This window comes from Esox lucius, chromosome 17 (assembly GCF_011004845.1).
Source record: "Esox lucius isolate fEsoLuc1 chromosome 17, fEsoLuc1.pri, whole genome shotgun sequence".
Lineage (NCBI taxonomy): Eukaryota > Metazoa > Chordata > Actinopteri > Esociformes > Esocidae > Esox > Esox lucius.
Window position 1 is genome coordinate 41,510,650 of NC_047585.1, and position 118,837 is coordinate 41,629,486.

A 118,837-nucleotide genomic window follows, 5' to 3' on the forward strand; every position below is an offset into this window, starting at 1 on the left:
CTAATCCCCCACCATAACAAACCTCACTGTCTAAACTCCCATCACAGACCTCACCCTCTAAACCACCACCATCACAGACCTCATCCTCTAAACCACCACCAGCACAAACCTCACTGTCTAAACCCCACCTTCACAGACCTCACCCACTCATCCCCCACCATCACAGACCTCACCCTCTAAACCCCACCATCACAGACCTCACCCTCTAAACACCCTCCCATCACAGACATCAACCTCTAAACCCCACCATCACAGACCTCACCCTCAAAACCTCCACCATCACAGACCTCACCCTCCTAACCCCCATCATTCCAGACCTCACCCTCTAACCCCCCACCATCACAGACCTCACCCTCTAAACCCCACCATCACATACCTCACCCTTTAAATCCCCACCATCACCGACCTCACCCTCTAACCCCTCCACTATCACTGACCTCTCCCTTTAAACTCCCACCATCACAGACCTCACCCTCTAAACCCCCACCAGCAAAGACCTCACCCTCTAAACCCCCACCATCACAGAGCTCACCCTCTAAACCCCCACCATCACAGACCTCACCCTCTAAACCAGTGGTTCCCAACTACGGTCCTCAAGTACCCCCAACAGCACACATTTTCATTGTAGCCCCAGCCAAGCACAGCTGATTCAACTTGTCAACTAATTATCAGGCTCTCATTGAGTTGAATTGGGTGTGCTTGTCCAGGGCTACAACAAAAATGTGTACTGTTGGAGGTACTCGAGGACCGGAGTTTGGAACCACTGCTCTAAACTCCCACCATCACAGACCTCACCCTATAAACCCCCACCATCACAGACCTCACCCTCTAAACCACCCACCATCACAGACCTCACCCTCTAAACTCCCACCATCACAGACCTCACCCTCTAAACCACCCACCATCACAGACCTCACCCTCTTAACCCCCACCATCACAGACCTCACCCTCTAAACTCCCACCATCACAGACCTCACCCACTAAACCCCCACCATCACCTACCTCACCCTCTAAACTCCCACCATCACAGACCTCACCCTATAAACCCCCACCATGACAGACCTAACCCTCTAAACCCCCCACCATCACATACCTCACCCTCTAAACTCCCACCATCACAGACCTCACCCACTAAACCCCCACCATCACCTACCTCACCCTCTAAACTCCCACCATCACAGACCTCACCCTATAAACCCCCACCATGACAGACCTAACCCTCTAAACCCCCCACCATCACAGACCTCACCCTCTAAACTCCCACCATCACAGACCTCACCCTCTAAACCCCCACCATCACAGACCTCACCCTCTAAACCCCCACCATCACAGACCTCACCCTCTAAACCCCCACCATCACTGACCTCACCCTCTAAAACCCCCACCATCACAGACCGCACCCTCCAAAAAAAATAACTCCTGTACCACATTTTCATCTTCCAAAAACCCTAAGCTGACTCTTGTCTCTTTCGTCGCCTCATGCAGGATCTCGTTCCTCCGACATCTCCTTCTTTTCTCCCTCTTCTTACCCACACAGTCTCTCCTTCCCAGGGAGCAGGACTATTTCCTCCCAGGGTGGTTCTGGATGCATGCTACTCAGCCGAGCCCCGCCCCTAACCCCTGAGCCAGCCAGCCTTGCCGCCCCACACTGCGAACGTCCATGCGGCTCCCCTTGTCTGTGGAATGTGGAAATGATTGCCTTAATTTTATAATGCGGACGGCTCCCTTTGGTTCAATTTTCACCAACACCATAAAAAAAAGAAGCACTGCTAGGAGCTGCCGACCCATATGGTTTTGCCATTGCCATGGCTTTAATGACCAGGCAATAAAAGCTCAATTTGACAGAAATTACAACAGATGTTTCAGGCCGTAAAACTTTGATGGAGACGATTTCTCTGGAGGAATTTGTAACATTCGAGTGAGGCCAGAGCGTGCGACTTACGTAGACACAACAGTTTTCGGATGTGTGTGCCACAATATACCGTAAAAACAAGATCGAGGCTAAAATGCTAAATTGCATATCTACTGTGGTATGCGTCTCACGCAAAAAAACTGCTGTCACGGCTGGCTCTGTGGCTGACTGGTAGTGTGGCTGAAAAAATGTCTTGTGGTCGTTTTTCTTTTTTGAAAAAGAAAAGGGGAGAAAGTTAGATGAGAATTTTTTTGGTGAAAGAGCAGTGACCCAAATTCAAACCCATGCTGCAGCAGTACACGCAGACCAGAGGAAGTGGCTTTAACCCCCTCACCACCATAGACCAGTGGATGCAAGCCTCTTTTGGTTACCGTTCCACCAAGTGAGTTTTCCTCTGCCCCAGAGTAGCCCTGAAGTACACCCCCGCAATGTTCCCTTTACCGTTAAGCCCATGGTTTCATGAGTCTTCTTAGATACCCTTGTTTATAGGCTAAGTACCTCTGGGAACCACCTGCCCCAGGTCAAAGCAGTATCCTAATTTAACAGTATATTTTTGTATTATATAGATTATCCATTTGGCTGGCTTTTACAAACATGTGAATTAAATTTTTTTACTTTTTTGTGTTTGTCGAATCTTGTCTAATTATACACTTAATTGGTTCTGCCACTGTTACCCTACGCTAAATAGGCTTTCCTTGCCAACCATTGTTTCTTTGTCTAACCGTGTGAAAACTCTGTTTCGAAGAGGCACACATCCCACCAAACACAGAAACGGTGATACATGATCATAAATTGACAGGAATGTGTCTGCTGAAAAGCAGAATTCAATGTCCTGGAGGCAGGTATTAATTTCATCCGTTTGCCTGTATTCCCATGCATGCTCACATTAAACTAGCTGTGTCAACTTGTGTAAAAATAGTTTACATAGTTCTTATGACACACACACGTTTGATTCGTAAACAACAACTTTTGCATTCTGGCTGTTACGAGAAACATTGTGACACTGCTTTCCAATATTGTATCCTAAACGAAAGTCTCCCAAACGTCCACACAGCAGATGCTACTATCTTTAAATTATGATCAGCGATACCAAAGACATGGGACCTTCCACTGGTTTCTGTGTGAGTAAAAACGTAAAGGGCTTTTGAACACAGCTTGGAAGTCATGAAACCCTGTTAGTTCATTATGGCAGGCAGTGAGGACTGGAAGACCGAAGGCATCTTGAGCCCATGGCTGTGATTGACACTTGTTCTCACCTCAAGAGATTTATAACCCCTGTGTGAATGCTAATAAAGCCTGGCCACCTCCAGCCAGTCACCCCTCTTATGATGGATGATCTCCTGTGAGAGTGCCAACCTTTTTTTCCTCCACTTTTTTTCCAGCTCCTCCATTTCCTCCACGCCGGCCCAGAGGTGAGAAAGATAAGCTTGCGCGGAGCTTTTCAGGTTCCCACGCCAGTCAAAAATGCACCAGGCTACAAGGCCCGGGCATCATTTGGAACGAGCAAGGATTTTCCTTTTTAAGAGGACGAGGCGTGTCAGAGTGTATAACCTTTCAGAAAAAGTCTCCGTGGCCCAGGGAGACAGCGTGAAATAGTTTCTCACACAACGCGAGCTCTGTTGACGTTTTCAGAATGCACTGTGTGTGCAGACAGTGTCACGACTGGTCCACACCCTGTCCTCGGTGATGATATGTCTGAATGAAGCCACCTGAGATAATGGCTCGTGGGGAGGGTGAGAATAGTCTCGCTCTGGGCAAAGGCGACAGCACTGGTGGCACAATGAGGCTTTGTGAGGCGTCTTTTTTTCAAACTGTTCATACTGTCGTTGTTAAGAAGCTGTGGGAAGGACGCTGGTGGGTTGATGGTGCGGAGTGTATTGTTCTGGAAATCAAACCTCAGCACAGGTTATCCAACAGACACCATTATGACGGGTGACAGCAGATGACTTGAGGTTCACCTCGAAAACGAAGTAAAGCAAAAAAATAAAGAATTCAGATTGGATGCCGAATCCACTTGGTCGGAAGCGATGTCGTACAAAAGTTAAAAAAGAAATCTCATAAAGATATGGTAAATTTTGACGTCCCAGAACCTCTTGTTAAGACATTTTCTGTTGTTGTTGTTGTTGTTAGAGAGCTCATTTGAAGATGTTACAATGAAATACATTAATCACCCAATTAAATTTAATATACAACCCCAAAAAAGTTGGGATGCTGTGTAAAATGCAAATTTAAACAGAATGCAATGATGTACAAATCATTTATCCCTACATTTAATTGAAAATTGTACAATCACCACAAATGAAATGATGAAACTGAGAAATGAATTTGATGCCTGCAACACTTTTTTTTTTTAAGTTGGGTAAGGGGCATGTTTACCACTGTGTTGCATCTCTTCTTCTTTTAACAATTCTCTGTAAGCATTTGGGAACTGAGGAAACCAATTGCTGTAGTTTTGAAAGTGAAATTTATTCCCATTCTTGGTTGATATAGGGTTGCAGCTGCTCAACAGTTCGGGGACCCCTTTGTCGTATTTTTCATTTCATAATGTGCCAAATGTTTTCAGTGGGTGACAGGTCTGGACTGCAGGCAGGCCAGTTTAGCACCCAAACTCTTTTCCTATGGAGCCATGCTGTTGTAATACATGCCAAATATGGCTTGGCATTGTCTTGCTAAAATAAGAAAGGCCTTCCCTTTGTCGGGATAACATCATATGTTGCTCCTAAACCTGTATATATTGTTCAGCATTAATTGTGCCTTTACAGATGTGCAAGTCACCCATGCCATGTGCAGTAGGGCACCCCCATACCATCACTGATGCTGGCTTTTGAACTGGGTGCTGATAACAAGCCGGATGGTCCCTCTCCTCGTTAGCCCGGAGGATGCAGCATCCATAATCCCCAAAAATAATTTCTAATTTTGATTTGTCAGACGACTGGACAGTTTTCCACTTTGCTTCAGTCCATCTCAAATGAGGTTAGTCCCAGAGAAAGTGGTGGCATTTCTGGATCTTGTTTGTATCTGGTTTCATCTTTGCATGGTAGAGTTTTAACTTGCATTTGTGGATGCAGCAGCTTAAGGCGCACAGACAAAGGTTTTCGGAATTGTTCCCGAACCCATGCAGTGATGTCTGCTTTCAGAATCGTGTCTGTTTGTAATGCAATGCCGTCTGAGAGCCTGAAGATCACGGCCATCCCACATTGGTTTTTGGCCTTGTCCCTTGTCTTTGTACTGTTTTCTATTGAATATAGGGTTTGATTGATTTGCACATCTTTGCATTCTGTTTTTATTTCCATTTTACACAGCGTCCCAACTTCTTTGGAAACGGGGTTGTATAAAAAAGCAGAGAGACGGAAAGAAGGGTTAGAAAGAGAGTGAGAAAGAGAGAGAGAGTCTTAGATAGGGAAAGAGAGAGAGAGTCTTAGATAGGGAAAGTGTGAGAGAGTCTTAGATATGGAAAGAGAGAGAGAGTCTTATATAGGGAAAGTGTGAGATAGTCTTAGATAGGGAAAGTGTGAGAGAGTCTTAGATAGGGAAAGTGTGAGAGAGTTCCAATGTGGGAGTGAGAAAGACACTGACGAACAGCCTAAATGGCTGTTTTTCTTCCAACACTGTTTTTCTTCCAACACCGCTGGGTTTTGTTGCATCTTTTCATGAACGTGTATTTTGTTTGTCTTCATGAATGTGTATTCATCAAATACTGTCTGAGGGAGGGGTGTCCTTTTTGTCCAACCTGTGTTTTCTGTTTGGGCCAGGTTGATGTCCTTGTTAGATGACTTGTGTGTGTGAGGTTTGGGCGTGTTTTTTTTGTCTGGAAATGTTTGTGACGGGGCCCGGGTATTCCTTTCAGGAGAAGGGAAAGTGTGTGTGTGTGTGTTACACTGTCGGTTTGGTTAACTATGAGGAACCGGGTCAGAGTGTTGGGGACAATAGACCCTGTGTTATTGCTTAGGGGTATGGTCTCATGGGGTATGAGTGCCTTAGGGTTGAATTTGAGTTGGACAATATGTTTAAATGTGTGGCAATGTTTCAGAAGGTTTGAGGACTTGGGGGGGGACTGGCTTAATGTGACAAGAATGTCTTATTAAAGACAAACACATTTCTTTCTCTCTCTTTCTCTCTCTTTGGCTTCACCTGCTCTAGGCTTGCTTGTCAGAACAAACCCTCCAACGGAGACACGTCTCAAACACTTACTCCAGCAATCTCTGGCTATCTGGCCTGTCAGCTACTCCTGGGGCCTGCACTGTTACCCTTTTAACCCCATTGATGAAGGCATCAATGTTGAGTGCGTGGAGTTTCAGAAGCCCGTAGACTCCCAATCTGAAACAGATTTATGTTGGAGAGGGAGGAAGAGCCAAAGAGAGACCACAGATCAGTCACTCAGGACATCCTTTTGCTGTTCCAGCAGGTCATACTGTTCAAAGGTCGTAGATCAGAAAATTACTCAGTCTGAACGTAATGCCGGGCTGAAGCAATCAGAAGAAAGGTGGTCCAAGTGTGCAACCTTGAGGTACACCAATTTATTTTTCTTCAAATAATGATGTGATGTGTTGATAGGTTTCCTGAATGTTGCCATGTGCGGTTTGTTATCAACTACATCAAGTCTGTTTGAGCGCTTCCAGGAATCCTCGATTAGATTGGCAGCTATAGAGAAAATCAGGATGTTAATAACCAATAAGATGGTCAACAGAAGTGGTGGTCAGAGGGGCTGGCCTCATGGGATGGTCTGGTCAGCATGTTCAGGGACACTCAGGCTCCTGGATATCAACAAACTGTCTGGTGTTTCAGAATTTACTTCATCTCTTTGCCTTTTTGGCTGTCACTAGGTGTCATTACAACTATAGAACACAGAATACAGATTTTGTATTCGTGTTTGTATCTTATGCTCCAAAACCCGATAGGTCGAATCAGATGGCCCCCTTAATGTTCCACTTCATCCACCACACTAGTTCCACTGAAAAATCTAATAAAAGGCAGTTAGTTGGTTAGCCATGGTGTTACCTTTTCAATTTCTGTTGGACGGGTAAAATGTTAACTAAGTATCATCTCTTGACTGTAAAAAGTGTCGTACATGTGCCAATCTTTTGTTCCAACATCTGAATCTACGACAGGGCAGTGAACATGTGATGCTATCTTCACTCACTAGAAATGCTGAATTATGTCTGCCCTCAACCAGACTGTACTGATCCACACACCCCAATTCCTGAAGTCTGCCCTCAACCAGACTGTACTGATCCACACACCCTGATTCCCTGTGGTTTTAACCCATGCTGACACTCTTCTCGTCCCTGTAATAAACCATAAAACAACAATTAGCGGACAAGATGACCCCCGTCGACTCATCAGTTGTCAGAAAGTTCTTATCTAGCAATACATAAAGATTGATCAAGTTATAGGCTCAAGTTAAATGATGAATCTTGTCCAGAAAATCTGCACCCTCCAGCCATCTCTTGATGCAACTGTACCCAGTTACATCCTGACAAAAAAACCACCCTGCTGTGCGGTTAATGTCGGCTTTTCCAGTCCACATCATGTCCCCACCTGAGTCAGAAAAATTGTTCCAAATAGTGGATAGTGGGCAATATGACGACAACAAATACAGAGCGCCGTGATGCACTTCCGTGACTCTGAAGAGGAGGAACCACAGCAGTCAGAGGGGGATCAGTTACTAGACCTCCTGAACAAGTGAGCTCAAAGTCACAAGTTTTCAAGCCATGTTTTACTGTTGATACGCAGAGTGGACAAGCTTCAGCGTACAAGACTCCAGACTGCCCGCCAAAAGATTCTGCACCCTTGATCAATCGTTGCTGAGGCAAGAATTGCATTTTATCCAGCTGATATTAGAAACCGTTCATGTGGTCCTGATAGACCTCAGCCTTCTGCCAGAGGGGAGAGCTCTGAATAGTACATTTCCTGGGTGAGAGGGATCAGCCCCAATCATTCCCACTCGCCTCCACATCCTGGAGGTGTGTACGTCATGTAGAGATGGCACATTGCAGCCAATCACCCTCTCTGCAGAGTGGATGATGTGTTGCAGCCTGCTCTTGTTTTGGCAGTGGCTGCAGCCTACCAGACCGTGATGGAGGAGGTCAGGATGGACTCTATGATGGCAGTGTAGAAATGCACCATCATAGTCTTTGGCAGGTTGAACATTTTCAGCTGCCACACGAAGTACATCCTATGCAGTGCAGAGAGGTGATGTTCAGCTCCCAATTGAGATCCTCTGCATTGGTGGTGCCCAGAAACCAAAAGGACTCCACAGAGTTGCCTGGGGAACCACCCACGGCGAAGGGAGGAACGGCAGTTGGGTCTCTCCTGAAGTCCACTGTCATCTCCACTGTCTTTAGGGCGTTGAGCTCCAAGTTGTTCTGACTGCACCAGGACACCAGATGGTCAATCTCCCACCTGTAGACTTGTCACTATCAGAAATAAGTCAGATGATGGTGGTGTCATCCACAAACTTCAGGAGCTCGACAGATTGGTGAGTGGAGGTGTCACTGTTGGTGAACAGGGAGAAGAGCAGGGAGGACAGGACACAGCCTTGAGGGGAGCCGGTGCTGATGGTCAGGGGGTCAGATTGGTGCTTCCCCAGTCCCGCGTTCTGCCTCCTGTTTGACAGGAAGGCTGTGCTCCACCTGCATGGGGACTCCCCGTTGGGAGAGCGTGTCCTGGTCTAAGTGGGAATTATGGTGTTGAATGTGGAACTGAAGTCCACAAAGGGGATTCTGGCGTTGGTTCCAGGGGAGTCCACATGCTGGAGGATGAAGTGAAGTGCCATGTTGACCGCGTCATCCACAGACCTGTTGGCTCTGTAGGCAAACTGCAGTGGGTCTAGTAGTGAGTCGGTGAAGGTCTTGAGGTGGGTCAGTACAAGGCGCTCACAACCACAGAGGTCAGTCCTGTGATCCTTGGCAGTCAACTATCTTTTGTCTCATTTCATTTGTGTGTTCTCTTACCTTTCCCATGCTGATAGATGACTAAGGGAGTTTTGCAATGTGTGTCACTTTATTATAAAAAATAAACTAGTGTAACAGGAAGTCATACATGACCAATTGCTTTGGCATTTTACTCCAAAAGTTCAATTTGAGGTTATCAACAATCTCCAGACAGAAATCCTTTTATTTGTTGAAGAGGAAACTGAAGGCAAAAAGATTTCAAAACAAACAATAGCTAAAGATGGATGCAGCACAGGCCTGGCAGAGCATCACCAGAGAAGATGCCCAGCGTCTGGTGATGTCTATGTGCATAATTTGGAGATATTTAAATCTGTTTAAATTTTTCTGGTGACCTGAAGTAGGACAATGTATAGAAAATTTAATTACTAAAAAACAATACACAAATACCCTCAGATGAAAGCTGAGAATCTGTACCTTTCCCTCATTATAAAAAGCCTGGCACCATATGTCTGTGGAGATTATTTACATTTTATTACAATATGATATGTTATTTTACATATGATATGTTATTTTACACATGGCAGTTGTTAATGCATTACTGCTACTTTAAAAGCATTGAAGATGATGAGAAAATGGAAATGGACAAGTGATTTTTGGTTAGTATGTAGCATTCAGAACACATGTTCATATGGATTGGGTATCGGCCTGGGGTGGGGATGACATTTTGGTGTCATCGGTTTGCCAATCTGCTTCATTAATATTGACTGTTTCTAAACAACACTGGGGGTAAACTGTGGGAGTGAGGGCTTCATGACTCTTAACCCTTCCACACCGTTCTTCCCCATCCCCCGATATCTGCCAGGTCAGTTGGTGATTGGCAAATCAATAATAGAGATTCAGAGAGACAGAGAACAGGAGAAGTTAAGAAGGCAGCATGGGTGTGTCGAGGGCTGACAGTCTGAGACTAAAGGAGCCCATTGAACAGTAGTTAGCTTAAGAAGAAGAGCCCGGTACATAAATAGAGAAAGACACCTGTTTGACTTCTCTGAGTCCCATGCCCCGGGGTCAATCTGTAGCGAAACTCGCAGAGGTTATTTTCTTCTCTTTTTTTGTCCTGGTAGAGAAAAGAATGGGCGGGGTCACTGAGGGAGTCTCCAGGTGACCTTTGGATTAGCTCGTTAATGCCTGAGGTGGCGGGAGAGTTTTCGGAGGTGAGAAAAAAAGTGAGAAAAAAAAAATGTGAGCGATGTGTTCATTTCCTCCTCTCCTGTTTGCCAAGTGGCTTCAGGCTGTACATTTTCACTGGTCCTCATTGTCTTGTTGTTCTGTGAGAAATCTCCTCCCCTTTCTGAGCAAATGGTGTGTGAGGCCTGGAACGTATAGGAAGAAACTTTGAACCATGAGCAAAATTTCTAACATTTCTAATATTCAAGGCTGAAGAAAGACTCAACTGAAATAATTTTCTCTTACAAAAGTAGTCGATGAGTGCAGACATAACACAATGCTTCATGTAGCTGTCTGTGAGTTGACAGCTGTGATATGACAAAGTCGTAGGCAGTCATTATTGTGTATTAAGGGGAATTTCCGACAAATGAATTTGACAAACGTGCACAAGTGAACCATAACTCACACTTTGTTTCAGGGCAATTTATCATTTTGTGTGACTACAACCTACATTAAAGCCACACTGTTAAACTGAACTACAAAACGCCCGCAGCGACTTCCTTGCCGTGCTGAGTTCAACCAGCGTTCCCTCTCACAGTCAACATACAAAACATGTTGATCCATTTCCCGGTATGGGTCCGACTTCCTTTCATGAAGGCCCAAGTCTCCAGCCCCCCTTCGGGCGCTGTCTCTCTCCCTCTCTCGCCTTTGTTTCACACCGACCTTCCTTTGTGTTCTTTGGCGCGCACGCCAGTTCCATCGCAGCAGTCGCATGTCTCATTGGTTCCGTCCCTGTCTTGTGGGCCGTTGCCCTGCGAACGTGTTTTACGAGCGTGTCTGTGAGTCGACCGGCAGACGCTGGAACACTGCAAAACCACACCTAATTAGAACAAGATTGCGGGCGCTTACTGCGTTACCCAGTGATTACTGCCGCTGTAGACCCCAGCGACTTAAAAACCCAGTTCACTGAGGGGAGATGAGCAACGCGTGACAACCCAGAGAGGCCCCACTTAGTGTGCGGAGATGTTTGTTATTGAAGCCATCGCTGAAGTGTGTTAGAAGTTGGATGGGTAGATGGATGAATGGACGGGCGAAGAGACAGACAGACAGATGTACTGAAAGACTGGATGCTGGAGTTGATGTGGCAAGCTACATAAAACCACCAAATACCATCTCACCCCGAGAGCTATGTTACATTAAACCGATTTACCTCCTCCCCCCCAACACACACACATACAATTTAAGAGTAGGGGGTTGGTTTAACCTCTCTTCCCTTAACCAGATGGACTCTATCCATTATTGAAGATACCCAAAGCCCCCACGGATTCCCGTGGCATCAATAATTCAGCTTCCTCCGATCAGGAACAGATTCATCTATTGGCTAATTTAATTATCTGACAAGTAAAAAGGGTTTGAAGGGGCCAGGCCTTTCTATTAGACTAATCCCTTTTATTGATAAACCTTTAGGGACAGATACCAATTCTGGCCTAAAAGGCATACACACTGTATGCTTTTAACATAGCGGACAACATGGACAGTGTCCATTACTCAACTCCACTGCCGGTTTTGTCTTTCTATGGTCTAAATGTTCTGTAAATAATGTGATCATTTCATCAATGGGCTCACAAGGCTCTACACAGGGCTCTACACAAGGCTCTACACAGGGCTCTACACAAGGCTCTACACAAGGCTCTACACAGGGCTCTACACAGGGCTCTACACAGGGCTATACACAAGGCTCTACACAAGGCTCTACACAGGGCTCTACACAAGGCTCTACACAAGGCTCTACACAGGGCTCCACACAAGGCCCTACACAAGGCTCTACACAAGGCTCTACACAAGGCTCTACACAAGGCTCTACACAGGGCTCCACACAAGGCCCTACACAAGGCTCTACACAAGGCTCTACACAGGGCACTACACAGGGCTCTACACAGGGCTATACACAAGGCTCTACACAAGGCTCTACACAGGGCTCTACACAGGGCTCTACACAGGGCTATACACAAGGCTCTACACAAGGCTCTACACAGGGCTCTACACAAGGCTCTACACAAGGCTCTACACAGGGCTCCACACAAGGCCCTACACAAGGCTCTACACAAGGCTCTACACAAGGCTCTACACAGGGCTCTACACAAGGCTCTACACAAGGCTCTACACAGGGCTCCACACAAGGCCCTACACAAGGCTCTACACAAGGCTCTACACAGGGCACTACACAGGGCTCTACACAGGGCTATACACAAGGCTCTACACAAGGCTCTACACAGGGCTCTACACAGGGCTCTACACAGGGCTATACACAAGGCTCTACACAAGGCTCTACACAGGGCTCTACACAAGGCTCTACACAAGGCTCTACACAATGCTCTACACAGGGCTCCACACAAGGCCCTACACAAGGCTCTACACAAGGCTCTACACAAGGCTCTACACAGGGCACTACACAAGGCTCTACACAGGGCTCTACACAAGGCTCTACACAAGGCTCTACACAGGGCTCTACACAAGGCTCTACATAGGGCTCTACACAGGGCTCTACATAGGGCTCTACATAGGGCTCTACACAGGGCTCTACATAGGGCTCTACATAGGGCTCTACATAGGGCTCTACACAAGGCTCTACACAAGGCTCTACAGAAGGCGCTACACAAAGCTCTACACAGGGCTCTACATAGGGCTCTACACAGGACTCTACATAGGGCTCTACACAAGGTGCTACACAAGGCCCTACACAGGGCTCTACACAAGGCTATACACAGGGCTCTACACAGGGCTCTACACAGGGCTCTACATAGGATTCTACACAAGGCTCTACACAGGGCTCTACATAGGGCTCTACACAAGGCGCTACACAAGGCTCTACACAAGGCTCTACAGAAGGCGCTACACAAGGCTCTACACAAGGCTCTACACAGGGCTCTACACAGGACTCTACATAGGGTTCTACACAAGGCTCTACACAAGGCTCTACACAGGGCTCTACATAGGGCTCTACACAAGGCGCTACACAAGGCCCTACACAGGGCTCTACACAAGGCTCTACACAGGGCTCTACACAAGGCTCTACACAGGGCTCTAGGCTACCATCTGCTGCTATTACCCCCCTGCCCTCTCTCAAACCCGTCCGTCACCGCACAATGAAAACTCGATTTGATTCCAACTGCTGCCTGCGTGGAATCTCTTCTATGTATTTAACCGCAAAGTGAATTTGACACATTGGAACATTTGGAGCTTGAGGAAAACTAGCCTAGATATTACGCGGCTGGGCTCGATGACAAAGCAGATGGAGCGGGTCTGAAGCCTATTCAGGTCTGATCTAATGGGACGTCAGGGAGTCATAAAGCCCCGCCGACTGCACTGGCCTTGTCTCAATGAGTGAATCATGTTTTCGACTCTCGGCCCGAACTTTGAGCTATGAATGTGTACACTGTAAGGTTTTCTTTTGTCAAAGGGGTATAACAACTCAGTATTGGTCCTATGTAACCACTACTCGCTGTGGTACTGAGAAAATGTCTGAGTTTTTTTCTGTCTCAGTGTGTTTAATTTATTTTTGTTTGACTAGTCCTGAATATTGAACTTAGAGTGGATGCTATGGATGGGATTTTGTGTATAGTGTTTGCATGCTTAAACAACAGTCTATATCTGAGTTAGGGTTCCATATAATTGCTGCCAGATTTGAATGCTAGCATTTTAAAATGCACATAAAGAAAATATGCTAATTTTACTACTAGGTGTGTGGTAGACCACTGGCTTAAAGTTTCACTCCAGTCACATTGTATAATTTTTCACTCTGTAACTTAGAACACATTCTAATTGACAGCAAAAAGCCGAAAGCATTTGAGGTTTTCTGCTCAGGATTTTTCACCTTGCTTGCTAAGGAATCCAGTCTAGCAACCTTTCAGTTACTGGTCAGACTGTTTGACCACAGGGATCCCTGCTTCCCCAAGTTTCCTTCCACCGGAATTGGTTTAGAAGATAAAATAAGAGTGACAGTCAATTCAAGCCTATTGAAACAATCAATCAGAGCAGCGCAACCCCTCCCTGATTGTAATTGGTGGTATGTGTTTTCTGAGAACATAGCACTTGAACAGCATGTTCGTGTGGAAGCCAGGTGAATTGCGTTGACAGTTTTCGCTGTCCAGTTTAAAAAAGTTAAAAAAATATATATATTTAACCCGGTATAACCTCTGGTATATATTGTGGAAATGTTTTCATACTAAAATGCAGAAATACCCAACTTTTTAAAATAAAACAAAATACACGCAAAAAGTCTGGTGTGTATCACACCACTTCCTCGTAAAGTCATGCAGATTTCAGAATACCCTCGGACACCTAGGTACTGTCAGGGTTGTTTCCCCCGACCATTTGAAATAGATCCAAACCCCCCCCCCCACCAATGCCTTATTCACTATCATCGCTTTCGTTGACCCGAATCGCAGCACTCACCTCCAGTCTCCTCCACCACTGGCCACTGCTCTGGGCATCGTCTGATGCCGGGAAACCCGAGCCGCTCTATTGATTGGAGAGTCATTATCTCCACTCTGCACTCGGTGTCTTGCCTAAGAGAGCCACCGGTGGATCAGTGGACAATGTTGAAAGGAGAGACTGACTTCACCCCCAGAGGAGACCAGAGAGAAAAGACAAGACAAAACGTGGATTTTCTCTGAAATACTTAGCAAATCTCCACTTGACCAGTCAACGTGCTGATGTGACTCTGTGTATGTATTTCTCTGGCTACTCATTCAAAGGGATTTATTTTTAATGGATTACTGTTTTCCACGTTGTAGAACTAACTAGAAATAACATTGTGAAAAATACGAATTAACGCCTATCATATGTATGTAAAGTGCCCAGTGCAAAGTGAAGCTTTCAGAATTTTTTTGCGCACCAGAAAAATGTAAACCACCACGAGGAACAATCCCGAATGAGTCATGAGTAGTAATTAGTGAGCAAGGAAAAGAGTTAAATACCACAGCATTTTGTCATCCTCAATTTAAAACAAACATTGCGGTGTTATTTAGACCTCTGGAACTTTCTTACTCATAATTGCTTTCCATTTATTCAGGATTATCCGCAGTGTTGCCACACACGATGAATTAGAAACATTCTATTGTGTTGTATTCTTCCCTACACTCAGTGTCGGTTCTAGCCATAAGCGACATAAGCAGTTGCTTAGGGCTCCCCGACTGCTAGGGGGCCCCCGACTGATTGGCAGCCCCAGACCGCTAATGGAGAGGGGAACCCAAGTCAAACATTGCTTAGTGTCCCCAAAACTCTAGAGCTGTGAGTTCAAAAATGTCATGCTGCATTATTCATTGTTTAATTCAGTTGGGCAGCAGTTAATCTGAAACACGACACAAAAACAGAAATCAAAAGCATTTTGAGGGTGTGTACTGATGTCAGTACCCACTGTGTCGGCTCCACTTTCAGGTGCCTTAATATCAAAATGGTGAAACTCACATTTGTACACAGAAAAAAAAAAAATGAAAATCAAGTATATTATTTGCCTGGCAGTTATTGTTTTGATTTCAAACCCAAATGTTTGGTTACAGAGCCAAAAGAAGAAAAAAGTATGTTCCAGTTTTTACTCTGGGCGCTGAACTGTATTCAGTCACATGGAAATTCATGCTATTCTTAACATTTCTCCATAATTGAAACTAGACATTAATTTAATGATGATCTTGCTACGGTATTAAGATCTTGTACTCCCCTGTCTTTCAAACAGCAAGACACGATTGTTATACTTAGATAAGTAATCGCAAGTAGAACAAGAATCCAACTGGAGAAAGCGAAAATAGACAGCGGGGGGAGGGGGGGGGTGGTTGCTGAAGAGAAATATCAGAACGGCATTTTGCAAAGCACCCCTTAAGTTAAGAAAACATTGGGGCTGAGGAGAAACAGCTGCGTGCAATGAACGTTGGCATTTGGGATGAAAATACAGGCCGTTAATAAAAATAATAACCGGCAGAGCTCATAATAAAAGGCCCCTGGCGAGATAATTCAGCCATTGAGTGGCCTTCAGCCTCCCAGACGAACCTGTCACGGCCGCTCCCCTCTCCAACCGCCTCCCGCCACGGAGGGGGGTTGCCGGGATACCGTACCCGCCCCCTTCCTCTTCGGCGACACGCGTGGATGTGGGCTCCGCCGTGTTGCCGTTGGCGTGGTGCCAGCCCCGGCCGCCAGGCCCCCGAGCGATCCCCAACACTTCGGCATTTGCAGACGCTAGAGAAAATGGCGGGGTGGCTAAAACCTGGTGTCAATATGTCCTGGATGATAGGGGAAAGCCCCCACCCTCCCTGCCTCCTCAGCCCTATGGTTCCTCTGGGGTGTCAAGAGGGCTTATCCTGAACACAAAAAAAACTGACTGGGGCAAGAAAAAAACGATGCAAGGGAATAGTACATGAAGACAGGAAGAGAGAATGAAGAGGATCATCAGCCATTGTCACAAACATTTTGGAAAGATGTTGACATAAATAGTGGTGTTTTTCAAATACCTTTGGTATTGACTCCTGTACTTCCCCGTTGGTTTGCCTGTGGCACGAATGGCATGTAGCCAAGCTCAATGTATCTGTGTACTGTATTTGATTTATAGCATCTCAGGGAGCAGAAATAGAACTAGCAAGTAAGATTATTCGGGACCATAAATCACCATCATCACAATAATGGCTCTATAATAAAACAGGAGTTCAACTTCTCACATGAAAAGATGTGAGGGAGAGAGTGGGAGAAGGTGCAAAATGGGTAAACCGCAGAAAAGAGAGAAGTGTGAGAACATAGAAGAGGAAAGATATGGCCAGTAAAACAATCCTGGTAGAATTAGTCATGCCATCAATAGCCTAGAAAATTACACTTATTTCCCCACTTCAATTGGTGGCGCAGTCTGGTCGAACTGTCACTAGTTCCCCATTGAATTACAACCATAGTCACTCATTTCTGGTTGTGTGAGTTCTTTACTAATGTTACAAAACTTTAATGGTCTCTTTAAACTCTCTCACATATTTTTCATGGGAAAAAGATAATGGCAAAGAGCACTATGTGTTTGTATCACTGACATTAACACAGAATAGCTGAGTTGTCACCTCAGCATTGCCCCGAAGGGTTTTACTGTGGTGGTGGAAGGAGTTAGCTGAAGAGTGTGCTGCTAACCTGCCCGACACCTAACTCCAAGTCCTCCAGACTTCAGAAAGGGTGTTTTGATGTTGCCGGGAAAAGGTGTTGATAATGAAGGGGATGCACACTCCTGATTGGATATCCCCATTTCAAATGGAACCAGTCATAATCAATGTTTAATAAAGCACTGCCCCACAAAAACAAACTGTCATGCCTTTACTTCCTGAATCTCTGGCTTAGCCAATTAATGACGCTTACAGTGTTGCAGCGCATGCTAAATAGTCACTAAATTAGAACCAATCAAAACACTTGCACATTGTCGGAATGAATATGGCAATTTCAATAGGTTGCTGTCCAGACCAGTGAGTCACAACTCTCTCTGCGCTGTGAGGAATGGAGGTCGCATCAGCCAGTCAAGATGGCTACAACTTTACTGGGTGATTAACCCATAGCTGAGCTACAATATACTACCAAGAATGCTTTAAAGTTGAAGTTGACAACTGACTGGTAAACATTTCAGTGGAAAAAAAAGATGCTGTACTCCCTAGTAATTAGTTTACAAAGTACATAACATCAACTTTAATTCTGAAAAAGACAGTAACTCTCATTAAAAGAAATGTCATAATTCTTAATAATGCTTGTTTGTACCCCACAAATTTTGACTGATATATGTCTAAACTACATCAGGTTATTTAAATAAAAAATTATGAACGTTTGACCGTAGCTAATCTTGAGATTTTCTGGGCAGTTCAGAAAACGGTCACCAAGTATCATGAAGAGAAGGATCATCTATGAAGAATGCTACGCTATTTAGGACCATAATCCGAGAGAAAGTGCGAACTGCTTGTGAATCTAACTCTATGTCCAAATCTAGGGGACCACTACATTTAAATCCAGTGGTGCTCTACATCCTAATGCAGTGGGGCTCTACATCCTAATCCAGTGGGGCTCTACATCCAAATCCAGTGGGGCTCTACATCCAAATCCAGTGAGGCTCTACATCCAAATCCAGTGGGGCTCTACATCTTGGCCCAGTTGGGCAGTAAATTCCTGCACATTAAGGTTTCAATATGTATTTTTCATATCAATGCCATGTTACTGTAGAAGCTATTTAAAAATATCAAAATGTTTTGACTAACTTGTCTTGTCTTCCTGTGCATCATTCTGTAGATTCAAAACAAACAACAAATCTTAACAACCAAATTTGTCCTTTTAGAAGCTGGAAAGCTCTAAATATCAGAGAGCAGGTTAGCCTTGACTGCAACTAAAGTAGATATTATCCAAACTTAAGTTATTATCCATACTTTAGGAATGTTCCATAGGCTGAGAGAAAGGTTAATAAATCAAAATCTGTTAGGGCTCTGAAACAAAAACATGTTTCTCATCAACAAAGGCATATGTTTAATTTCTGTAGACTGTACTTATAATCCAGTAGTTTGAATGTGTTCCTCACTATCAACAAAACATTTCGAAATCTGTTTTTGTCAAGTCTAAAGAGGGACCAACTTCCATCACAAGACGACCAGAACTGTCAATTAAATAATCTTGAGCTGCGTTAATGCAGCCTTCCTGGAGTCTGGGTGCAGACATATCTCTTTAAAAAGTACATTGTTTTACAATACAATACCTTACAAGTTATTTAGAAATAAAATGTATATAGGAACCCTACCATAAGCAAATGGAATAATAACTACAAGTAGCACCATACGCAACATTTATAGTTATAGGGAAACAGAATTGTCTGAAAGAGTAGAGCTGCTTCTGATGTGCCAATTTTTTGTCTGAAATGGTGCTATTGACATGTTACTGTAGCGATTTTTTATGTATTTAAACCACGCTACCCATTGTTTTGTTTAGATGGTTTGTTTTATTTAGTGTATCCTGTGACACTGTTTTGTCTTCAAAACCCTTAAGGGGGAAAGTCCACCATTGGACACTATTTGGGTAGTTTTTCCCCAGTCTCCCAACATAACTATGAGCGACTGGCGGTGTTTAAGACTTAATTATGCACCACAGATATATTTCATGCTAGGAGAGCTCAACCAATGACATATTTATATATTTGCAAAGCAATTGGTCCTTCTGACGTTAGAAACTTGCAATAAAATCACTGTTTGCTTACAACCAGGTAATGTGGATGGTCTATTTTCACCAGTGAAATCCAGAAACGCTTTGACGGCACACAGGATATGTTAATACCATTTTACTGGGCATCGATGTAGAGCAGCAGGGAAATTACACCTTAAGTTGTGTTTTCTGTGATAATATAACATTTATTGTTTATTGGTGTTGTGTCATTTTCGTGTGTAACAGGACTCGCAACATTGTTCGTAGCACGAAAAACGTAACTTTAACCCTCGCGCGTTCCATCTGATGTTCCAGGCGTGCTTTGTGATGTCAGGGTTTACTGAGCTCTTGCCCAGAAAAGCTCCAAACCCCTTCCTCACATTCATGTGTTGTTCATTACCCCCAAGTCCATCCTGAGAGCAAGGACCACCACCCTTACTGCCTTCACATGGTTTGGAGCACAAGCCTTCATTGAAAATCCCCTTCATCCCTCCTTTCTCCACACTGAACCTCCCAAACCCTGCTCCCCCCCGACTCCGGTCCACTGGGCGTTCCCCAGGAGACAGCCTGATTGACAGGGCTTGCTTCTCCGGGGGGATTATGCGGGGACGAGGGGAGGATTAGACGCACTGAGCTTCATTAACCTGAATGTTTACACAAGCTGATCTCTTGCAATGAGACCTTTTCCTTCCCACAAGTGTCCCCTTCAAGTCCTCTCCCTCCCCCGTCATCAGCACTGCCTTCAGACCTCTGCCTCAGTACTGCCTTCAGACCTCTGCCTCAGCGCTGCCTTCAGACCTCTGCCTCAGCACTGGGCTGGGGGTCACAAACCAACCGGGCCCGGGATGGAGGGCTCGCATTTGCCTGGACGTAGAGGATGATTGGGCCAGGGCACAGATCTCGAATGGGCCAGGGCATGGAGCCTGACTGGGACGGGACACAGAGCTTTATTAGGCCAATATATTGAGCCCGACTGGGCTAGGATGTAGAGCCCAACTGAGTTAGGGGTATTGCACATGAATGGGCAAGGATGTAGAGCCTGACTGGGTCAAACATTGAGCCTGCTTGGCATTGATGTAAAGCTGATTGGCCTAGGATGTAGAGCTTGACTGTCCTAGGACAAAGGGCCTGACTGGCCCAAGACATAGAGCCCCACTGGGCCAAGATGTAGATCTGACTGGACTAGGACTGGACTAAGACATAGAGCTCGACTGGGCCAGAACATCCACCCGAGTTTGGTCAGGATGCAGAGTCTGCCTGGGCCAAGATATAGAGTCTCACTGGGCCAGGACATAGAACACAACTGAGTCAAGATGTGGAGCCCAATGGGACCAGGACATAGAACCCAACTGAGTCAGGATATGGAGCCCAATGGGACCAGGACATAGAACCCAATTGAGTCAGAATGTGGAGCCCAATGGGGCCAGGACATAGAGCCGACTTGGCTAGGATGTAGAGCCTGATTGGGCCAAGACCTAGATCCCATTGAGGCCAGGATGTAGAGCCTGACTTGGTCAGGATATAGAGCCCAACTGGATTTGGACATAAAGTTAGAGTCCCACTTTTCCTCAAATAGAGACAGAGAGAACTAGAGAAATCGACAGAAAGAGTTTTACAAAAAGAAACATACAAAGAAAGAGAGCATGAGAGAGAACAAAAGTCATAGAGGTGAAGGAAAACAAATTTAGGGGACATACTGATGGAGGAGGGAGAGAAAGAGAAACTAGGTGTTTGGAGAAAAAAAATCACTACAGTACTTTATTGGTTCCATGCACAGGACAGTGAAGGGGTTCAGAGTTCAACTCAACCATTGAATTTCCGTCAACAGTTGCAACGGAAAGATCAGGCATTGCAGAGACAGCCTCAATTATTTCTGAATGAGGACAAAGGGGGAAAGAAGCAGTAAATTACTGCCCATCAAAACTTCAAACACACTGACTCATGCTTTTTTTGTTGCTGCTCTCCAAGGACCCATTCAGCAGGCCTGAGTTGTGCCTGAGCTCTTAAGACAACACTGGGAGCTATTTGCCTTGGGATTAAAGACCCTTTCGTAGATAGCTAGATGAGGACCAGTTCTTCCAAAAAAACTGTTAACACATAACGACTGCTTGCATTGTTTAGTTACTCTAGGCCTGGGTTATTTTCTCCACGCTGAGGTGGAAAAGTAAATGAGTGTTTCCGCTAGCTCCGGCAAGACATTGATGGTGTGTGTGGACAGCCACAGGATTGCACCGCTCTTCAGATGGTTAACATGGGAATACATCTGTGCCTTCACCAAGGGGGACGATCTGTGGCAGCAATGTAAAGAGGACCATCACATTTGGGGCCGCTTATATTGTCAACAGGGGCATTTCTGTATTTCTCGGGGGCGACTTGGCCATGTGGGGCAAATTTTTCAACCCAAGTGATTGTGAGTGTTTTGGGGAGGTCGGTTGGAGGTGCGTGCCTCCTCGACAGGAAGCTAATTCTCAGCGAGCGAAAAAGTGAAAGAGAGGGAGCGGGCAGCCAAATCACGACTGAGGACCAGTCCGGCCCACTTGGCATGTGGAAACTCAGACAGGAAAAGGGGGAAGGAGAGGAGGAAAAGAAAGAGGGAGCGGTTGTAGGAAATAGGCGAAATGGTTAAGAGGAGTACATCTGGATTTGATTTGGAGGGGCGCTGTGGACACGCTAGGCTGTGCTTGTTTTGACTGGGATTCCTGGGGAAGTTGCCTTTGTTTGTTTTTGAATAGCAAGTGGTCTGTTAATTGATGGACACTGGGCGTAGACACAATGACCACCGAAGAGAGGTGGGGTTCAGTGCTCAAGGGGGAAAACAATACAAGAAAACACAAGGAAAATGTCCAGTCTGGAGCAGTGAGCTTGTTACGGGTGAATAAGAGCTGTTTACTTGTCTGTTTGTGACTGTTCAGATTGTCCCGTGTTACAAAACTGATAATTTGGGCCATGCAGTCTGACTAGTCAGGACAATTTCAAGCTGTGGTGTTGCTGTGTAAGCCTATAATGCAATTTCTAAAAAAACTTTACAAGGTGCAGACTTAACTTTTGCACCACCAGTGAATATGAATTATCCATCAACCCATCAGGAGCTGCCAAGCAAAACTCAGCACAGAATAAACTGTAGTAGCGAGAGCGTGAGGCCTACCCCTCATTGGCAAACACAACAGCGCACAGGAGTAAATAGGCCATCAGAGAAAAGGAGCGGATCACACGCGCACCTCCATTTTGTCATTATCCTGCCATTTCTTTCTTATTTTTTCCTCAATTTTTCTCACACAATTTTCATCTCGTTAAAGGGAAATGGCAAACATTCCGCAAGGTTCAAGGAGATGAGAGCCAGAGTGTTTGGAGGGGAAGCCAGTGGGCTATTGGGAAGCATGGCTGTGTAGGTGAAACTCTAGATTTGGAGCAGGGCTTCGGAGGCTCTGATGATAATTGCTAGCGACGTGTGCTTGGTAGTGGCAGCTCCATCAGCAGCCCAGGGCCCCCAGAGAGCATGGTAGCTGAATGGAATGCATTGAGATTGGGTAAGGGAGGTGAATATTGCGGTGTTATGATTACCATCATCGTCATCAGCAACAGTCTATGAACATCATCTTCATCATGTCACCTTTGCCAGCCGGTACCTTGACAGATAGACACTCTGTGTCAGGCGAATGTCTACAGCTTGCATGACCTGGTTTCTGTTAACTAATTTCTTATATGTGTTTAGTACTACATAGAAAAATTGTCCTTTAAGAACAGTGATTTGATTATTAAATGTTGGAACTGTTTCAGAGTCATTCGAACACACACCGTAGTTTGTGCCAGGTAATTGTTTAGCAATCATCCCAAACTATTTTTAATAAGCAGGCAAGGTTCTTAGTTACCAAATAATTCCTCCATAAACAGTGGACATGTACCAGCCGAAACAGGGCTGTATCATAACATATCGACTGACAGGTCCTATAAGGGATCATTATTCTGGTTTCTTTAATTCTATACGAACCCAAACTTCTGACCAGGCACTTTAACCCCTATCACCAGGGGGTTGATGAAACACTATCTGTGGGCTGAGGAACAGCTGGGGAATGGAGAGAGACAGAGTCTCACATACACACGCGCACACACACAGAAATAAACACGAACACACACAAATGCAAATACATTCAAACACAGACAGGTACACACACACACACACACACACACACTGTAAGGTGTGATGTTTTTCCCTGTGCTTACCAAATAGGGATTTAGGAAACACTCCAAGGGATGTGGAAATCTTAAACCTCTAAGTTAACAACATCAGGAAGATGGTACCTCTCCTTTCCTTGGGGATTTCATTTCTTTGATTGTGGTTTAGGCTAAAACCTACAATTGGACACCAACAGACCGCAAACGACAAGGCCGATATAACCCAAAGAGATCCCTCCAATCGCACAAGCATTATGGGAGCATGGGGGAACAGAAGTAAGCCAGTGACACAGCTCCTGTAGTAGCATTAAATGGATAGGCCAGTAGAGAGAGGCTCCAGTGCCTTTATCAGACTACGCTTAATGATAGATGGAATTGAAGAAATTAGTCTTCAGTAAAGACCTAAAAGTTGAGACTGAGTCTGTGAATTTGGCCTCATCTGTTTCTCCCTCAATTTGAACTAAATTCCTAGTCTCTGCTAATGTGAAATATCCCCACTACATGATGCTGCCAACAACATTTGTCACTATGGGGATCCTTTGTCTTGAGCCAAGACAAGTGTTAGGTTTGCGTGACGCTGCCCTGTTAATGTTCCCCAAAATGTTTTTATATCCACAAAATCAACTTTAAGGAGTCACTTTGGAGGTTGTTTCATTCATCTATGTAAACTGGGGGATTAAGGGGTAGAATGCTTAAACAAGCAACACATTTCTCTTTTCAAACATATAACCAATGTTACCTTACAATAATTGATTTGGAGTGTCAGTGTTTCATAATAACTGATCAATCAGAAACATCTTTAAACATCCCAATTGTAATTTCATAAAATTACAAATAAATGGTTACTATAACATACAACTATGAATGCTCCCAATTCTTGGGGCAGAGGGAAACAAACACATATTATCGTATTTGACAGGCCTAATTATTATTGTACAAAATGGGGAGTGTAGTGCACCAAACCCTGAGACCCATGAATATGACAAACATGTATTTTCCCTGTCTTAGTTGTGTTGGTAACAGGTTTATACTAGCAGCAACAATGCACCCCTGGGGTTTTTATAGTAATATACCACATCTACCGGCTGTATCCAGCTGCAGTGTTGTACCCACAATCCTTAGATCAGGTGTATTGGCCATATACCACTCCCCCTTGCCTTATTGCTTAAGTATACCCATTTAAGTAACATATCCTCAGACCAATCGTTCAGACAACGGGTAGGCCAAGAGGGAAACCTCTAGGCAGCCGGGCCACAAACCATCCAGTGGCTAAAGGCCTTCGGAGAATTCAGACGTTCCCACACGTGTATGCCCCGGAGTCACTGACAGTGTACCCAGGTTCTGCGTTCTCCTGTTCTTTCAAGGTTGAATTCCAAGAACCCTTAACAGCGTCTGACATCCTGTGCAGGAATTACAAACATTAAACACCCAAATAAAGGACCTGAACCCTACACAACTTTCTGCAAAGTTAGTATGTACTTGACCTGTTGTGTTATTACTGTAGGTTTGTAGTCTCTGTTGATAAATTACAGTTGGTTTCCAGACTCTACCGGCTCTCGGCCATAGACTGTTTCCAAACCCAGACACTGTCTACATGTTTCAGAGAACTACAGTAAGACACATACTCTTTGTTACATTGCATTGGTATTTCCCAGAGAATAAATTTGTTTTCTGCCCAAAAATAAAACTAAGACTGGACAGAGCACTTATTTCCATTGTTTTCGCCTTGCCATTGTCTTTCTTCATCCGGCAAACGCTCATATTCCAGACTATGTCCACGTCCCAAATGACACCCTGTTCTTGTTAAAGTTCACTACATTTGATCCAAGCCTATACTGCAGTATTGCACGATGTCGACAATAGAGAGCCCTTTAGGATGTGGATTAGGCCTCTACAGACAGGATCTAATGTGTTATGAATGTGCTCTGGTGGGTGTAGTGGGGGCAGAGACTCACTCATATGTTGTGTCCAGAGGAGTGGGAGGTCCTGCAAATGCAATTTACTTTTATTTCTCATATTAGCAAGTCCAACCCACTGCAATTGTGTAAACCTCCAGTTTAGCTACCCGGTTATGCTTTCCAGTAATGTTATCTTACCATCCAGCGAGGCAAACTGACCATCACAACCTTGTATGGCGATTCAATTTTGTGATGGCGAGAAAGATCACTGGATACGCATGAAAATGAACAGAGAGAAGAAGAGAAAACTCTGTAACAAAAACAAAAAAAAAGTCAGCATTCTATGAAGCAGTGTAATGAGGTTTGGCTGCAACTTGAGGTCAGACACTCGTAACAGTCGTAAAGGAATGATGGCCCTTAGTGGAGCTGTTTAAATGTTGACTTTTGTCTGGTCACTGGGCTGCCTCTGTGATCTTTCTTCATTACACTGTCCGTTATCTCTAACGTAAGGCCATGACTTCCTGGGTGTTGGAACAAGCCCTGTGTATGTCCATAATTATTTCATCATCCTATCAACCATGTCACCTTGGTTACCCGGAGTAAAGCAACAGCCCCTGGGCTTGTTTGCCAATGGGCATGCAGGTGAAACTCTCAGTCAACTTTAATTGGCTGATGACTAATTGCTGCTGCAAATGCTAAAGACTTTTAAGCTCAACATTCTCATCTCACTTTACTCCTTTAGAAATAAAATGTACGAGTTTAGAAATAAAATTCCTACTGGTACATGTTTCTCACTGTATTTATTTAATTGAATGTCTCTTAATGTATTTCAATATAAAAACTGTTGTTTTTGCATTTCAATGCCATTGGCCAGATCATCTGCGGAAATGAGAATTGGTTCTCAAGTGAATGTAAATAATGTTTAAATAAATGAATTATCTATCCACACGATGTGTATCCTCTACACAGGTGTGTTTCCTTTGTTTCGACCACATACCGGCCACTTCATTCAATTTATCTCTTTACCTTAAATTTCTCTTTATCCTATATATTTCTTTACCTTACCTGTCTCTTCATCATATGTATCTTCTTTATTTTACCTGTCTCTTTATCCTATTCATCTCTATCTCACCTGTCTCTTGGCCACAAACCTGCACCATACCTGAGCTCTAATCCCAGTACTGTCCGAATAACTCTCCAGTATCAGCAGACGTCACCTTGGCTGCCCTATCAGTACTAGACGCCCGGCATCAGTCACCTCACGAGCGCAGTGCATCATGGGTATGGTACTGTACCAGTAGCCTGTGCGGAAGGAGCCATCCTCTGGGCTGCTCCCCCCGTGGACCCCCGCTCTCAACTCAACACGGCAAATTTATTGACAGTCTTTAAAAAATATTTACGGCACCACTTCCTCTCTCCATGGGTACCCAGGCTGTAATCTCCATTCCCGTTTATTAGATCATTTGTCAAAGCCCCAAGCTTTTTCTCCTCTCGCTTTTTGTCAACCCCTCGTTCCCTTCGGCGAGAGTTATTGTGCAACCAGCGGGCCGGGTTGGGAGATTAACTCCTTCCTTACCTTCGCTTTTCTTTTTAAAACAGAATTTACAGCTGATTAGGCTCCTCTGTGTAGCTAGCCCTGGTCCCAGAAGGAGCGCTGCAAAACATTTATGCAAGGCCAGACGCACAGGCTCTTATGAAAAACACGTGTTTCCCCACAGCCCCCCCCCCCCCTACCCAGAGGTCCCAGTGGATACTGCTTCAGAGAGGTGGGGGGGGGGGGTTGCTGCAGTTCACCGGAGAACTGTGTGGAACTGGTATGAACATCAGAAAAGGAGAACGCCGAGGTGGGTTTCATCTGGCAGTGGGGCTCATAGAGAAATAAACAAAGCCAATTGGATGTGACTCGGGAGACCTGGTTGCCATGCTCCCGGTGTTGATGTCCAAACTCACGAATAATCACAACTTGGCTGTGTGTTAAGATTTCTGGGTACGATTCAAAGTTAGCACTCGGCTCATGGCTCGTGGCAGTCTGAGGAATCACCGTTTCACAATTTCTCGCACACGTGTCCCCGTTTGCTAAAAATGGAAGGTGAAGTTCATTTGCATTCCCCCATCATGCACCAGTGTGTTATTGCCGAGGTGAGGCGGCATGTTGGCAACTGGAACGCCGTTGGCTCCAAAATGGCTGCCAACTTCGGCGTGTGATTCCTGCCACGTGCCCGGAGAGTACACAAAGACAGCCACAGGTATGTGCCCATCGCCCCGGGCAACCCGTAAGCTGCCCAACCAGCTGTCAGAACCTCTCGAACTCTCCCATCACACTAACAAGATGTGACCAGGGCAGATCAGCCAGCAACTTGGGGGACTGTTCCATTCACACACACACACGCACACGCACACGCACACGCACCACACCACACCACACAATGCTGATATACAGGATTGAAAGTTTTCCCTTTTGGTTTCAGCCCCAACTGGCTGGCTGTTGGTTTATGATGTGGAAAATATAATGTGGAATGGCGATTTGGTAAGTGTGGGCAGGTGTAGCTAGAGTGGTTGACTGGGCCACTGTCTGTCACTGTAGACCTGCTTTGGAAAGGGGCTGAGGCCTTTCTGAAGTGGTCTATCATACATGACATGGTGAGTGAAACAACTGAGCTGAAATTGAATTATTGGGTCCATGTTAGTGAACACAGGCTGTCTGTAGGGCAGCTGTTCCAAATCGTTTCCATTCCCGGGACCACCAAATCACAACCAAAAGCTCTTCCAGACCACGATTCTTATGGACCACCAGATAACAAACATATATATATATATATAACAGCTCCGGCAAAAATAAAGAGACCACTGCACCTTTTTCTGTCCTTTCCAAAGTTTTGAGTGAGGAACAGAAGCGTTCTATTTTTTTTTTTCCGGAGATGTATATATATATACACACTGATCAGCCATAACATTATGACCACTGATAATCTCGTTATAATGGCACAAAGTAGTGGGTGGGATATGTTAGGCAGCAAGTGAACATTTTCTCCTCAAAGTTGATGTGTTAGAAGCAGGAAAAATGGGCAAGCGTAAGGATATGAGCAACTTATGACTGGACAACAGGGTCAGAGCATCTCCGAAACTGCAGTGGTCAGTACCTATCAAAAGTGGTCCAAGGAAGGAAAAGCAGTGAACCGGCGACAGGGTCATGGGCGACCAAGGCTCATTGATGCACATGGGGAGTGAAGGCTGGCCTGTGTGGTCCGATCCAACAGACGATCTACTGTAACTCAAATTGCAGAAAAAGTTAATGCTGGTACTGATAGAAAGGTGTCAGAACACACAGTGCATCACAGTTTGTTGTGTATGGGGCTGTGTAGCCACAGACCAGTCAGGGTGCCCATGCTGACCCCTGTCCACTGCCGAAAGCCCCTACAATGGGCACGAGAGCATCAGAACTGGACCACGGAGCAATGGCAGAAGGTGGCCTGATATGATGAATCACGTGTTCTTTTACATCACGTGGATGGCCGGGTGCGTGTGCGTCGCTTACCTGGAGAACACATGGCACCAGGATGAACTATGGGAAGAAGGCAGGAGGCAGTGTGATGCCTCCTGACCAAGGCAGTGTGATGCTTTGGGCAATGTTCTTCTGGGAAACCTTGGGTCCTGCCATTCATGTGGATGTTCCTTTGACACGTACCACCTACCTAAACATTGTTGTAGACCATGTGCACCCTTTTATGGCAACGGTATTCCCTGATGGCATTGGCCTCTTTCAGCAGGATAATGCGCCCTGCCACAAAGCAAAAATGGTCCAGGAATGGTTTGAGGAACACAACGAGTTCAAGGTGTTGACTCCAATCCATGGAGGCCCCACCTCGCAACTTACAGGACTTAAAGGATCTGCTGCTAAAGTCTTGGTTCCAGATACCACAGCAAACCTTCAGAGGTCTATTGGAATCCATGCCTCGACGGGTCAGGGCTGTTTTGGTGGCAAAAGGGGGACCTACACAATATTAGGCAGGGGGTCATACTGTAATGGTTGATCAGTATGTGTATACAAAATATACTGTATACTGTCGGCATAGGGTATTACTTAAGTAGTCTAATATTTACTGAATGTATAGTTACAGTATTACTAAAGTAGAATAATATATACTGTAGTCATAGGGTATTACTAAAGTAATATGATATACAGTGGGGAAAACAAGTATTTGATACACTGCCGATTTTGCAGGTTTTCCTACTTACAAAGCATGTAGAGGTCTGTCATTTTTATCATAGGTACACTTCAACTGTGAGAGACGGAATCTAAAACAAAAATCCAGAAAATCACATTGTATGATTTTTTAATAATTCATTTGCATTTTATTGCATGACATAAGTATTTGATCACCTACCAACCAGTAAGAATTCCGGCTCTCACAGACCTGTTAGTTTTTCTTTATGAAGCCCTCCTGTTCTCCACTCATTACCTGTATTAACTGCACCTGTTTGAACTCATTACCTGTATAAAAGTAACACACTACGCCGTCATGGATTAAAATCCTGCAGCGCACGCAAGGTCCCCCTGCTCAAGCCAGCGCATGTCCAGGCCCGTCTGAAGTTTGCCAATGACCTTCTGGATGATCCAGAGGAGGAATGGGAGAAGGTCATGTGGTCTGATGAGACAAAAATAGAGCTTTTTGGTCTAAACTCCACTCGCCGTGTTTGGAGGAAGAAGAAGGATGAGTACAACCCCAAGAACACCATCCCAACCGTGAAGCATGGAGGTGGAAACATCATTCTTTGGGGATGTTTTTCTGCAAAGGGGACAGAATGACTGCACTCTATTGAGGGGAGGATGGACGGGGCCATGTATCGCGGGATCTTGGCCAAAAACCTCCTTTCCTCAGTAAGAGCATTGAAGATGGGTCGTGGCTGGATCTTCCAGCATGACAACGACCCGAAACACACAGCCAGGGCAACTAAGGAGTAAGAAGCATCTCAAGATCCTGGAGTGGCCTAGCCAGTCTCCAGACCTGAACCCAATAGAAAATCTTTGAAGGGAGCTGAAAGTCTGTATTGCCCAGCGACAGCCCCGAAACCTGAAGGATCTGGAGAAGGTGTGTATGGAGGAGTGGGCCAAAATCCCTGCTGCAGTGTGTGCAAACCTGGTCAAGAACTACAGGAAACGTATGATCTCTGTAATTGCAAACAAAGGTTTCTGTACCAAATTTTAAGTTCTGCTTTTCTGATGTATCAAATACTTATGTCATGCAATAAAATACGAATTAATTACTTAAAAATCATACAATGTGATTTTCAGGATTTTTGTTTTAGATTCCGTCACTCACAGTTGAAGAGTACCTATGATAAAAATTACAGACTTCTAAATGCTTTGTAAGTGGGAAAACCTGCAAAATCGGCAGTGTATCAAATACTTGTTCTCCCCACTGTATATTCTAGGTATAGGGCATTATTAAAGTAGTATCAAATATACTGTAGGTATAGGGTATTAATGAAGTAGTACTTCAAATAATTTAACTATAGAGTATCAGTGATGCTATATGGTCTCTATTTACTGAGTTTTACAAAACAAGCTATACACTTAATGTGTATATTATTATTAAAGTTGTACTATACAGTAATACCCTGTAGTTGAAGGGTATTACTGAAGTAGCAGATCATTTCCTGTAAATACAAAGTACTACTAAAGTAGAATACTATGTACAGCACAATCTGGTGCAGTCTAGAAGTTTTATATTGGCCCTTTACGCAAAAGCCATGTGAATGTATCCATGTAAACTGTTACAAAAACAATTTTTTACTGTGATCTGATGTCAATTAAACATGATTAAGTGATAACATGAATACCCACAAGGGTTCCAAAATGTTTGTTTAGCATGACTTCATATGATCCGGGTGGTATTCATTAGCTGGACATTAGAGACGACTAGAATCTAACCAAATGAATTCCTTCTCAAAACCAAAGAAATAGAAAACATACTCAGATTTGGTTTTAAATGAGGAGATATAAAACAACAGAGTACAGCTTATAAATACAGTACGGAGAATGAGATAATGAAATAAATATTGTGAAATTAAATATTATGTAAAGATTATAATAATTGCATAAATAAGATGTCAATATATATATTTATAAAAAATTAGCATGGTGCAACGCCACATGACAGATTTATTCTTTCCTTTGAAGTGGTAAATGTTTTTTACCACTCTCTTGGAAAACGTTTGCTAAATTTGAGAGGCATACATTTCAATTTTTTTAGGCAGATATTCTACAAACGCAATAGATTTCATACATTCCCTTTATTAAGCACATCAATAACCTTTTTTTCAGGGCCACACAGTCAAATAGGAGGGCACACTAACCCATATTCTCCACAGTGCGTGTGCACAGCATGGAGGCGGTTTGTGGCCCATCCTTTATGCCCCAGTATGATCATGAAAAGCCTTTTCAAAAGACCCTTGCTGTTCTCTGACTCTGAACTGGCTGAAATATCACTCGGTTAACCGTCCATTCCTTGTCTACTCTGAAGTTTGAAAGGCCATTAGGTTTCTACCAGTATATGTGTCTGTGTGTCGGTGTGTGTCTGTGTGTGTGTGTGTGTGTGTGTGTGGGGGGGGGGGGGGGGTCTGGACGGGGGTCTAGTTCTAGTAGCTCTTGCCAATCCAAACAGAGCAATTCCTTCTCAATTAGAAACGCTAAACGGATTTGACTCTGTGCCCTGCCTAGTCTGATGCGTGCAATTAATGTTGCCCTCATCTTCCACTGGCTGTTTCAAATGGATACAGTTACAGTTCAAAGCCAGCGGCGGTCTGATTGTGGAAAGAGGATTGCAGAGCCATAAACAAAGCTGACGGGGTTGTTCAAGGTTTGAGCTGGGGATAGGTAGCACACATCATACAGTTGTATGTTGTTTTAGTTGTCAGAGGTTAAATGCACGTTTTAAGGCCAAAAACTTCATGACAGTTGATGATGACTCTGTTCCCATGAGGTGGACTATAGAGACAATGATTGGGGCACATTTACAACATTGTGTAGAGGTCATTTCGTTTTCATACTTATAGTAGTATGTGTGTGTGTGTGTGTGTTTGTGTGTGTGTGTGTGCACTTTTTTGTTAAACACACATTGTGAGTTCCCACAAACTCAAAATTGGGTGAAGATTTTCTTCCTGTTATTATAAGTACTGTTCTATTTAGCAACACTGTTTCAATAATGTGGCTAATTGGTTAGATACTCTCAAACTTTATCAGCCCATCAGCTTACCAGACATTTCAACCAACATTTCATTCATGTTATGTACATTTCCAGTTGTAACGTCTAAAATCTTTGATGGCTACTCTGATAGGCTGACATCTTTTCTCCAGTCCTTAGATGGCTGTTTTCTTCCGGCCCAGGGAGTTTCAGCATTTCAAAGACAGTTTACTAACAGTGCGAGCTCTCCATCGCCTAATGAAAATCCATAACTCAAAACATTTAGCTGTGTGTGAGAGAGAGGAAATTTAATAAGACGCATAACACAATTTCTCAATTACGGGAAGGCCTAATCGAACCAGCCGACATAATGGAGGACCATTTGTATTTGTTAGTCTATTTGTTTACTTTGTATTTTTGAACAACAAGATATTACTGCACCCCCATGCTTTCTGGGAAACCCCCTGGAAGTCTATTTATTACCCCAAATTAACTTCAGATCAGTTGTTTTCCAGCCTATTTTTCAAACAGTGAATCAATCATGAGGCCACAGATGTCTACACGAAGGTACCACTCAACTAACTAATGGTCCCTCTCCAACAAAAATGTCGATGGTAAACTAATCTGAACCATGGAAGGCACAGGAAACCAATCTTATTAACACTCAATGTGCTCTCTTCCAAGGAAACCTTAATGTGCGAACCACCCTGACAAAGAGCCTTAGGGCAAGTGTAACGTCCCTCAAGGCTTCTGTGTTAAGGCAAAGGCAACTATACTTAGATAGCATGGTCAATAACAGGCTGAATAACAGGTTTGACATTATCAGGTAGGCCAGATGCTCAAAACCTTTGTTTTCGTATACAGCCTTGATGAAAAGTGAATTGAAGGTAAAAAAGTTGAAACTGTTAGAATGTTAATCACAAAAGGGTCAGATCAATTGCACTTAACATTAATATTAACATTAGCAACTCAATATTAACATTGCTTAACATGAACGTGGGCTATAGATGGCATGTTCTTTTGGAGAAATGGCACGTGTACATTTTATCTGTCATATGTGATTTACATATGTTCTTGACTTATAGTCGTACCATTTTCAGGAATTATAGTAAATGTTATTAATGCTGGGTACTGTGTCTGAACCTCTTAAAAAGACAAAAAGACAAGGTGTTGTTTCCTACAAACTATTTTGGGAGACTCATCCACGACGGTTCTCGGCCATCTTTATTTACACAGAACTTTAAGTCACAAGCCTCACACACAATATGTTTATGAAAAAATCAATCGACAGCAATAATCTCATCTCGGCGTACTCTAGATGTGAAGGGAAATATATTGTAAATAGCACATTAGAAATGAGGTGATCCAAAGCGGTTTCTGTTTAAGCAACCCCACATCACCATATCTCCAGTGTGTCTCTTCAGGAGAGTTGTTACTCTTTATAATTACGCCATCTGCAGACCAAAGAGGATTGCTGGCAGTAAAAAAAATAACATGTATTAGAAGACTTCTCTGCCTCAGTGTACATATCGATGTGCTGAATTTATAATATTTTTAAAAACCTGAATAAATCTTACACATGTATGCCTAAGCAGTTATTCCGTTTTGGTTGTTTTATTTATTTATTTTTGTATCTGTGATTCAGCTAACGATAACATCCTACTGTCTCTTTGATTTAATTTTCTCTATAACATTTACAACAATCAATTATAATTGGTTATTGAAGGTACCATCTGCTTGCTTCTCCTTGGGTTTGACTGTTCTGCATGGTGAAAGCCAGTATACATTTCCTGTTTAATACTTTTGTAGTACACTAATACTAAATAGTAAAACTGCAGTATGCCCAGGTTCTGTTCTTACTGTAGAAAGTATAATGAATATAAAGTTGGGACGCTGTGTATTATGCAAATAAAACCAAAATGCAATGATGTGCAAATCATTTATCCACATATTTCATTGAAAATAGTGCAAAGACAACATATCAAATGTTGAAATTGAGAAATGTTATTGTTTTTGGAAAAATACATGCCCATTTTGAATTTGATGCCAGCAACATGTTTCAAAAAAGTTGGGACTGGGGCATCTTTATCACTTTGTGGCATCACCTTTTAACAATACTCGTTTGGCAACTGAGGAGACCAACTTCTTGATATAGGATTTTAGGTGCTCTACAGTTCAGGGTCTCCTTGGTTGTATTTTTCATTTCATAATGAGCCAAATGTTTTCAATGGGTGACAGGTCTGGACTGCAGGCAGGCCAATTTAGCACCCAGACTATTTTACTACGGAGCCATGCTGTTGTAATATGAGCAGAATGTGGTTTGGCATTGTCTTGCTGAAACAAGCAAGGCCTTCCCTGAAAAAGACGTAGTCTGGATGGCAGCATATGTTGCTCCTAAACCTGTATATATTGTTCAGCATTAATGGTGCCTTTACAGATGTGCAAGTCACCCATGCCATGTGCACTAATGCACCCCCATACCATCACAGATGCTGGCTTTTTAACTGTGCACTGATAACAAGCCGGATGGTCCCTCTCCTCTTTAGTCTGGAAGACGTGGTGTCCATGATCCCCAAAAATAACTTCAAATGTGTATTTGTCAGACCACAGGTCAGTTTTCCACTTCGCCGTAGTCCATCTTAAATGAGCTCAGGCCCAGATAAGGCAGCGCCGGTTCTGGATCTTGTTTATATGTGGTTTCTTTTTTGCATGGTAATGTTTTAACTTGCATTTGTGGATGCAGTGATGTAGTGTGTTTTCAGAAGTGTTTCTGAGCCCATGCAGTGATTTCCACTACATAATCATATCTGTTTTTAATGCAGTGCCGTCTGACGGCCCACAGAACACGGCAATCCTGTATTGGTTTTCGGCCTTGTCCCTTGCATCAGGGCATCTCAAGAGCAATTATTGAGCAATTCTTTTTAGCAATATATTTAAGAGCAAGTAATGCTGTACTAGGCTACTGTTTTAGTTTGCACCCTCAGTTTGCTTGCTATTGTAGCTTTGCAAATTCAGCTGTTGTGTGTGAACCCACCCAAATTAAAACTAATTTACCGGATTGACTTCACGTTAGCAACGTGTATTGAGTGCCTTTCAGACGATAGACACGAGCACATTGCCAACTAAGAAAGTGTGACCTATAATTCAGTGCAGCGAAAATGAAGGCTGGTTACAATTAGAAAATGTTTTTTTTTTATTGTATTGAGTGGTAGAAGTAAAGAAATGTTCAGCATTATCCTTTGTTTGAACTACTTACTGAAAGCCAACCACCGACGACGGACTGGTCAGATTCCCACATGCACTGTACCTGCACGACATGCCACTGCTGAGGGCTGGGGGTGGTCGCAATCTTTTGAAACTTAAAAACGCACTATTAAGTGTCTATAACCAGCACAATTGCTTTCATTGCATCTAATTAATATTATTAAAATTAAATAGTTATGTGTACATTGATATATTGGGGGGACAAATCATAGTTTTCCCCAAAACGGGGGGACGGGGGGACGGGGGGACGGGGGGGAGTCATGTCTCCCTCTGGATTTCTACATATGGTTTGCATACAGAGATTTCTCCGGATTTTCTGAATCTTTTAATCATATATGTACCATAGATAAAGAGATCCCCAAACTCTTTGCAGTTTTAAATATAGAAACGTTATTCTTAAATTGTTGCAATATTTGCCCACCCAGTCTTTCACAGAGTGGTGAACCCCTCCCCATCCTCACTTCTGACAGACCTATCCTCTCTGGAATGATATTTGAGTACCCAATCATGTTACTGCCGACTGAGCTAAGACATTGTGTGATATTCCACCAGGTTTCGTTTTTCAGCATTACATAACTTTTCCAGTCTTTTGTTGCCTCTGTCCCAACTTTTTGAAATGTGTTGCTGGTATCAAATTCTAAGTGGGCATATATTTTTCTAGAGAAAAATATAATACCTCAGTTTCAGCATTTGATGTGTGGTCTTTGTACTATTTTCTATTGAATATAGTGTTTAAATGATTTGCACATCATTGCATTTTGTTTGTATGATAGTATACTATGCTACATAATGTGCTGATATGATAATAATAAATGTGAGAAAGATCTCCAGTTCCTCTTATCCATATCCAAATGTGTCATCATCCATGATTGACTAATCAACACGCCAAGTATAGACCGTATATTGTGCTCCTGGTAGTTTATAGTAGAGAGCAGCTGCTCTGAATCCAGGCTTTCAGAACACATTCCTATATTGTTACAGATTACAGACTATTTGCATTTGTAATATCTGTCCTGCAGGTAACCTTTAGGAAAAAGCCCAAACAAGATAGTAAAAGATAAGCTAATATTATAATACCAAAGCAAAAACAATACAGAAAATACTACAATTTACTGCAGTCATCTCCACCAAAACATTGCAGTAAACATTACAGTATAATGTAATCATCTATACAACAATAGTATATTGAATACTGAATTGTACCACCTAGTTTATATTAATATTGTGGACATAAATAATATACTGTAGTATATCATATAATACTATAGTACACTAGTGGTTTTTTTATGGTTGGTAAAGGGAAGCTTTAATGAACTTTAGCAAGCCTATATGAAGTACCAATTCTTTCCACATACTTTGCAGAAGAAGTAAACTAAAATGTAGTTTTTACAAAAGAACAACTAAACAGTTTAATCTAATTTCGATCTCACTCGTCTTCTGTAGATAAAATATATGTAGAAGTCTATATAGAGGAATATAGAAATCGTTGTAAAACCTTTATTTACCTTTTATTATGCTGGTCCCTGCTGGTCATTACTGGAAAATATTTGAATTGGCTACACTTCTTTTCTGACATCTAGGGGGCGACATACAAAATCATAGAACCTAAAAACGCTCTTGAAATACTCTTTGTTTGTTTACAACCGGCTAGTGTTTTTTTTCTGCGTTCGTTAGCAGGCCTGTACAAAAACAGTGTTGCTACTTTTCAAAATGGGATGTGATGGTGGAACTATTCCTAAAAGGCATGAGTTGGTGAAAGGCCCAAAGAAAGTTGAGAAGGTATGTGGCTAAGGTTTAGTTATATTACAGTACAATACTACTAATTGTACTAATAGATTGCTAAAGGCACGGACACGTCGTGTTAGCTTGATGGCGTTATAATTTGCTGGTGCTTCTAATTTGTTAGTTATTAAACTAGCTACCTAGCCTAGCTGACGTTATGGGTGGCTTGTTAAGAAAGGGAAGCAACCGCCCAATTAATTAGTCTAACGTTAGATGATTAATTACAAGCAATTCCTTTTAGCTATGCTAGATTACGTTCATTAATCAGCTGACTTGTTATCTTGCCATGCTCACATTGGCAACCACTGTACTAAGCGCTAGACCTGGATCTAAATCACCAGGTACTTCCCCCATAGTTACTCCCTTCTCAATAATTACTTATTGAAAATGATCATTGTTGAAAATACTGAATCTCTCTGCGCTCCAGGTTGACAAAAATGCGGCGCTTGCTGCCCGGTGGAAATACTGTGCTCTCAGCACAGAAAAACTCTGCCGCCCAATCGTTTCTTGTGACCTGGGAAGGTAAGGATTATTTTCGTCTGTTTTGTCTATTAGTCAAACCTGGCTATGACCTCTCGTATTGGCAATATCGTTCTCCTGTCTGTACTGAATGATTGGATGTCTGTTATTCTAAACTCGGAAGTACTGCTGGTTAGGTTCATTTTAGTTCATAAATACATTTAGCGTAAAAACTAGGTATTGCTTGCTATTAGATCTGTGAATTCTATTATTCGAGTACTTCTCTTGCTTACAGGCTTTATAACAAAGATGCCGTGATTGAGTACCTTCTGGATAAATCTGCAGAACGACCCAACAGCGAGGTTGTATCACACCTTCGTGGAATTAAGGTATGTAGATGGTTCCGTGATCTCGGCACAGGCTTCTTTGGGTTCTCTGGAGTGAATCAAATAAAAGCGTGTTTCCTGGGCGTGTCATTCCACAGGATATAAAGGAGCTGAACCTGACTGATAACCCTGCGTGGGAGGGCGAAATGAGGAACACCAAAGGAGACCGCTACGAGGACATGAACTGTGCCATGTTCATCTGTCCTGTGGTGGGCCTGGAGATGAATGGCAAACATAGGTACAGTGTGGTTTTGGCGCAAGTTTCTTTGTCGGTGTGCATTCCCTGTGACCCGTCTGTGTGAGCGAGCAATCTGTATGTGTTTCCCTGTGCACTAAAGAATAGTCAGTGTCTCACAGTCAAAGGCTTTCAGTTGCAAACTGACCTGCCCATTTTGAGCTGTGGTCTTGTTGGTTTCTGACACTAAATCAGACAGTTCACCCCAAAGCACAACTTGCTATGATACAAAGTGCCCTTGAGAATAATTGGCACACCATATGAACAACAAAATGCAATGATAAATTGTAATTGTTTTTCATCAGCTTGATCTTACACTCAGTTGTGGCACTCTTGAATACAATCATTTTTTTCCCTTAATCGTTGTTTTGTTGAGTTTTGACAGTAACACACTGATTACAAACACAAATGTCTGTGCAAGGCACAGGTTTAATACACCTATTTTGTTTTTGAAAATCGTAAGAAATATTTTATGTTGTGTGTGAACATACTCTGCTGATGGGAATCCCGCTCATCATTCCCTGAGTGGAGGTTACAATCTACTCCCTCGCTACAAGTCTTTCCCATTGTTTTCGCTCAAAACCGCACTTCGCTTGCAGGAAAGATTATTGCCACTCCAAATTCGCTCCATTCATTTTTTTGTTGTTGTCATAAATCAGACAAAATCTGGAAATGTAGTGATTGTATGTTGAGTATTTGGTTTTTTTCTCCAAGCCATATTGTATTTTAATGAAGGCTTTCTTGTTTTTATTAACAACATGAAAGGAAGAGGGCGCTGTATATGTAATCATAATTTCAAATAATCTACAGATTAAAAAAAAAAAATTTGCCATAATGTATACACTCAAACAAGTAGCACTATATTATCAGTTTATTATTAATTGTATACGATAGCAAAAGAGTGAAGCATTTCTGATACACTATTGGCTGCCAAGTAAATCAAATGCTCAATGTTCTTAAACAACAATAAACAGCTCAGCATTTCCAATAAGTTGGGATGATGTGTAAATTGTAAAGAAAAACAGAATGCAATAATGTGCAAATCATTTAAACCCTATTTCAATAGAAAATAGTACAAAGACAATTTATCAAATGTTGAAACTGTGAAATGTTATGGTTTCCTGTAAAATATACACTCACTTTTAATTTGATGTCTGCGACACGTTTCAAAAAATCTGGGACAGGTGCAACAAAAGACTGGAAAAGTTGTTTAATGCAAACAAAAACCCAGTGTATCATCTCACAACTAATTAGGTTCATTGGCAACAGGTCAGTATAAAAAGAGCTTCCCGGAGAGGATGAGTCTCTCAGAAGCAAAAATGGGGAGGGGTTCACCACTCTGTGAAAAATGGGGCAGGCATATAGTGCAACAATTTAAGAATAATGTTTTTCTATGTAAAACTGTGAAACGTTTTCGGATATCATCACCTACGGTACATAATATGATTGAGTGAATCTGGATAAATCTCGCAAGGGACAAGCCCTAAAACAGTACTGGATGGCCATGAACGTCTGGCCCTCAGGCGGCACTGCATTAAAAACAGACACGATTCTGTAGTAAACATCACACAAATGCAAGTTAGAACTCTACCATGCAAAGAACGAACCAGATATTAACAATATCCAGAACTGCCCCTGCCTTCACTGGGCCTGAGCTCATTTAAGATGGACTGAGGCTAAGTGGAAAAATGTCCTGTGGTGTGTGAAATCAAAATTTGTAATTATTTTGGGGAATCATGGATGGTGCGTCCTCCGGACTAAAGAGGAGAGGGACCATCCGGTTTGTTATCAGCGCGCAGTTAAAAAGCCACGTCCATGATGGTACTGGGGGTGCATTAGTGCACATGGCATGGGTGACTTGAACATCTGTGAAGGCAAAATTAATGCTATGTGCAACAATATATGCAGGTTTTGGAGCAACATATGCTGCCACCCAGACAATGTTTTTTTTCAGGTAAGGCCATGTTCATTTCAGCAAGACAATGCCAAATCACATTCTGCACATATTACAACAGCATGGCCCTGTAGTCCAGACCTGTCACCCGTTGAAAACATTTGGCGCATTATGAAACAAAAAGTACAACAAAGGAGATCCCGAACTTTTGAGCAGCTGAAATCCCATATCAGGCAAGAATGGGAAAACATTTAACTTTCAAAACTACAGCAGTTGGTCTCCTCAGTTCCCAAATGCTTACAGAGTATTGTTAAAAGAAGAGGTGATGCCAAAAAATAAGTATCAGCATGTAGCCAAAACGAAGAAAAAATATATATTTTTGTTCCCTCCCCAGTGTCATGTGACTTGTTAGTGTTACAAGCTCTCAGGTGTGAATGGGGAGCAGGTGTGTTAAATTTGGTGTTATCGCTCTCACACTCCCTCATCCTGGTCACTTAATGGCACCTCATGGCACCTCATGGCAAAGAACTCTCTGAGCATCTGAAAAAAAAAATTACTTGTTGCTCTACATTAAGATGGCCTAGACTATAAGAAGATTGCCAAGACCCTGAAAATGAGCTTCAGCACGGTGGCCAAGACCATACAGGTGATTTAACAGAACAGGTTCCACTCAGAACAGGCCTCGCCATGGTCGACCAAAGAAGTTGAGTGCACATGCTCAGCGTCATATCCAGAGGTTGTCTTTGAGAAATAGACATGTGAGTGCTGCCAGCATTGCTGCAGAGATTAAAGGGGCGGGGGGTCAGCCTGTCAGTGCTCAGACCATATGCCGCACACTGCATCAAATTGGTCTGCATGGCTGTGGTCCCAGAAGGAAGCCTCTTCTAAATATGATGCACAAGAAAGCACGCAGGCAGTTTGCTGAAGACAAGCAGACAAACACATAGATTACTGGAACCATGTCCTGTGGTCTGATGAGACCAAGATAAACGTATTTGGTTCAGATGGTGTCACACCATCACCTGGATGGCGGCATCCAGGTGAGGAGTACAAAGACAAGTGTATTTTGCCTACAGTTGGGAGTGTCATGGTCTGGGGCTGCATGAGTGCTGCCGGCACTGGGGAGCTACAGTTCTTTGAGGGAACCATGAATGTCAGCATGATCCCCTCCCTTTGGAGACTGGGCCTAAGGGCAGTATTCCAACATGATAACAACCCCAAACACACCTCCAAGATGACCACTGCCTTGCTATAGAAGCTAAGGGTAAAGGTGATGGACTGGCCAAGCATGTCTCCAGACCTAAACCCTATTGAGCATCTGTGGGGCGTCCTCAAATGGAAGGTGGAGGAGCGCAAGGTCTCAAACATCCACCAGCTCCGTGATGTTGTCATGGAGGACTGGAAGAGGACTCCAGTGGCAACCTGTGAACTCCATGCCCAAGAGGGTTAAGGCCGTGCTGGAACAGGATGGTGGCCTCACAAAATATTGACACTTTGGGCCCAATTTGGGTATTTTCACTTCGGGGTATACTCCCCTTTATTGCCAGCAGTTTAGACATTAATGACAACAAATGTACACTGTTATGCAAGCTGTACACTCACTACTTTACATTGTAGCGAGTGTCATTACTTGTTGTCAAATGGAAAGTTATAATCAAATATTGACAAAAATATGAGGGGTGTCCTCACTTTTGTTATATATAATATTTGTCATGTAATGGAAAGCACTTGCTTTCAAATATTTAGCATTCCACATTTAACTAGCGTATACTTTGTGTATATTAACAGAAATACTGAATTGACTTGAAATAAAATAATAACATTATGCTAAATGTGGAGTAAACGTGTTTAGTAACATGGCAGTGAACGCGCTGAATCCCAGGAGAGATGAACAGAGCGGGAAAACGTCATGTTGATCGATATTTTAAAATTGTCCAGATGTAACTAGCATCAGACCTAGTGTATTTTTAATACATTTGTTAATAATTTGGCTGGTCTGTGGCTTCAGGTTCATGCTGGGGTGCATGAAGGATACATTTCTTATCATCGCTGCTCTTTTCTACTTCTCCTTTGATGCCCAGCAAGGCTCGTTAGGAATGTGTGAAGTACAAGTCGTCACAAGTCTCTGGTTACACAACAGATCATGCCTTATCACCCACTTGGTTTTAAATCTTCGATCTAAGACTGCAGCTAGGACAAGATACTTATCTTAAAAGTACGTGTATAGTGAGTGGGTATATTATAATTTTTTTTGTGTGTGTAGTGTCAACAGGTGCACTGGAGAGTCAACCACAAGACAACCCCCAAAAAGGGAATGGTTTTGCGGTTGTTTTCCACAGAGAATTGCTCTGTCCTTATTCTTCCTGACTGATTCTTCTCTAGTTTTGCTAGTGTCCTTGTCACTACTGGTAGCATGAGGCGGTACCTGCAGCCCATTCAGGTTGCACGGGCGGTCCAGCTCCTCCAGGGTGGCACATTCATAGTGCTGTAGCAAGAAGGTTTTTTCCATGAAAGAATAGAAAAAGAAAGAAAAAAAATGTCTTGTGCCTGAAATTTTTCTATAGATACAGCGATAATATTGTTACCGTGAATTATTTTGGCCACGATAATCGTGTAGTAAAAATCTGATATCATGACAGCCCTGTGCAAAACAAACAAATTGCTTAAGTCATTTGGCTTTACCGACAAATACAACTGCATATCATCTTCATAACAATGTAATGTCATTCTGCCAAATTATACTACTGTCAATTAACATTTTATATGCATGGACATGCACTACACAAAACATTCATAACTATATGACGTGAGCTGTGAACCTGCCAAGAATATATTCTAAAGACAAATGCAGCACCAGCCAAATCCTTTTCTTGGAGATCTACTATAAGTTTTCACTTTAGCCCCATTTGTAACTAACCCAGTTAAGCTTTTCATCCAGCTAATAATTAGAATCAGGTGTGCTAAATTAGAGTTGGAGAGAACCTAAAGGACAGTACCTCTCCAGTAACAGGTTGGGCAGCCCTGCACTACACCATTGGGAGATAATGATAATTGTGGTATAGTGGTGGTTCCAATAAGCAGGGAAACATAGTTTATAGTTAATACATATCTACATACAGTGGGGCAAAAAAGTATTTAGTCAGCTACCAAATTGTGCAAGTTCTCCCACTTAAAAAGATGAGAGGCCTGTAATCATCATAGGTACACTTCAACTATGAAAGACAAAATTAGAAAATAAATTCCAGAAAATCACATTGTAGGATTTTTAATGAATATATTGGTACATTCCTCTGTAAAATAAGAATTTGGTCACCTACAAACAAGCAAGATTTCTGGCTCTCACAGACCTGTAACTTCTTATTTAAGAGGCTCCTCTGTACTCCGTTCGTTACCTGTATTAATGGCACCTGTTTGAACTTGTTATCAGTATAAAAGACACCTGTCCACAACCTCAAACAGTCCCACTCCAAACTCCACTATGGCCAAGACCAAAGAGCTGTCAAAGGACACCAGAAACAAAATTGTAGACCTGCACCAGGCTGCGAAGACTGAATCTGCAATAGGTAAGCAGCTTGGTGTGAAGAAATCAACTGTGGGAGCAATTATAAGAAAATGGAAGACATACAAGACCACTGATAATCTCCTTCGATCCGGCGCTCACCCTGTGGGGTCAAAGTGATCACAAGAACGGTGAGCAAAAATCCCAGAACCACACGGGGGGACCTAGTGCATGACCTGCATAGAGTAACATCAGTAACACACTACGCCACCAGGGGCTCAAATTCTGCAGTGCCAGACGTGTCCCCCTGCTTAAGCCAGTATGTCCTGGCCCATCTGAGGTTTGCTAGAGAGCATTTGGATGGTCCAGAAGAGGATTGGGAGAATGTCATGTGGTCAGATGAAACCAAATTAGATCTTTTTGGTAAAAACTCAACTCGTTGTGTTTGGAGGAGAAAGAATGCTGAGTTGCATCCAAAGAACACCATACCTACTGTGAAGCATGGGGGTGGAAACATCATGCTTTGGGGCTGTTTTTCTGCAAAGGGACCAGGACGACTGATCCGTGTAAAGGAAAGAATGAATAGGGCCATGTATCGTGAGATTTTGAGTGAAAACCTCCTTCCATCAGCAAGGGCATTGAAGATGAAACGTGGCTGGGTCTTTCAGCATAACAATGATCCCAAACACACCACCCGGGCAACGAAGGAGTGGCTTCGTAAGAAGCATTTCAAGGTCCTGGAGTGGTCTAGCCAGTAACCAGATCTCAACTCCATAGAAAATCTTTGGAGGGAGTTGAAAGTCTGTGTTGCCCAGCAACAGGCCCAAAACATCACTGCTCTAGAGGAGATCTGCATGGAGGAATGGGCCAAAATACCAGCAACAGTGTGTGAAAACCTTGTGAAGACTTACAGAAAACATTTGACCTCTGTCATTGCCAACAAAGGGTATGTAACAAAGTATTGAGATTAACTTTTGTTATTGACCAAATACTTTTTCCACCATAATTTACCAGTAAATTCATTAAGAATCCTACAATGTAATTTTCTGGATTTTTTTTTTCTCATTTTGTCTCTCATAGTTGAAGTGCACATATGAATTTATTAAAAATCCTACTTTTTTTCTCCTCATTTTATCTCACTGTTGAAGGGTACCTACGGTGAAAATTACAGGCCTCTCTCATCTTTTTAAGTGGGAGAACTTGCACAATTGGTGGCTGACTAAATACTTTTTTGCCCCACTGTACATGTTCTGTTTCTAAACAGGATTTCTCTGCATAACTTCAAAACAGATTTAGTTATTAGCCCATTCATCTCAGAATGGAGTCATTAAAGGAATGGATTATACGTAAAAAGAAAAAAGAAAAATGTGTAACCGGATCTCTCTTCCTCTGGACAGGATAGCTATGTTGAAACACATTAACTTCAAACCCACAACTGTGTTAGGTTGAAACCGAAGACAGTCAAGATGGTGCTGCAGATGGCGGCCTTGGCTGGCTGGGAATCAGTTGCTTAGTCTACACTTCTCATGCTCAGTCCACTGTACTTAATTGTTTTTATCTCCCTTATTCCTTTTGTATAAATTGTTGTACCAACAGGCCAGGACAAAATCCTTGTTTGTTGTGAAACTTACTTGGCCTTAACTCTTTCTGATTCTGAAGAATTGAACATAGCTGCTCTACAACTCTGTTTCCAAAAAATTTGGTATGCTGCCTAAAATGCAAATAAAGACAAAATGCAATGATGTGCAAATAATTTATCCCTATATTTAATTGAATATAGTACAAAGACAACATATGAAGTGTTGAAACTGACAAATGTTATTGCTTTTGAAAAAATACATGCCCATTTTGAGTTTGAAGCCAGCAACACATTTCAGAAAAGTTGGGACAGGGGCATGTTTACCACTGTGTGGCATCGCCTCTTCATTTAACAGTACTCTGTAAGCGTTTGGGAACTGAGGAGACCAATTTCTGTAGTTTTGAAAATGAAACATAAGCTTCCCTGAAAAAGACTGTCTGGGCGGCAGCATTTTTTTCTCCAAAACCTGTATATTTTGTTCATAATTGAGGGTTCCTTCGCAGATGGGCAAGTCACCCATGTCATGTGCACTTATGCACCCCAATACCATCACGGATGCTGGCTTCTGAATTGTGCGTGTGCGATGAATTGCTGAAGTTTTGAAAGTGAAATGTGTTCCCATTCTTACTTGATATAGGATATCAGCTGCTCAACAGTTTGTGTTCTCCTTTGTCATATTTTTCTTTTCATAATGCACCAAATGTTTTCATTGGGTGACAGGTCTGGACTGCAGGCATGTTTAGCACCCCGGAGTCTCACTACAGAGCCTTGCTGTTGTAATGCGTGCAGAATGTGGTTTGGCATTGTGCTGCTGAAATAAGAAAGGCCTTCCCTGAAAAAGATGTTGTCTGCATGGCAGCATATGTTGCTCCAAAATTTTTCAGCATTAATGGTGCCTTCACAGATGTGCAAGTCACTCATACCATGTGCACTAATGCACCCCCATACCATCACGGATGCTGGCTTTTGAACAGTGTGCTTATAACAAGACAGATGGTCCCTCTCCTCTTTAGTCTGGAGGATGCGGCATCCATTATTCCCATAAATAATTTAAAATTTCGGTTTCACACACCACAGGACAGTTTTCCACTTCACCTCAGTCCATCTTAAATTAGCTCAGGCCCAGTGAAGGCAGCGGCAGTTCTGGATCTTGTTTATATCTGGTTTCGTCTTTGCATGGTAGAGTTCTAACTTGCATTTGAGGATGCAGCGACGTACTGTGTTCACATACAATGGTTTTGGAAGTGTTCCTGAACCCATGCACTGATGTCCACTACAGAATCATGTCTGTTTGTAATGCAGTGCCGCCTGAGGGCCCAAAGATCACGGCCATCCAGTATTGGTTTTTGGCCTTGTCCCTTTCTCTGGATTGTCTGATTCTTTTAATTATATTATGTACCGTAGATTATGATATCCTCAAACTCTTTGCGATTTTACATTCAGAAAAATTTCTTAAATTGTTGCACTATTTGCTTGCGCCTTTCACGGAGTGGTGAACCCCTCCCCATCTTTGCTTCTGAAAGACTCATCCTCTCTGGGATGCTCTTTTTATACCCAATCATGTTACTGACCTGTTGCCAAGTAACCTCATTCGTTGTGAGATGTTCCACCAAGTTTTTTTTAAACACTTTTCTAGTGTTTTGTTGCCTCTGTCATAGCTTTTTTGAAATGTGTTTCTGACATCAAGTTCAAAGTGGGTGTATATTTTTCAAGAAACCATAAACCTTCTCTGTTTCAACATTTGATACGTTGTCTTTGTACTATTTTCTATTGTATACAGGGTTTAAATGATTTTCACATCAGTGCATTCTGTTTTTCTTTACATTTGACACAGCCTCCAACATTTCTGAGAAACGGGTTGTGCTATTTGCAGGTACAAGTTCGATTCAGATGAGCGGGTTATGTTCCCAGCTTCAATCTCAATAGAATATGCTGCCAAATATACATGCTGCTATTTAAAATCGAAACATTTTCTCGTTGTGATTTTAGGCCTACACACCCTAAAGCTTCCCTTTCGGGGCTGTGGAGGCATATCGGAGCTTACGGATGTATCTTCAGCCTCAGGGTTATTGTCCTGACGTTAACGCTTACTACCTTGTTCACGGACCACTCTAGCCTGATCATACTGGTGTGATCATAAGTGTGAAAGGGTTTTAAGCTTTACATATTGTCCTCTTGACCAGCAGGGGGATGCAGGGGGAAAAGGATTCCTAGAAACTGTGGTTCTGGCTAACACCACTCCTGCCTCACAGTATTATGCAGTGCTGCCCTACTCTGTTTCTGGAGATCTACTGCCTTGTAGGTTTCTCTTCAATTCCATTTGTGATTAACCTGATTAGGATTTTCATCTGGCTAATTAGAGTTGGAGAGGACCTACAGGACAGTATATCTCTGGGAACAGGATTGGGCAGCCCTGTAAATCTAACACAGACTAAGCTGTGACCGAAGACAAGAGCACAAACCCATCCAGTACCTGATTAGGTGCCAGAAGCCTCAGTGTCAAACTACAGAGATGAGATTGGCATTGATCAGACTTTGTTTTTAGGACAGGGCAGCGTGGAAGATGGAAAATGTTTGCGATGTATTAAAATAAAAACTCTTTAGAGTCTGGTATAACAGTTGATTATTTCAAGTTTAATTATGTGGATCCACGGGAACAACCATCATGACAAAAAGAGTACAAGTACAGAGAGCAACACAGAGTAAGTCATGACAGATTGTTCTGATTATGCATTTCAAGTTTCAAGCTTATTCTCTTCCAACAGTACAGATGACGGAAGAAGCATTTGCAGAATGTAAATACAAGGCATTGTGGCCACTACGAGGTAGTCTAAAATGCAAAGTTACACAAATAGCTCCTGGAGACAGAAAATCATAGAATGTCGGTTGCCCAGACAACCCGGTCAAAGGCTGAGCTATATCAATCTGGACAGTTACCATATGGGGACTTAAGTTGACTATGCTCTTCCCAATAAGGAATAGAGCTCTGTTCCCCTGTAGGATGTAAGTAATAATAACCCCCTGCTGTTCAAGAGCTTCCTCCTAGAGAACAGTTTCTTATGGCGGTTTTATGGCAGAGGCCTGTGTGTGTGTGTGTGTGTGTGTGTGTGTGTGTGTGTGTGTGTGTGTGTGTGTGTGTGTGTGTGTGTGTGTGTGTGTGTGTGTGTGTGTGTGTGTGTGTGTGTGTGTGTGTGTGTGTGTGTGTGTGTGTGTGTGTGTGTGTGTGTGTGTGTGTGTGTGTGTGTGTGAGAGATTTCAGTCCATTTGTAATTGATCAAGCATACAGAGTACAAAACCCTTCTATAAAATAATGAATGAATAAGGATGACAATAAATGTATTTTCTACATCAGAAACAGGTGCAGAGTGGATGGAGTAGAGGGTTCAGAAACATTCATAGGGCTCGTGTGGAGATCAAACAGAGATCCCTATTCTGGGGGGGATTGCAGTGGTTTGCAGATGTTTCCTTCTGTGCACGGCGAGAGGAATCACTGGTCCAAGGACAAGGAGTCATTGCCTACTTGAACATTAGTTGAGCTCTGTGGTTGAAATGCTGTTTAACGTTGCTTTTACCCCGGCATCCCAGTTCGGATTTCCTGTGACTGGGAGTGAGCTTTCCGCGTTCTTGTACTATTTCGGAGGATTGATCAGTACGAGTGTACAGACCTGCTATGGGTCACATCAAGAAAAGCTTAAGAGACACTGAAAGCAAAAGAGACGGTCAGAATTAGGTTTTTGCAGTGGGGTTTGCACAGATGCTGCAGATTGCATTTTGACTCTCCTGTTTAGAAATTTGGGGGTAGCAGCGTAGCCGTGTGGCCGCTGGTCTTATCCACAAGATGACAAGTTGAGAAAACATGTCGTTCTGTTCCTGAGAATCAAAGGACTAATAATAGTTGGTTTCCGCATGCAATGCTGCTTTTGCTAATCGAGTATGTTGATTTCCCTTTAGGAATTCGGACATGCTTATGAGGCATGTCCCAGTGTCTAATGTTCTAATTCAGCACATGCTGATCTGATTAATATCACATAGTAACCAGTTTCACTGAACCAGTGGTGTCTTTAAATGTGTCCTTCGTTAAGTGTGTTCGTTGCATCACACTTTACATTAATACATTTTACTAATTTAGCAGACACTCTTCCCCTGAGCTTCTTAGTTTGTGCACACAATTTAAGATAACACTAGACCTTATCTGTGTTCATCTGCCTTATAGGTTCTGTTACCTGCAAACGTGTGGCTGTGTGTTTTCAGACCGGGCCTTGAAGGAAGTCAAAACTGAGATCTGTCACAAGGTAAGACTATCCAATGCCTTAACAAGCTCTCTGCTGTGCTGTTTTTGTCAATGATAATAACTTTGACTGGGTTTAATTTAACAGCTCACCTACTTAATGTACTAATTGCTTATGCTAGCAATGAGATACTCTATATGGCCCAAAGTATGTGGAAACCCGACCATCACACCTACAGTGGGGCAAAAAAGTATTTAGTCAGCCACCAATTGTGCAAGTTCTCTCACTTAAAAAGATGAGAGAGGCCTGTAATTTTCACCGTAGGTACCCTTCAACAATGAGATAAAATGAGGAGAAAAAAAGTAGGATTTTTAATAAATTTATTTGTAAATTATGGTGGAAAATGACAAAAGGTCAATAACAAAAGTGAATCTCAATACTTTGTTACATACCCTTTGTTGGCAATGACAGAGGTCAAATGTTTTCTGTAAGTCTTCACAAGGTTTTCACACACTGTTGCTGGTATTTTGGCCCATTCCTCCATGCAGATCTCCTCTAGAGCAGTGATGTTTTGGGGCTGTCACTGGGCAACACAGACTTTCAACTCCCTCCAAAGATTTTCTATGGGGTTGAGATCTGGTTACTGGCTAGGCCACTCCAGGACCTTGAAATGCTTCTTACGAAGCCACTCCTTCGTTGCCCGGGTGGTGTGTTTGGCATCATTGTCATGCTGAAAGACCCAGCCACGTTTCATCTTCAATGCCCTTGCTGATGGAAGGAGGTTTTCACTCAAAATCTCACGATACATGGCCCTATTCATTCTTTCCTTTACACGGATCAGTCGTCCTGGTCCCTTTGCAGAAAAACAGCCCCAAAGCATGATGTTTCCACCCCCATGCTTCACAGTAGGTATGGTGTTCTTTGGATTCAACTCAGCATTCTTTCTCCTCCAAACACGAAGAGTTGAGTTTTTACCAAAAAGTTATATTTTGGTTTCATCTGACCATATGACATTCTCCCAATCCTCTTCTGGACCATCCAAATGCTCTCTAGCAAACCTCAGACGGGCCTGGACATGTACTGGCTTAAGCAGGGGGACACGTCTGGCACTGCAGGATTTGAGTCCCTGGATGCGTAGTGTTACTGATGGTAGCCTTTGTTACTTTGGTCCCAGCTCTCTGCAGGCCATTCACTAGGTCCCTCTGTGTGGTTCTGACAGGTGTCTTTTATACTGATAACAAGTTCAAACAGGTGCCATTAATACAGGTAACGAGTGGAGGACAGAGGAGACTCTTAAATAAGTTACAGGTCTGTGAGAGCCAGAGATCTTGCTTCTTTGTAGGTGACCTAATACTCATTTTACAGAGGAATATACCAATAAATTCATAAAAAATCCTTCAAAGGGATTTTCTAGGTTTTGTTTTCTCATTTTGTCTCATAGTTGTAGTGTACCTATGATGAAAATTACAGGCCTCTCTCATTTTTTGAAGTGGGAGAACTGGCACAATTGGTGGCTGACAAAACTTTTTTGCCCCACTGTATATGAGCTTGTTGGACATGCCATTCCAAAACCATGGGCAATTAAAAGGAGTTGTATTTCACAAGGATATTGTCAGGAGAATATCTGTTTCAAACATATAGTTCAGTATCATCACAAAATCACTGCCAGAAATGTATCTCTATACATTTTTCTAGTGTGACAGGCCCACAATATATTTACTCCTACAATAAGAATATTTTTGGTTGTTATCGCTACATAACATTTCGAAATGTATGTTTTCAGGTTGAGAAGAGGTGACTCCAAAATGCTACCTTGCATTTGTGTGAGCTGGTGTCAGAGCTAGCATACAGTAACGTTTAGTTGTAATAGCTACAGTAATCAGCGCTATCGTACAGTAACGTGTAGTTGTAATAGCTAGAGTAATCAGCGCTAACATACAGTAATGGGTAGTTTTAATAGAGACAGTCATCAGAGCTAGCATACAGTAACCGGTAGTTGTAATAGTTACTAGTTGTTATGCAGTGGATTCATAATGATAACATTAACTTATATTGGGGTTAAGATCAATGCACATCACACTTTTATATCAGTATTATGTGAAATACACATGAATCATAAGCCTGAACATAGGCTCATTTTCAGGACAGGTTATGATGATATTCGCAGGGTTTTCCCCATGGCATGTTTTCCCCCAAGACTTTTCCATGACAGTTACATTGTTAGGTTGCAGTCCCAATAACCTACTTACTGCTTCCATGCAGGTTTGATTGAATTGAGGCCAGTAATCAGTTTAATGAAGAGCATAGGTTCCCACATAAATTACACAATATTGTAATTTTCCATACTGAAGCAAGAGCTTCAGTATACACTTTTACACTGATGCGTGAGTCAAAACCTTGTTACGTGTGTGTATGAAAGGATTAGAATTCAAGCACATATACCTGGTTTCAATAAAATCAGCAAGTGCCCTCACTTAGGCTGTGTGAGTGTAGACAAATGTTCTTTATTACATATTAACCTGCTATTATGTATTTCTAGTTATCTTGAGAATTTGTAAGTAGTTTGCTGGTGGGGTGGTTCTTGTGTGTCTTGTCCACCCTAGATCATTCCACCTGTAAGGCATTATTTCCCAGTGCATTTTCTGTCAGATAAGAGGTGGCGTGCCGAAACTGGTTGAGTAGGTGTTTTCTAATCTCACTTGTGAATGATTAACCCTTGTGTCTGCCATTCTTTGAGTTGTGTGGTTGAGTGAAGGAAACGAAACTTGAGAGTGCTACCAGCATCTGTTTCCCATTGTTCACCTGATGCCCCACCCACTTTGCAAGCACTGCTGTGTTCCTGCTTATGTCTGGACTTTCTGTACAATGTGATTTGGATCAAGTAGGACAGGTAATAAACAGATAGTCATGTTGAATAACACCAGACGGCCTCTGAAAATCAATGTAATGCGAGGATAGGACTGTAAGAACCTCCACCTGTCCGTGGACTACACTCAGTGCTTTAATGTTGAGCCCTCCTCACAGCTGTGGAAACCAGATAACCGACAGTTCTGTCTGTTCCTTTTACCCATGATGCATCCTGCTGATTGATTGCACTCTGGGGCTAGTCTGTGTGAGGAAGCTCGCAGATGATGGGAAACTGACGCTGCAGTGGGTTTGTTGTGGTTGTCCACTATTGGTAGTCTCTCTGTTAGCTATGTCCTTTTGCAAAATACTGTCCAACAACTATTTCCAAAGTCAAAGGAAAGATGAGGTCAAGTTAATTTATAACAAATGTATAATGTATTCCAATCACTTGTGAAGGTCATTGAAAGCAACACTTTACAGTGGAAAGCCTTTTGGGTGAAAAGTTCAACTTCCACATGCAGTATAGAGCCAAATTGAGCTAAAATATATTGACTGTAAGAAAAGAGAAACGTAACTGAGATATTTCATAGTATTTAAAAACGAAAATAAATTTAATTTTTTTGCCGTACCGGGTAAGTGGGGCTGGCTAAGAAGAGCAAATGTCTCTTACTGAGTGACTGACTGACTACCCCTTGTTAAATACCGGAGTGGTTAGAAAAGCGGACATGTGAACTATAGGTCCTGAGTTCGTATCTCCTTGCATGCTAAGCGATGTACGCATTATGAATTATTTCGTATAGATGAAAACTTTGCTTGCTAAAACTGTTAGTATCTACATTATAGTAAGCCTGAAATAAAACAGTTTACGGTTATATTGCGACTGTTTCTGGTGGATTTTCGAAGTACGCATCCGTGCATGCGTTTTGGGCCAGGATAGAGACACACATTTGCTGGCTTAACGTACAGTAGTTACGTTATAGTAAGCCTTAACTGAAACTGTATACGGTTATATTGTAACTGTTTCTGGCATGGTTCAGCTTCCGTCTTGTTAGGAATAGCTCAATTCTTATGATTATTCCTAGGAAGTTAGTAGATACTAGTAAGCCTATTACTGGCTTATAAGCTGTTAAAACAGTTAGTGGCAAAAGCAATACAGTTCATAGACGCTCTGGTGGAGGTAAACCTAATAAAAACCTTAGTCAGTTTAACACAATCCCCAATGGAGTCTAGTGACTGTTGAAATGTGTAATGCCGTGGGGTAGTGGTTAAAACAGTGCTTCTCATGTGGACGACCTAAGTTTGAATCTATTGAGAGAAACAACATTTATTATTTCTGGTAGATTCCACAATTCTGTCATCTTTTCACCTGATGAAAAGGTTAGTTATTGTCGACTTTATTGATAGTTATTGTATAAATGTCATTCACGAATGAAAGAAAAAAGTATGTTGTTTTGCCGTGAAAGAAAAAAATACGTTCTTATGCCAAGAAATGAAGTAGTTTTGGCAGAATCGCTAGCAATTGCTAAATTCTTATGACTATTCCAGTAAGTTAGTAGATATAGCCTTTCCACGCGCTGCTTTCCCAATGTTTAAGAATTGTATAAGCTAGGCTAAATGTGTACATTTAAACAGAATAATAAACTGTTATTTCCAGGTTGCATCACCGTCACTGTTGCCATGGTCACAGACACAGATATTGGTGAAAGTTTGGCGTGTTCTGGTGACTGAAGTTAGACGGGGCCTAATTTCAATTTGCTCTAAGCCCAATGGTTTGGAAACATCACAACAAAAGAACCTGGGTGGAGATTATGTCAGGGTGCATAGAGCCTCCATAAGCAGAACACGTTGAACTTTCCTCAATATCTGTGTCTGTGACCATGGCAACAGTTTATTATTCTGCTTGCTAATAAAATATTTTGTTAACCTTGCTTTTATTTTTATTTAAAAAAAATATTTCAGTTATGTTTTTCTTGTCTTACGGTCAATACATTTGAGCTCATTTTGGCTCTATACGTACAGGCCATGAATAAAATGTTGAAATGTATTTAAATTCTGTGAGGGATAAGAAGGACAGGGCCAGTTGAACACCTTATCACCCTCTACTACATATTTAATGGTAGTGCAAATTATTATCTATGTTTATGGCAGGTTTAAGCAGTAAGCATAGTTAAACGATGTTTAAAAACAGTATGACATTCTTACTTGCTCTATTTTAGACAATGAGTAAAAATATTTTAGTAATAGTTGCAAAGAAATGTTTACCTAAACTAACACATTGAACTTTCTCACATTAATACTCATAACTGTCAGTAGGCCATCACACACAATAATTTACTTTTAATAAATGACTCTTAACATGCATGACAAAAATGTAACAGATAATTAAGGATTGGAAAGGGCAATATTCAAGTTGTCACGACACATCTTAGCAGGCCTGAGGCCAGTTTTTTATCACATATTAATGTCCACAGATCTCTGTTGCACTTGCCCGTGAAGGTTGCAGAACCCTTTTGCTATGATGGCTTATTAGTTCCTGTTGTCAAAGTGCACCACAGGTCACTGAAGGGCCATGTGTGTGGGAGCGGGCGGGTTTGTGAATTTCTTGGTGATTGTGTCAGCCACTTCCTCTTGTTGATACACCAAGCATAGTCTAACAGTTACATGTCTACTAGACAAGTGCATAGACTCCAGGAAGGAAGAACCCCGCGGCCTTCATCAGGGTCTCACTGTGGTGAAGAGTGCACTGTCATTGCCCGCTGTAGCAAGGTGCCACCACGACTGGACTGGAACCGTGGCTTGCTGCAGGACCTTGTCACGGTGCCACTGTTCCAGGCAGTCCAAAGCTTCTGGGGAGGTGCGGCTCTCAAACTTGTTTGCAAACATCTGGTTGCTGTTAATGATCCACTGCAAGTCCCCCCGGCCGTAGATGCAGATGTCCCTGACATAGTGCCCTGGTGAAAGACGGCAGCAGAGACGTTATCTAGGTAACATTGGATTTGTGTCAAATCTGCTGTTATGTAAACCCCCCTGATTCCTAATCAGAAGGCTAATCTAATCTGACCTGGTCAGGCTCCGGAGTGGGAGCCGACATTGATTCTGGTTGTACCTTTGCATCCGTCGTGTGCAGTCCCCTCTTGATTCTTCCATTTTATCGCCCGGATTGCGCCATTCCACCCGCCATCTGCATCTCTTCCGGGTGCGTCTATGCCAGCAGATAATCAGTCCAAAACAGATTACATCTCAGTATCGTGTTTCATGAATAAATGCGGGATTTCTTTCGTCACTTTTCTTTGTACACTTTTTTTTTTTACCTGTGTTTATTCCACGTGGCCTGTGCCAGAATCATTACGGTGGTTTAGAGTTCTGTTGAGTGACTTACCCCAGTGTTTAGAGCCTTGGGCTTGTGTTAGGTGGCCTGCTAATTACAACTTATATTGACCTCTGTGTATGTTTATGCAATTTTTTCTAGTTTCTACCTTTTTTGTTAAATTCCTTAAGTAATATTTGGACTTTACCTTTGATGCGATTGAGCGTAACCCAGTAGTGCTCGTCTGGGCTGAATGTGTCTTTGGACCACTCCAGCAGGTCCTTGGACACCTGATTCTGCAGAACGAACACCACAAAGCTCCTTGTTAATGCGTAGTAGGCGGTGCCAAAGTAGATCTGCAGCCCGTGGGGAGGAGGGGCCTTCTTTGGGCTGTCTTGTACGGGGGCCACATGGGATCCCGGGACCTCCTTATACGCCAGCTGAGTCCGGTAGCTCATGGATGCCGGCTGCTTGATACCTGGGGTCATGTTCTTGTCCCTCCACTCCTTGCTCTGCAGATGGCGCACTAATTCCAGGTTGCTTTTGATCGGGAAATCCTGCCCGCAGAGGTTGACCACCTTCCTCCAGGGCAACGGCGACGCCACCAGGTCCTTCATGCAGTTGATGTCAGCCTGCAGCCGGGAAAAGCCTGCGTAAGTCACCGTCTCACTGCGACTGGCCAGGAACATGTTGGGGAGGCAGCCTGCCAGGCTCTCCATGGTTTGCCTGTAGGTCTGCGGAGCCTTGGCGTCCACGTGGACACAGTAGACGTTTTGAGGAGTGTAAATGGCCCGCAGCAGACGCAGCAGCAGCTCCAGCTCCTTGTGGACGGTGAGGATGAAGGCCAGAGGGTAGTTCTCCTCCTCTTTGCTCAGTGGGCTGGTGATGAAGTGGAGGTCCATCAGAAGACTGGAGCAGTCCAGATCTCCACCTTTCTTGCCCAAAAGATAGCCCTCCAGCTGGCTGTCACTGTGGTGTCTTGCTGGCAAGCTTGCATTACCGGAAATGTAGGCTTGGCAGGATTGGGTGAGGGACCTGAAGCCCGCCATCTGACTCTGGGGGTTCATGGGGGCCCGGGCCCTCAAGTAGATGACTGAGCAGATGGACATGCAGATTCCCAAGCAGATCAAGAACCTGCACTTGGCACCTGCCAGCTGGAGCATAATAGTCCAGCACTGAATGTCAGCGACCTGCAGCGAAAGACAAGGGACCTCATTTGTCTGCGTCAATCAGAAACAATCATTTGGATTTGTAGTTGGCGGACATAATTTGTGATGTTTGTATGCATAGAAGAGCAATCCTACTGGCATCATGCACACACCAGTAAATAGATGAATACCAGATGTTATTAGCATCAGTGCTTGTTCACAAGCCTTGGCTATTTGCATTTCCAGACTGTCGGCTATAATTTACGCTGAAAGATGTCAATGTATATGCTGATGATTGCCACACCTGCGTAAATTACGGGCGTCATATGTATATATGTTCTCACGTCCACGGCTTTTTCCGATATTTGAGTTTTAAAATATTCTTTAGAATTATTTGTTTGAGTTTTAAAATGTCCTTTAAAAAGGCAAATTAATACTTGCCATTAAGATGCACACCCAGTCCACACACTTGGTTTTTGGTAACGGCCAAAACCCAAGAACTATAACCAATTTATAAACAAACAGGGTGTTTTATCCAATGGTGCAAATGTGAGTGCATTTCTAGCCACTATGCTCCATCAGTTGTAAGAGTTGAAAATAGACTACGAATCCTATAACAATAACTAGAAAATCTGCTTCAAAGGGATTAGCCAGTTTTCATACAGTTTTTACAGAGACCACAAAGAAAATAAGATTCAATGTCTTGCTCACGACAGATTATTATAATTATTATTATTTAATTTTTTTAAAGGCTCAGGAATTAGATTTAGCAACCATTTTGTTTACTGAGACACCACCTGCTAGGTTGCTGTGACTGCTAGGTTACCTGTAGCACAACATGCCTCGGTGTATATTCACGATCCAATGCCTTAGATTTATTTCAACATTTATTTCTGTATATATTATTTATCAAATCTTTGGAAGTGGGAAAAAACTTCTTAGATTGTGTAATCATCCTTTTTTGTACAAAAAGAATGTCCTGTTAATAAAAAAGGGTAAAAAATTACTCAGTTGATCACCCAAGCCCTCTGAACATGGAGACTGAAATAGAGAGAACTAACCTTTACTATATTTACAGAAGTAACTACATTCCCTAAACGCATAATGATTATGGCATCTGTACTTTAAATGGGATGCTAATTTTCTGAGGTGGACTTAACTTTGTCACAGGTTTTAGTTTTCTTTAAGCCCTCTGACACATGATGCCCGTTGTTTAGAGTGTGAATAAAAAGCCACTGGTTCAGAAAGTTGAAAGAACGAATCAAATGTGACATGGATCATTTGAGTTGCATTTTAAATTGCATTACTTTTGAAAATAATCAACAGTCTCTGTGCCTTTTCCATTAAGTTGTTTCCAAGACAGCCATGCAAACAAGGTCTGTGTCATTATAGTACACATGCAAAGTTTTACGAAATGAAAGTCCTGTGGCTTAACACCTGCTTGATATAGGATTGAATGGTCATTGTTACCTATGTTTTTTAAGTCAGAAGGAATTGTGCTAATGACTCCCATTCAAGTCCTGGGCGGAAGCGGCAGTTGTTTTAAAAAGTTAGGAACAAAAGAAGTTGATGCGCTGGTAGAATGTATTTGTGTTCAATTTTCACTTGACGTCAAGTTTCAGGCAGAGGCAGCTAGGTTTCTGGCCACATCGTTTTGACACTGGTTCATGTCAAAATATCTGAATTCACCAGGCTGATGCGCAGGATTGGACAGGCTACACCAGTTGCTAGATTAACCTCAAGACTTGAAAATATAACTGGCTGTGTTGAATGGGCATAATGCATCAGTTAGCTAGGTGGTGTGCTTAAGGAACACTTCACGCTCACAGGAAGGAAATGAAAACCCAGCTTCTCTGTGGATTGTTTTGTTTCAAAACACAAACAGACCATCTACTTTGTCATCATGTTGGCTGCCAATTGGTTTAGAAGTGGCCTATCAAAAAATAATAAATTTGTGTCATTAATTGGTGTTGTTGGGCAGTGCCGGCAGGTAGTCAGGTATCCATTTAATCCATTATATCCAAAGTCTATGGTTTCAGGTCAAGCATGGCTCAACTTTGTTATCAGCCCGTTTGTTGGCTGAGGGTTTGTCACATGTTGTTGTTTGTGTACTAATGCGTCTCGAAGTTACTTCTGTTTTCATGCTGATCAACATATAAGTATGTTGTTAGGGATGTTGTTTTGTGAGTCCTTAGGATTTGTTAATGGAGCCATTCTCTGTGTGAATCTGAATAGAGCCACACCAAGGAGTAAGCTGCACTGCTTCGTTCTGTTCAACGCACCAACTCCCAGATGAACACTATTAGAATCTAGTCAAATAAAAGTAAGACCTTTTGCTCTTCTAACCCCCACTGGAGTGTCCTAATAGCACACAAGGGATGTATTCAGCCCTGCCTTGCTGGATCCCGGTTGTCTTTGGCAACACATTGCAAAAAAAACTATCGACATGGTGTTTGTTATGGAAACGTGAGTATAATTAGATCACCAGGGTATCCTACAGTAAACACGCAGTCCATTGCGCCATTAAGAAAACAACATAAAAGGCTGTTCTTTACAGTAGATCAAGTTCAGTGGAACCGCCTGGGATTTATCTTGTTCTGACCCGTAAAGCAGAAAAGCTTTCTTGTTTACATAGATCAAAAGAGCTAACAGCCATTAGCTAATTGCTTGCGGTTAACAATGAATATAGTCACCTGTCATTTCAAGTCCCGGATTGTAGGCTAGTTTGCCCACTGAATTACGAATGAAACATTTAGATCACCTCTGAACTGTTATATAATAAGTTGGTAAAACCATATGCTGCCTTATACGTTTGCTAAAACACTGCTTGCTCTGTGGATGCCATGTGGTTATTTTTATTACCAGTTAATGAACCAAGTCTCTAAGGCATTAGTATACTACTACTGTTTTTAATCAGGTCAAATTGAGTCTTTCATTGTCTCCTCAAATGGTTTTTAGCGCACGCATACAGGCTAAAGCTGGCCAGTTACCTTAATTTAAGTTGAGGTTTTCCTGAAGAAGAGATCAGAAGATTTAGCCAAACGTGCTGAGGTGGAACCAGCAGGTAGTCGGAAAAGGCGCCGGTCCAGGTGTTGGAGTGTTGGGCTGGTGAACAGGCAGCTTCGGCGGGCTCTGTCGGTTTTGGTTTCAGGGTGGCGGATGGCTTGACATGTTGTTAGAGCTCAGAGTTCTGTCACGCTTTGGGCGCGTGTGTCTGAGTGGGTTTCATTTCTTTCCCTTTGGTTAGGGGCTGAGGTTTCCTCTGCATCACTCCTGAGACGAGTTGCGTCCCTGCCTCTTCACGGGCTCCTTCTCTCTCTCTCACCTGACACACACACACAAAACACGCGCACACGAATATAAGCATCCGCCACCGTTGTGTTCAATCTTCACCCACACAGTTCTAACTAATTTCATGCTCCTTTCGGTCGACCCCTCCTCCACATCCCGCTTCGCACCACCTCTTAATTCTAAAACTGAAAGAACTAAGCAACCGCCAGTTTCCTTCCTTCTTTGGTCAGTTCCGCTGCAGTTTCTGCATGAATTGTAATTTTCTCTCTTCTGTTGTCTCTTCTCTCTGGTTTTGCTCTCATATCTCTCCCGTTCTCCCCATTCCTTCTCAGCCTCGTCAGGTGCGTCTGTTGTCCAGGCGCTGGTTTATGTTCTGAGTGCTGAACCGAACGGTCGCCGACGACGACAGTCCCAGTCACACTTTGTTTGCTGCCTGGTCAGCGACTGAGATTAGCTCTTCTTGTGTTACCAGGGCCTCATGGCCAGAGGACACAATAGACCCCCCCCTGCTGGTCGGCTTTTGTATTTTGTGTGGCAGTGTGTCACTCATCCTCTGCGATGCACCAGCCGTCCGGGCCAGTATGTGTAATTTGGTCAATGCCCAGAGAACTCACCCAAGTTTAGTCAAAATGGTGCCGGTGGTAAATTACGTACGTGCCTAATTGAATTCCCGAGAGTTAGTGTTCCATAGGTTTCTCATGAATGTCTAAATGCTGTGGGAATCGTAATGGCAGATCTTATGGGAGTCATGTACGCACCAGAATAAGTTCAGGTCAAATGGCATGCCTTGGCAATGTTTCCATGCTCATTTGTTTGTAATAGACCCACATCCTGGCCAGTCAGTGTCATTTAGGTCAGCTCTCTATGGAAAGAGACGTAATTTTACTCCATGCACACAATACAGAGATGGAGCCAGAGTCCACCAATCATTTGGTTTTAGTCTCAATTTCCCCTAAGATAGTTGGCCCCACACTTACCATGTGTGTTTTTCACAAAAAAAATGTAAGTAAACATCTGCTTGTCATTCTGGTCAAAATGTCTGCCCCGAGATTCTGAGGTTGGAGGTTTGATTCCCGGTCATACCAGAGACCGCCTTTCTGCTCGGCTCTCTGTGTCAAGGGGACACATTGGGATTCATTGTCTTACTGACCCCCCAGTGCATTCACCCAGATCCCATGAGTCTCTGTAGCTCAAAGTCTAAAGTACACTAAAATGGGTACATTTCAAATATTTGCATTTCAACATTATGCAGAAATCCAAGTAGAATCGTAGTTGAGGTTTCATTTCATATCAGTGTGATGTCAGATTCACTATTTCAAGTACGATATTCAAAAGCACAACAGTTGTCATGAAAATAATGTATGAGGATTTCGGCGCTCAATTTGTCCTTCTCCTGAATGTAGTGTGGCGACCCGTTCAGGGATGAAGATGTTGTTGTCCTCAATGGGACCAAGGAAGAGGTGGAGAAACTGAGGGAAGTAATGGAGGAGAAACGAGCAAAGGCCAAGGCATTAAAGGTGCGTCTTCCTCTGGTTCCCTACGCTTCCAAAACATGTCTTACTTGTTCATGATGCATTGATTTCCAATTGAACATTTGACTTCGAAGGCAGGTTTCCCATAGTGGTTATTCAGATGAATTGTAATTTAATGTTTTGTTTTTAGAAACCAAAGAAAAGCAAAGTTGTTGAGACTGCTTCCAAGCCGTCGGACTCAAAAGGTAAGACGTGTCTGGTGCTTTAAATATCATGTTTTATTTACAGAGGCATCATATCTGCCCCCTGACTAGCTCTCCAAATTCTTTGTCTAAATGTATACCTGCGTTATAAACTGGCCTAAATGCCATAAAGGAACAAGGAAACCAGGCAAGCCTAGTTCAGCCGGCCCGCAATAGAAAGTGTTGATCATGGCTGCCCTCTCTAGATTCTAACCAAGGTCGCCCACGTGAAAGGCTGTGTCTTTACCCACAACACCACAGAGTTGACCATTTGCTGGGTGTCAATATAGCATATTGACATTATATAATGTTGTCATGCATAAACATCACGTCAAGTTTGAATATTTCATTAGACACCATTAACCATCATGTTAAACTGAGTAACGTTTCTTATGAAGTTTACCTCCACCACCAATAGTATCTATGAACTGTATGACTTTTGCCACTGGCCGTTTTAAAAGCTTATTAGCCAGTAATATGTCACTAGACGCCATTACGCATTGTGTTAAACTTAGTAACGTTTCTTGTTAAGTTTCCCTTCACCACAAATAGCATGGAACTGTATGTCTTTTGCCACTGGTCGTTTAAACAGCTTATTTGCCATTTGTGAATGACACTGATACAATAACTACTGTATCAATATAGGAGACTTTTATGAAAAGTGAAAAGACTAGAGGATCGTGTAGCCAGCGAAGTGTTTGACTATCCTGAAGAAATCCTAAGACATAATTCAAAACTCCTCCAGGTATAGTCGCAATATAACAGTTAACTAGTGGCCGTTCTTCTAGCCACAGAATATTATGCTAGCAGCGCTAACTCAGATTTTCATAATTGAATTATATAGGGCGATATCTAGTTTGTCAATCTAGTATGTCATTTTACGTTTAATGTCCGTTCCAATGTTGTTCTTGTCATTTGTTTTACATACTGGATTGTTAACTATACTGCCTAAATGTCAATGATGGCTTTTATAAACTAAATTACTGTTAAACAAATAAGGTTGTGTACCTTTTCACATATCAGCTCTAACTCAATTACTTTAAATAATGTAAATAGTGAGTTTTAATCTCACTATAATTTAACATTTCCTTTAGACTGTTTTAAACTAAACAACATTAATTTCTTATTCAAGTGCTTTAAAACAAACATTTCACAGCAGTGTGATTTCCTGTTTTTCAGTAGATTAAAGAGACTTCTTGATCTGTGCTTTTCATGGAGGGGAAATGGCATGCAAGTAGTGAAATTACTATTCAATATATTTATGCCAGCACAATTCTAAGAAACAAATGGTAAATACTGGCATATTTTTCTTTGACCTAGCCTATAACTTCAGAAATATGTCTGGGGCTAAATAATTCCAGTAAAATTTGTTTTGGTAATATTATAAGCTTTTAACTTGTATCTCTTGTTACAGTTCCAGCCTTTACCCCGTCCCTTTGTATTTAACAAATGCATTGAGATAAAACAGTTGTTCTTGGGGAATTGTTGAGCCAGTCCAGGAAAGATTTATTTACTTCTCTCATGATGCTTCTAAAAATATTACTTAAGCCACCTTTAGAGTATGACATCAGCATTAGCAGTGTTTAAAGAGAACTCCACCTCTAGAAACAGAAATCATGAAAATCCAATTTTGTGAAATCCTAAATTATATCTAGTACTAAAGTTCTGTTTATTAGGCAAAATAACTTGATGATTTAAAAGTCTAAGTTATTAACTTCAATTACCATCAATTGCTAACCCATTATTACTATGAAATGCACACATAGTTGCTTAAAACATACAGTGTCAATGTCCACTCAACCCAAACTAGTTCTGACTGTCAAAGGTTGTGCCTCTCTTTTCAGACACAGACCAGAGGTTCCTTAATTCCTGAAGTTCTCAAAATTGGGGATGGACTAGTTACATATTGTTTTGTAAACACATTGTATTTTTTGTTCACTTTGCTTGCTTTTTTCCCGTATAGAATATCCAGACCCCACTGATACAGTTCCTGCAGGTGGCAACATTTCAACACAAAATGGTGGAGATGGCAGCCAGACAGGTGTTCACTTATGTATTTTATTTTTATTAGAGACACTTTAAAGAGTTGACCCATATGTGTAGAGTTTCAATTAATCATGCCATTGAGTTATGAACTTAAAATGTACAAAACCAATTTTTCCTACTAATTTGGATTTCTCCTTCCTGTAGTCCCTGGGCCCATCGGGTCTTCCAGCTCCTCCAAGGTTGTCAAACCTTTGGCCGCTTCCGGGAGCAAGAGGTCCATCCAGACCATGGAGGAGAAGTCTGAGATTTACAAATCTCTGTTCACCAGCCACAGTTCAGCCAAGCGCACCAAAGATCAGACATCAAACTGGGTCACACACACGCCTTACCATTTTTAAAGTACCTTACTGCCCCCCAGTGGTCACAGCAGGCAGCGCGCAGTGTGTGCTCCTGTGTGTGCAGCGAGAAACGTTCTGAGGGTGGCCCAGTCTCAGCTGTTTAAAAAGGCTTATTTATACTCCATACGTAAATACATGAATGCCCACGTGACAATTTTCATCAATGTTAATGTGAACATCAATTGGGGGGCGTCAACTTGCTTTTGCTCACGAATCAATGACATGTGAGTTATGTTGTTCTTGCTGTCATGCTTCAAATAATGTGATGGCACAGTTGACAGATTACGTTCTCACAGGTGTCCTTAGATCAGGCTAGTAAATCAGTAGTTAAACCAACTGGTCAGCAATATCGACTCTCCTTTTGAATGGCTGTATGAAGTGTAGGTCTTTTCTAGCCTGCTATCTTGGTTATTAATATGCATACATTTTAATAAATTGGCGTGTTAACATAACTTAGCTTTTGATGGTTTGTTTTGCTACATTTTATTAAAAACTGTTTGGGCTGTTACAAAGGGCTTCGTTTAGCTGTGTGTTATAGGAAAGGCAATTGTAGGGGTGGATGATTACATGTTTTTACTTGCGTATGTGAACATTGTCCGTACTCTTGATGTTTTTTCCAATTAGCTTGTCTCCCACTGCCCACCTAAATATGAGTTCAAATAATACACATGCTTATTCATATGTGCATATTGAATTTTTATTAAAATTGGTACCTTTCAGATACCTGTTATTATTATTTTTTTGACTCCTCAAACCAAAGAACAATTTACACTTTATCGTCAGACATTTTTGGATGGATATTGTGGTCTGCCTAGCTTGGCTCTACATAATGTGTATGTTTATAGCCTAACCCTAATGAAAAAGGTACCCTTACGTTTTCTTAACAGTTTTGCTTTAAGTCCTTTGAGGAAAGTCTAGTAACCATTTTATATGATTGAGTCCTATGAAACAATCCTGTAGGATTAGGTCCATTGAAAAGATAAAAGAAATCCAATATGACAAACCCAGTAAGAATTAGATCGGATGGTTCCAAATTATGATGGGAACTCCTAAATACTTTTTTTCTTAAAACTACCATCATCTTCCGCTTATCCGGGGCCGGGTCGCGGGGGCAGCAGTCTAAGCAGGGATGCTCTCCCCAGACACTTCCTCCAGCTCTTCCGGGGGGACACCGAGGCGTTCCCAGGCCAGCCGGGAGACATAGTCCCTCCAGCGTGTCCTAGGTCTTCCCCGGGTGACCTCAGCCACCTCAGCTGACCCCTCTCGATGTGGAGGAGCAGCGGCTCTACTCTGAGCTCCTCCCGGGTGACCGAGCTTCTCACCCTATCTCTAAGGGATCGCCCGGCCGCCTGTATCCGGGATCTTGTCCTTTCGGTCATGACCCAAAGCTCATGACCATAGGTGAGAGTAGGAACGTAGATTGACTGGTAAATCGAGAGCTTCGCCTTGCGGCTCAGCTCTTTCTTCACCACCACAGACCGATACATCGACTGCGTTACTGCAGAAGCTGCACCGATCCGTCTGTCAATCTCCCGTTCCATCCTTCCCTCACTCGTGAACAGGACCCCTAGATACTTAAACTCCTCCACTTGAGGCAGGCACTCTCCACCAACCTGAAGTGGGCAAGCCACCCTTTTCCGACTGAGGACCATGGCCTCGGATTTGGAGGTACTGATTTTCATCCCCACCGCTTCACACTCGGCTGCAAACCGTCCAAGTGCATGCTGAAGGTCCTGGCTTGAAGGGGCCAACACGACAACATCATCCGCAAAGAGCAGAGACAAAATCGTGTGGTCCCCAAACCTGACACCCTCCGGCCCCTGGCTGCGCCTAGAAATTCTGTCCATAAAAATTACGAACAGAACCGGTGACAAAGGGCAGCCCTGCCATGCACAGGGAACAAGTCTGACTTACTGCCGGCAATGCGGACCAAGCTCCTGCTTCGGTCGTACAGGGACCTGACAGCCCTTAGCAAAGGACCCAGGACCCCATATTCCCGAAGCACTCTCCACAGGATGCCGCGAGGGACACAGTCGAATGCCTTCTCCAAATCCACAAAACACATGTGGACTGGTTGGGCAAACTCCCATGAACCCTCCATCACCCTGTAGAGGGTATAGAGCTGGTCCAGTGTTCCACGGCCTGGACGAAAACCACACTGTTCCTCCTGAATCTGAGGTTCTACTATCGGCCGTATTCTCCTCTCCAGAACCCTGGCATAGACTTTCCCGGGGAGGCTGAGAAGTGTGATCCCCCTATAGTTGGAACACACCCTACGGTCCCCCTTTTTAAAAAGAGGGACCACCACCCCGGTCTGCCATCCCAGAGGCACTGTCCCCGACTGCCACACGATGTTGCACAGGCATGTCACCCAAGACAGCCCCACAACATCCAGAGACTTGAGGTACTCAGGGCGGATCTCATCCACCCCCGGTGCCTTGCCACCGAGGAGTTTCTTAACCACCTCGGTGACTTCAGCCCGGGTGATGGACGAGTCCATCTCTGAGTTCTCATCCTCTGCTTCCTCAATGGAAGACGTGTCGGCGGGATTGAGGAGATCCTCAAAGTACTCCTTCCACTGCCCGACGACATCCCCAGTTGAGGTCAACAGCTGCCCACCTCTACTGTAAACAGCGTTGGTAGGGCACTGTTTCCCTCTCCTGAGGCGCCGGATGGTTTGCCAGAATCTCTTCGAGGCCAGCCGATAGTCCTTCTCCATGGCCTCACCGAACTCCTCCCAGGCCCGAGTTTTTGCCTCCACAACCACCCGGGCTGCAGTCCACTTGGCCTGTCGGTACCCGTCAGCTGCCTCTGGAGTCCCACAAGCCAACCAGGCCTGATAGGACTCCTTCTTCAGCTTGACAGCATCCCTTACTTCCGGTGTCCACCGCCGGGTTCGGGGATTGCCGCCTCGACAGGCACCGGAGACCTTACGGCCACAGCTCCGAGCGGCCGTTTCAACAATGGCGGTGGAGAACATGGTCCACTCGGACTCAATATCTCCAGCCTCCCTCGGGATCCAGTCAAAGCTCTGCCGGAGGTGGGAGTTAAAGATCTCTCTGACAGGAGACTCGGCCAGACGTTCCCAGCAGACCCTTACAGTACGCTTGGGCCTGCAGAGTCTGTCCAGCTTCCTCCCCCGCCATCGAATCCAACTCACCACCAGGTGGTGATCAGTTGACAGCTCCGCCCCTCTCTTCACCCAAGTGTCCATGACATACGGTCGCAGGTCAGATGAAACGACAACAAAGTCGATCATCGACCTGCGGCCTAGGGTGTCCTGGTGCCACGTGCACTGATGGACACCCTTATGCTTGAACATGGTGTTCGTTATGGACAAACTGTGACTATCACAGAAGTCCAATAACTGAACACCGCTCGGGTTCAGATCAGGGGGGCCGTTCCTCCCAATCACGCCCCTCCAGGTGTCACTGTCGTTGCCCACGTGGGCGTTGAAGTCCCCCAGTAGAACGATAGAGTCCCCAGTCGGAGCACTCTCCAGCACCCCTCCCAGAGACTCCAAGAAGGTCGGGTACTCTGCACTGCCGTTCGGCCCGTAGGCACAAACAACAGTGAGAGACCTATCCCCGACCCGTAGGCGCAGGGAAACGACCCTCTCGTTCACCGGGGTAAACTCCAACACATGGCGGCAGAGCTGGGGAGCTATAAGCAAACCCACACCAGCCCGCCGCCTCTCACCATGGGCAACTCCAGAGTGGTGAAGAGTCCATCCTCTCTCAAGGAGTGTGGTTCCAGAGCCCAAGCCGTGCGTAGAGGTGATCCCGACTACCTCTAGTCGGAACCTCTCAACCTCACGCACGATCTCAGGCTCCTTCCCCGCCAGCGAGGTGACGTTCCACGTCCCTAGAGCTAGTTTCCGTGTCCAGGGATCGGGTTGTCGAGGCCCCCACCTTCGACTGCCGCCCGATCTTCTCTGCACCGGCCCCTTATGGTCCCTCCCGCAGGTGGTGAGCCCACAGGAGGGCGGCCCCACGTCGCTCGTTCGAGCTGAGCCCGGCCGGGCCCCATGGGGAAAGGCCCGGCCACCAGCCGTTCGCGAACGAGTCCCAACCCCGGGCCTGGCTCCAGGGTGGGGCCCCGGCACCGCCATGCCGGGCGACGTCACAGAACACACGATTTCTTTCATCATTAAGGTTTTTTTTTACTTAAAACTTAATTATCTATTAGATAAAAATGTTTTGATTCAGGTGAATTGTGCAGGGCTACAACAGAATTGTGAGACTGCTGGGAGAGGTTTGAGAATCAATCAATCATTGATTTTATTTATAAAGCCCTTTTTACATCAGCAGTTGTGACAAAGTGCTTTTACAAAACACCTGGAAATTTTTGAAAAAACCTAGAGAGGACCAAGGCTCAAACGGGTGACCAGTCCTCTTCTGGCTGTGCTGGGTGAATATATTAAGAGCGCAAATTGTAATAATTAATAAATGCATGTGGGCTGAGTCCGGAGTTTATTTAAACTTAGTCCAGCATGACCAAATGGACAGGGACAACACTGAGTCCGGAGTTTATTTAAACTTAGTCCAGCATGACCAAATGGACAGGGACAACACTGAGTCCGGAGTTTATTTAAACTTAGTCCAGCATGACCAAATGGACAGGGACAACACTGAGTCCGGAGTTTATTTAAACTTAGTCCAGCATGACCAAATGGACAGGGACAACACTGAGTCCGGAGTTTATTTAAACTTAGTCCAGCATGACCAAATGGACAGGGACAACACTGAGTCCGGAGTTTATTTAAACTTAGTCCAGCATGACCAAATGGACAGGGACAACACTGAGTCCGGAGTTTATTTCAACTTAGTCCAGCATGACCAAATGGACAGGGACAACACTGAGTCCGGAGTTTATTTCAACTTAGTCCAACATGACCAAATGGACAGGGACAACACTGAGTCCGGAGTTTATTTAAACGTAGTCCAACATGACCAAATGGACAGGGACAACACTGAGTCCGGAGTTTATTTAAACGTAGTCCAACATGACCAAATGGACAGGGACAACACTGGGGAGAGGGAGGTGTCAGCACAGTGGCAGCTGAAATTGTCAGGTATCGTCAACCAAGAGGACTTTGGACAGGGACAGCAACGGGTCTTTCAAGCCAGGTACTCCTCAGGTGTGGGCCAGGACCTCATGTCCTCCTAAGTTTAAAATGACAGAAGACTGGGAACATTTTGGGAAAATGCATTCCTTAGATCTACAGGGATTTCTAGTGGAGAAGGAGAATTGACCCTACTCCCCCAGCACTATAATATAGCAGTGTAAGACCTTGGGGCTGAGACGGGGGTCCAGTGACACTGAGGCCCCGGACAGGGCCCAACAGGCAGGAATTCAATCCATCAGTGGGTTAGGGAATTGTGCTTGTTTAACACTCGTACAACCCCTTTAATTTAACTAAAATTACTTGAACCCTATTATACATCATACAAGTGTGATAGATATTACCAAAAACAGTCTTCGTCTTCGTAGTGTGCACGTGTGAGTCTGTTAACAGTTGTGCTTCGCTGTAATTGTAAGTCACCAGATGGCAGCAGAGGACTGGCTTTGAGTTTGGTTCTTGAGTAGAACTGTGAAATTGCTCTGCAGTTGGTAAACCGCGTTTATACTATGACCTTGGGGTAAAGTCACATTGGGAAATGTTTCTCATGCAGGTAAATACATTCGATGTAAGTATTCATACTATTCCATCGAAAAACAGTGAATAAAGCTTCAACCATTGAATTTACACGTGTACACTCACCGCCCGTATTCCGTATCCCGTAATCATTACTTACGTCTTGGATTTGTGTGTAATTATAAGACATATGAGAAAACTTTTACATTCATGTTTACAACCATCGGTTAATGCATTCATTCTGCATGAATTCGCTTGGCGCTGTCAACACGGATTAGCCTATAGGCCTACATAAACAATGAATTTCTTTTCTGACAAATCGCAACTATGACAACTAAAAAGCATATACGATAAAGGGCACTAGTCACTCCATAATAATATGCATTGTGATTCATTATCAATTTCAATGACACTTAAAAGATGTACGGTTTTACAAGCCTAAGTCGAAATTTGGAATGCATCTATGGGCCACAACTTGGTTGATTTGTACCGGCCTAAGTAGGCCTAAGTAGTTCTAGAGAATTATATGCATTAACAGGTAAGTGTATAGGTACTTATCTAAAGGATTAACTTATTCCATTTGGATCCTCTGTTGCGACTACTACAGGATACATAATTGAGTAAAGGTATTTTTTTTATATTTGGTGTCATCACAAATACGTTCATAACAAAGTTCAGATCAAACGTTTAGGGGATTACGTATAAGGTTTGTATTGCCTAAAGGAATCCCCAAAAGAAAATGTTCAACACATTCTGTTGTTTTTTAATGTATAAATATTCTTATTCTTCTATATTCAGTGGCTCCTCTCTTGATTTACAAAATGCATTTTTTTTCTATGAAGATACGCTTTGCTAAGTGTTGTTTAGGTGACTCTGGAATGTATTGATTCAACTGCAATCTGCAGAGATATGTAGAGTACCATTGGAATGTTTGATCTTCGCTCAGGTGTTCACCCAGACTGTATTACTCAGGTGCAGCATGACGCATGCGCATTCCAAAAAAAACAGGTGAGGTCAGCAATACAGGCATCTTGCGAATTCAGATACTGCTAGTCCCTCCGCTGGAATTATACCACGTTCTTTAGATATGTCTTTACTGGAGAGGCTGGACTGGCGGGTAAGCGAATGCATGATTTGTTGTGTAATTTAAAAAGAATAGGGCTATGGGCTACTTGGCTTTTGAACAAAGTCAGGTAATGTTTGATACATTACAGGTTATAGTTTGTTGTGACCTTTTATTCGTTGTACTAAGGGCTACCACGCGGTTTTTTATACTGATTTCGCCTATCATTATTAATAAGAAAATATACTTTTTTATTTAATTGACCCATTACGCCTAATGATTCATTGATATTCAGGTTGAAGTCCTGCACGATTGTCGGGCCCACATTTATCATACATCTGGTCAGCATGGGTTAGGCTACATATTTTGAGTCTTAAAAATTCGTGACCAATAGCAACTCACATTGGTATATTATTAGCAACAGTTTTTGTGATAACTTGTATTTCTTGCAAGAGTTTTGTCTTATAAGAGTTTTATAATAGGCTAGATCTGCCGTCTATACACTGCCTCCACTAAATAAGCTACATAAAACATACTTATTCAAAATTAAATGAATAAAATAAATAAAATACAATTAATAAAACAAACAGTTGACATGTTATGCGCATGGAAAGTGTTAATTTAACACTGAATACAAAAACGCTGTAGTTTGCTGGATATTTAGCTTAATCGTTGTGTCAGATTGAGTTTGCATAACCCGTGTCTTTATTAGGATGACATTTCGGGTGATAAATGGATGCGTGGTACACTTTTTGGTAACGATATATAGACAATAAAATCAGCTACCCCTACTCAGGTTTTTCGCAAGGGTCTTGCCAACAACCAAGGCCTTCCGATTTGTTATGATATTACGCGTTGCCCAAGTATTAGGCTGCTCAATAAATGGTACCACAGCTAAAATCATAACAGATCCATTATTTTGGTGTTTCGTTCATTGTTAGTGGGGCCCTATAAAGCGTCAGAAGCATAGTTTTTCACATTGAAAATAAACGGACGTTCCATTTCACCCGGCATTTGTGCGAATAACAAGAATGTCATTACTTTCAAGAGGCGCAAATGTAACACATACACATACACACGATTTTCAGTTTTAAAAAAAATATGACTGTACATTTCCATGGTTAATACATTTGGAAATGCTAGTGAAGTAGTCGGCACAGCTTTTACTTGGTAAAGAAGCACATCCATTATTCCCCCATAATATCCACGTCCTCTTTTATAGTGTTTCTTACGCGTTATTATGCTTCCTTTCTTATCTTTCACATTTTCCTGTAATGGCTACCACCATCATGTATTTAGCAGACGATATTATCAGAGCGGCTTTCAGTTAGTGAGTGCATTTATTTTCATACTAGACCCAGTGGGAATCGAACCCAAAAACCTGCAGTTATAAGCGCAATGCTCTAAGGAATTGGGACCATAAGGTAATATAAGTGTTATGTCTTTAACCAATATAGAGAGGTTATCAACAACTAAAACAACCTTCGAATGCAATTTAGAATATTGAATGAAATATATCAATTGTTCACTAGTTGGTTTCAGGTGTAGGTTGTGCATTTACCACTATAACTTAATAAAACATAATATTAGTTTCCTATCATTTATATCTAATTTTATGAACTCAGCCAACAACTAACCTACTAAAACCAACACCAAATGCTGCATTGTTTAATTATAATAGTGCATGGTTGTGTTAGGCAGTTTGTCATGGACGGTTTCCCTCTAGGAAACCTGACCGCACAAAATACAATGTCACTCTAACCCCCCGAACCCCCCCCCCCCCCCAGACCCCACTAACACCATGTGTTGTTACTGGGTGGGGAAATTAATTTAGCACTGTATTTTCATGAAGGCCAACGTTCTTCTTCACCTGATTCAGGCACCGTTGACTAATAGCGTTGATCTACAAAGGACCATGTGAAGCATAACATTTCTAAATAATGCCTGAATAGACAATGATTTACCTAGCAATTGCCTATTTTGTCAATATTTGTTGTTTAAACGAATTGTCACTGACTATTATTTCAACTTTGTCCACTCGGAGTCGCCGCGTAGGTAAGACCACTTAGCTTAATTGGTGCTCATTAATGTCTGGTTGGTAAGCTACTGCGTGGTTAGTGGATGAGCAAATCGTTATCTCTGCTATTTAATAATTAGCTTTCTTTCACAATAAACAGAAAAACCCTTATTACTGCTTTGTCTTTAAAATACAACTCCCCTTTTTGCGTATATCAAAACATCAAAGGGCACCTTTATTTTTACATAGCAGTGCTCCACCAAAAATGTTAATGAAGCTTTCAAGGAGAGATTTTCGTTGAGGCGCCTGGCTTAGTGGTTTTGAGAAGAAAGATGCTTTTAAGCCTTGGGGGCTTTACGATTTTGTCAAGGCACCAAAATACAAGGTAAAAGCTATAAAATGTAAGTATTCTTTGTAAGTATTATAATAATTTCAGAACGTGTCAATAAATTAAAATGGATGGAAAATAATGTTTTATATAAGGGCTTCGACGATTGCTGCTAAATGCTTGAAGCGCTTGCTACCTCTTTTGTACGTACACATGAATATTATACAGGTATAGGCCTATACCCATTTCTTCAAGAATATTACCTATGAATGTCTCGCAAACCTTGTTCAACTGTCATACCCCACTGGAACCCAGAATGTAGGCCCAGATTTTTTTTCCTCCAGTGCCATTAACACTACGAGTGAATAAACGATAGGCTATGTAGCCTCTAAACAGGCTTTAAACCATAACTTTGATACAATTAATAACCAGTTGTTGTGCCCCGTCTTTGATTTAACGAGTGATTACATTTCTCCAGAATCAACCTTCAGCTTGTTATCCAAAATAATGCTTTGTTTTTGTTTCTACTTAGGACGCTAGCTTTAAGCGAAACTGACTAATTAAGGATATTCATCCTTAGTTGGCTAGCGATGTGTGCAACACGTGGAGATCTCCGTCAGTGAAGCCAACACCTAATCTATTTGTTTTGATGCAGTCAATAAAATGTGAAAAAAGTGACTACCCTGACAGCCCTGCCATGTAAATGTTGCTGATTGCAATGGAATAACAGTGAATACATTTTTGCTGACTATTGTTTTGCAAATTTCCTTCAAACTATAGCATGAATATGCTATATATATATATACATATATATATAAATATATATATATGCACACATCGCTAGCCAACTAAGGATGAATATCCTTAATTAGTCAGTGTGTATATATACACACTATATATGTGTGTATATATATGTATATGGAGAGAAAGAAAGAGAGAGGGGGAGGGTATTTATATATAAATACTATTGAACGTTAAAACAATACAATACTTTCCACCTGGCCTAACAATAATACTACTATATAATACTAATTACATTATTAATAATAATAATAAGTTAGTATTTCTTGCTACTACAACAGCTAATAATAAAGTAACCATATTATTAATATGAATGTAATTAGTTTGTATAATCATATATCATCATATCTTATAATCATACATATACAATCATTGTTGTTCAGTGCAACCGTGGTGGTGGTGTATCATAGGCATTACTGGTTTATGTCAAGAGAGCAACTGCAGACGGACAGCAATAGGATTGGCTCGTTGTTCCAATAATAACCAATCAGCGAAGTTTTCTTCTGCCATATTCAACATGACATCACGACAAAAGGCACGCCCCTTCAAAATATTTTAGGCAAATATCGTACACATGCTTCCAAAAAGATTCAGTGGGGAGCAAAGGCTGAACATCTTCTCTTTGTCCGTCAGAGGGAGTGGAGTTTCTTGCTTTCAGCACTTCGCCCCATATTCACCGCAGAACTGCGTCGGGCTGTACAGGAACTGTTTTAACGTTCAGTTGAGTCCTGCTGATTGCCGCCCGAATCCCTGCCATTCGAATTGAAGAAGTTGATTCATGATTTCTAGGAAGTACAGTCCTACTTTATTTCCTACCTGGATTAACTCGTAGACAAGAGACAATTTACCTGCTCAACCATTTTTGGTGTAAGCGTTTGCCTGTCAGAAACAATGCTGTGGAAACTAGCAGATAACGTTAAGTACGAGGATGACTGCGAGGTGAGTTTCGATAACAGATAGAAAACCTACACGGCCTTACGTTTTAACTAGGCTGGGGTTTATGAAAAAACAATATTCGATAAAAAAAAAAATTGTCCTATGAAATCGGAAGCTTTTTGTTGACTGATAATGTGCCCGCGACTAAAGCTTGAAATAAATAGTTATTTTAATACAAATCTTTGTCGCAATTCAGTTTAAAGGATTTCAACTGAAGTGGACTTGAAAGAGCTTTAAGATATTTATTTATTTGCATTGCAAATGTTTCAAAATATTTAACACATTTAAAAGTATTTACCCCCACAGCGATTTGTTTAACTTGAGCATTGACGACTGACGCCACGTAGTTTAGATTTAAGTAAAGTAAAAACATCGATGTGATGTTTTGTAAAGTAAAATGTTCTTGGTCTGCTTGTGTTGGATGTTTGTTGGAGTGGAGAGACTTTTGTTACTGTAAATACGCCATGTTAATGTAAATAATGACAATTAAACAATTATTAATATTATTAGGCCCATTATTTGGCTGCCTATTTATTGGCCTCATGGCTAGTGCTCTAAAACAACATGCATCTGACTTCCTTTTGAAAGTTGGTCGTGGTCAAAACGAATTTCGGAGCAGTGCAGAATTAAAAAAAAATAATTTAAGAAAATGTCCATGATTAGCCTCCTTTGAGCATAGAAACAAAGTATTTTCATGCGTGGAATATGCATAGTTTTCTTAATAAATTCCACCATAAATGATGCACTGCAATAACATTTCAAATAGACTAAATTCACATTTCAAAGTGAATAAATTCGGCAACTAAATATTAGGCCAACCGCATACACGTGTAGCCTATACCATTTCAGCATATGCTTTTCTAAACTACCCGTAAGGTGAAAAATCCATCTCGTCGTCAGCCCTTGCTGTCAACACAGCTGTCTTTCCAATTCTGTCGACAACTGTTGATTCACAGTTGATATGCCTGCTTGACAAGGCCGTACTATTATAATGTACCTCAATATAATTAAAAACCTAAACAGATGTCTCTGTTTTTTGTCCACAGGAAAGGCACGACGGGAGTAGCAATGGCAACCCCCGACTTCCTCACCTCCCCGCCGTGAGCCAGCACCTTTACAGCCCGTCGCCGTCTATCTCACACTCGGCCAACTCAGATTTCCAACCCCCGTACTTCCCTCCTCCCTACCAACCTATATCATATCCCCAGTCCAGTGACCACTATTCGCACCTCGGGGACCCTTTCAACATCAACTCTATACACCAGTCGTCGTCTAACCAGCAGCAGTCATGGCCGGGGCGACAAGGTCAAGAGGGACTCGGACCTCATTCGCGAAGCGGACTCGCGGGACAGATTCTGGGTCTTGACGGCGGCTCGTCCGGCTTGAGGAGAGAAGGTTTTCGTCGACCGGAGCTGCTACCGCCCCACGCCCATAACATTGAGTCACCCGTCATTAGCGATAACATTGGACTGCACGAAATGGGTCATGGTCTGGATGATGGTCAAGTAAGTGATTAGATGGTGATTTTGTTGTCTAATTGAAGATGAATGAGTAAAACAAGTCAGGATAAAAAAAAAGAAACATGCAAATAGACGTTTGATTTCAAGATTTAAAATAAATGTCACGTTTCATAGCCTAATTAAATCAATTACTATATTATGTTAAATGTATCTTAATGCTTTTTTAAACTTATTTTTCAGCATGTCGATGATCACAGCATTATAATGGCCGACCAGACAGTCATCAAAAAAGGTGGGTTTGTTTTACTTTCCAAATATGTAGCCCTAGTTAACTGTACATTGACATATGTTGTCTCAATTTCATGACAATATTCCGATACCGGTCAGTTAGTTATGTATGCTCCGTGTCTCAGGGTTCAAGTTCAGTGTTCAGCCACATGTTGGCCTAACAGGAGAATACAGTTTAGTGTTATTTATATTTATTTTCCCATTCTATGTACATTAAGGTATATGAATAATTGGATTTGCAATTGACCATTGAAAATCAGAATGGCAAAGGCTGGCAGTTGTATGCCCACTTGTTGTATGTATATACTTTGATAATCCCCAGTCACGGTGATGCACAGCTTACCTAAATGTAACCTCTGCGTATTCTCACACTCAGGTAGTTTGAATAGAACACCAGGAAAAGAGAAGAAAAAAGCTACTTCACAAAATAGCAGGCTTTAGCTGACAAGATGTTACTGAGAAGACATTGTGCAATAGTTGAAATCCTGCATTGACTGGAAAATGTGTGTGTGTGTGTGTGGGGGGGGGGGGGGGATTGTCTTCAGAGGTCTACCTTGGTGCATCCAACTCCTTTTGAATTCCAGTTAAAAGCAAACCAATGGGTTGCTCTTCTTGAGACCTGCTGGCTGATTCTGCAAAAGCAGCTCGAGCTCCCAGGGTGTGGCGTCCCGGCTTGCATGTGAAGGACAATTCAGTAATTTGTTGGGACATGAAATAGTTTTGAAGGAGCAGGTTTCATAGAGCTATGTGCTGTATTATATTAGGCCTCCGTCAACAGTCCTTCCCTCAGAATGTCATTGTGTGTTTGCACTTCATTCCACACACCATCGTTACATAAATGCATATGTACATATTTAACGTATGGTAATGGTAGCAAATGTTTTCACGCTGTCATGAGATTTTATAGGGTTTTTCCAACCAGCATTTAGAGCATGTTCAGGAACTGTGAAGGTAGATTGCATAATTGTGAAGTGCAGGGTTACCAGTGATTGTCTTAATCAAAAAATTGGTAGAAAAGTTTAAAGAATACTGTGTGTTTTATTCACTCGCGCTTATCTGTGTAACACAAAACCACTTTCTCCTCAGGATACAGTGTTAGACTGATATTGTTAAAACGTAAATTATTTGTATTAAAGATTAACCTGTGTGCATGCTCAAGTAGCCTATTTATTTATACATAAGACAATTTGTACAAAATCCTATTAGGTTTTGATGGCCATTGATGCAGCTTGCATATTATATTAAATCCGGTAATAACCAGTAGCGTTGAAGCTAAATGTTCCTAATGCCTTGTTTTGCATGCACACCTTTCTCAGTGGCAGCCATTTCAGATTTTAAACGTATTCTGTTGGCATGCATACATACGAATCAACACTCAACCGACAAAAGAATATTTAACAAAACATATAGTATTAAATAGGTCAGAAAGTTGTACAGCGGAATTAAGGATAGCTTGTTGTCGTCACAGCGTTCGATGGCTCACCTCATCGGTCTGTGGGTTAGGCAAACGAAACGGTCTCAGCAGGACCTCACTCATAGCCACTTAACCTCTCCAGAGGAGCTCTAAGTTATAATGTTGTCCCCCTTTGTGATTCTTGTCTCAGTACTAGGACTACGAGGTGGCAGGAACCTTGATCGCTTACAGAGGACTTATTATGAGGGGGGCATTCTTGCGGGTGAGGACGAAGGTATATGTAGTGTAATTGTATGTCTGGGTTCAGCTTGTATGGTTTGACCTTAAACCTTTGACCTTAAAAAAACTAAAACTGTCTGCCGGCTTGTCACTCGGAGCCTTCATGTCACACTGCACTGTTTTTTTTAGATTATTTATTATTATTCTAGATTCTTTGTTTTAAACGCCTTGTTTTCTCAGCTGTGACTCAGTCAGAAGTGGCTTCCGTACATGCACTTTGAAAAAGGCATTCAAAATGTGGGCCCTTGTCCTGTACAGTGAGGCTTTAGATTTTGTCTTTCAATTTTAAAATAGCTACAGTGTTCGTTCAAGGCGAAGAATCATGGGGCAGTTGTGTGTGTTTGTGTGTGTAGGGGGTATTTCAGTGGCTGGTAATCAGGAACTTAAGTGTAAATTAGGGCACTTAGATGTCAGATCCCAGGTATTATTGTGGGAAAGAATGATGTATTTACAGTAGTTGTCTAGAGAATGGGTGCTTACAGGTCTTCACATTGACTCCTGTAAACGAGACGTTTGTTGTTCAGATGTCACACCTGGAAGTCACTTGGAACAAATAGCATGTTGGAATCAAAGCTGCAGTGTGCTAAGGTCACAACCATTCCCAACCTAGTATCCTCACTAAAAGTCTGCCCATCCTGAACAGGCCTACAATGTAGCCCAAGCTCTGTTGCATAATGCCCAAATATCCATCCCTGCCATGAAATTCCCATCTTCCACCCCAACTCGTTGTTCTTCACAGTTATACAAGCCATCACTCCCGAACCTCGTCCCTCTCAGCCAAACACCCCCTAATGTCTCCCCTCCCTCCGCTGCTTTCTCAGGCCCTGTGTCGCTTCCCAAAGGCAACTCCCTCGGCATGCCCTTCCAGAAGGAGTCCCTGCTCGGCATGGTGTCCAACCCCACTGAGGTGTTCTGCTCAGTGCCCGGACGCCTGTCTCTCCTCAGCTCCACCTCCAAGTACAAGGTGACCGTGGCGGAGGTTCAGCGACGCCTGTCCCCTCCTGAGTGCCTCAACGCGTCCCTGCTCGGTGGGGTCCTGCGCAGGTCAGTTTCCTCGCCGTAGCCCAGGCTCTAATAATGGCAGCCTGGCGCGTTGGCAGGTGGTGTTTTGTCGCTGGGGGCGACTGTGAAACAACCGACACAATTTTGTTTGTGAATGTCTGCTTCAGCCCAAATGACCAGGAGATGATGTCCAAACTGTACATAACATAGGTGTTTTCCAGAACATGCTAAGTGCGTTGGATTTTGCCGCTCTTTTCACCGAGCTGTTGGTGAACTAACTCCGGCTGCTATTGGATATTAAGTTAATGAAAGATTGGTATCAGTTGCACGACTGTCCTGAAGATAAGGCTTAAGAGGCATTTTATGGACCGACGCTAGTTCAGTAAATCAATATTGGCACTTTGCTGGACGTGTAAAAACGGGTCCTTTGAAAGCTTGGCTCTGACGCTGTTCCTTTACAGTAATTGCACCGCTGAAATTTATGACCACCATTTTGTACGTGCTAAGTTTGGCGGATTTACTTCTGGAAATGGAGGTTACGTCAGGGCAGTTAGCACCAGGATCGCATTTACAGTGCAAAGAGTCAGTGTGTGCGTATACAGTGCAAAGGGACAGTGTGTGCGTATACAGTGCAAAGGGACAGTGTGTGTGTATACAGTGCAAAGGGACAGTGTATGGGTATACAGTGCAAAGGGACAGTGTGTTCGTATACAGTGCAAATGGACAGTGTGTGTGTTTTGGGGAGGGGGTTGTTCTGTTTTAATTGCTGCTGAACGGTTGACCTTGTGGCCCATGTGTCAGTAGTCGGTTAAGAGACCCGGGGGGGGGGTTGCTCCTGAACAGTTCTCCCGACCGTTTTTGCTGGGAATGCAAGTTTTTTACTTCCCACGTGTCCCTGCCAGCGCCGCACACATTTAACAGTGCTCAAATTCACGCACACACACACACACATACATACATACATACATACATACATATATACACACACGCACGCACACACACACACACACACACACACACACACACATGCTCTGAGACACAGTTAAGTAGGTCATGAAGCTACGGGGGGGGGCTGTGGAGAGAGTCACACACGCCTCCCTGATGATTCTGTCTCCCTCACCCACCACTGAGGGAGCCAAGCCTACACTTCAGTCATGCAGAAAAATGAATCGGCTGCAGCATGTGGGGAATTTCAGTGTTTGTTTGTGTCTCTCTCTCTTTGTGTGTGTGCGCGTGTGTGTGTGTTCGTGTGACTGTGTGAAATATTCCCCGCTTACATTCTCTGGCCGGGAGTTGCATCGTTTGTGTCTGGGTATCTCTTTTTAGGTCACGTTGGGCGTTGGAAGGGTTGATTTATTTGTTTTAAGAATTCCTTGATGAGCACTCCTTCAGGGATGGGTGAGCCCTTCGCTGCTGGGGTCGTCCACAGTGGCGGGAGGTCTGTTGTCAGGGCCACAGTAGCCCTCACAAAGCCACTTAGTGCTGCTCAACTCTCCACTTCAGAAAAAAAAAACATTCCGTCACAAATTGCTGGACGTGTCTGCGTTCTCCAGTTAGAGGGCATCTGCCGTGGAACTGTGGACACGATTATTTGGTCTTAAGTGACCCAACTGTGCCTTGATTTATACTGACGTCATGCATGTTGCCCAGCAATGATGAAGATGATGATGTTAATTGTCTTCGTCCTCACGTTCCCCCACAGAGCAAAGTCTAAAAATGGCGGCCGGTCTTTGAGGGAAAAACTGGATAAGATTGGGCTCAACTTGCCCGCCGGGAGGAGAAAAGCTGCTAATGTGACTCTCCTGACTGCACTCGTAGAAGGTACGCCGTCCAGTTTCCTCTTTCATCTCCATTTGTGGTAAATGTGTCCCGTAATGGTCTAGAAAAAGAAACACTACAGAAATACAGTGCGTTAAACTGTTGTCCATCTTTAGTCCTCAAAAGGGCGAGTTCATCCAGAGATGAGCCAAATTAATTGATTGTTGCCCACACGGTACGGCCAAAAATCTGATCAGTGTTTTAAAACGCCTTGTTTTCTCAGCTGTGACTCAGTCAGAAGTGGCTTCCGTACATGCACTTTGAAAAAGGCCATCAAAATGTGGGTCCTGTCCTGTACAGTGAGGCTTTAGATTTAGTCTTTCAATTTTAAAATAGCTACAGGGTTCGTTCAAGGCGAAGAATCAGGGCAGCGTTGGTATGATCCACCCCTGAGTGTCTTGGTGAAATGTTTAAAGGGCAGCAGGTTGCCGGGTACAACCTGAGGGGCAAGATAACATCCCTGAACTATGCAAATGCACATCCCTGTCTGTTAAAGCTGTGAGGCTTTGTAACACCGCGCGGTGGCCCTGTAAACTTATCTACCTTACAAATCGGACACAAAGACATCCGCATGAAATCGCCACAGTGACATCTATTTTGTATTTTAGGCATTTCATATACTTTCCTTTCTCGTCTAAATTCATTCATTACCATTTTTTAGTGGCTTTTATGTCCCGCCCCCTTCTACGTTTGTCAATGAATGCCACCTTTGAAGCTGTCGTCAGTCATACCTAGGCTAGACGATGCCTCAGCTATGACACAGCTGTGCCTAACCGCTGGCAGCCGTGTGTGTCTGCATTCTCCCCCTCTAATCCCTAATCACTATAAATGGGCGGAGGGTTTTGCTGCACCGGAATGACTCAGGGCGAGTGTTATTTAGAGACCTTCAAAGTCTGAATTATGGCTTGTTATCACGTGTTCGACTTGCCAGGAGGGCCGACTGACCTTAAAGCCCAGTGTTTCTGAGCAGCTAAATTCCCGAGTGATGTGCGTGTCCATCAATAAGTGGCTCCGTTTGGTGCTACGGGCGGTGCCGGAGCCACATAAGCCCATTAAAGACCAAGCAGGAAGCCCCCCCCCCCCCCGAAAATGGGATATACGGTATTTATCTCAGTGGCTCGTCCTCACTCCAAGCAACGAGACTGAGCACAACTGATTATTCATGTTGCACCACTTCAATGTTCTGCTATCCACATACAGGCCTGTGGGCTCTGGATTTTGACATGGCCACATTTGCGTTTATGGCTCTCAGGCAAGAGTTTTGTTGCATTCGGGTTTTGTTTTGCGTTGTGACACTTGTGTGTGTTTTCTAAAACACGTCTTTGTCTTTACAGGCGAAGCTGTTCACTTGGCAAGGGACTTTGGCTATGTATGTGAGACGGAGTTTCCAGCGAAGGCCATCGCTGAATACCTGGGTCGACCACATGTGGAACGCAATGAGGTCAACTCCCGGAAGAACATGCTCCTTGCTGCCAAGTGAGTGTCTCTCTCTCTCTCTCACCTCCAAATTAAGGCAAATAATGTACATAAACGCCCTCTGGTTTTTTAATTTATGCAAAGTTTTTTGACTCGACTCATATATATATATACATAATTTTATTTCTTTTTTCTGGTACTGATTCACAAAACATGATGTCTTTACTATTTTTAAGACCTCTCAATTTAGAGTCCACATAAAAAAGTGTGAGGCGGTCTATGATTGTGTAGTCGTCCTCTAGACATCTGGTCCAATACTCCACGTCTGAAACGTATCAACATTCTGCCCTCTTTTTTCCACCAGACAAATCTGTAAGGAATTCACCGACCTGCTAACTCAGGACCGTTCGCCCCTGGGGAACGCCAGGCCGGCACCGATCTTGGACCAAGGCATCCAGGGCTGCTTGACCCACTTCAGTCTCATCACCCACGGCTTTGGGTCACCGGCCATCTGCGCGGCCATGACCTCCCTCCAGAACTACCTTAACGAAGCCCTCAAACAGGTGGACAAAATGTACCTGAGTTCCGGCAGCGATACGCAGGGCTCCTCTGACAACGGTAGCAAGTCCTCTGACAAAATGGAGAAGCACAGAAAATGAGGAAACACTCTCTCGTTGGACTGTACAGACCCCCCCCCCCCCCCCACACACACACAAACACACACACAAACACACACACACTCCCCTTCGGACTACTTCCACGTCGATATTTGGAAGCGAAAATGGTCGGTGTGATTCCGATTATAGATTTCTGTTGTAACTGCACAATTGAATTTACACATTTTCTCCATTATGGCCCAAACTCTATTACGATGTCTTTTTTTTTTTTCACACCACTGGCTGGTTTTAATGTGAGACCGACCAACTTTGGTGCCTGCTGTAATAGTAGGGGTATAAGATACAGCCAAAAGGCCTGAAAGGACTGGAAGGAAGGAAACAGAAAGCAGACTGTTGTTTCCCCAGAGGACATCATTTCAAGATGGGTTGCAGAGGCTGTGAATTCTTTTAACCTTTTTCATCCTCCTCTTCTGTCTGGAGGTAAATCCTCTGATTTCCTGTGTCTCTTGCACGGTGCTCAGTTCTCATTGGACTTACCAAAGGACAAATCTTTTTTTCAACAGGAGACAAAAAAAAAGTATTTTTTTTCCTCTTGTGTTGCTTGAATTTTCATAATGACTTCAATGGGGACAGTGTTATTGTGCTTTGTTCTTAGGAGGTTCTTTAGAAGATCTGGTAAAAAAAAAAAAAAAAGAGACCCTGGTTGTTTGATTGTCAGTGTTCCAGAGAAACCAGAAACCTTAAAGACGATTTGTAATAGCAGCCATTCTGCGTTTGATGAGGAATGGTTACTTGTGGGTTGTGACAAAGGCATGGCAATGGGCTCTTTGTTACTTTTAATCCAGTCTTTAAGTACTCCAATTGCCCATTGGCTCCTTCAGTATTTTTACACTGCAATGTAAAAGGAGTAAGTCCCTGACCTGATCAGATATCTTTTACCTCGCGTTAAAAAACACTCCCATGTTGATGTTAACTGTATCCAATCATAATCAGCCATTTTCATCTAAACTGTATTTCTTTCAGCCAGTTGTCTGGCAGGAGTGCATGCGTTACATTGTGCGAGTGCGTCTGTGTTACAGAATGTAAATATTCCTTTGGAAAAAGAGTGTTTTTAATTAGACATTGAACTGCAAACAGAGGATCTTTGTCTGTTACCTTTACCCTGAATGTAAATATTTTCTAATTTATGTTGTAATTTAACGGGATATGTAAATAACGGTATTATTCTGGTGTGTGGCTTAACTTTTTATGACGTGTTACACTTTTATAAGTGGGTTACTTTTTTATAATGTAGAGGTTAGGCAGTGGGTATGATATGCTTTTTGAACTGTCTGTCTGTGTAAAATTGTTTTAAAGTTATAGGAAAAAAGAATAAAAATTCCACCCTGTTTATAATGACTTTATTGATCTATTCTTATTTTGGAACCAGAACTATTCCATACAGTTTCAGGAATGCAGATAGGGATGTCAGGAGAGGAGTTTTGCTTTTTATAACCATCTGATGAGCTTCTTTCACTCTATCCATCTCACTTTCTCTCTCTCTCTCTCTCTGTGTCCTTCTCTTGCAACCACACCACACACACACACACACACACACACACACACACACACACACACACACACACACACACACACACACACACACACACACACACACACACACACACACACACACACACACACACACACACACACACACACACACACACACACACACACACACACACAACAGTAATATACAATGCAACAGTCCACTGCTGTGTTTCATAAATCATAGACAAGTCATGTGTGTGAAGTTTGTCCTATTAATAAATAGCAAAAGCTCCAGAGATAATGTGAACAGTGGGAAGCATTGTACGTAGCCACACGAATAAGCAATGCGACTTGGTGCATTCGGATGGCTCCAAAAAGAGGCCGCTCACTCAAGTGAGAGATGACAATTGGCGTTTGATCTTTTACGTTAAAGCGATAGTTCCTCCTAGATTCATATTTGGGTGAAAGTCTGCTTATCCCAGGCTGGGACAGAGGTGAATAATGGCTTGTTGTGGAAAAATGCCTCACAGGACCTTCAAAAATGACTCAAGGTAAGCAGAATTTTACCCAAATATGAATCTAGGTGGAACTATCCCTTCAAATACCTGATCCACAGCAGACCAGCCTGTCTCCCAGGCCGTCTGTTTCTCCGATTCCTGGCACAGGTGTTTGCCGGGTGGAAGCGCATTTCCACCTGACGCAACATAAAAAAATGAACAGATGTTTCGCAATCCGGAGAAGACCATTTGGATCAGCGAGGGAAAGAAAATATTGAATGAAAGTGCGATGGTTCTCGCTGTGTCGACTCTTGAGCAACACAGCTTAACCGTCATCTGCCCACCCAGCCCCACTGATTCACACGGCAACTCATTGTTTACATGGATCACAGTAACTCTCAACACAAATCCCTGCGCCCATGTGAAAGCAGGGTGTCTCAGGACATTAAACACTTGACTTGATTGCAGACGGACTTCAGAATATCTTTCGCAGGACGTACTGCGAAATATGTGTGCCTCATACTGTATCTGGGCTATATATGCAATTTTATATGCACCTGAAAGGTGTTTCCACCAGCATACTTTTAGCAGACCTTTCTCACCACCCTGCGTTGTTTGTTGTGTCAGGAAACAGTGCCTAGTCGGACAAACATAAGGTGCCTGACTCATGTTGTGCCTGCCAGCCCAACAAGCAGAAGCCTCTCCCTCAGAACCAGTTTGACCAGACTTTTCAGTCCCTGGCTGGGGCTTAGTGCTCTGCTACCAGTTATCTGTAACTGCCTTCAGTTACATTAATTTTATTTATTTTCTCCAGAGGGGATGAAAGCGGAGACAGGGAACTGCTTCTATTGTCTTTGATGACCGGTCTGGCACAGTTATGGCAACACTTTCTTGCCTCAAAGGCATTGACCAGAGGCCTTTTCGTACCTCTCTTGTTGTCATTAATGTTTGTCTACTCCCAGGCATTGCTCTTCCTTGTTATCTTCAGCCTACTGGGCTACTGTATTCATTAGGCAACAGAGCGCAGCTGATATCTTCGTTGTTTGCTCTTTTGTCAGAGAATTTGCTTGGAGTTTTTTTGGTTTTACGGCACTGATCTGGGTTTTGGGTTACCGGCAACATTCTGAGCCTTCTGAGCAAGATGACTGCGTCTGCTGACTAAATCGTTTTTTTTTTTTTTTTTCAGGGAACTTCTGAAATGTGTTTTTTTCCCCACTGTCATTTCCTCCCATTCATCACAACTAGATATTAATTTGCATTTTCCACTTTTATCTTAACAGTATGATTGAAGAACTTCCAGATTTTCTCTCAATATAATTATTTGTTTCCATTGTGTTTTGTAGATAGCTAGCAGTATAGAAACACATGTATTTATTGTATCTCTCCAACACTGCACCCACTCACACATTTTCAATTACAGGACGGAACAGCATGGTTAAAATGTTAGGCAAGTTTAGACCTGTTGCAGACCTGTACCTGAAGCTAATTTGTGCTTGTTCTCCAAAACATTGGTGACAAGCTAATAGTGTATAATAATCGTTTGATCTCATTTGAGGCTCAAAGCCAGTTGTCAACTCCTAATGCATTGCCCATTAACACGTGATGTATCTTTTTGATGAAAGGTCACGAGAAGTCACATGACTTTGTGATTTCAAATACGGAGGCCAGCTCATGACAACGACGGAGACCGGCTTTGAAGACGACAAGAGTCAGGTTTTACCCAAGTAGTGTGAGTCACATTCCTTTGTAATGATTACAACAAAAGACCTGAGCTAAAATGTAAATTAGTCAGTTTCATGAAACCTACATCAATGTCAGTTCCAGTCAAAATCGTAGGTGTACGGTAATTAACCTCCTAATTTGAATCTGATGTTAAAACCTCCAGCATTCGGTGGCCTCGGCAGCATTGCCAGGCTCCAGCCCTCCGTACTGGTCTGGTTTTAAAACCCTAATTCATGCCTTCAGTGTCTTGGGCTTCCATGACACTCTTCTCATGGATATCTCCTGCAGACCCACCCGACAGACTGGTCCTCCCCTCTCCTGGTCCCGACACAAACCATGCACTCCTCTAGACACCTTACGTGGACCCTCTTCTCCTCTTGCCCCCGGCGTGTCTCCTCACCTGGCCGCCCTGTCCCCACTCAACCCCCCCGCTAACGCGCTGAGCCCTCTCCTAGACCCAGTTCTCTCCCTCCCCTCAGTCCTCAGCTGCCTGTAGGGTGGCAGGTGGAACTAAGCGCTAAAGCATCTGACCTGCAACCAAAAGGTTGCATGTAATCTCCGAACTACCCTGGTGGTCTAATCCCAGATCGGTCCCACATACCCCCCCCACACGATTTTACTTGCAGATGCGGTTAAGTAATTGGATGTTAAAGTAATTTATGTTAATGTCAAATAAAAATACTGTTATGAATATCATTATCACAGAAGCTCAGCGGCCATTTCATGCACTTCATTCTCAGCAGTTGCCCAACACGCAGAACATAACTGCCTCTCAAACCTGCTTCACGTTAAGAGTGATTTGCAGTTGCTCAAATCTGTACTAAAACTCCCGACCACTAAAACCACTTATCAGCGCTGAATACGAGCCATGTCGCATGTATCTGCTACAACTGGTTACTAGTCATAAAATCATATTGCTCAATGTCCCGTTAACAAAACGGGATAATAAAAAAGTGGGTCCAACATGAGGTTTGATTTGAGACAGTACGCGGTTAAATGTGGAAGACGTGTTTCTAAATGACAGCGTAAGGTGTGTCGGCTAAACTGAAGAGATGGTGGACCTGAGGGTTGGGGCGGTGTTTCAGGAGAAGGCTGCACTCGCTGATCGGTGGACCTGAGGGTTGGGGCGGGGTTTCAGGAGAAGGCTGCACTCGCTGCCCTGATGACTCATCTTCTCTGTTCTTATTTATTTTTTTACTCACGGTGTGGGAACGTGGTGGCCTGTTCCTCTTCCTCCTCAGCCGTCCACCCAGACAACCCCCCCCCCCCTCCCTGCTTCTACACGTTCGACCAATTAGGCTGCAGCTACCCACCTACTCCTCGCCTCTTTCCCTTCGCAGACAACAGATGTCCAGGATTCTCAGGGAACCAGCACGACTAACTACCTCCGCTAGGAGCCAGGATAAGGATGTTTATCTCTTCCTGGGAACTTCTAACTAGCTGTGGATTATGACTCTATGCTGCTGTGTGGAACGGCAGATTCCCCCCATCACCGGGGCCCCCTATTCCTCCAACTCCATCTATTTAGCACAACATAAAAACAGATAAATTACAAGATGGCCGTCACCGCATCTCTAGACAAATTAAAAGCATCTGCCTTTTCCCTAACAAACAAGCAGTCTTGTCTACCCGTCTAGCAACTTGCAGCAACAGTAATTGAAACAGGCTGTATGGTCAACAAACTACATACACACAGATTTGGTATTGTACAGTCAAACTGCCTGAGCAAACAGCCTTTAAAACAAGGGAGTTGAAATGTCCGATCGTATTGCACTTACACTTTGACATTTGTCCAGTATTGTATTCATTCTCCACGTATTACAGTCTTCATGGATTATGAAGGGATTATTGATTTCTCCCTCTTCGGTCCCCACGCTCTCCCTCTCTGTCTCGTTGCTGACCACATGGCTGATTCCCAAGCCTGCGGTGCTAATTATTGTTAGTGGATTTCTAATGCTCCTGTAATGCGTTAGCCGTTAGCACTGGGTGGAAGGACTCTGAGGGGGAGAGGGGCAGGAGTCACCCAGGAGTCACCCAGAAGCCACCTGTTAGCCAGCCCGGCCGTGTACGAGGCATCATGGGAAGGCTTGGTGATGCCAACGGACAGTCAGTGGGACACACCCAAGTACGGTAAATGGGGCAATAAAATTACGATCAAACATTATCAAAACTATTGTAAGGGACACAGGTAGGCTAACCATGCATATCAATTGAACACGCATGTTATGAAATGTGGCTGTATGTAGATTCTGTCACTGTAAAATATTAAAGGAAAGTTATACTGAAGTTCAAAGATTAATGAGAAGTCCTTTTTCACAAATGACTGAAATGTAGTAATACGTGGAGTTCCAATAGCATCATTTTGTTGTTATATATATTTCATTTAGAATTGATAAAATGTTTGTGCCATAAATCGACGAACATGTTTTTTAGAAATTTGTGCCAATCACTTAGAGTCCCTGAATGTCAGAAATGTGTAATGTTGGCAGGTTTAACTGCTGCTAAGAAGATGATGGCAGTATGCTGGAAGCCCCCTCACACTTTGACCATCAGACAATGGTTTTTAACTTTTCTTGATGTCACGTTTATGGAGCTGTTGACAGCCCGTATCCATGGGGCCAAAGAGGCCAATGTGAATATGTGGTTCACTACGGCTGAAGCATTGAAGGGCTCACTCTGATCCTCCTGATCAACTTCTCTTGGCATCTTGAATCAATCAATAGGTCTATATTAACTGTTCCTCAAGTTTCTTTTTGGTCTTTGTTTTTCTCTTTTTGTTTCTATTTTCATCTTATATATTTTTATTTTATTTATTTGTCTAAATAAAAAACAATTTATTGAAAATAAAGTACAGTATTCACGCCCTTTATTCAGTACTTTACAGAAGTGCCTTTGGCAGCGGTCACAGCTTTGAGTCTTCTTGGGTTTGTCTCTACCAGGTTTGCCTAGTTGTGTTTGTCCAGGTTCTCCCATTCTTCCTTCCACAACCTCAAGCTCAAGCTTTATCAGATTGGATGGGAGCATCTGTGAAATTCAAACTGTAGGTGTTTCCAGGGATAGTCAATGGCATTCAAGACATTGGCAGCTGCACTACTGGGCCTGGACGGGCCTTGGCATGACCAATCTACTCGTTGGCCTGCCTATGAGAATTTGCCTATGAAAAATTTGTAAGGATCTGGATCGAAACAATACCCAATCATGTTGTCGTTCTGTAGTTGCTATGAAACAAAAGATATAAAAAAGATGTAAAATATTAGAATTATCACGGCCAATTCAGCCCAGCGCCATCTAGATAGATTACAATCTCAAGGCTCTGCAATCAACAATGAATTTAGTTATTTTTCTGTTGTTATGAAATAGTACATATACACTTAAAGTATGTTAGATAAGACATCACTGCATCCATTAACCAGTCATAGAGTAAACCCTTTTCTTGGTTACAGCCTATTTAGCAATGAATTACCAAGCATTTTTCCTCATGAATCGAGCTATTGTGACAATATTAATCCGATCACCGAGGAGATGTCAAAACAAAGGAGCCAATTTCAATTTGTAAAATGAGCATGCATTGAGCGAACCGTCGCCAGTCCGCCCCCGACCTCAACCTGACCCCTCATTCACACATAAGCGGCAGGCCGTTGTGGAAAGCGGAAGCACTCCATTGCTAGCCATTCGAAAAAGGCTTCCCGCCCTGCTCCTAGATGTGGGACGGCAGCGCTGGCCATGGCGGAACGGCAGACGGGAAAAAATAGAGAAGTTTGCTCAAGGTTCTTAGGAGCTCCATGTACACAGGGCGCCTGAACTCATTGTGTCTGGTGACATTCCGGCCTTTTAGACAGCTTTAACTATGATGAGGTTATACACATTTTTATTACAAAACTGAATGAATGGATACGTTCTCTTCATTGGTCAGCTACTACTAAAATATGCACACATTCATGATCTTTTCTACATAGCATTATGATTCATGTTATAAGTTACGCAATTACCTAATGTCCACATATTGCGTAAACCATTAAGAGAATTAAGTGAATTTAAAAAAAAAATTTAACCTGTGGCATAATAAATAATTAGTTTGAAGTAAACATTAAAGTTGTCGTAATTCAGTTTTCATTTTGTTTATCAATGACATAGTGTTTTAAAACCATGTGTGTTCAATGCTGCCTACTGCCTTCCCTTGTGTATGCAGAAAAGCAGGTCAATTATCAGTATAGCAATTTTCTGACAGTGATAAATATTAGATTGATTTTGCAGCCCGAGATGCATTCTAAAAATATATAGGTTTCAGTCATTGCGTGTCAGTGGTCCAGGGACCATAGGTTTTGTTTTGTCTTTCTTTCCCCATCAAGGATTTTGTCCTGACCGGTCAATATAAGCCACCACTAATTCAAGTCCTGGGCACTGGCTGGGCCACTCAACAACATTGACATATTTATCCCCAATGTTGTCTTTGCTTTTTGTTAAAAGTCATTGTTGAGCAGAAAGATGAATTTTTTGACCCAGTCTGAAATCCTTCTGGTTTCTTTGATGGACCTCTGTAATTTTCCTATTCATTCTTTCCTGTTTACTGACCAGTCTCCTTGTCCCTGTTACTGAGAAGCATCCCCTAAGCATGATAATGCCACTGCCATTCCTCCCTGTAGACATTGTATATGGCAGGTACCTTGTTTTCCCCACATGTAACGATTTCATGCTAAATATGGATCATGGAGGTCTGCACAGAGTCCCTTGGTCTTGCATTCAGCCTAATTTAAACACGTGTGCCTTTCCAAATCCTGTCCAATCAACAGAATCTTTGACAGGTGCACTCCAGATACATCCCAAGAATGATCAAAGCACACAGGACGCATTTGAGCTCAATTTGGAGAGTCATGGCAAATGTTGTGAATGCTTACAGTTATGTGAATAACTACACCCCCTGCAATGTTTTTTCTTACATTTTTGGACATGGATATCTGAACTTAATTCTAACCCCAAATATTGATAAAGGTAACTCAGTTTAACAAATCACAACATTGAAACCATTAATGCAACCAATTTAATCAGAATTGCAATTTCCAGGAGAAGTTAGTAAACCCCTACATTCAACATCACAAATTTACTTGAATTTGAAACAACTGCACTAAAACAAATGCAAATGATTACAAAATCAGTAACTTGGTAGGTTCCAACCTTCCAAAAAGATTAGAAACCTGGTCTGATTTAGTCTTAACCAAATATCCAACATCAAAAGACCTATCCAGTGAAAAAGATTATTGATAACCATGACTCTGGGAGGAGTTACAAAGACATTTCCAAGCTGTTCAAAGCACATCATTCCACTGTCTGACGACGGGTCGTCTACATACGGAGAAAATTCCAGATCACTGGCAACCTAGAAAGAACAGAGTGTACCACCAAATTCAGGCAAAGAGCTGACGGAAAGGTGCTCGTAAAGGTGTCTAAGAACCCCAGGGAAACCTCAAGGGGTCTATAGGCCTCTTTTTCCACCATCAGTGTCAAAGTGCACAAGCAACTGAAAGGGAAAGAGGCTGCTCAAAGAATGGTCCTGGCCCACCTTAAGTCCGGCCTCCCCCAGGACTGGATCCCCACCAGTTTGCCTATCGATCAAACAGGTCTACAGAGGACGCCATCTCCACAGCTTTACACTCTGCCCTGTCCGGCCTGGACAAAACCAACACCTATGTCAGAATGCTGTTCATAGACTATAGTTCAGCATTCAACATTATCATCCTAGGCTATTCAAATTTCACAACCTAGGGATCAACCCCTCTCTTAGCAACTGGACTTTGAACTTCCTAACCAACAGACCCCAGTCTGTCAGATTAGACAACTTCTCCTCCTCCACCCTGATCCTGAACACTGGTGTTCCACAAGGCTGTGTGCTGAGCCCCCTCCTGTACTCCCTCTTCACCCACGACTGCGTTCCTGCACACAGTTCCAACACCATCATCAAGTTCACAGACAACACCACAGTGGAAGGCCTGATCAGTGACAATGACGAGTCAGCCTACAGGGTGGGGGGCAAGCGCCTGGCGGCATGGTGCGCTGACAACAACCTGCTCCTAAATGCAAAGAAAACCAAGGATTTCATTGTGGATTACAGGAAGTCTAAAGGCTGCAGTCACACCCCAGTTCTCATCGATGGTACTGAGGAGGAGTGTATGCCCAGCTTCAAATTCCTGGGTGTCCACATCTCTGAGGACCTGTCCTGGTCCCTCAACACCTCAACCCTGGTCATTAAGACGCAGCAGCCCTCCTTCCATCAGGCACACAGCTGTTTTATCAAGGATAACTCTTAATGTGTATCATCCAGGGGGAAATGGACCTCCAGGGTGAAAAGCCCCTTTAAGTCGAGGCCATGTCTTGTGCAAAATGTCTTGAAGAGAAAAAATCACCTTGGAGAGCAGGTTTGTGGACGAAGTTCTTCATAGATAAGAAACAAAATTACCTATGAAATTAATTAGGTATAACATTCAAATGAAGCATGCATATTGCAATTCATGCATAAAGCTTTTATAAAATTCTGTGGAATGTTTGTACTAATGATTCCTTGGAATAAACAATAAGCCAGTAAACCTGTTTGGTCAAGTACATTTATGTTTGTCACTGTAGAGTGAATCATTTAGATAATCAATCTTCAGGTTCAGACTGCACCAGAAATGGGCCCAGGTATTTCTAACGAACATGCCCTTCCTTCAGTTTGGACCAACCTACTTGATTAAAGATGGACCAGCCCATCTTCTGCTTTCCACAGCTTTCATTTTCAATATTTTCAACAATCTTGTCCAATACAACACTATACCAAGCCTCAACACATGATAAAAATCCACTTATAGAACTGCAGTTCAAGTATCCAATATCAAATTAAAAAGAATGGTTTGAACATTATGATAGTACCATCCAAATCCAAATCATAGTATATGTTACAACTTGGTTGTGTTTTAGGTTGTTTAGGGTTTTAATAATTCAAACCTTTCCTTAGGTTCTTGTTCTGGGAATTCTTCAGTTTTTTATAGGATAACTCCTAATGTAGCGTGCTATTGCATCATAGCTTTCACAGGGTGTTATCTTAACTGTCATCTTTTAGTCATAGCTTTAAAGGACAAAACAGCCCATGCTAAATATTTGTTTTGTTCCTGTGAAACCTTGGCTTTGATGACAAAGATACTATGTACAAGTTGACCCTTAGTTAAAGGAAGTACAGTTGATTAGAAAAAAACCTTGGTTATCCTTATACTGTTACACACAGGAACAGACATCTCATTAGCAAACCCTAAAACAAAACTCTGAATAACGGAAAATCAGGTTGAGATGTGATCCGGTGCTCTGTGGACTGTCTATACTTTAATGTAGTAAGGTAATGGGGGTTGATGGGGATGAGGGAGAGTGTAGTAAGGTGGTGGGGGTTGATGGGGATGAGGGAGAGAGTAGTAAGGTGGTGGGGGTTGATGGGGATGAGGGAGAGACTAGTAAGGTGGTGGGGGTTGATGGGGATGAGGGAGAGAGTAGTAAGGTGGTGGGGGTTGATGGGGATGAGGGAGAGAGTAGTAAGGTGGTGAGGGGTGGATGGGGATGAGGGAGGGTGTAGTAAGGTGGTGGGGGTGGATGAGGATGAGGGAGAGAGTAGTAAGGTGGTGGGGGTGGATGGGGATGAGGGAGGGCAAAGTAAGGTGGTGAGGGGTGGATGGGGATGAGGGAGGGTGTAGTAAGGTGGTGGGGGTAGATGGGGATGAGGGAGGGCGTAGTAAGGTGGTGGGTGTGGATGGGGATGAGGGAGAGAGTAGTAAGGTGGTGGGGGTGGATGGGGATGAGGGAGGGCATAGTAAGGTGGTGAGGGGTGGATGGGGATGAGGGAGGGCGTAGTAAGGTGGTGGGTGTGGATGGGGATGAGGGAGGGCGTAGTAAGGTGGTGAGGGGTGGATGGGGATGAGGGAGGGCGTAGTAAGGTGGTGGGTGTGGATGGGGATGAGGGAGGGCGTAGTAAGGTGGTGAGGGGTGGATGGGGATGAGGGAGGGTGTAGTAAGGTGGTGGGTGTGGAGGGGGGTGAGGGAGGGCGTAGTAAGGTGGTGGGGGTGGATGGGGATGAGGGAGGGCGTAGTAAGGTGGTGGGTGTAGATGGGGATGAGGGAGGGTGTAGTAAGGTGGTGGGGGTGGATGGGGATGAGGGAGGGCGTAGTAAGGTGGTGGGGGTGGATGGGGATGAGGGAGGGCGTAGTAAGGTGGTGAGGGGTGGATGGGGATGAGGGAGGGTGTAGTAAGGTGGTGGGTGTGGAGGGGGATGAGGGAGGGTGTAGTAAGGTGGTGGGTGTGGAGGGGGGTGAGGGAGGGCGTAGTAAGGTGGTGAGGGGTGGACTGAAGCAGAAATGCCCAGAGGCAAGAACCCGCCTTCACGGTTCAGCTAAAGGTAAAAGTAATTACTGCCATCACAGCCCCTCACCAGCTGTACTGCGTGTCCCCCCCCAGGCCTTCTAACTCTCCACAGATTCAGATAGCAGAGAACAGGAGAACCTGGCGGGAACAACACACAAGGCTGCCAAAGGAGCACAAGTACAAATTCAGAAATTAAGCAGTTGTGATCATGTTGAAAAATGGAGGTTGTGGGGTGGTGTTAGGTCAAGGGAGATGGAGGTTGTGGGGGTGGTGTTAGGTCGAGGGAGATGGAGGTTGTGGGGGTGGTATTAGGTCGGAGGAGATGGGGGTTGTGGGGGTGGTGTTAGGTCGGGGGAGACTGAGGTTGTGGGGGTGGTGTTAGGTCAGGGGAGATGGAGGTTGTGGGGTGGTGTTACATCGGGGGAGATGGAGGTCGTGGGGTGGTGTTAGATCGGGGGAGATGGAGGTCGTGGGGTGGTGTTAGATCGGGGGAGATGGAGGTCGTGGAGTGGTGTTAGATCGGGGGAGATGGAGGTCGTGGGGTGGTGTTAGATCGGGGGAGATGGAGGTCGTGGGGTGGTGTTAGATCGGGGGAGATGGAGGTCGTGGGGTGGTGTTAGATCGGGGGAGATGGAGGTCGTGGAGTGGTGTTAGATCGGGGGAGATGGAGGTCGTGGGGTGGTGTTAGATCGGGGGAGATCGAGGTCGTGGGGTAGTGTTAGATCGGGGGAGATGGAGGTCGTGGGGTGGTGTTAGATCGGGGGAGATGGAGGTCGTGGGGTGGTGTTAGATCGGGGGAGATGCACAGGGTCCAGCAGAGAAGATGATACTTGACTTAGTAACAATAATTCACTTCTTTCCGGCGTCTTTGTGTCTTGGTGCTGAGCAGAAATATACTGTTCATCACGAATGCACAAATGCAAAAATGAGATATACAGTGGATACAAAAAGTCTACACACCCCTGTTAAAATGCCAGGTTCTTATGATGTAAAAGAATGAGACAAAGATAAATCATGTCAGAACCTTTTCCCCCTTTAATGTGACCTATTACGTGGACAATTCAATTGAAAAACAAAATGAATTCTTTGAGAAAAATAAATAAAAAATCACAATAACCTGGTTGCATAAGTGTGCACACCCTTAAACTAATACTTTGTTAAAGCACCTTTTGAATTTATTACTGCATTCAGTCTTTTTGGGTAGGAGTCTATTAGCATGACACATCCAGGCCTGAATCCAATTGAACATCTGTGGGGTGATCTGAAGAGGGCTGTGCACAGGAGACATCCTCACAATCTCACAGATTTGGAGCACTTTTGCAAAGAAGAGTGGGCAAATATTGCCATGTCAAGATGTGCCACGCTAATAGACTCCTACCCAAAAAGACTGAGTGCTGTAATAAATTCAAAAGGTGCTTCAACAAAGTATTAGTTTAAGGGTGTGCACACGTATGCAACTAGGTGATTGTGATGATTATTTTCTTAATTTTTTTCTCAAATATTTCATTTTGTTTTTCAATTGAATTGTTCACATTATAGGTCACATTAAAGGTGGAAAAGGTTCTGACATGATTTATCTTTGTCTCATTCTTTTACATCATAAGAACCTGGCATTTTAACAGGGGTGTGTAGACTTTTTATATCCACTGTATATCTTAAAAGGTTAGAGACAATAATAAACATATGAGGGCAAAGCCATGTTGAATGGGCTTTCTTTGACAATAAATGTTTCCAGTATGCAGTGAATCACTTAAAACCACATTCATTTCCTGCTTGTGTTTATTCTGCGGAGAGGAGATGCAAGCTGTCCAGACTTGTTTGTGCAGGATCAAGGGGGAAAAGATGAGCTGAAAGGGAGAATACTATATCCATAATAGAACTGGCGCTGATGGTTAAGGAGCTTTAAACACGCCGTATGACAGGCGTACCCATGTAGCGTTTCAGAAGATTTGGTCACACGTGATTTTTAGGTTGTGAAAGGTCTGAATGAATACTGCTATACATTTGCATAGAAACAACCCACCCAACCTCACAACCCATGTGATTCCAAACTGTTTAAAGGGTTCAACCCCTGTTGTATATGTTTAAATTCAATATGACACCAGGGACCGAATTTGAATGTTGAATTGTTGGCGCAATGTACCTGGTAGGAGCACGGTGTCTGGGAAATAATTCTGAGGAAATCGTTATTCTTTAACCGGTGCCAGTACTGTTTCATAATAGATTCCATACTCACCACCACACCCACTGAAAACAAAATGGACATGATCTGACGCGAGAAAGATTACCTTAAAAAAGTGGGCTTCCTTCTCCATCCATAAACCCCCAACACTCCTTGCAAGCACCAATGTGCCATAGACACCACAGCCATTGTCCTGTTGATGCTGAGTTTTTGTAGGCGAAAGACCAGTGTTCATAGTATTCCCTGGCATCCAGCCAGTGTACAGTTTCTGCCTAAAGAGAGTTGGTGACGAAAAGTGTCAACGCCGCCTTGTCAAATCGGTTCCCCCTCACACAACAGGGGAGAGAGGGGCTGAAGACTGAAAGAGGATGTGTTCTACCTACCATTCCACTGATTCACATCCAGAGTCCAGAGGGCTGTGAAAATGTCTTAATAACACAATGGCATTAGCGTGGTTAGCATTACAGTGTATTGGGGTCTATTTCAGTTCAAATACGCAAACCTGCCCAGCTTTGAAAACTCAGTAAAATCGAACGGATATGAACATGTATGTTACTGGGAGATAAAGAAATCCTGAAGCGGTACTCAGCAGTTGAATTACAGCAATGACGCTTTTTAGCATTTTCTTTAAGAAACATTGGATATATAACATTCATTTATCATCCCAAAAATGTACAGCAAATCCAGACTGCCCCTTCAATAGAATACACACCCCCTTTCTGAAATAATACAAGGCCACAAAGCGTTAGATGAAAATGTCACCACTTTTTGTTGTACAACTATTTGCTTTGAAACCATGAACTGGGAAAATTATCACATTAGACTTGCTTCAGAGTTGCTTCACTAACAAGTAAACCAACTTCAGAGGGATACTACGGTTGTAATGTTCAGGGCATTAAATTGGCTTACTGTGCCGCAACAAATTGTGGTAGACCAGCTTTCATGGATTCAAGTGGTAGGCTCCTAAACCACTTTGAATTTTCCATCGTGTGTGTGAGGGAGAAAGTGAAAGATAATCAGGGAGAGGAGACATTAATGGGTAGATCATGGTGAACATCATGGTGCACGTTGTTGGCCCGAAAAGAGGAACAAACCCTCGGTGTGTGCGCCTATATGTCCAAGGTCGTGTCGGAGCACGAGTGTGTGTGTGTTGTGTCCCTGTTTGTTTATGACAGAGATGGAGCACAATGCTATGCACCTGTCCTTTGCAAAAAGATGCCAAATGAGCGTGACTACAACAGACAACGGTTCTGCTGACGTGCCCACTTCTCGAGAAACGGTCATGTCAGAGAGGAAAAAAGCATGTGAGAGAAGGGGGAATGAAGTGGAAGAGGAACAGAGAGAGAGAGAGAGAGAGAGAGAGGGATAGGATAATGGAGCGAAAGATAATTAACCAGAGTGAGAGAGCAAGCCACTAGTTGAGGAAAGAAATAGAGAGAGAGAGAGAGAGAGAGAGATAAAGAAAGCAATAGAAATAAAGAGAGATAGAGAGACAGAGACAGAAAGAGAGAGAGAGAGCGAGTGAGCCTACTAGTGGAGGATGAAGATAACTGAAGATAGATCCCAGATGGTTGAAACAACGAGGCTGATAAACGTCTTATCTCAGCATGTTTTCACAGAGACAGATGCTGCACACAATATTGTACCACTAAGCTGTGGTTGGACTGTGGCTTGCTTACTGCATAAATAGTCTTTATCACCATCAACAGAAGTACTTACTATCAAATTACTTCACTGAAAACCATTTCAAGAAGAAGTGAATATTTGTGTATTGTGACAAGCTGATGATAGTTGTGTTTTTAAAAAAAAATATTATTACAGGTTTTTAGTATTATTCAAGTATGTGGTAATATTTCACCACTCTTAATATAAAACACAACAGATCAGTAAAAAAGCATTTTTTCAAAACTCTAAGAACATTGCAAATTGACAGGGTACAACAAACAAGATCAAAGATCAATGTATCATCTAGAAAGTCATGTTTCAGATTAAAATACATGATGTTCACATTTAGTACATGCATACCGTTTGAAAGGGATTTTCTTCTTCTATTGTTACAAAATCTTGTACTATCACTATGTTCATTGTTCCTAATTGATCATCGCTAAAACTTTTAGTGAATATACTTAAAATTGTTAAGATTGGAAAGTACAGTAAGAATCACCACCATAGATTTGTAGGTGACCTTGGTGGGATTCAAACCCACAACCTTGGTGTTGGTAGTGTCAGCCACAAAAGGCCACTGCGTTGTCTATGTACAGTACAATACTGTCAAACACAGGACATGACTGGCATGCATGGTTGTAACCACAACTGGTTACCATACAACCATATAAACCATGTAAACCATGTAAACACTGGCAGTGTCTTTCAACACGGAGCAGGAGAGACAGCAAGGCGCAGGAATACATCGGAGAGACCCTGGACAGGGTAAAAACTACAAACTGAACTGCTGTGAACCATCACAGGTAAATCTTTGTTGATAAAGCAGGCTTCTACCTGGAGGAAACTCAGCACTGTCAGCGCAGTGTCAATGGCCAATGGGCAACTTTCCATGTGCCTGGACAACATTGGAGAAAAATATTCCTGTGTGTGTCCATATCTGAAGATGGGGTCGTAGGACATACAACACTTCTTCAGTCTTTCAATGCTGTGGCTGCACACTTCATTGAGTTCCTCAACAAAACCCTGTGCAATAACGTTAGGTTACAGCCTAATCTAATTTATTATGCAGACATGAATTCAACAGGCCCGTCATATTCTCACAAGACGTCAGAGTTGCAGTTGTGCGTTAGTGTGTCTTCAGACAGGTGTGTATGCACATTCTGTTTGGTGTCTGTCTGCTCGCTGTGTGTGTGTGTGTGTGTGTGTGTGTGGGTGTGTTTGTTTCAGATGGCTACAGTATTTGTCAGTGATGAACAGCAGGTGTGCAGGCTGGGTGTGTACAGGACGGTTGTCAACACACAGAGGTGTTGAGGTATGGGGAAATGTTATTATGCCACAACATCAGCAATACGGACCAGCAACCACACATGTCAAGTTATCAGTAGTGAATTATTGCAGAAGTTGTTGACGGGAAATGAGGTAACCCCAGACCTGGTGGGGGCTTAGAGACCTCATTGGACGAAACCAACGAGTCCTCATGTATCTTGTTATGTGCTTTGGAAAGGGCCCACTTGACCTGAGATTCCAGTATCTCCTGCCTATTCATTCCTGAATCCAGGAATCCTCCGGCAGGGATTTCGGGAAAACCATCACATTTTCAGAAGGTTATTGAGGTTTTGCAACCCTATGGTTTTGTAATCACAGGACTAAGAAAATGCCTAAATACACACAAACACACACACACACACACACACACTTATGTAATGTAGATAAAACGATATGTAAATATGTATATATATATATACATAAACATAAACATGCTTATCTACATAACACATATACACAGCCTCATGTCTGACAGACTTCTTCCTTGCAGTCGACCGTTCGACAGCCATCCCATGAGAAGGAAAAATGTGCAGCCTGTGTACAATCCTCCTGTTTGGACACGTTGAAAAGTTTTCAACACACCTAGCGAGTCTACAAAGGCATGATGAGTAACATTTCAAGGGAGGAAGACTAAGACCACATGGAGGGAGGAAGTCAAATAATAAAGGCACATTTGGAATCATTGCAGCGCAGCACCCACTGCCCTTTGTTCTTTGTGTGTTTTCGTTCCTTTTTTTGGGACATAATATTTAACGGACGTCTGCCAACAAGACTATTTACTCGTTTCAGCGGCTATCCAAAGCGAACAGGTCAAAAATGATACATTCTATCAAAGGTGCGATCAATATCAGATCTACTTAAGCTGGGATCCATTTAAAACGTCCGTAGCAATGTTTATGCAGGCTCTGTGTTTACAACATTCATCCACACACTTGTACATCTGATAAGTGATGTCATACCTGTAAGGGAGGTTTCCCTGGTGGTAGTTGGAGGTTGGGATGCAGTAACAAAGACCAGGATGTGAGGTCATTTGGCTGCAGTTGGGCTTGGATTTTATTGATCCCTCAGCTGGCTTACATATTAGCTGGCACACATACTAGTTGGCATAAACATTAGTTGGACTAGGAATGTTGGCCTCACAAGATAGATAACATCTAAACCAACTTAACAGGAGTCAGACCTGGGTTCAAATAACATTCAACATTTTTCAAACGTGCACACCTGTCTTCTACAATGGCTGTTTGTTTGTTTGTTTGTAAACAAAAACAATGCAATTTTTTTTTGTATCCAAATATATTTTGACAGTATTTATGTTGAGCAGGTTGTGTGTCTCTCAACCGTCTCTCAGCGGTTGGCGCCTGGCACCTTGGCACGGTCACCCTTGACGGCGTGTCGTTGGAGGGCAGAACTCCGTGACATCACGGGTGACAATAAGGGGGAGGGTTTAGGGGTGAGCATAGTCAATCTCCCTCCACCCCAGCCCCCATCTTATCTCTCGCACTGGGTGAAGGAACTGTGGGAGCAAGGTGTGTGTTTGCGTGTACGTGTGTGTGTATATGTCTCATACTACATAGAGGAAATGTAGCCTTGTTGCATGCGTGTGTTGGTGAGTCCTTTATGTGTGTGTGTGTGTGTGTGCGTGTGTGCCTATGCACAAACATCCGCTGGGCAGCAGGATTCATCCTGGGAATATTTATCTGTGCTGGTAACTCAAAGAGGCAGCCAAGCCCTAATCTGGCCCACAGCTATTCCCCTGAAATCTAGGGGAGGGGAGAAAACGGGGGGGGGACAGGGGGAGGACAGGGGGGACGGGGGGGTGTAGCTGGAGAGAAGTACGGGAGAGTAGGAAAGGGGGCGTGGCGAGTGCCAGGGATGAAAGGCTGATAAATGGAAGAGGACATGGTGTGTGTGTGCGCCCACGTGTGTGTGTGTGTGTTGGAGGATTGAGAATGGGGTGGGGGGGGGGGTGACTGGGGTGCTCGGGGTTGGGCTCCGAGGCAGGATGGAGACCCTGTGTTTGATGGGGCTGTAAGGCGGGATCAGTGGGGTCAGTGGAGGTGAGGATGGGGGGCACGAACGTTCCCGGCAGAGGGGGCGCTGGGTGTTCCCTAGGGGCTAAGAGGGCCTCGCCGTGTGTGCCTGATTCGATGTGAACGGCGGCGTGTCGCGCTACTCCCGTCCCGGGCAAATCCCTTTTGACACCGTGGCTTCCCTCAGACATGGAGGGCTGGAGAGACATGCACAGCACCAGAGCTGGCACTGCCGCGCTCCCGGTCTGACACGCTCCCGGTCTGACACACTCCACAGAACACACACTCGCGGTGGCCGGCGAACGAGGAACCGATTCAGTGGTGTGTATGAGTTCATGACATGCCACATGCTATTCCTTTCACACACGTCTACACGGCGACGGGAACTATCTGCGACCATTTGGACACTCGGACCTGAAACGGCCGTCCACCGGGCTCATGGCGGCTTCCTGTGTCAGGGTTGCTTTGGCCTTCTGATCTGGGCTGGTGGAAATTCACGCTGCAGTGACAGGTTGAGGTGGTCACTGGTCACATTCAACAGCGTTGCAATCTGATGGAATTCTTATTGATCCATTCTGTTCTATTCTGCTCTTTGCTCATCTGTTCTGTTATTTTTCGTTTATATTCTGTTCTATTCTATTCTGGTTTATTCTATTATTCCTCAATCTATTCTGCTCTTTGCTCATCTGTTCTATTATTTTCGTTTATATTCTGTTCTATTCTATTCTGGTTTATTCTATTATTCCTCAATCTATTCTGGTCTATCCAGTTGTATTCTTTTCTGGTCTATTCTATTATTTTCTATTCTACTCTGTTCTATTCTGGACTGTGCTGTTCTGTTCTTTTCTATTCTGGTCTATGTCTTGCCAGATCTTGGGGAATGTCATGGTCAGACGTCCGTATTCTGACAGTGTGGCTCTTACCCTGGTCACCAGAGGCAGAGTGACGGATGTGATTGCACGTTTCAGCGCAGCACACTTGAGTTCCCGTCTCTATTTGGGGACATATTTCAGGATGCCACAGAGTCGGAAACGGGTCCAGTGACGGAGGGGACAGAGTCCAGCTGTTTAACGACCACTACAGCAAGTCGCTGTCATCCTGATGATACTGAGTCTGCCTTTCTCGGCGCAGGAGCTGGGGCATGTTTGAAAATGGATTTACAAAGTTAACTTGTGCGATAAGGATTTACGTCATTTCAAAACCATGTGTGTATATTAAAATATTGGTGGTAAAAAACTTTGATGGAAACTTAATGTTTGCTTTTATTTTCATTAACTTGCATTTATTTACTTTACTCACTAATTCAGTCCTGGCCAACATGTGTTTTACATTAACATCACCAAACGATCAACCAATATGGCCTGAGGGGCAGACACCACACGCACACACACACCACACACACACACACACACACACCACACGCACACACACACACCACACACTCACACACACACCACACGCACACACACACACACACACACACACACACCACACGCACACACACACCACACGCACACACACACACACACACACACCACACACTCACACACACACCACACACTCACACACACACCACACACACACACACACCACACGCACACACACACACATACCACACACTCACACACACACCACACACACATACCAAACACACAACAAAAACACACACATAGTTTCCATCAACTACATCCTCTCTGGGGGGTGGGGTCACTTCCTTATTTCCTTCTTCAGTGACAGGCCTGTTCACTACCCCCCCACCCCCCCCCCACCCCCCCGTTCCCAGTCTGGGCACCCACGTGTCCGCTCGGGTTGGTTTGAGTCCCTGTCATGTCACGTACAGTCTGTTGTGGGGCTTGCTTTGCCCTTGCCTCGGGCCAGATGTGTCCAAGACAAGCGTTCGGTTTGACTTCGGCCATCTTTGGCTTAGAAACCAAAACACACAGACCGCGTCTGACTGCGGAGCGCTCGTTCAGATGCCGTCCCCATTACGCGGCCCCCGGTTTTAGACGTTTGTATAATATGCAAGGGCATGTTTAGTAGAGCAGACGTGTGCAGGCTTGTAGCGCGGTTCTCATGCCGCTGTCAGGGGGGGAAACCTGAAAGGAACTCGGTTGACGAGCAAGGGAATCGATGATCCGCGCTGTTTTTTCACAGACCGTCTTGTGATGCCTTTTTCTCAGACCGCCTCGAACCTGCTATTAAAAGCGGGTTCAAGTAGTATTTGTTTTCTTCTGAACACCGCAGCCCTGCTTAACTGAGCTCGTGGGGCGCCGTGGAAGACACGGGGTAGTCCCGAAAGCACGAGCCACGTCCTCCTCGACCTTCCACGGTAACCACGGATAATGGATGGAGAAGTAACGATGTTTGTTATGTAAAGTATTGACCGAGTCATTATCACATGGATGCTCCCGTTGTATATAACCAGGTTTTTTGTAGCTTTGGAAATACTTAGTCAAGGGTGTGGTAATATCTCACCATTCCTAGTGCCGAAAACCCGACAGATCACCAGGAAACAACATTCATGGTGAACAAACACACAAGATTAAACATCAGTGTGTCCTCTAGAAATACATGTTTCACAATGAAATACATGAGGTTCACATGATGTACACGCACAACTGATAATGGGATTTACTTCTCCATTATACAAATACCTTGTGCTATCACTATGCTCATTGATCCTAATTGATCATCACTCAAACGTTTGTTGAATATATTGTATATATTAGCCGGACTCGTAAGCTACCACAGTTACGTTACAGTGAGCCTTAACTAAAACTGTATACGGTTATATATCGACTGTTTCTGGCATGGAAATGTTCATCTTCAGTCTCGCTAGCAAGTGCTCAATTCTTATGATAATTCCTAAGAAGTAAATACCAGTGAGCCTATTACTGGCTAATAAGCTGTTCAAATGGCTAGAAGCAAAAGCTAACAGTTCATAGATGCTATTTGTGGTGGAGGTAAACTTAATAAGAAACGTTAACACAATGCCCAATGGTGTTTAGCGACTGGTGAAATGCGTAATGCCGTGGCTCTATGGTTAAAGACAGTGCCTCTCACTTGGAAGGCTCAAGTTTGAATCTATTGTGAACAACCACATTTATTTATTTTATTTCCACGATTCTCTCGTGGTTTCACTTGATGAAAAAGTTAGTTATCGTCACCTTTCTTGATAGTTATTGTATCAATGTAATTCACAAATTAAAGAAAAAAGTATGTTGTTTTGCAATGAAAGAAAAAAATACGTTCTTATGCCATGAAATGAAATAGCCTTGGCAGACTCGCTAGCAATTGCTGAATTCTTATGACTATTCCAGTAAGTTAGTAGATACCGGTAAAGCTTATTACTGGTTAATACACTGTTAAAACAGCCAGTGGCAAAAGCTAACAGTTCAAAGATGCTATTTGTGGTGGAGGCAAACTTAGTTAGAAACGTTAGTCAGTTTAACTGCATCAATATCATTCACGAATGGCCAATTAGCTGTTAATACAGACAGTGGCAAAAGAGGATTTGTTCATAGACACAAGAGGCGATGCTGACACCTCATGAACGTAGAGCTCTATGGTGTAGTGATACTGCCTTTCATGTGGGCGACCCGGATTAGAATCTATTGCGGTCCTGCTGAACTAGGCTTGCCTGGTTTCCTGTTTTTGCTTTGCCTGTTACATTCAGATTGGAAAGTACTGAATCATCATCCTAAGGCCATTGATTTGTAGGTGACCTTGGTGGGATTCAAACCCACAACCTTGGTGTTGGTAGTGTCAGCCACAAAAACCCACTGCATTGTCTATGTACAGTACAATACTATCAAACACAGGACATGACTGGCATCCATGGTGGTAACCAAATCTAGTAACCATACAACTATATAAACCATGTAAACACTGGGAATGTCTTCCAACATGGAGCAGGATAGATATCAAAGCAGAGGAGGAAATCAGAAAGACACTGCGACAGGTTCAAAACTTCAAACTGAGCAGGCAGTGAACCTCTTTGTTGATAAAGCAGGCCTCTACCTGGAGAAGCAGGCCCCTACCTCAGCACTGTCAGTGCAATATCACTGGCCAATGGGCAACTGTCCATGTGCCTGGACAACGTGAGGGAAACACATCCATGTGTGTTGCCATGTGCGAAGATGGGGTGGTAAGATATAAGCTCATTCTTTTTTTAAATGCTAGGGCTGCACAATGAAATGATCTGGGATAATAAATCTGCCATTGAGAGGTTTTTCAGGACTTGGTCAATCCCAGATTCCTGACCCTAAACCCGCCCTCATAATCTCTGTTAAATCATGGAGGTGGATGGTCAATGATCGCCATCCTCGTGAGCATGTCTCTCTCCTTCCGCTCAAGGATAAGCCATGTCATGACATCCCTGGTGACCAATGTCAGGGTTGTAATCGCCTTGGCGAAAAAATTATTTTCCCCAGTGCATGATAAATGAAGATGTTCATTGTGGACGAGATATCATGGCCAACGACAAAGACAAGAAGTGACACAAATTAATGTAGTGTGTGCACTAATTCATTTGTGATAGTATTAGTTACAAATGATTAGACCAAAAAAACATGTTGCTGTGAAAGTTATAATTTTTTGCATTAATGATTATAGATGTACAAAGTGATCACATTTGATTATGGGATAAAAAGTATGGAAATTATTTTCAGTCAATTTTGATGGGTTGTATACAGTAAGAGTTTTAGCCAATGAGACATGAAATGAACTGTAACAGATAACCTTCAGAAAACGTGTCTTACATTGTTTGGTCTTGGACTAACTCATTGTTACAATGGCTAAAGTAAGATAATTGTTATGTTTTGATAACTTAACCAATGTATTCATTATATTTCACAAAAAAAGTAGTTTTCTTTGTATATCGTTAATCTGAATGTGTTTCCATTGGGTTTGGTTGAAATTAATGTGTTTCCAATGGATAATGTTGGATAGAATGTGTTTCCATTGGATAATGTTGAACTGAATGTTTTCCCATTGGATAAGGTTATAATTAATGTGTTTCCAATATGTAATGTCGAAATGAAAACGTTTCCATTCGATAATGCTGAATATAACACGTTGAACTGAAGGTGTTTCTATTGGATGAGTCTGTATTTTGACATGACCTGGTGTTCCCAGGTCAAACCAAGAGCACTATAAAAGAGACAGGGTGGCATTTGGGACACAACTCTGCAGTGTGCACAGGATAAGCATGTGCGCATGCAGGATTCCTCATTCATCAAGTCCCTTTTAAGTCTCCTCTGTGAACCCGTCAGCTGACAACAGGGATGTGTTCACAGGCCGCATTCCCCCTCAGTGAGCAGGTAGAACGTTTTAGGCCACGAGCAGCGACCGTGAACGGCTGTTGGTTTAGGGAATGTTTTACTTGGATTGTTGCACCAAAACTCGCGCAAAGGTGATTCATCATACTGATGTAATGAATGTTAATCCTTGGTGCTTTAAATGAAGCTGTGAACACAAGGCCACCCGGAATGGACCCAGAAGCCGACATGGAACCGTGCCGGTATTTCTATAGACTTGTCGGGTTAAGAAGTTCCATTCTTTGAGCCTACGTCACAACGCCGTGGGGATTGTCATGGTGACAGGTACAGTGGCAAGTTTGATTTCACAAATGAAAGAACGTTGAGTGGTTTTTGTCACTAAGGTTGCGAGGCGCTAGGAATGTACAGTGGAATATATGGTATTTATTTAATTATTATTGGGGAGAACACAACCGAAACATAGGCCACGGTAAATAGAAAGCAGCAAGGTTTATCCTAATCTCCATACCTTTGTTTAGAGTGTTTAGAGACCTTAACACTGAATACCGACACAATTACATTTAGGCTACATTATTCATTTTGTTCCAGTGAGTAAAAAATGCACTGTTCGATACACCTTCGAAACAAATGAACAAATATGTCTTTAGGTAAATATTTGACTTGCGTGCAAACCTGAAGTAGGTCCGATTTAGACCTTAACCCCCTGAATTATTTACGTCTTATTTTCTTTATCGCTGTGGTAATACTTGGATTATGCAAGAGAATGTGTTGTGTTGGAACTCAGGGCAAATTAGGCACTTGTCTCTTCCCATGAGTGTCAACTGAACACTTTGGGTCTATCAAAGCCTGCCCTTCCCCTGAGCCCAAAGTTACTCTACAGAACATGACACGTGACAAAACACAACGCAGAGATGGCGTCCATTACTAAAGGAGCCAAGTTCATGAAACATACTGCGGTGTCATATCATCAGATGGCGTTATTTTTACATTATTAAATTTCAAAAGCTGTCCACTTTTAGCAGACTCAGCGAGCAGTCCATATGAGAATTTAAAATAAAAACAACCAAATAATTAAAAGAAAAGTTAAGAGAGACGGAAAGACCCATTGCAGGAGAGTCAGGCAGACATTTTCCTTCCCCTGGGCGTGTTGATGTCATTGTCAACTGTGGCTCCTCTCCCCTTTACTTCCTCTGTTAGCACTCATGCCCCTGGCTCTGTAGACGAACCTTGAGAGGATTAATTAACCAATTAGGAGAGCTGCCCCTGGGACACGTTGGGGGGCGCCCTCATCATCACAGTGCCCCGACACTGATGGGCAGGCCACTCAATTAGGAAATGCTGGAGACTCCCAGAAAAAAAGGGGGGGGGGGGGTGTTTTTGCACATTTGTGTGTGGAGGCCATGTGGGGTGTACATAGTTGAGGGGAAGAGCTTGTGTATCCCCTTGAGTGAGCAACCTTTTAATTGAATTATCATTAGTCCTGATGTCGATCGCTGTTTCAGGGTCTCTGAGCCCCCCCCCCCACCCCCCGGCCGGATGCTAATGAGCCTGATAGAGGAGAGCTGACCAGGATGGGGGATGAATACGGCCACCCTTTGCCATCCTCCTCCCCCCCCCCCTCCCCCCCTCCCTCCCTCGCTCCTCCTGTCGTTATTCACTGCTCATGGTTTAGACAGCAGATGAATCTGAACGACTGTCTGTCTGCGTAGGCAACATCTGCCCCATACTGGCTTCGGAAAGAGAACTCCCTCTCATTTGGACCCAGAGGCTTCGGGGCTGTATGTGTGTGTGCACGTGCTTAGGAGCTAGGGAGTGACTGAAAGAAAGTGCTTCGGCGAAAGTTCTGTTTTTGCTGCAGTCACAGTGCTGCGCATGCTCCAATATGCCTACATCGTTCACTGAAATGCGAGCCAGCCGGTTGTTTGAGATTGACGGGAGGAGCAACGCCTGCCGACAGTAGCATGTGTGCTCAGATTCAGCTGTGACTGGCCTGATTAAAGCTGGACAGTGGACAGCAGGGGGGCTGGAGAGACGGGGGAGATGGGTACACACTCACTCACGCAAACACGACCAACTCATCTCATGGCCGATCTGCATGGCTGTGCATTGTGGGTAGGCAGGCTGAGATGTATCCACTCTCTAAATGATGGGGACCTGACCTCTGGAGGTCACACACACTTAACCCCCCGCTGTGTGGTTAGCGAGAAGCTTAACCCCTACAGAACCTATGGGTCACTCAGAAACGGACGTTATTTTATGCATGTGTGGGTCTTTTAATTGCTTGGTTTGTCGCTGCTTAATGCAGTGATCCTTAGTCATTTTCATCAATGTTTTCTCTTTGACTCTTGTTGTACAGGTTATCACTGCACAATCTGTATTTGCTTGTGTTGAGTAGCACTGAATATTATGCACTTATCAAGATTTTTGCCCAAATATATTTGCTATCTATGAGTTCAAGGATAGATTTTGAATTTCAAGATTCAAGATTAGGTAATACATTTCAATATCAGTACTGATAAAGTCATGCAAATTACACAGAAATGATTGTGTTTCGATTAAAAAGTTAATTGAACAAAGTTGCTATCATTAATCATTAGTAGTTAGATCATCATGCCCATTTACCAAAACCAACACAAACATGGTAAATGTTTCTATATATAAACATAAAAATATATTTAAAAAATCTGATCTCTGGGCCATGAAGATATTGTGAGATACCCTGAGATCAGAGGTGACTGGCATATAACATATAATTGGTTAAAACTATTTTGATGAACCTTTCAAAATGTTACAGTGAAACAACGAACAGCAACTTTTTTTGTATGATTTACAGAAAGTTACTTTGGCATTGCTGCTACATGTGAACCTCCACAGTACAGGACCATTTCATTCGTTGAGTCAGTGTTAGCCTGACATAAGCAAACAGCTGCGGCTAACACACAAGACAAATGCACCTCAGTTCCACCAACACATCCCTCCTCCTGACGATGGGGACCTGAACACATCTTTCATCTTCCAGACCAGTTCTGCCAGCAGAACCGTTTGTCCACGCTTTGCTCTTCTCTACAGTGGCGCAACAACATGGCCACGACAACGGCCATGTTATTACATCTGCAAGTGATCTTCTCGAGCACTCGGCTAGCGTTGTGGAAAAAAAAGAGAGAAAAAGAGTTTTTACTGCATCCTGGCACATCCTGTCCTAATGAGGCACCCCTCATCACTGGACCCATCTGTCCCCAGCGGGACAGGCTGTACCAGGGCTGCAAGGGCCCGGACAACCCCGACTGAGTGGAGGGGGATTTAGGGGCCCATCATTAGGTGCCCCAATGGTAGCTATTCCCGAGGCCCCTAAGATTGCTCAAGCACCAGTCTCATTAGCTCCAGTTGCAGCAGCTTGTTAACCTGGCTAATCGAAAAGGGGGGCAAGAATAAAAGACCCAAGGAATTTACTGGTCGGGCCAACATCAAAGGAAGAGGTTTTCGAGAGAATGGGAGGGAGGAATAGTAAATATGGGGGACCTTGGAGTATAAAAAGAAGGAAGAGGCAAGACGGTCTTGAAGGAACAGATAGAAAATATGACAAGGACATGGTTTATGTTGTTATCTAATTAAAGGAACAGGTTAAAGAAACACTCCTGAGTTTTTGTAAACATAATTTGAGTCAGTAGTTAGGAATGTGGTACTCCTGAGACAAAAAATTGTTCCTTGCTTTTTGTGTCATTCAATTGTGAAATTACAAATTACAATTTCAAATATCAAATATATTTAAAAATGTATTTTTATTTTATTTATGGTGAATATTATATATGTATGCAGTGCATTCAGGAAATAATTAAGACCCTATACTTTTTTCAATTTTTTTTTGTTTCAGCCTAATCCTTAAATTTATTATATTTTTATATATATTTAAATTATGTATATAATAAATAAAAATATATATAATCTACATAAAAAAAAAAGATTTTCATTGGTTGTTAAGTATAATCCCCACCACCAGAAATATCACATCTGCATAAGTATTCTGATCCTGTTACAACTGTCTTTGGCAGAAGTTATAGCCTTGAGTCTTCTTGGGTATGATGCAACAAGCTTGGCACACCTGAAAGGGGAGTTTCTCCCATTATTTTCTGTAGATGCTATCAAGCTCAGTCAGGTTGGGTGGGGAACGTTGCTGAACAGCCACTTTCAGGGCTCTCCAGAGGTGTTCAATATGGTTCAAATCAGGGCTCTGGCTGACCATTCAGGAGCATTCACAAACATCTCCCGGCTCCCGACTGTGTGTTTAGACCCGTTGTACCTGTTGGAAGGTGAACCTTCACCCTAGTCTGAGGTCCACAACCCCCCGGAGTTGGATTTTGTCAAGGATCTGTCTACACTTTGATCTGTTCATGTTTATCTCCCAGTGTCAGCCACTTAAAAACAGCCCCACAGCATAATGCTGCCACCACCATGTTTAGCCAATGGGATGGCATTGGCCAGACGATGAGTGGTGCCTGGTAAACTCCAGACGTGACGCTTGGTATTCATACCAAACTGTTCAATCTTGGTTTACATTTTCTCAGAGTCCTTCAGGTGCCTATTGGCATATTGCAAGTGGGCTGTAATGTGCTTCTTACTGAGGAGAGTTATGTCTGGCTACTCTACCATAAAGGCCTGATTGATTGAATACTGCAGATGGTTGTCCTTCTGGAAGGTTCTCCCATCTCGACAGGAACTCTGGAGATCTGTCAGAGGGCCATCGCATTCATTTTTTTTTGGTTTTGTTCTTGTTTACCTGACCTAAGTCCTTCTCCTTCGATTCCTCAATTCGGCCAGATGGCCAGCTTTAGGAAGAGTGCTGTTGGTACCAAACATTTTACATTTAAGAATGATGGAGGCCACTGGAGGAATGCTGCAAAAAAATGTTGGTACCCTTCCCCAAATCGATGACTTGACCTAATCCTGTCTCAGAACTCCTTGGTCTTGGTTTTTGCTTTGACATGCACTGTCAAATGTTGTATTTGTATATAGACAGGTGTGTGGCTTTCCAAATCAGGTTTAATCAATTGAAGTTAACCTTTTCTATGATCTCTTACAAAGACATCTCGTTGGCTTGTGCAGCAACCCAAGACAGAAATGTATTGCATAAAAGGTATGATTGATTGAGGTTCCCCAATGTTGTGTTTTTGCTGTGACAGAATATTTGTTTTTTACATAGATAATCATTATTTCACAAAGTTCTGTCAAATCACATTAGTGGGAGAAGAGCAATATAATCCTCTGATGCTGCAGTCATGCTAGCTTGTCCCTACTCTGCCTGAGTGAGAGGTTTGCCAGCATACAGAGACAGTCTAACAATTCAAACGATTTATGAACTTAGACAAATCTTGGATATTAATTGTTATTCCCCTTTAAGGCTGCACATTATTAAAGCAACTCCTAGGGGACTCGAGAAAGTCGATGCAAAGAAATGTGTCCTGCAAAGCACATCAAATGTCATTTTCATACTGGCCATCCAACCAAGAACCGTAATCCTTACATTCTGGAGGGAACACTCAGGTGTTCTCCCTTGATTGATCACATCTGCACCCAGGCTGCCTAAAGGAGTTGGTAGAGTGCAATTAGGCAAGGCAACCTGGAAAATATACTGTATGTATAAATATACTTTCTGTGGTGGGCATATCATACACGTTTGGTGCGCTTAACACTTTGGAATCTATCTTCAAGTCACTTTTCCCTTTCAGTAAACACAAGTGTTTTGAAATATGAACACCAAACATTATTTTTATGCTGAAAATGAGAGATGTGTTTTGCTGATATTTGCTATGTAAAATGGACATTTGAAACCTTGAAAAACAACATTAGAGAGTGGGCCTTGAGAATGGGATAGTATTGAATTTACATAGGCCGTCTTAATGTACGAATGTGCAGGGCGTGCCACATCAAGCCCAGCTATGATCTCTTCTTACTCTGGTGAGACGGCAAATATTCTCATGCAACTACAGTTTCCAGTAAGCAGTGTCTGGCATGGCTATCATGGAAATAGAAGCTGCTGATGTGTACATGAAGTCTTGAGGGATCACGCTAGGATAACCTGCTGCCTCGTTGCCTTTTCAGAGACTCGTATTAAGCCGGGGTGTGGCAGTCGTCACTTGACAAACTCCGAAATCCTGAGGTGCGGAAAGCTACTTTGTCAAGAGGAGCATGTTATCCATTTACTGAGTCACGCGTGTTTGCACTGGGATCCGACTTGTCAGGGATATTGTGATTGTTTGCCTTGTATTTTTGCGATTTGCGAGCATAAATGAAGGGTAGTGGTTGGCTTCGGTATTGTAGTATTCCTCTAGATTCTGGGGAGTTCACCAAATTCAAGGTGAACGACAATAGCATAGAAAGAGGAATTACATGTATAGTGCTCCTCTCAAAAGATTGTTGTGTTTAGGTTGCAGTGTCAAATGGCAGGCATTCAAACAAATCGAGATGAGATTTTACTGTTTGGATGTTTGTTTATGTTGCAGCCAAAGTTTGTGGAAATGGACCCACTTTGGCAACTGCCTCCATGGTGAAGAGTTTTTCCTCTTCTGAAAGCAACTACAACAGCAGCTGTTATAAGGAAAAACTAGCTCCAGGCCTTTCGTTGCGTTAACTCAGTCAGGGTTTCAACTTATCTCCGTCTTCCAGGGGCCCCCATAGATTTTGTTTGCCATTCTCAATCAGATATAATTTTAACAAGACACACCAAAACTGCCAGAAAAGAAACTTATAAAAAGTGAACATGTAATAATTTAACTGTTGTGGATTGGGGGGGCCACAACCAAATTAGGGCCCCCAGAAGGTTAGCACCGGCCCTGACTGAGCCCCCAAATTCAAGGTTATGGATTATTGAGAACAATTTGCCATTCACAGTAGTGAGCTGGGGAGCAATTACTGTTAACAGCCTTGTTCAGGTTCAGAATGTAATATTTTCACCTCTACCTTTTACATCAGTCATGCTCATGCGATGAGTAGTTTGTTGCAGTTTGTGTTACAACGTGCTCAGGTATAATCCAAAGAGAAGATTGTCAAGTTTGGGAATTGTGTTTTGGGCAGCTGCCTGATCCACAATAAGACAATCAAACTTAATGAAAGTGATTCCACTACATTCAGAGTAACATTCTGAGCCTTCCATAGCCAGATTCATTATGTGGAAACTGGCACTGGAACGCTCCCAACTGTTATATAATCAAAACAAAAACAAAAAGAACGATGTCCGAAGGAGGTGTTGAGTTTAGGGTTGACCAATGGGAGGAATCTACAAGAATGCAGCTTTTTATTGGGTTGGCTGATATTGAGAAGAGAGTTGAGGTCAAGGGGGGATTTGCCCAAGAAGAACTTGTAGTTGTTATGGTACCAGTCAGCCTTGCTTTATATTTGCTGCAAGGATCAGTTTCACACTAATTACATTTTCTCCTATTTAGTACTGTAATAATACCTGTGCCGCTCTTTGGCAAACCTCTAAACCAGGGGTGGGCAATCAGTTTTTTTGCAGATTTATTATGATTGAAGCATGTATCTAACTGCCTGCCTGGTTAAACCAAACAGAGGCTCTGTGACGTCGAACTGCCTGCCTGGTAAACCAAACAGAGGCTCTGTCATGTCTAACTGCCTGCCTGGTAAACCAAACAGAGGCTCTGTCATGTCTAACTGCCTGCCTGGTAAACCAAACAGAGGCTCTGTCATGTCTAACTGCCTGCCTGGTAAACCAAACAGAGGCTCTGTCATGTCTAACTGCCTGCCTGGTAAACCAAACAGAGGCTCTGTCATGTCTAACTGCCTGCCTGGTAAACCAAACAGAGGCTCTGTCATGTCTAACTGCCTGCATGTTTATAACAAACAGAGGCTCTTTCACGTCTACCTGCCTGGTTAAACATGGCTACTCCAAGTAGCAATAAATTAGCCATTTTTTATTTCTATGCTGATGCCACTTTGGTGCCAAATGTAATAAAATAATGAAAGGCTTTCTAGCTGCTGGCAATTTGAAAGCTTTGTAAAAATAAGATCTGAATTCAGCAGGAGAAAGATAGGCAGTTTTACTCTTTTTAAACCAAGGCGATTTCCCTTGTGGGCCACTCTTGGCACACGTGCCTTAGGTTGCTTACCTCTGAAACCTTCCTGATGCACACAGCAACTGACCATTACTCCTCAGTCTGACAGTCATATGGTAGCTGGCATTCTGTAGCGGCATTTCTCATAAAGTCAGTTGTAATTTTCACTGTAATGTCTGAAGGCTTTTTCGTTAGTGCTACTGAGATGGATTGGCTAAGGACTGACAAGGCTCTGACCGAACAAATATCACATACACAAATCTGTGCTCTTCTCCCGAGGGCAATTCCCGTTGTGACTAAACGTGAACATCCAGGCAGGACAAACAGTTACACAAAACCCTACCGAAACCCTCTCAGGACTTGCTGCAGTCACCTTCATTTGGTTTTAATGAAGCTGGCTTAACGTCGGCCGCTAGCCTTTCCAGTCCCAATCCTCGCGTAGCAGTGGCAGTCTAACCTTACGCCACCAGCAGTATTCAGCTGTCAAAACTGTCAATTGTACTCTTGTAACCCGACGCGGCTGAGGCACCCTTGTTCTCTTCGGATCACTCACGCTAGCCTACACATAAATGTGCCCTGTGGTGGACTTGTGTTTTGGTATCTGTGTGTTCTCTGTCGCATGGAGGTTCTGTCAACATGATTTGCGTACGATTCTGTTATTCCTCATACAGTGTTAATATGAGACTCTAAGACTGTCCTTGAATGGCCGCCGTACGTAAAGTCGCGGGCTACATGGTTGTGTGATTAAATTACCTGTGAAATGACTGACGGGTAATAAGCTCGATACGTGTCTTCAAGGGCGTGAATGTGCATAGAAGAAGGATAAATCGGTTAGTGTCTGTTTGCAGAGTGACCAACACAAACAACACAAAACCCAACATTCTCTGAGGCTCCATCTAAACCGGCACAAGGAGTTGAGCCAGAATGAGACTCGTTACGCTGGGAAATCTTACGTCCGTCACAGGTCTCTATGAGCGTCACGTGTCCCCGGGAATGGAGACCATGTAGACCATAAAAGACACTGGGACGCTGGAAAACAAAGGCTCTATTGGAGGATGGGTGGTTATATCATCCCTGTTTAGTGAAAACAACATGGTCAGGAGGTTTCATGAACCACCCCTGTGGCCAAACAATCTCAGACTAGCAGAGTCTACCGGCAAACAGCTGTCTGGAAAAAATAAGTGCTCTGAGGACCATGGCGTGAGCCATTATAGCTAATTTTTAATAAATAAACAAAAACGTTAAATAAGAATTACATGTTTAGGTTTTTGTAATTTTGTTTATGTATACGCAGTATGGTGCAAACGTTTAGACACGCGCGTTCACGAAATGCTGGAAAACTGCAGCAGCCAATCAACATTAAAACGAGACAATGTGTCTTCCATCATATCTTCAAAATCAAACGTGATGACACGGAGAAGATTGCAGTGTTTCCAAACACAAATCCCAAAAGGCCAATCTGCCAGCCGTAATAAGACAATGTATTTTCAAACATGACAGTGGTGTCATGCACACACACACACACACACACACACCTTCCACGGTGCGGTAGCGCAGATGACATGAACGTGATGCAAATGAAGGGTTCACTCAGCAGGAACATCTCTGGACAACAATCAATTTCCATGAGGCACTGTACAAAATCATCCACTACTGTAACCCATTCTGGATAACAGCCTCTGCAAAATGACTTTACTTTGACTGCACTGTCATTCCGGAGGGTTTCATATTGTAACATCACAACGTCCACCAAAACATCAACGATCTCCAAAAAGGAAAACTCTCCAGTGACTATGACAATCCATTCTATTGTAAATTGAATAGAGGAAATACATTTTTTGAAACCACATTTTAATCAATAAGAATGACTTGAATACTGACATTCAGATAATTCTATAATTAGGCCTGAATCTACGTATCTGTGCAAATTACCGAAATGAATAATTTCTCATAAAATAAAGAGATGAAATCGAGATGTAAAAAAGAAGAAAAATCGGTCATTGTACTTGTCACATTATATAGCATGTCACGAAAAGGGAATGTATTCAAGCCTTTGGCCAAGTATGACCTTTTAGTGAATCCCAGCACACTATTACTAATTAACCCGTCATTTTCATGCGCACAGACATTCATATCCACACACGAGGACGCCGCCTTGTTCATTAAAAGAGACACGGAGATCAGCCGATTAAATTAATCTGCATAAATGCAAATGTCCTCCTTGAGCGTGTGCGTTGGAGAAGGCACGCGATTTGAGTGCTTTAAAATACTTCTGCAATAGGTTTTTAAAACATAGGTGATCGTTTACATAATGGTGTATGCATAATTCATATTTTTTATAAAATGCTCTAAAATGACATAATTTCCTCATATCACCATTCACGCCTGTCCTAAATATTTCCCTTGTTGCATTGATTTTCTTCTGAGAAATAGGCTACACCGACTTAGGCCTATGGCTCTAATTAGTTTGAGACAAAGAACACTTGGTTTGAATTTGAACCGAGGACTTCATCATGAACCTCATTAAGTCAATAAATAAACATTGATTATTAATGCAAATTAACCTAATTCGTAATGCTCTTACTCGCTCTAGCAGTTGGATTTGAAAGCTGTGACAATGTAGAGAAGAGTTTGTGCGTGACAGACAGAAATGCGTCTATA

General features: G+C 43.1%; 4 protein-coding genes across 6 annotated transcripts; 3 read left to right on the forward strand and 1 right to left on the reverse strand.

Annotated features, from left to right (window-relative positions):
* The first annotated feature begins 9,986 nt into the window (after positions 1–9,986).
* LOC117592934 (zinc finger protein 724-like) lies at positions 9,987–13,119 on the forward strand. The gene is made up of 2 exons (XM_034287435.1): positions 9,987–10,016; positions 11,599–13,119. Exons 1-2 carry the CDS (start codon positions 9,987–9,989, stop codon positions 13,117–13,119), a joined length of 1,551 nt encoding a protein of 516 aa, XP_034143326.1.
* A 24,196-nt stretch (positions 13,120–37,315) lies between these two features.
* On the forward strand, positions 37,316–65,149 carry rtf2 (replication termination factor 2). The gene is made up of 9 exons (XM_010904464.4): positions 37,316–37,453; positions 37,884–37,978; positions 38,211–38,304; positions 38,400–38,539; positions 49,722–49,800; positions 61,734–61,847; positions 61,993–62,047; positions 64,008–64,085; positions 64,235–65,149. Exons 1-9 carry the CDS (start codon positions 37,385–37,387, stop codon positions 64,426–64,428), a joined length of 918 nt encoding a protein of 305 aa, XP_010902766.2. The 5' UTR covers positions 37,316–37,384; the 3' UTR covers positions 64,429–65,149.
* Positions 54,907–60,785, reverse strand: gcnt7 (glucosaminyl (N-acetyl) transferase family member 7). Its single transcript, XM_010904463.5, has 4 exons — positions 60,030–60,785; positions 56,100–57,081; positions 55,691–55,786; positions 54,907–55,535 (listed from the first exon to the last, which is right to left on the reverse strand). The coding sequence occupies exons 2-4, from the start codon at positions 57,052–57,054 to the stop codon at positions 55,300–55,302; spliced, it is 1,287 nt and encodes a 428-aa protein (XP_010902765.2). The 5' UTR covers positions 57,055–57,081; positions 60,030–60,785; the 3' UTR covers positions 54,907–55,299.
* A 9,725-nt stretch (positions 65,150–74,874) lies between the features above and the next one.
* Positions 74,875–84,903, forward strand: tfap2c (transcription factor AP-2 gamma (activating enhancer binding protein 2 gamma)). 3 transcript variants are annotated; one of them, XM_010904465.5, is made up of 8 exons: positions 74,875–75,214; positions 76,258–76,716; positions 76,912–76,963; positions 78,564–78,647; positions 79,474–79,696; positions 81,357–81,475; positions 82,807–82,948; positions 83,253–84,903. In XM_010904465.5, exons 1-8 carry the CDS (start codon positions 75,167–75,169, stop codon positions 83,545–83,547), a joined length of 1,422 nt encoding a protein of 473 aa, XP_010902767.2. In that variant the 5' UTR covers positions 74,875–75,166; the 3' UTR covers positions 83,548–84,903. The 3 variants fall into 3 exon arrangements, with proteins under 3 accessions (XP_010902767.2, XP_010902768.2, XP_010902769.2); XM_010904466.5 differs by having other exon boundaries at positions 78,564–78,635; XM_010904467.5 differs by lacking the exon at positions 78,564–78,647.
* The last annotated feature ends 33,934 nt before the right edge of the window (positions 84,904–118,837 follow it).

Bases quoted from the DNA above. Each gene is read 5' to 3' on its own strand.
- LOC117592934 (XM_034287435.1), top strand. From the start codon at position 9,987: ATGCCTGAGGTGGCGGGAGAGTTTTCGGAG. The intron at 10,017-11,598 runs GTGAGAAAAAAA...TGGGCTCACAAG, and splicing joins TGGCGGGAGAGTTTTCGGAG to GCTCTACACAGGGCTCTACA.
- rtf2 (XM_010904464.4), top strand. From the start codon at position 37,385: ATGGGATGTGATGGTGGAACTATTCCTAAAAGGCATGAGTTGGTGAAA. The intron at 37,979-38,210 runs GTAAGGATTATT...TCTTGCTTACAG, and splicing joins GTTTCTTGTGACCTGGGAAG to GCTTTATAACAAAGATGCCG. The intron at 38,540-49,721 runs GTACAGTGTGGT...TCTGCCTTATAG, and splicing joins GAGATGAATGGCAAACATAG to GTTCTGTTACCTGCAAACGT.
- gcnt7 (XM_010904463.5), bottom strand. From the start codon at position 57,054: ATGCTCCAGCTGGCAGGTGCCAAGTGCAGGTTCTTGATCTGCTTGGGA. The intron at 55,787-56,099 runs GTAAAGTCCAAA...CTGCTGGCATAG, and splicing joins TACGCTCAATCGCATCAAAG to ACGCACCCGGAAGAGATGCA. The intron at 55,536-55,690 runs GTACAACCAGAA...GTCTTTCACCAG, and splicing joins TGCACACGACGGATGCAAAG to GGCACTATGTCAGGGACATC.
- tfap2c (XM_010904465.5), top strand. From the start codon at position 75,167: ATGCTGTGGAAACTAGCAGATAACGTTAAGTACGAGGATGACTGCGAG. The intron at 75,215-76,257 runs GTGAGTTTCGAT...TTTTGTCCACAG, and splicing joins AGTACGAGGATGACTGCGAG to GAAAGGCACGACGGGAGTAG. The intron at 76,717-76,911 runs GTAAGTGATTAG...CTTATTTTTCAG, and splicing joins ATGGTCTGGATGATGGTCAA to CATGTCGATGATCACAGCAT.